The 130,706-nt window shown below is 48.6% G+C and overlaps 12 protein-coding genes across 12 annotated transcripts; 5 read left to right on the top strand and 7 right to left on the bottom strand.

Moving 5' to 3' along the window:
• Positions 1 to 7,126: 7,126 nt before the first annotated feature.
• Positions 7,127 to 7,717, top strand: LOC140265131 (olfactory receptor 14J1-like). The gene has a single exon (XM_072361014.1). The coding sequence runs from the start codon at positions 7,127 to 7,129 to the stop codon at positions 7,715 to 7,717; it is 591 nt and encodes a 196-aa protein (XP_072217115.1).
• Positions 7,718 to 15,080: 7,363 nt separating this feature from the next.
• Positions 15,081 to 16,019, bottom strand: LOC140265130 (olfactory receptor 14J1-like). The gene has a single exon (XM_072361013.1). The coding sequence runs from the start codon at positions 16,017 to 16,019 to the stop codon at positions 15,081 to 15,083; it is 939 nt and encodes a 312-aa protein (XP_072217114.1).
• Positions 16,020 to 24,464: 8,445 nt separating this feature from the next.
• LOC140265129 (olfactory receptor 14J1-like) lies at positions 24,465 to 25,400 on the bottom strand. Its single transcript, XM_072361012.1, has one exon. The coding sequence runs from the start codon at positions 25,398 to 25,400 to the stop codon at positions 24,465 to 24,467; it is 936 nt and encodes a 311-aa protein (XP_072217113.1).
• A 7,211-nt stretch (positions 25,401 to 32,611) lies between these two features.
• On the top strand, positions 32,612 to 33,577 carry LOC140265128 (olfactory receptor 14J1-like). Its single transcript, XM_072361010.1, has one exon. The coding sequence runs from the start codon at positions 32,612 to 32,614 to the stop codon at positions 33,575 to 33,577; it is 966 nt and encodes a 321-aa protein (XP_072217111.1).
• Positions 33,578 to 46,328: 12,751 nt separating this feature from the next.
• LOC140265127 (olfactory receptor 14J1-like) lies at positions 46,329 to 46,949 on the bottom strand. The gene has a single exon (XM_072361009.1). It carries the CDS (start codon positions 46,947 to 46,949, stop codon positions 46,329 to 46,331), a length of 621 nt encoding a protein of 206 aa, XP_072217110.1.
• Positions 46,950 to 57,526: 10,577 nt separating this feature from the next.
• LOC140265126 (olfactory receptor 14J1-like) lies at positions 57,527 to 100,529 on the bottom strand. Its single transcript, XM_072361008.1, has 3 exons — positions 99,927 to 100,529; positions 99,126 to 99,130; positions 57,527 to 57,884 (listed from the first exon to the last, which is right to left on the bottom strand). Exons 1-3 carry the CDS (start codon positions 100,527 to 100,529, stop codon positions 57,527 to 57,529), a joined length of 966 nt encoding a protein of 321 aa, XP_072217109.1.
• On the top strand, positions 65,004 to 69,300 carry LOC140265175 (olfactory receptor 14J1-like). Its single transcript, XM_072361060.1, has 2 exons — positions 65,004 to 65,716; positions 69,075 to 69,300. The coding sequence occupies exons 1-2, from the start codon at positions 65,004 to 65,006 to the stop codon at positions 69,298 to 69,300; spliced, it is 939 nt and encodes a 312-aa protein (XP_072217161.1).
• LOC140265181 (olfactory receptor 14J1-like) lies at positions 75,855 to 76,790 on the bottom strand. The gene has a single exon (XM_072361066.1). The coding sequence runs from the start codon at positions 76,788 to 76,790 to the stop codon at positions 75,855 to 75,857; it is 936 nt and encodes a 311-aa protein (XP_072217167.1).
• Positions 84,448 to 85,038, bottom strand: LOC140265074 (olfactory receptor 14J1-like). The gene has a single exon (XM_072360952.1). It carries the CDS (start codon positions 85,036 to 85,038, stop codon positions 84,448 to 84,450), a length of 591 nt encoding a protein of 196 aa, XP_072217053.1.
• Positions 89,908 to 92,060, top strand: LOC140265174 (olfactory receptor 14J1-like). Its single transcript, XM_072361059.1, has 3 exons — positions 89,908 to 89,935; positions 90,050 to 90,738; positions 91,752 to 92,060. Exons 1-3 carry the CDS (start codon positions 89,908 to 89,910, stop codon positions 92,058 to 92,060), a joined length of 1,026 nt encoding a protein of 341 aa, XP_072217160.1.
• A 7,217-nt stretch (positions 100,530 to 107,746) lies between the features above and the next one.
• Positions 107,747 to 108,682, bottom strand: LOC140265177 (olfactory receptor 14J1-like). The gene has a single exon (XM_072361062.1). The coding sequence runs from the start codon at positions 108,680 to 108,682 to the stop codon at positions 107,747 to 107,749; it is 936 nt and encodes a 311-aa protein (XP_072217163.1).
• Positions 108,683 to 118,605: 9,923 nt separating this feature from the next.
• LOC140265125 (olfactory receptor 14J1-like) lies at positions 118,606 to 119,541 on the top strand. Its single transcript, XM_072361007.1, has one exon. It carries the CDS (start codon positions 118,606 to 118,608, stop codon positions 119,539 to 119,541), a length of 936 nt encoding a protein of 311 aa, XP_072217108.1.
• The last annotated feature ends 11,165 nt before the right edge of the window (positions 119,542 to 130,706 follow it).

Below are 130,706 nucleotides of genomic sequence, written 5' to 3'. Positions count from 1 at the left end.
ACAAGAAATGTGACAGGGGCAATTATGGACCTGTCAGTCTCACTCCAGTGCCTGGTAAAATTATGGAGACAATGATGGTGGGAGTGACTGAAAAACAGTTGAAGGACAATTGTGTCATTGGTCACAGCCAACACAAGTTTCTGAGTGGAAGGTCCTGTTTAAATTATGGTCCATTTCTGTCAAGGTTATCCATTTAGTTGACCAAGGGAAGCCAGTTGATGTTATTCTTTGAGGATTTCAGTAGACCTTCTGATACTGTTTCTCACAGCACCCTCCTGGACAGAATGTCCAGCATACGGTTAGACAGAAACAGGATGTGGTCAGTGAGCAGTTGGCCGATAAGTCAGGCCCAAAGGATTATAGTCAATGGGTTCCATTGAGCTGGTAGTTGGTCACAATCAGGGTTCCCCAGGGTTCCATTTAAGGGCCACTTCTCTATCATGTATTTGTGGATGACCTGCACGCAGGACTTGAAGATGTTCTAAGCAATTTTGCCGGTTGGAGGTGTTGTTGCCTCCACTGAGGGTGGAGAGGTCTTGCAGAGACATGTGAACAAGTCAGAGAAGTGGGTACCAGTTGGTACTATGCACCAAGTGCATAAAGTATAACAGGAGCCTGATTGTGCACCTGGGTAGGGGCAACCCTGGACATACACACTGACTGGATATGAGACACTGGAGAGAAGTCTGACTGAAAAGGATTGGGGGACCTGGTCAGCAACAAATTGAACGTGAGTCAGCAGTGTGTCCAGGCAGTCAGGAAGGCCAGCGGTCCCACGGAGCACAGGAAACTAGTTATTGCTAGGTGGGTAACAGAAAGGATAGTTCCTGCCTGCTCTGCATTGCTACAGCCTCACCTGGAGCACTGGTTGCACTTCTGGGCACCGCAGAATGCAAAGAACATCGAACTATGGGAGGGTGTGCAAAGGAGGGCACTGGAACTGAGAGATCTGAAGTTCAGAGTTTCATTAGGATTGACTACATGTTCAGATGGGGCCTTTCTTACATCCCACATCCTGCGATGAGACACAGGGCACACATGGGACATGAACCTCACAGTGTCCTTGCACCCCATGCAGAGCCTGGGATCTTCTGTCCTTCTGTCTTTCATTTGACATCATACAATTCTCCATTTCCTGCCCCAGGAAGGGCCCTGAGCCAACATGAGGGACAGGATCTCCCTGCCAAGTCTGGAGATCAAGGTTTGGCCTTTCTGCTTCATAAGACAAAGGGGGAGTTTCTCAGCATCAGAGCCACCATGCCAGTGCATTTGCCTGTCTGCAGTCATGGCTTCCAATTATCTGCTCTAACAAGTCCCTTGGGAAGCTGGCTTGTTAATGTTCCTCAGTGGGCCCATTAATACTCCAAGTAACTTCACTGTTACTTCTGACTTTGTCTTGTTGAGCACTTTGAGCAGTTTTCTCTCTGCGCTGGAGGTTGATGGACTCAGCAACAAACGCCGCCTGGGGCTCCTTACCACCTAAAGAGCCTCCTGAGCCTTGTGCCTTGCTGTCATCATCTTCAGGTTTTCAGAACCTGTTCAGCAAAATGGAGAGTTACCTGGAGAGAGCTTAAAGAGGAATAATACAGCAGACATTTATTGTCTGTTTATTTATAGTTGTGTTCAAACAAGACATTAAAGCAGCACTGTGCAACTGATGTCAATCCAGGATGCCCCCAGTGAGTTCTATTCTGTTTCTGTGTGGACAAAGTTGCTCCTCAACCTCCCCATCCTGTTTCTACTCACATTTGCCCCATGGGACTTGCATCACTGTTCCTCACATCACTCTTCTCCACTGCCGTCACCCGCTCAGTGTTAAACCTGCTTTGCACCAACTCCCTCTGGCTTTCCACAGAGAACCTGCTGCACATGGGCAAGGAAGGGATTCTCTTTTTTTTCGGCCAACAAACAGCAGGAAAGGTGATGCAATAGAATGAACAGTAAAACACAGTGATCAACTGCATGTTTTGTCCCAGCTGCTTCTATTGAGGTTTGTCTTTCACAGGGAATGGTTGTACAAGAAATGAGTTAGACACAGGCAGGAAGGGATAAATAGAATCACAGTGAAGGAGTTGACAACAGAGTCCATCAGACTTTTGAGGAATAGAGCGAATTCTAGTGATATCCCTGGGATAGATCAGCCAGGTAGTTGGGAGGTATCAACTTAAAACTGAACAAGACTTGTGAGTATTTCACACACTGAGAAGGGTTAACACATTCACATTGATTTCTACCTTCAACTCTTTTCCTCACCTTTACTGACATTAATGAAGATATTTCAGACTTTGTGCTTTAAAAAGAAAGAGAAAAAGGAAAAGAAGAAAAAGAAAAGAAAAGATAGGAAGGGATAGATAGGATCACGGTGAAGAAGTTGACAACACTGTCCATCAGACTTTGGAGCGATGGAGCAAATTTGAGTAATCCCCCTGAAAGTCAGAAATCAGACAGATAATAATTGGGAGGTATCTGACTGAACAAAATGCAAGGGATGGAGAAATCTGGTGGGCAGTGGGAGGAGCGTGTGTCCAGATGGCCTGCTGAAAACGTGGCCTTAACCACGGCCATTTATTTAGGACAGCTGGAGACACCTGGAGCATGAGGGACATCAAATAGGCAGCAGGGATGGAAGTGGCGGACGCCGGGCTTTAGTCACAGGGCATTGGCACTGGCACCGCTGTCTGTGTCCCTGAACATGAAGGCATCTGTGTCCTGCAAACACGGCTCTGGAAAAGATCATAAATACAGGAAAAGAAAAACAGACACAAAATCCCGTCAAAGACTCCTATTTACAACTCAAAATGGACAGGACACATGAGATTTTCTCATGTTGAGAAGGGTTAACACATTTTCATTGATTTCTATCTTTGTCTTCAATTGTTTGTCTCAGTTTTATTGACATTTATGATCATCATTTAAGCTTACAGCCTCAAAATTAATTCATATATTAATATAAAGAAATCCGTTTGCATCTTGCACGTGGCCTGATGCCCCTTTGACCTTCACAATTATCCCCAGCCCTTCCTTGGCGGAGAGTATGAGATCCAGCAGAGCACCTCTCCTCTTTGGTTCCACCACGGCTTGGTCAAGAAGCTGCCATCTGTGCTCTCCTCGGATCTCCTGGATGGCACATGCCCTGCTGTGCTGTCCCTGCAGCAGATACTGGAGTGAAAAAGTCCCCTAAAGGGGACAAGGGCCTGACAACATCAGGATCCCATCTGCCTACAAAGGGTGCCTTCCACTTGCTCTCCCTGATCAGGAAGCCGGGAACAGGCACTGTTGGTCTCCTCTGTTTGCCATTTCCATTAGCTCTGACCTGGCTGCTCTGCCATCCCCAGGCAGAGCTCAGTGCACTCTCACAGACGACAGTTTCTCTTCCTTCTCCCTGTGCCCATCCATTGTAAGGACTTGGTATCCCCCTTCTGCTACAGTGCAGATGTGGAAGTGTCTCGCTCCAATTAAGGAGTGAGGCAAGGTTCTTTTGATAAATTATGCTCGGCGTGAGATTAAGAAGAGAAGCATTCAAATGTTGATCCGACCAGTTTATTGGGAATAATAGACGGCTGAGGGGATGGGGAAGGGAGAGCGGCGGATACCAAAATTAGGGTGATGGGGAAGGGAAAGTGAGCGATAGGAAAGGTAGAAAAGGCAAGAATTACGGAAAGCGGGGAAAGTCACCTCCTGAACGCAGCAGCGTCACGTTGCACGTTGTGTCGTTGGTCCAGGAGGAACAAGCGCAGGGGAGAGCCGCAGCAGAGGGTCAGGCCGCAAGCAGCAGATCGGTGCAGCGCAGAGCGGGAGGTAGAAAGGACAGCAGGGTCTCGGGGGGCAGCGAGGTCTCACGGAGCAGAGTCTCGGGAAGCGAGGTCTGACGGAGCAGAGAGGTCTGACGGAGCAGAGAGGTCTCACGGGCAGAGTCTCGAGCAGCAAGCCCAGGTGAATCCGTTGTCCGCCGTAGGACGACGTTGGAGGAATCTGAGGCCAGATACCTAAGAGTTCTTCATGCATGCATCTTCTTCAGCATGCAGGCGTTCACGTAGTGAGGCATCTGATGTCAGACAACCTCCTTGTTCACGTAGTGAGGCATCTGATGTCAGACAACCTCTAATCCATGGTTTGTCCATGCTCTTTTTCTCCTACTTCTTCCCAGCCTTCGGGACATTTCTGGAAGGCTTGGCTCAGAGTCCTGTGAATCCCTCGGAGATGGCCCTCTTCCTTGAGATGGGCCCACACCAAAGACCACTTAAGGGCCATTCATCTGTATCTTATCTCCCTTTCGTAGCTCCCGGACTTGTCCATCTGTCATCTGTCTGTCATCTGTCACATCACCCTTAAACAAAGGGGGTCTGGAACCGTGGTTCAGACTTGCCTGGACTTGTCCTTCTGTGTGTCTCTGGAACCTTGGCCAGGCTTCCCTGAACTTGTCCATTTCAGCAGACTTTGAGACAGTAATGTAAAAAGCATGGCCTCTTACAGGAAGCCATTTAACTGTGTCTCTGTGGCCCAAACAAGAGCTCAGGCCTGCAACTCTACAAATATTTCTGGCTCATCATGTGTTGATGCTCTCATTAGTGCAAAACCCACAGAAGTAAACTTCCTGATTGGAAAGCATCACTGGACATAGCCTGACTGGATAGCTCATCTATGGTATTAGTGTGCAGAAGGTGCCACACAGGGATTAGTCCCACTGTGGGTCTAGGAGTTGATGTAGCAGCAAGGACACTCCTAGGGCATGGCTTTCCTGAAGGCCCTGTGCTGCATTTGCAGCTGCATGTGTGTGGGACAGCCCAGAGAAGTGGCACAACACGAGGCTGCTTCCGATGCCATTCACCTGAGAGCCCACAGAAAACTGAGGTTATGTCTGTTGATGAATAACGACATATGTTAGCTTTGTGTTGCCTTGAGCTCCGGAATATGCAGCAGATGGAGAACAGAGAAAGATCTGGCTCTTCTTTTGTGAGCTCATCCATTTAGTTAGCTGAGTAACTCTGCATAGTCTGGGGAGATGGGTGACAAGGGCACTTTGAGGTCATTTACGGTGACCAAAAATACTTCTTTCCCCTCTCTGGCCCTCAGCTGATGCTCAGGAATGAGGTTTCTATCTCAGGGATTTCCCACATGGTTTACAACTCTGTCACACATCAAGGAGCAGCCCAGACACCTTGGGCATCACCCAGCATCTGTGTGTGAGCAACTGCCTTTGTGCTAAAGGACCGAGGACTCAGAGCAGGAGCTCACATGCAGGCAACTCCTTGAGCACATCAGAACAGAACCAGAGGAATCCCAGCTCCTGTGTGTCCATGGGGAGCTGAATCCCATTTCAGCCACGAGGTTTCCCTTTAGGGTTGAGATGCCTGCAGTAACTCAGCTGGATCACTGCCCTGCACAGGGCAAGTCCACCCCTCGCTGTCCTTGTCTGTGTGCCCTTTTTGTTTCATCAAACTACCTCTGGTAGGACTCCTCATGTGTCTGGAATTTTTCACTGACCACTGGACATCAGGTGTTTAATTCATCAGATTTCAAAGCACAGTCATGATGCTGTTGTCTTTCAGGAGCTGTTGGCCAAGAAGATCCAGGGACATCTCAGGGGAGACGAGTGGGAAGGATAAACATGACATCATCTGCTGCTGAGCTGGGCTGGGCTCCTGGGACACAGGGAGCTCATAAAACTGGGAAGAGCTGCAGATAGACAGCTGTGCCCAGGAGCAGCTCTTGTGCACAGCACAGCATGCAGGTGACAGAAGGAGAGGAGAGAAAGGGGAGAGAGCTTCCAGGATGTGTACGGTGTGAGCGGGCTGTGAGCTCATTGCAGGAGCAATGCTGACAGATCATGACACGGTAAGTCTCACTGCAGACAATGAGCTGCTTTTCATAGAGGGTTATCTAAACTGGGACATTTAGTAGCCGATCTGGCTGCAGGCACTGAGTGTTTCTTTACTGTGGAAAAAGCCTTCTGCTTTAGCTGAGGGCTTCCGTGCTGCAGTATGAAAGCACAGCCCTGAGGGCTGCGTGTCCCAGCACGGCTGCAGGCTGAGCAGCCGGGGCTGCAGGCGGGTGCCCAGGGCTGTCCTGCAGAGCAGGGTCCCTGCTGTTCAGAGGGAAATGTGTGGGGGGAAGGAGCCCCCGGCAGGGCTTCTGCTGCCACAGCTGCTGCCTGGGGCAGGGGGATCACAGCTCCACTGCACAGCAGGATGTTTGTGAGGGTACTTTGTGAGAGGAGAGCCAAGGATGGGATTTTCCATTTCCTGTTCTGAGGGAAGGCAGAAATGATCGGAGGCAGAAATCTCATAGGGACTGTCACAGCTCTGAGAACTTATCTTCAGTCAAGTGCTTGTTTTCTGAACAGTCACACAAGATGAGCTGTCAGTCTCCTCTTTCTCAAAGGATGGAACCAATTGAAATTATCATCATTTTCAGTAGACATGAATCATTCACTTAACCTGCGAACAAGCAGCTTTTTCAAACTGAAGTTGAACGGCACAGAGGCTGGGTTTGGGGATCTAAAAGCAGTTGGGGTAAAGATATGAGACATGAAACAGAAGAAAATATCCAGGGAGACGGGATATGACAAGAAAATAAGAGGAAGGTTAGAGTTCCATATGCTGCTTCTGCTTATAGAATGCTGAAATACATGAAATTAAATGCAAGTTGTGGTGCTAAATGTACACTATTGTAGGAGAATAAAATCATATCATATTACAGAAGGAGGAGTGTGTCTGAGAAGTGTCTGGACTTGTCACTATCTTCTGCATTCTGAGCAGGTCTCCAAGCCCAGGAACAGCAGATGCCCAACAGCAGCTCCATCAGCGAGTTCCTCCTGCTGCCGTTGGCAGACACGCGGCAGCTGCAGCTCCTGCACTTCTGGCTCTTGCTGGGCATCTACCTGGCTGCCCTCCTGGGCAACGGCCTCATCAGCACAGCCGTAGCCTGCGACCGCCGCCTGCACACCCCCATGTACTTCTTCCTGCTCAACCTGGCCCTCCTCGACCTGGGCTGCATCTCCACCACTCTCCCCAAAGCCATGGCCAACGCCCTCTGGGACACCAGGGCCATCTCCTACGCAGGATGTGCTGCACAGCTCTTTTTCTTTGTCTTCTTCCTTTCAGCAGAGTGTTCCCTTCTCACCATCATGTCCTATGACCGCTACGTTGCCATCTGCAAGCCCCTGCACTACGGGACCTTGATGGACAGCAGAGCTTGTGCCACCATGGCAGCAGCTGCCTGGGGCGCTGGGGTTCTCAATTCCCTGCTGCACACAGTCATTACGTTTTCACTGCCTCTCTGCCAAGGGAATGTTGTCAACCAGTTTTTCTGTGAAATCCCCCAGATCCTCAAGCTCTCCTGCTCAGCCTCCTACCTCAGGGAAGTTGTGGTGCTCCTTTTTAGTGTCAGTTTAGTCTTTGGGTGCTTTGTTTTCATAGTTGTGTCCTATGTGCAGATCTTCATGGCCGTGCTGAGGATGCCCTCTGAGCAGGGACGGCACAAAGCCTTCTCCACGTGCCTCCCTCACCTGGCCGTGGTCTCTCTATTTCTCAGCACTGCCTTTTTTGCCCACCTGAAGCCCCCCTCCATTTCCTCCCCACTCCTGGATCTGACAGTGGCACTTCTGTATGCAGTGGTTCCTTCAACACTGAACCCTATTATCTACAGCATGAGGAACAGGGAGATCAAGCACGCTCTCAGCAAGGTGTTGCAACATGCTCTATTCCAGCTCCCATAAACTGCCCATCTTCCTCACAGGATTCCCAGTAATGGTTCTTTATGTTTTATGCATCTTTTATTGTTTGATTGTATAACTGTTATACGTCAATCTGCAATAAATTGTTGCAAGTTATGTAACTACTTCTTTCCTACCTACTTTCCATTTTCTCACTCCAAGAGCTCATGTAAACATCGAAACAGATTCCCTGAATAAGTTAATATATAAATAGAAAGCTTTCAGTATAAACTTTTCCTTTTGTCTTCTCTCTTTCTCCCTTGTCTGGGTCTGGGGGAGGTACAGCCACAGACAGGAGCACAACATGCTCTTTTCAGTCCTTCTCTATTTTCACTGCCACAGTGCTCTCACATCCTCTCATTTGTGCTGGCCTGAAGGTTTTGTGTGTCTCACGACAGTCCTGTTGTCTCTACAGCAGCACTCCAGGGCTGCAGTCAGTAGCCAGCAGTATAGACGGCTGTGTCAGAGCTGGTCTCCTTGCTGGCACTGCCATAACAAGAGGGCCCCTTCAGAGCAGGGCCAGAGAACTGAAGGCCTCTTCCAGAGCTGGTGTAAGAAATAAACCTCAGGAGCTGCTCCCTGAGAAGACCTCGAGATCTTCTGGTGCTCTTCACTGAGTGACAGGGACAATTTCAAGTGTCCCAAGGAGATCTGTAAGGGACTCAGGACAGTGCTGTGGTTTAAAATTTTTGGGTTGAGACAAAGAGAAAAAGAAAAGGATAATAAAATAAAAAGCAGAATAAAAAAACAATCATTATAATTATGAGAAATGGATTTATACATATATAATGTATTTAGTATATTTTCACATATATACAACATGTGCAGTTGCAAACAGATATGCATAGGTACTAATGCGTATGCATACCTGTTTGCAAGTCCGGGACCTTTTGCAGGGGTCTTAACAGCCGCAGGGTTCACTGTAGGATCTGAAATGTCTGTCAGGCTGTTGCTGGGTCTGGAGAGCTCACTGCTAGAGCTGAAATCACCACAGGAACTGTGACTGCAGTTGGAGCTGCCACTGGGCTCATTGGAGGGGTTGGAGCGACCACAGGGTTGTACCTGCTGGCACAGCGAACCTCCCTTGGCAGGAATTTCTTTCATTCTCTTATTGCAATACTTGGAACAGCTACAGGACCCGTAGCAGGAGTCACTGCAGAGCTCCTTATGAGGGGTGGAGTGACAGTGGGATCTGTCCAGAGCTTTGAGCAACTGCAGGACATGTGGCAAAACCTTGGAGCTGCTGCAGTGTCTGTGCCAGGAGTTGCAGAGGCTGCAGCACTGTCAGCAGATCCAGCTCTCTTCCCCTTGAGGATGCTGAAGAGTGTTGAACACAGCTCAGTAGTTGTGGGCCAGGCCCTGGCACACTGCAGTCATTTGTGCCTTTTGGGGATTACCAGGCCCACAGCAGACATTCCCCCAATATTCTGCCGGTTTCTCAGGATCCTGCAGCTGCTCGCAGATGAAGTTCCAAAGCCCTGCAGGTGCCCACCACTCCAGGGAGCTGCCCAGACTGTCCCACACACCTTGCCATGCAGAGCCCTCTCACCTTGGGGCAGATCTCTCAGTGACATTCTTGCAACTGTTTAATCTGAGACATAACCTGAAACATATCATTGACACATTGCAATGGAGGCATGCTGGTTTGAGCATACCACAGATAGTCAATATCCTCAGGAGCTATTGTATGTAGCTCTGGAGCTCCAGGGAAAGAACAAGTGACAGAGAGGCTTTGGGACTGTGGGAAAGTAGACTGGATGATCTTGTAGGTCCTTTCTAACCTTGTGATTCTATGATTCTATGGAAGTTTTCTCCCTTATCTCCTTCATAGCCAGGCTCCCTGAGGAGACAAAGTAAAGAGTGTCATTACTGTTATCAATTTTTAGTAATAAATCAATGAGTCTATGATATTCCAATTATAACTTTTTATTAATTATAACGGGTAAAACAAAAAGGCAATTCAGCGCTGGGCGACAGGGGAATCGTTGTTCCTCAAACTGCCGCGCCTTCCTACTTCTTGCAACTTCCTTTGTAATGTCCATTCTGAGCGTGTTGTCTTCCAATTGGTTGGTCGTGATCGTACGACTGGTGTGTCGTTACTTGGTTGGTCCTTCCATGGAACTTGTATCCATCGAGGCGCGCTTCTCCTGTAACTATGCAGATTACACAATCTACCCATAAAATTAGCGTGTTCTGCAATCCTCGTGGTTTTTATGTCCTGCAACCCCCAACCCTCGTGGTTTCCATGTCCTATTACCACATCCCAGTTTTAATGAACAAGCATTTTATCACACTGTTACCACACCCCGGTCTTAATGAGCAAACATTTTATCACTATAGGACCCCATAGAGCCCTATAGAGCCCTATAGAACCCCATAGGGCCAAATAGAGCCCTATAGAACCCCATAGGGCCCCATAGAGCCCCATAGACCCCCATAGAGCCCTATAGAGCCGCATAGAAACCCCATAGAGCCCTATAGAGCCCCATAGAACCCCATAGAGCCCCACTGAGCCCCATAGAGCCCCATAGCCCCCTATATGACCCCAACAGAGCCCCATAGACCCCCATAGTGCCCTATAGACAAACCACAGAGCCACACAGACCCCCATAGAGCCCCACAGAACCCAAATATGACTCAATAGGGCCCCATAGAGCCCCATAGACCCCCTATAGAGCCCCATAGAGCCCCCATGAACCCCCATAGACGCCCAATAGGTCCCCAATAGGACCCCATAGAGCCCCATTGACCCCCATAGCATCCCATAAACTCCCACAGAGCCCCATAGGACCCCAATAGACCCCCATAGAAACCCCATAGACCCTCATAGAGCCCCATAGGACCCCAATAGGCCACCACAGCACCCAATAGGACCCCATAACACCCCCCATAGCCCACCCATAGCCCACCCATAGCCCACCCATAGGACCCCAACAGGACCCCATAGAGCCCCATAGAGCCCCATAAAGGCCCCATAGAGGCCCCATAGAGACCCCATAGAGCCTCATAGAGCCCCATAGTTCACACCATAGCCCCCCATAGACCCCATAGAGCCCCATAGAGCCCCCATATTGCCCCATATGACCTCAATAGAGCCACATAGTCCCCCATAGAGCCCCATAACCCCCTCAATCCCACCCCATAGAGCCCCATAGACCCCCATATCCTCCCATAGACCCCCACATAGAGCCCCATATGACCCCCATAGAGCCCCATAGAGCCCCTTAGATCCCCCATAGAGCCCCATAGAGCCCAAATAGGACCCCCTAGAGACCCATATCACCCCATATGGAGCCTTACTTCTGCAGTGGGTCGCTCATCCGCCCCATATTCTTATGGAAGCGTAAGGCCTGGATGTCCTGGGTCTCCATCTTACACCCTATACAGCCCCATAGAACCCCCATATCGCCCCATAGAGACCCCATAGAGCCCTAGAGAACCCAAATAGACCCCCAAGAGACCCCCAATGGGGCTGGGGGAGACACTTGTGTGGCTGGAGGACTCACTTGTGGGGCTGGAGGACTCGCTTATGGGGCTGGAAGACTCACATATGGGGCTGGAGGACTCATTTGTGGGGCTGGAAAATTCACTTGTGGGTCAGGAGGACTTACATGTGAGGCTGGAGGACTCACTTGTGGGGATGGAGAACTCACTTGTGGGGATGGAGAACTCACTTGTGGGGCTGGAGGACTCACTTGTGAAGATGGAGGACTCAATTATGGGGGTGGAGGACTTACTTGTGGGGCTGGAGGACTCTATTATGGGGCTGGTGGACCTACCAATGGGGCTGGAGGACTCACTTGTGGGGCTGTAGGACTCACTTATGGGGCTGGAAGACTCACATATGGGGCTGGAGGACTCATTTGTGGGGCTGGAAAATTCACTTGTGGGGCAGGAGGACTTACATGTGGGGCTGGAGGACTCACATGTGGGGCTGGAGGACTTACATGTATGGCTTTAGGACCTTCTTATGGGGCTGGAGGACCTTCTTATGGGTCTGGGTTACCTAGTTATGGGGCTGGATTACCTACTTGTGGGGCTGGAGGACTCACTTGTGGGGCTGGAGGACTCAAATATGGGGCTGGCGGACCTACAAATGGGGCTGGAGGACTCACTTGTGGGGTGAGAGGACTCAATCAGGGGGCTGGAAGACCTACTTATGCAGCTGGGAGACTTAGTTATGGGCCTTGAGGACACACGTGTGGGGCTGGAATACCTACCTATGGGGCTGGAGGACCTTCTTATGGGGCTGGATGACCAACTTATAGGGCTGAAGGACTCACTTATAAGGCTGGAGAAACTACTTATGGGGCTGGTTGACTCACTTGTGGGGACGGAGGACTCACTTGTATAGCTGCAGAACGTACTTATGGGGCTGGAGGACTCACTTGTGGGGCTGGAGGACCTTCTTATGGGGCTGGAGGACCTTCTTATGGAGCTGGGGGAGACACTTGTGGGGCTGGAGGACACATTTGTGGGCCTGGAGGACTCACTTATGGGGCTGGAGGACTCAATTATGGGGCTGGTGGACCTACCAATGGGGCTGGAGGACTCATTTGTGGGGCGAGATGACTCACTTATGGGGCTGGAGGACTCATTTGTGGGGCTGGAAAATTCACTTGTGGGGCAGGAGGACTTACATGTGGGGCTTGAGGACTTACATGTGAGGCTGGAGGACTCACTTATGGGGCTGGAGGACTCACTTATGGGGCTGGAGGACCTTCTTATGGGGCTGGATTACCTACTTGTGGGGCTGGATTACCTACTTGTGGGGCTGGAGAATTCACTTGTGGGGCTGGAGAACTCACTTATGGGGCTGGAGGACTTACTTGTGGGGCTGGAGGACTCAAACAGGGGGCTGGAGGACCTACTTATGCAGCTTGGAGACTTAGTTATGGGCCTGGAAAACACACTTGATGGGCTGGAAAACCTACTTATGGGGCTGGAGGACTCAGTTATGGGGCTGGAAAACCTACTTATGGAGCTGGGGGACTCACTTGTGGGGCTGGGGGAGACACTTGTGGGGCTGGAGGACTCACTATTGGGGCTGGACGACCTACATATGGGTCTGAAGGACTCACTTGTGAAGATGGAGGACCTACTAATGGGGCTGGAGGACCTACTTATGGGGCTGTAACACTCACTTGTGGGGCGGGAGGACTCACTGATGGGGCTGAAGGACCTACTAATGGGGCCTGGAGGACTCGCTCGTGGGGCTGGAGGACTCACTTATGGGGCTGGAGGACTCACTTGTGGGGCGAGAGGACTCACTTATGGGGCTGGAGGACTCAATTATGGGGCTGGAGGACTCACTTATGGGGCTGGAGGACTCACTTGTGGGGCTGGAGGACTCACTTGTGGGGCTGGCGGACCTACCAGTGGGGCTGGAGGACTCACTTGTGAGGCGAGAGGACTCACTTATTGGGCTGGAAGACTCACTTATGGGGCTGGAGGTCTCATTTGTGGGGCTGGAAAATTCACTTGAGGGGCAGGAGGACTTACATGTGGGGCTGGAGGACGCACATGTGGGGCTGGGGGACTTACATGTGGGGCTGGAGGACTCACTTATGGGGCTGGAGGACCTTCTTATGGGGCTGGAAAACCTACTTGTGGGGCTGGATTACCTACTTGTGGGGCTGGAGGACTCAAATATGGGGCTGGCGGATCTACAAATGGGGCTGGAGGACTCACTTGTGGGGCGAGAGGACCCACTTATGGGGCTGGAAGACTCACATATGGGGCTGGAGGACTCATTTGTGGGGCTGGAAAATTCACTTGTGGGGCAGGAGGACTTACTTGTGGGGCTGGAGGACTCACTTATGGGGCTGTCATAGTTTTGTGGTGCTGCTGTCAATATTCCACATCATAACATCATGTGCAGTATGGATCATTCATACTCCAGTTCCGTAGAATGGCAGCATCCCGAGTACTCAGCTCTCAGAGAAGAACTACAAATCCCAGAGGATGCCGTGTCCAGAGATAAGTCACGGGAGGAGGACATCTATAATCTCGCTCCCAGGCTGGAGCTCTCTCTCTCTCAGACTCTCAGGGAGCGGGAAGCGTTCCAGCCATGTCGCCTAGAGTTCACAGTAGGCCTCTTGGTTTTTGGGGACTCTCTCTGTTTTGTTCAATTTATTAGCCTCAATCATTGTATTCCGATATCATATTTAGTAAAATAAGTTTTCCTCCTTAGATTGCTGCCACTGTTTTATTTTCCCTTCCTTTCCAGGGCCCCGGGAGGGGAGGGAGAGGAGGCCCCTAATCGGCGGCTGCCCTGTCACAGATACAGGTAAATCTAGGTAACCCGTGACACGGGTGACAGTTGGCAGCAGAGAGGTACCTTGACAGAATGGCATCTGACATGGAAGTGCACATAAAAAAAAGGTGTGCCATTCAATAACTACAAGTGGAAAAAAGTTGCACTCGTTGACATTGCCCAAGACTTTCTGAATGTTTCTGGAGACCAAACAGTGGATGTGAGCAGAGGGAGGCAGTGGGAGGTGTGTTTCAGCAGTGGTAACTGTGGGTCACCTTCTCTGGTGCAGAGGCTTATGAGCAGGGCATGTAGGCTCCTATTCCTTACCCTCAGTCTCCCATCTCCGTTCTCCAGGATTCTCCTGAACTCCTCGTGTCAGTCAGCTCATTAGGGGCAGCTTTCTATCTACCAGACTAGGCTCCAGAATGGCTCCTGTAGGACCTATCAGAGCTTTGTGCACAATTTCTATTCCACAGACCATCCTGGAGGCAGTGACCACCTTTGAGTACAAAGTGGAAGAAGCCTTGACGGATGCTTGGAAACTTCTGATATGATAACTCATATCCAAGAACTTGTCCTGTGCAGGGTCTCACACGGAATGAGGAAGAGGGGACCTGACAATCAACGTGCAAACCAGGAGCTGCTGCTGGCCTCTCAGAGGCACTGGCAGATGTGAGCCTGAAAGCACAGACCCCAGCCAGGAGCCCAGGGATGGCCTGACAGCTGCTGCAGGCTGAAGTCACTACACAGTTTGATGAACAGCTGTGTGCTTCCTGCTGGACTGTAAGTTTCTGAGAACATCTGAACCATACAGCTCCAGAAATGTCTCACAAGAAAAAGGACTGACAGAGTGAATGCATGTCCTTTATTCTGCTAAGTTTCACAGAGAGCCTGGTTCATTATATACAGTGTGTCTGGGTTACACTAGAAAGGTACAAGCAGAATAAGAACTGGTTTCAATAAGGAGGTTTTAGTGAAAAATGTTATGGTATTTAAAAGAATAAGAAGAATAAGAATAAATTACACGTACAAAATGGCATAAAGCAAACAATCAAAGAGAGCTTGATTCAGTAAAAAGCTGCATTACATGTCATGAATTCCAAAAGAGGGTCAGATCACTGCATTTGAAACAAATTTGGCAATTACTTTCTTCACTGCATCCTTGACCTCCCTGTTCCTCACGCTGTAGATGAGAGGATTCACTGCTGGAGTCACCACCGAGTACAAAACTGCCAGCATCAGGTCCATGGATGGCAAGGAGACAGAGGGGGGCTTCAGGTTGGCATAAAGGACAGTGCTGACAAACAGGGAGACCACGGCCAGGTGAGGGAGGCACGTGGAGAAGGCTTTGTGCCGTCCTTGCTCAGAGGGCATCCTCAGCACAGCAAGAAAGATCTGCACATAGGACACAACTATGAAAACAAAGCATCCAAAGCCTAAACTGGCACTAAAAATCATAAACACAACTTCCCTGAGGTAGAAAACTGAGCAGGAGAGCTTGAGGATCTGGGGGATTTCACAGAAAAACTGGTTGACAACATTGCCTTGGCAGAGAGGCAGTGAAAACGTACTGGCAGTGTGCAGCAGGGAATTGAGAAGCCCAGCGCCCCAGGCAGCTGCTGCCATGGTGGCACAAGCTGTGCTGTCCATCAAGGTCCCGTAGTGCAGGGGCTTGCAGATGGCAACGTAGCGGTCATAGGACATGATGGTGAGAAGGGAATACTCTGCTGAAGAGAAGAAGAGAAAGAAAAAGAGCTGTGCAGCACATCCTGCGTAGGAGATGGCCCTGGTGTCCCACAGGGTGTTGGCCATGGCTTTGGGGAGAGTGGTGGAGATGCAGCCCAGGTCGAGGAGGGCCAGGTTGAGCAGGAAGAAGTACATGGGGGTGTGCAGGCGGCGGTCGCAGGCTACGGCTGTGCTGATGAGGCCGTTGCCCAGGAGGGCAGCCAGGTAGATGCCCAGCAAGAGCCAGAAGTGCAGGAGCTGCAGCTGCCGCGTGTCTGCCAACGGCAGCAGGAGGAACTCGCTGATGGAGCTGCTGTTGGGCATCTGCTGTTCCTGGGCTTGGAGTCCTGCTCAGAGTGCAGAAGATAATGACAAGTCCAGACCATTCTCAGAGACAGTCCTTCTGCTGTGCTATGAAATATGTTGATTCTCTTACTATAATGTTCATTTTGCACATGTACTTGCATTTAATTTCATGAAATCCAGCCTTGCTTAAGCAGAAGAATCGTGTGAAGCTGTAAACTTCCTTTGAGTTTCTGATCTTATGCCATCTCTCTGGGTAGTTTCATATGTTTCATGTCTGATGTCTTTACCCCATCTGCTCTTATAGCACCCAATCCTTCAATCTCTATTTGAAAAAGCAGCCTGTTGGCAGGTTATGTGAATTATTCATGTCTTCAGAGTATGATAATAATTACAACTTGTTCCAACCTGCGAGAAAGGAGAGACAGAAAGCAAATCACGTGTGACGGATAACAAAACATCCAACGGATGGAAGAAAAATTCTCAGAGCAGTGACAGCCGCTTATAGATTTTTGCCTCCAATCCTTTTTTCCTTCCCTCAGAACAGGAAAAAATAAAAATAAAAAAAAAAATCCCTGCCTTGTTTATACAATTGCAAAGTACCCCCAGAAACATTCAGTAGTGGAGTGGAGCTGTGATCCCCTGCCCCAGGCAGCAGCTGTGGCAGCACAAGCCCTGCCGGGGGGCTCCTTCCCCCCACACGTCTCCCCGCAGCACCCTGGGCAGCTCCCCGGGCAGGCTGAGTGCTGAGCCTGGCAGGCGGCAGAGTCCCATAGCCGGCACACAGCCCCTGGGGCACAGCAGGGACCCTGCTCTGCAGGACAGCCCTGGGCACCCACCTGCAGCCCCGGCTGGACAGCCTGCAGCTGTGCTGGGACACGCAGCCCTCAGGGCTGTGCTCTGATGCTGCAGCACGGAAGCCCTCAGCTGGTGCAGAAGGCTTTTTCCACAGTAAAGATACATGCAGTGCCTGCAGCCAGATCTGCTATGGCATGTCCCAGTTTAGATAATCCTCTATTAAAAGCAGGTGCATTGCCTACTGCAAGAGACTTACCGTGTCGTGGTCTTTGAGCAATGCTCCTGCAGTCAGCTCACAGCCCGCTCACACCTCACACATCCTGTAAGCTCTCTCCACTTTCTCTCTTCTCTGTCTGTCTCCTGCATTCTGTGCTGTGCACAACAGCTGCTCCTGGGCACAGCTCTGTCTCTCTACAGCACTGCCCACTTTTATGAGCTCCCTGTGTCCCAGGAGCCAGGCCCAGCTCGGCAGCAAATAATGTCATTTTTATCCTACCCACTCATGTCCCCTGACACGTCTCTGCATCTTCATAGCCGACAGTTCCTGAAAGACAACAGCATCACGACTGTGCTTTAAGTTCTGCTGAATTAACCATCTCAGTTTCCTGAGATTGACACCTCCTAAATGAGCTAAGGATCTGTGAGGGGAAAGGCCTATTGTTGGCCATCCTAATGACAACAGAGACAATCATTTAGGGCATCTCAAAGTGCCTCTGTCACCCATCTCCACGGAGCATACAGAGTTACCCATGTAACATGTAGAGTTGGGAAGTTGAGGAGGACCATTGTCCACATAGTAACGGAATCGAACACATTGGGGACACCCTGGATTGATATCATTTGCACAGTGCTGCGTTAATTCCTTCTTTAAACACCATGATAAATAAACAATAAATGTATTTTGGATACTTCCTCTTTAAGTTCTCTCCAGTTACCTCTCCATTTTGCTGAGCATGTTCTGAAAACCTGAAGAAAATAACAGGAAGGCACAAGGCACAGGAGGCTCTTTAAGTCGTAAGGGGCCCCAGGCGGCATTTGCTGCTGAGTCCATCAACCTCCAGTGCAGACAGAAGACTGCACAAAGTGCTCAACAAGACAAAGTCAGAAGTAACAGTGAAGTTACTTGCAGTATTAATGGGCCCACTGAGGAACATTACCAAGCCAGCTTCCCAAGGGACTTGTTAGAGAAGATAATTGGAAGCCATGAGTACAGGCAGGCAAAGACACTGACATGGTGGCTTTCATGCTAAGAAACATCTCCTTTGTCTTACGAAGCAGACAGGCCAAGCCCTGATTCCCAGACCCTTGGCAGGGAGATCCTGTCCCTCATGTTTGCTCAGGGCCCTTCCTGGGGCAGTGGGATGGAGGTCTGTATGATTTCAAAATAAAGACATGAGGACAGAAGATCCCAGGCTCTTCATGGGGTGCAATGATGCTGTGAAGTTCATGTCCCATGTGTGCCCTGTGTTTCCTTGCAGGATGTGGGATGTGAGAAGGACCCAGTGTACTTGTGTTGACTGCAACCAATGACACAATTGTCCTTCAGCTGTTTTTCCATAACTCCCACCATCATTTCATCCAAAATTTTACCAGGCACTGGAGTGAGGGTGACAGGTCCATAATCGCCCGTGTCATCTTTCTTGCTCTTCGTTATAATGGGACAACATTTGCCAGCTTCCTGTCAACTGGCATGACCCAAGACTTACTTTGATGCATTTGAAATGAGAGCCCAGAGCATACTAAAGTGTCCTCACTGCAAGAACGTAGATGTGCCATAACTTTGCGATGCCTTGAACTCCAGAGTATGACACAGATGGAGCAGGGAGGAAGATCTGCCTCTTCTGTTGAGAGCTCATTCATTTGGTGAGTAGAACATCACTACATGCTCCTCTGGGATAGGTGCAAAAGACACACTGGATGCCCTAAGCATGGGGCTGTGGTAGCATTTAGGATGGCCACGAATACCTTCCTTCTGGCTCTCAGCTGTTGCTCAGGAAAGAGGTGTCTATCTCAGAGATTTTCTGTCACAGTTTACAAGCACTAGCACACAACTAGGATCACCCCAGGCACCTTGAGCATCACTGAGAGTCTGTGTACAAGCAATGTGTTGTGGTCCCTGTTGAATAAAGACCAAGGATTCAGATGAGGGACTCACTCACAGACACCTCATTGTACACATCTGAATTGAGCTAAGTGAACTCCCTGCTCCCGTGGTTCTTTGAGGAACTGATCCCAGTTCAGCCCCAGGGTTTCCAACTGAGGATGCGATGCCTAACTCTAGAGTTAGGATGGGATGGTCAGATAATAACAGGACAATGGAAATGGCTTTAAATCAAAAAGGGGAGTCATAGGTTAGATGTTAAGAACTTATTTTTTACACAGAGGCACTGGATAAAGTTACCCTTAGAGGCTGTAGATGCCTAATGGATGGGATCCTGGGTTTACTGTGGGTTTACCCTCCCATCATTCCAGGTTTACTCATCCTTTTCTCTAGGCCAACTCACGCTTTACTCAAGGATTTACTCACAATTTTCTTGGTTTTTCCTCCTACTTTACACCTCGTTTTACAAATTTACATTGATTTTACTCACATTTTACTGTTGATTTTTCCCACACTTTATTTGGTTAATTGTTGTAGCCCTTAAGACCACCAATCAGAGCCAGCCAAGTGTTTACCAGCTTGACTCAAGTCAAAGAAAAAGAAGATGACGGCCTTCATCTGAAAGACCACAAATGAACCACCAAGAGATTTGCATGTGTAAAAGAACTGAGACCTGGAGAGGGAAAAATGTCCATCGTTTTGGGGACTCATTGTTGTGGGGGACAGAGAGGTCAGCTTGGCCTCACCGAATGACAGTGACAGAAACTAATCTCACTGACAGTGAGGCTCTGGAAAAGAGACAAGAGGTCTGAAGAAACAGGGGTGTTTTGTACCTCAGCATACAATAAGCTCTCTGCTTGACTTGCGGAATCAAACTCAATAGCCCGAGAGATGTAGAGTAGGTATGTTTATTTCAGAGGTGCTGAAATTTCCATGCAGGGTGCAAGGGGGATCGCTCCTCCTAACTGGCACACCAGCAATCAAAATTGTTTCATATTTGGAAGCCAAGCTCATACATATTCATCAGATGTCCTGGAAGCCATCTACATATTCACAATTTTCCTGAGAATTCATTTGCATACTGCCCCTCCCCTTGGTGCATGCACTGTCCACAGCAGGGGGCTCCTCCTGGTGGTTGCTGGATGAAGGCTCGACGTCTTCCTGGCGAAGGCTGAAAGTCTTCCTCACTCTGCCCTTTTCACGCCGCTGCAGCTTCACAGAAATAATCTGTTTCCAGCTGGTCCCTTGCCCAGAGTTCCCCATAACGCTGACAGTGGAGTTTCAAAATATTGCTATGGTTGAGACACTGCGCGGTTTATTTAATTGATTCTACACAGGCATTCATATCCCCATACCCTGTCTCAGTTTCAGATGTTTGACTGAGATCCTTTAGTTCTGCAACTATTACAACTGCAGGATTTTTAGGAAGATTTTCCACTCTCTTTTCCCCATCCTGGACATTCTGAGTACGATCGGGGAATGAATCCCATACAGCTATCCTAAAAAGGTACTGGTTCGAACTAGCATATAACGAAACCACCCCTTTCCTTGGGAGTTCAGAGAGAACCATTTGCCTTTGTTGCCCAGGGTAAATTCCCAGTGTCACATCCACTGGTGGCAGGACACCAACATCCACAGGTTCCTTCTGACTGACAGCTGAGAATTTGACAGCCTCTACCACCTCATCACCCACCACCGGGAGATGCCGCTGTGGTACAACAGAATTGAGATGAGGCTGACAGAGCTGGTGCCTCAGTCCAACCCTTGCAGCAACACAGACTGGGTGCCACGGGATGGCACAAGAGGGACCATGCCAATTCCCCTGATAATTTTGCAAGCGGTGTATATAAATATGCTACCAATGGATATAAATCCTCCACTATTCTGTTTCTAGCCCTTGAATCTTGTAGTATCCGGTAGTTCCTGTACAGTTTTCGAATCAGGAGAATTGGTGTGTTGTATTTTTGACTCACACTCCACCAACATCTGAGTTTCTGAAAATGATCAATTATTGGCTGGATTGCTTTCCTGTATTTGAGTATGAGGGAGTACTGTTTAATCCAAACCGTCTGAGCTCCCTGCTTTATTCTGAATGCCATTGGTGCTGCATCCTTAGCCCTTCCTTGGGTTTGCACCACACACACTTAAGGGTGAACTTGATCACTTATTTCATCTGAAATCCCAGTCCCTGCAGGGGTAGTGATCAGTGCTAAACTAAGCACCTCTATTAACTGTTCTTCTTTTACCTCAGACTCCAATTTTCCTTCAGACTTTATTTCAACTCACAGTTGCTCTAGTAAATCTTGCCCTAGCAAAGGCTTTGGGGAATGTGGCACATACAAATCTTTGTGTATTCCTACCTGTTTACCTGGAATAAATTGTAAAGGCCTAAGAAAGTAAGCCTTTTCACTTTGGGGCAGTAGTTTGTACTGCTGTTGTAAAATCATATATGCACAGTAAGAAGCACCCATATCCACCAGAAAGTAAACCTCTTTATTCTGCTCCCCTAGCTACTGTTTCACCAGTGGATCTGCTAGGGTAAACTTTGCAATCGAAGATGGTACCCTCTCACTCAGCTTGGTAGGATTACTCCACCAGTGTCCCACTGCAGTTTGCACACTGCTTTCATTCCAGTAGGGCAGAGCCCTCCCTGGGCTCATTCAGCACCCCTCCCACACCCCCACTAACCTCTTCCTGAGGGAACCTCTGGTTCCTATGTCCCTACCCCAGCTCTGCAACAGTAACAGCTGCTGTTATTTTTAATTTCTTTACTATCTCTGTTTTTTAATCAGTTGTTTCTTTTTTCCCATCTTGCTACCCTCTTCAGCCGTGACATCCCTGTTACACCTTGCTCATCTTTGTCTTCCTCAGCCTGAGTCCTACCCAACTTCCTCACTTTCCAAACCCTCATTATTACATCAACTACTAACATCATACTTCAGTCCCACCTCCTCCTCTCCAGAGGCTTCTGGTGCTAACACTGGGATTTTGGGTTTCCTAGATCTCTGCCAGCTCTTCTCAATTCCCTTGCCCTGTCCTCTCCACCTCCCCCTTTGCAAGTAGTGCTCTTTGCAGCAGCCGTCTGTGACCCCAACTCACTCTCTCACTCCGAGAGTTCTGCTCTGCTCGCAGGGGAACGGTGCAGGGGGTATTGCTCTCATGTCAGTGCAGATAAAATCACTTACTGTTTAACCCTATTTTCTCTCTACACTATTCCACTATTTGTACCCTCATTTACACTTCCACATACCCTCAAGTATACTTCCACATGCCATTAACAATTACACTTTCTTATACCATCAAAACAGTTTGTCAAACAATAGCGTTCAGTTCCAGTAAACACTTTAAATACCATATAGCTTTCCTTAACAGTCTGTATTGTACAGTTATAAACACCTCGCCGCTGAACCAGCATTGATTGACTCAGCTCCCTCACACACTTCCTCGCAAGCATGACATAGTATCACATAAATGGGTTGACACTCATTTGTCGGGTGGAATGTACACCTCTCCTCAGGACCCTCTTCCTAATCTATAGAGTACAAACTCCCATCTTCTTACATACAAGCAGGAAGTACATATGAGTGGACAGACAACACAGAGTCTTTCACTTTGTCCATCTCCAGACATTTCCCTCACAGGAGGAAGGAACCACAGATTGGGACTCCACGCTCGCCCCGCAGCTGTGCTGTGTCTCACTCACACCACAGTCACTCTGACATTTAGATCAAAAACCATGGTTTATTCATAATGCACAATGCTGATGATGTCTTCTAGCTGGAATCTTAATTACGCTCATACCTTGGTCGACCAGTGGAAAACTTTAAGATTTTTTCGCAGTCATCTTGACCTGTAATGATTAGATACACGGTACTGAACACTTACAAAAGATTATAATAGTGATCATACAACCTATAACCCCCACAATTACAGCTAGGTGAACCCAGGATACCATTTCACAGGATATCCACTACATTCCATACCTGTAGGAGAGACCAACCTAGGACTGTCCAATTGACAACCACCTAGCAGAGAGCACTTGCTCTTTCTTCCATGCATACCACTTACAGGTCGCCTTTTGGGAACTCCCCCATCAGGATGTCTCTTCACGACTTATAGGCTCCCATTACCATACACATACATGGTCCACCTGTGGAGGGTTCATGTCTGTCCCCGCAGTGAACAGGTGAGGAAGGGAGTCCTTCTGAGAAATCTCAGGGTGAGCCAATCGTGTTTCCCCTCTCAACTGGTCCAGCAGCTGAACAGAGCTGGCCCCATCCGTGTCACCAAATTGACTTGGGGAATCAAACTCTATAATCCAGTTTCAGGTTATAAAGCAGAAATGCATTCATTTGGTGCTGGGTACAAAGGGAATCACTGCTCTGTCTTGCACACCAGCAAGCATTACATATTTAAAAGCCAAGCTCATGCATATTCAACACATTTCCTGGAACTCATCTGCATATTCACTGTTTCCTGTAACTCATTTACAAAGTGCCCCTCCCTCTGAGAGTTGCACTGTGACAGGAGGTCCAGCCCTGTGGTCACTTCAGCCCCTCCAATGAGCCCAGTGGCTGCTCCAAATTCAGTGACAGATCCTGTGGTGATTCCAGCTCTGGCAATGAGCTCTGCAATTGCTCCAGCTCCAGCAACAGCCCAACAGCTGTCGCAGCAACTACAGTGAACCCTGTGGCTGTTAAAACCCCTGCAACAACTCCTGGACTTGCAACAGATATGCATACGTGTCAGTATCTATGCATATCTGTTTGCAACTGCATATGTTGTAGACATTTGAAAATATAATAAATATATTATATATGTATAATTACATTTGTCATAATTATTATCCATTTTGTCTTCATCACAACAAATAAACTTTAAACCACAACATTGCCCTGAGTCCCTTACAGATCTCCTTGAGACTCTTCAGTCTGACCCAGTAACGCATTGAAGAGCACCAGAAGATCTCGAGGACTTCTCAGGGAGCAGCTCCTGAGGTACATTCCTTACACCAGCTCTGGAAGAGGCCTCCAGTTCTCTGGTCCTGCTCTGAAGGGGCCCTCTTGTTATGGCAGTGCCAGCAAGGAGACCAGCTCTGACACAGCCGTTCATATTGCCGGCTACTGACTGCAGCCCCGGAGTGCTGCTGGAGAGAAAACAGGACTGTTGTGAGACACACAAGACCTTCAGGCCAGCACAAATGAGAGGATGTGAGAGCACTTGGCAGTGTAAATGGAGGAGGAATGAAAATAGTACGTTGTGCTGCTGTCAGTGGCTGTACCTCCCCCAGACCCAAACAAGGTAGGAAGAGAGAAGACAAAAGGAAAAGTATTTTTTTAAAACCTTTTAGGTATCTTTTAATGTATTCAGGGAATCTGGTTCGATGTTTACATGAGCTCTTGGAGTGAGAAAATGGAAATTAGGCAGGAAAGATGAAGAAATTTTTGATGAAATAAGTAGCAACATTTCATTAAAAATTGCTGTATAACACTTACAGAATCAAACAATAAAAGATGCATAAAACATAAAGAACCATCACTTGGAATCCTGTGAGGAAGATGTGTGCTTTATTGAAGCACGAATACTGAGTATTGCAACACCTTTCTGAGAGCGTGCTTGATCTCTCTGTTCCTCATGCTGTAGATGAGGGGGTTCAGTGTTGGAGGAACCACTGTGTACACAAGTGCCACTGTCAGATCCAGGAGTGGGGAGGAAATGGAGGGGGGCTTCAGGTAGGCAAAGAATGCAGTGATGACAAATAGGGAGACCACGGCCAGGTGAGGAAGGCACGTGGAGAAGGCTTTGTGCCTTCCCTGCTCAGAGGGCATCCTCAGCACGGCCATGAAGATCTGCACATAGGACACCACTACGAAAACAAAGCAGCCAAAGGCTAAACTGGCACTAAAAATGAGAAGCACAAGTTCCCTGAGGTAGAAAACTGAGCATGAGAGCTTGATGATCTGGGGGATCTCACAGAAAAACTGGTTGACAACATTGCCTTGGCAGAGAGACAGTGAAAACGTACTGGCAGTGTGCAGCAGGGAATTGAGAAGCCCAGCGCCCCAGGCAGCTGCTGCCATGGTGGCACAAGCTCTGCTGTCCATCAAGGTCCCGTAGTGCAGGGGCTTGCAGATGGCAACGTAGCGGTCATAGGACATGATGGTGAGAAGGGAAAAATCTGCGGCGAGGAAGAAGACAAAGAAAAAGAGCTGTGCAGCACATCCTGCGTAGGAGATGGCCCTGGTGTCCCAGAGGGCGTTGGCCATGGCTTTGAGGAGAGTGGTAGAGATGCAGCCCAGGTCGAGGAAAGCCAGGTTGAGCAGGAAGAAGTACATGGGGGTGTGCAGGCGGCGGTCGCAGGCTACGGCTGTGCTGATGAGGCCGTTGCCCAGGAGGGCAGCCAGGTAGATGCCCAGCAAGAGCCAGAAGTGCAGGAGCTGCAGCTGCCGCGTGTCTGCCAACGGCAGCAGGAGGAACTCGCTGATGGAGCTGCTGTTGGGCATCTGCTGTTCCTGGGCTTGGAGTCCTGCTCAGAGTGCAGAAGATAATGACAAGTCCAGACCATTCTCAGACACACTCCTTCTGCTGTGCTATGAAATATGTTGATTCTCTTACTATAATGTTCATTTAGCACATGTACTTGCATTTCATTTCATGAAGTTTAGCCTTGCTTAAGCAGAAGAAGCCTGTGAATCTTTAAACTTCCTTTGATTTTTGATGTTATCCCATTTCCCTGGATATTTTCATGTTTCATGCCAGATGTCTTTACCCCAAATGCTCTTATAGCACCCAACCCCGGCCTCCGTTACCTTCAATCTCTGTTCGAAAAAGCTGCCTGTTGGCAGGATATGTGAATTATTCATGTCTTCAGAGTATGATAATAATTACAACTGGTTCCACCCTACTAGACAGGAGAGACTGAAAGCAAATCACGTGTGACAGATAGCATAACATCCAATGTATGGAAGAAAAATTCTCAGAGCAGTGAGATCCGCTTTTAGATTTTTGCCTCCAATCCTTTTTCCCTTCCCTCAGTACAGGAAAAAAAAAAAAAAAAATCCCTGCCTTGACTGTCCACTTGGAAAGTACCCCCACAAACATTCAGTTGTGCAGTGGAGCTGTGATCCCCTGCCCCAGGCAGCAGCTGTGGCAGCACAAGCCCTGCCGGGGGGCTCCTTCCCCCCACACGTCTCCCTGCAGCACCCTGGACAGCTCCCCGGGCAGGCTGAGTGCTGAGCCTGGCAGGCGGCAGAGTCCCATAGCATGGCCTGAAGTGAGACTTACCTTGTCATGGTCTGTCAGCAATGTTCCTGCAGTGAGCTCAGAAGGCTGCTCACACCTCACGCATCCTGGAAGCTCTCTCCCTTTCTCTCCTCTCCTTCTGTCACCTGCAGGCTGTGCTGTGCACAAGAGCTGCTCCTGGGAACAGCTGTCTCTGCAGCACCACCCACTTTTATGAGCTTCCTGTGTCCCAGGAGCCCAGCCCAGCTCAGTAGCAGAGGATGTCATGTTTATCCTTCCCACTTGTCTCCCCTGAGATGTCCCTGGATCCTCATGGCAAACAGCTCCTGAAAGACAACAGCATCATGACAGTACATTCAAATCTGTTGAATTTAACACCAGATTTCTAGTGGTCAGTGACTAATTCCAGACATGTGGTGAGTCCTCCCAGAGAGTGTTTGCTGAAACTAAAAGGGCACACAGACAAGGACACAATAGCATAGAATCATAGAATCACCAAGGTTGGCAAAGACCTACACGATCATCCAGTCCAGCTGTTCACCTATCACCAATAGCTCCCACTAATCCATGTCCTTCAACACAATATCCATTTATTCCTTGAACACCTCCAGGGTCCGTGAATCCACCACACCCCTGGGAAGTCCATTCCACGTCCCAAATTGCAGGACGCAGTTTTTGGTCTTGGTGAACTTCATCCCATTGGCTTCAGCCCAGCTCTCCAGCCTGTCCAGATCCCTCTGTACGGCCTTGCTAACCCCAGGCAGGTCCACACTCCCAGCCAATTTGGTGTCATCTGCAATCTTACTTAGGTTTCACTCGATGCCCTCTTCCAGGTCAACAATAAAGAAACTGAAGAGGAAAGGCACCTGCACTGACCTCTGGGGAACACCAAGTAGGTGCACAGCTAGGTGTCCATGCGGGTCTTGAATATCTCCTTACAAGGAGACTCCACAACCCTGTTGGGCAGCCTGTTCCAGTGCTCTGTCACCCTCACCGTAAAGAAGTTCTTGCACACATTCGTGTGGAACTTCCTATGCCCCAGTTTCCGGCCATTTCCCCTTGTCCTGTCTTCACACACTGCTGAAAAGAGTTTGGTCTCACCACTTTGCCACCCACACCTCAGATATTTATTGACCTGGATCAGGTCCCCTCTCAGTCTTCTTTTTCAAGGCTAAACAGACCCAGCTCACTTAGCTTTTATTCATATGACAGATGATCCAGACCCTTCGCAATCTTTGTAGTCCTTTACTTCAGTGTTTCCATGAGATCCGTGTTTTTTTTTTGTTTGTTTGTTTGTTTGTTTGTTTTTGTTTTTTGTTTTTTTTTTTTTTTTGTTTTTTGTTTTTAGTTTTTAGTTTTTTTTTAATGATGAGCCCAGAACTAGACACAGTACATCAGATGAGGCCTTACCAGGGCAGATTAGAGGCAAAGGATCACCTCTCTCGACCCCCTGGCCACCCTCTTTTTCATGCACCCCAGAATGCCATTGGCCTTTTTGGCCACAAGGGCACACTGCTGGCTCATGGCTAACCTGTCATCCATCAGGAAACCCAGGTCAATCTCTGCAGAGCTCCTCTCCAGCATCCCCCAGCCTGTCCTGGTGCATGTAATTATTCCTCCCTAAGTGAAAGACTCTACACCTGCTTTTTTAAAACCCCATCTGGTTTCTTACTGCCCAGCTCTCCAGCCTGTCCAGGTCTCGCTGAATGGAAGAACAGCCCACAGGCATGTCAGCCAATCCTCCCAACTTCCTATCATCAACAAACTTGATGTTGGTGGCCACTATTCCCTTGTCAAGTTTGCTGATAAAGATGTTGAACAAGACTGGACCCAGCCCTGACCCCTGGGAAACACCGCTACTTACAGGTCACCAACCAGACACTGCACCGCCAACGACGACAATCTGTGCTCTGCCAGTCAGACAGTTCTCAACCCACCTCACTGTCCACTCATCTATCCCACACTTCCTCAGCTTTGTTCTATGGATGCCATGGGGAACAGTATCAAATGCCTTGCTGAAATCAAGGTAGATGACATTCATCGCTCTCGCCCCATTTACAAAGCCAGTGAAAATGTCATAGAAGGCTACCAGGTTGGTCAAGTATGACCTCCCCTTGGTGGACCCATGCTGACTACTCCTGATAAACTCCCTTTCTTCCAGTTGTCTGTAGTTGGCATCCAACACAAGCTGCTCCATCACCTTTCCAGGGACTGAGGTGAAGCAGCCTATCCTGTAATAACCCAGATCTTCCTTCTTGCCCTTTTTGAAGACCGGAGTGACACTGGCTGTCCTCCAGTCTTCAGGCACCTCCCCCATTCTCCAAGACCTCTCAAAGATGATAGAGAGCGGTTCAGCAGTCACTGCTGCAATCTCCCACACCACTCATGGATGCACCCCTTCAGGTCCCATGGATTTAAGAACATCAGTGTGGCCTAGGTGCTCACGGACCACCTCTTCCCAGACTAAATGCAAGTAAAGTCTTCCATTCCTCAGACGCTCTCACTAAGCTCCAGGCTCTGGGATTCCTGAGGGAGAGCTTTTTCACTGAAGACAGAAGCAAAGATTGCCTTCAGTATCTCCAGCGTCACAGCATCCCCCGTTACCAGAATACCCCCCTCACTTAGTAGGGTACCCACTGTCTCCCTAGTCTTCGTTTTATTCATAACATACTTAAAAAAAAATATATATATATATATATATATATATATATATATATATATATATATTTAATGAGTGTCAACCAATTTATGTAATACTATGTTGTGCTTGCAAGGAACTGTGTGAGAGAGGTGGGCCAATCAGGGCTGGTTCTGCGTTGAGGTGCTTATAACTGGACAATACAGACTGTTAATGGAAAGATATATGGTAGTAAGGGTGTGTATGGGATCTAAAAAACAGTATTGTTTCACAAACTGTTTTGAAGGTATAAGAAAGTGTAATTGTTGATGGCATATGGGAGTGTACCAGAGGGTATGTGGAAGTGTAAATGAGGGTACAAATAGTGGAAATGTTTGCAGAGGAAAAAGGGTTGAAGAGAAAGTGAGTTTATCTGCACTGACATGAGCGCAACCCCCCGCACCGTTCCTCTGTGAGCAGAGCAGAGCAGAGACACAGTCCCCATGTATCATGTAGTGTTATTCTGCTTACCAAATGGATGAGCTCGCAACGGAAGAGGCAGATCTTCCTCTCTGCTCCATCTGTGGCATACTCTGGAGTTCACGGCATTGCAAAGCAATGGCACATCAATGTTCTTGCAATGATGACACTTTAGTATGCTCTGGGCTCTTATTTCAATTGCATCTAAAGAAGTCTACGGTCATGCCAGTTGACAGGTAGCTGGCAAATGTTGTCTCATTGTAAGGAAGAAAGAGAAAGATAATATGGGCAATTATGAACCTGTCAGTCTCACTCCAGTGCCTGGTAAAACTATGGAGACAATGATGGTGGGAGTTATGGAAAAACAGCTGAAGGAAATTCTGCCATTGATCACAGCCAACACAAGTTCCCGAGGGGACGGTCCTGTTTAAATTCAGGTCACTTATGACACAGTTATCCATTTAGCTGACCAAGGGAAGCCAGTTGATGTTATCCTTGATGATTTCAGTAGAGCTTCTGATACTGTTTCTTACAGCACTCTTCTGAGCAGAATGTCCTGCATACGGCTAGACAGAAACAGAACATGGTGGGTGATCAGTTGCCCATTAGGTCAGGCCCAAAGGATTATAGTCAATAGTTTTCATCAGGCTGGTAGATGGTCACTGTAATGGCTCCCTAGGGCTGCATTTCAGATCCACTTTACTATCATGTTTTTGTGGATGACTTGCATGCAGGACTTGAAGATGTTCTGAGCAAGCTTGCTGATGAGACCAGATGAGGAGGTGCTGTTGCATCCACTGAGGGTGAAGAGGACTTGCAGAGAGATGTGGACAATCATAGAAGTGGGTACCAGTTGGTCCTAAGCACCAAGTGCATAAAGTATAACAAGTGCCTGATTGTGCGCCTGTATAGGGGCAACCCTGGACATACACACTGACTGGATAAGGAACAACGGAGGGCATTCTGACTGAAAAGGATTGGGGGTCCTGCTCAGCATCAAATTGAATTTGAGTATGCAATGTGCCCAGGAAGCCAGGAAGGCCAACAGTCCTCTGGAGTGCATCACGTAAGGTATTGCCAGCTGGGTGAGGGAAAGGATCATCCCTCTCTGCTCTGCATTGCTACACCTGGAGCACTGGGTGCTATTCTAGGCACCACGTAGTATAAAGAACATCAAACAATGGGAGGGTGTGCAAAACAGGACACTGGAACAGAGAGATCTGAAGTTCAGAGTTTCATTGGGATTGACTACATGATCAGACTGGGCTTTTCTTACATCCCACATCCTGCGATGAGACACAGGGCACACATGGGACATGAACCTCACAGTGTCCTTGCACCCCATGCAGAGCCTGGGATCATCTGTCCTTCTGTCTTTCATTTGACATCATACAGTTCTCCATCCACTGCCCCAGGAAGGGCCCTGAGCCAACATGAGGGACAGGATCTCCCTGCCAATGTCTGGAGATCAAGGTTTGGCCTTTCTGCTTCATAAGACAAAGGGGGAGTTTCTCAGCATCAGAGCCACCATGCCAGTGCCTTTGCCTGCCTGCAGTCATGGCTTCCAATTATCTGCTCTTACAAGTCCCTTGGGAAGCTGGCTTGTTAATGTCCCTCAGTGGGCCCATTAATACTCCAAGTAACTTCATTGTTACTTCTGACTTTGTCTTGTTGAGCACTTTGTGCAAACTTCTCTCTGCACTGGAGGTTGATGGACTCAGCAGCATATGAGCCCTGGGGCCCATTATAACATAAAGAGTCTCCTGTGCCTTGTGCCTTCCTGTCATTCTCTTCAGGTTTTCAGAACTTCTTCAGCAAAATGGAGAGATATCTGGAGAGAGCTTAAAGTGGCCGAAGCCGGCAGGCGTTTATTGTTTATTTATTTATATTTGAGTATAAAAAAAACATTTAAGCAGCACTGTGCAACTGGTATCAATCTGGAATGTTCCCAATGAGTTCTGTTGTGTTACTGTGTGGACAAAGGTCCTCTTCAGCCTCCCCACCCCATTTCTGCTCACACTGGCCCCATGGGACTTGCATCACTTTTCTTCACATCACTATTCTCCTCTGCATTCACCCACTCAGTGTTAAAACTCCTTTACACCAACTCCCACTAGCTTTCCACAGAAAACCAGCTGCACATGGAAAAGGAAAGATTTCTCTCTTTTTTTTTTTTTTTTTTTTTGGCCAACAAACAGCAGGAATGGTGTTGCAATTGAATGAACAGTAAAACACAGTGATCAACTGCATGCCATGTCCATGCCGCATCTATTGAGGTTTGTCTTTCACAGGGAATATTTGTACAAGAAATGAGTTAGACACAGTCATGATGCTGTTTTCTTTCAGGAGCTGTTGGCCATGAGGACCCAGGGATATCTCAGGGGAGAGGAGTGGGAAGGATGAAGATGTCATCCTATTCTGCTGGGCTGGGCTGGGCTTCTGGGACACAGGGAGCTCATACAAGTGGGCAGCGCTGCAGAGAGACAGCTGTTCCCAGGAGCAGCTCTTGTGCACAGCACAGCCTGCAGGTGACAGAAGGAGAGGAGAGAAAGGGGGACAGCTTGAAGGATGTGAACGGTGTGAGTGGGCTGTGAGCTCACTGCAGGAGCATTGCTCACAGATCACGACACGGTAAGTCTCACTGCAGACCATGCAGCTGATTTTCATAGAGGGTTATCTAAATCAGGGACATGCCTGAAGGGGGAAGGAGCCCCCCAGCAGGGCTTCTGCTGCCACAGCTGCTGCGTGGGGCAGGGGATCACAGCTCCACTGCACAGCAGGATGTTTGTGAAGGAACTTTGCAAGAGGAGAGCCATGGCGGATATTTTACATTTCTTGTTCTCAGTGAAAGCAGAAATGATTGGAGGCAGAAATCTAAAAGGGGCTGTCAACTTTGAACACAGCTCAGAGACTCCAGAATATTTCTCCAGTCAGTTGGATGTTTTGAGAACAGCCACACAGGTTGTGCTTTCAGCCTCTCCTACCGAAAAAAGTACAATAAGCTTAAGTTATAGTTGTTTTCTGCAGGCATTAATAGTTCACTTGTCCTGCAAAAAGGCTGATATCTCAAACACAAATGGAAGTGCACAGAGGCTGGGGCGGGAGTCTTGAAGAGCAGCTAAAGTAAAGATAAAAATATCCTGGAGGCTGGGGTATGTTTAGGAAATAAGAAGGAAGTAAGAGCTCCTTAATCTTCTACTCCTTCAGGTATGGTGAATCTCATGAAAAATAAATTCAAGTTCTGGACTTAAATGAACATTTTCCAAAGGAAAACGAGAACTTTTATAGTATATCAGAAGGATTACCTCTGAGAATGACCTGGACTTGTCATTATCTTCTGCACTCTGCACAGGACTCCAAGCCCAGGAACAGCAGATGCCCAACAGCAGCTCCATCAGCGAGTTCCTCCTGCTGCCGTTGGCAGACACGCGGCAGCTGCAGCTCCTGCACTTCTGGCTCTTGCTGGGCATCTACCTGGCTGCCCTCCTGGGCAACGGCCTCATCAGCACAGCCGTAGCCTGCGACCGCCGCCTGCACACCCCCATGTACTTCTTCCTGCTCAACCTGGCCCTCCTCGACCTGGGCTGCATCTCCACCACTCTCCCCAAAGCCATGGCCAACGCCCTCTGGGACACCAGGGCCATCTCCTACGCAGGATGTGCTGCACAGCTCTTTTTCTTTACCTTTTTCATCTGCGCAGAGTATTCCCTTCTCACCATCATGTCCTATGACCGCTACGTTGCCATCTGCAAGCCCCTGCACTACGGGACCTTGATGGACAGCAGAGCTTGTGCCACCATGGCAGCAGCTGCCTGGGGCGCTGGGGTTCTCAGTTCCCTGCTGCACACTGCCAGTACGTTTTCACTGCCTCTCTGCCAAGGCAATGTTGTCAACCAGTTTTTCTGTGAAATCCCCCAAATCCTCAAGCTCTCCTGCTCAGGCTACTACCTCAGGGAAGTTGTGTTTCTCATTTTTTGTGCCATTTTATTCTTTGGGAGCTTTGTTTTCATAGTTTTGTCCTATGTGCAGATCTTCCTTGCCGTGCTGAGGATGCCCTCTGAGCAGGGACGGCACAAAGCCTTCTCCACGTGCCTCCCTCACCTGGCCGTGGTCTCCCTGTTTCTCAGCACTGCCATTTATGCCAACCTGAAGCCCCCCTCCATTTCCTCTCCACTCCTGGATCTGACAGTGGCTCTTCTGTATGCAGTGGTTCCTCCAACACTGAATCCTATTATCTACAGCATGAGGAACCAGGAAGTAAAGAATGCAGTGAGCAAAGTGATTAACAAATGTGTTTCACAAACTTTCAACTGCCCATCTTTTGGAATTCACGACATATAATGCAGCTTTTTACTGATGCAAACTCTTTGCTTTGTTTTGATCAACTTTTGTAACTGTAATTTATTATTATTATTATTTTAATACTGTTATTTTTTTCACTGAAACATCATTACTCAAACCAATTCCTCCTTAATTTGTAACTTTGTAGTAGCCCTGACGCACTGTACATAATGAACCAGGCTCTCTGTGTACCTTAACAGAATAAAGGACATACAGTGACTCTGTCTGTTCTCCTTCTTGTGAGACATTTCTGGAGCTATCGGGGTCAGATGTTCTCAGAAACCCACAGTCCAGCAGGAAGCACACAGCTGTTCATCAGACTTTGCGGTGACTTCAGCCTGCAACAGCTGATGGGCCATCCCTGGGCTCCTGGCTGGGGTCTGTGCTTTCAGGTTCACGTCTGTCAGTGCCTCTGTGTTGTGGCTTTGTGATTTCTGTTGTCAGTATTCTACAACAAAACATCGTGCAGAACAGTGGCACTTAAGGATTTAATATCCTCTTTCTGTGTTACCACCGTTTGGGGCATTTTGGTTTCTGGGGTGTGGGGGCGCAGGTTCGGCATCCCTGGAGGACTTGGCATGAAGAGGAAGCAGGGTGGGACTTTGGACGGATTCCAGCCGCTCTCTGACTCTGGTTCCTCATGTTCTGTGTCAGAGTTGCACATACCTATAATCAATTAAGGGCATGATAGAGATACCTGCATAGTTCCTGTCCATCCTAGTTCATGTAACTGACAATACAGTATTTGGACTGGTCTCCAGGTGCTCATCCCAGTTCCTTATGCATGCTCAGGGTGCCAACTTAGGTACCATGCTGTCAGTCCCTCTGAATGCGTTCCTTGAAAGTGTAATTTAAATTCTGTGGGGGAAGCCTTCCCCAAAACCGGAGAATGCTGAGTGGTGCAGAATATGGAGAGGTTTAGGAGAGAGCTTAGAAGTGTGCGGACACCCAGTGTCATGGGATTTTACTTTTGAACAGCCGTGGGACCCTGAGAAATGAAGAAAGTAACTGAGTAAGGGATGGTGCAGCTCAGAAAGATCTGAGGAGGAATGGCTTATCTGGGGCTTAGCTTGGGCTTACCCAACTCTATATAATACTACTGTGGAGAGATAGAGTTTCCAAACTGAGACTCAATCCAAAAGGGGAAACCTCCAAGTCGATCTTGGTCAATCACAGGAGGCAGCAGTATCAGTGTCAGTTGCCCCTGTTGTCATGGTTTTGTAATGTTGCTGTCAATATTCCACACCATAACATCATGTGCAGTATGGATCATTAAAAGGTTCATACTCCAATTCTGTGGAATAACAATGTCCCGAATACTCAGCTCTCAGAAGAAATCTACGTATCCCAGAGGACATAGCGGCCAGAGCTAAGTCATGGGAGGAGGACATCGATAATCTCGCTCCCAGGCTGGAGCTCTCTCTCTCTCGAACTCTCAGAGAGTGGGAAGTGTTCCAGCCGTGTCGCCTAGAGTTCACAGTAGGCCTCTCATTTTTCGGGCACTCTCTCTCTGTTTTGTTCAATTTATTTACCTCAATCATATTGTATTATATTGTGTTATCTTGTATTCCGATATCATATTTAGTAAAATAAGTTTTCCTCCTTAGATTGTCGCCGCTGTTCTCTTTTCCCATTCTCCTTTTCCCTTCTATTTTTGGGCCGGGGGCTCTACGGGGCAACTACCCCCTATCACGACCACAGGTAAATCAAAGTAAACTGTGACACTGCTTTATAACCAATCTCTGGATTATAGAGTTTATTTTTGCAAGTCAGTCACAGCAGTGGAATGCCCTAAGCTCTGGAATTTGTAGTAGATGGGGAATACATCAAGAACTGTCTCTTCTTCTGCTAAACTCATCCATGAGGTCAGGTAAACAACTCTACAGTCTCAGGTGCCCATTACTCACAGAAACACAGAATCACAGAATCACCGGAGTTGGAAGGGCCCTCCAGATAACATGGAGTTCAATCCCCTCTGCCACAGCAGGTTTCCTACACCAGGTAGGCTCACACTAGGCATCCAGGTGGGTCTTGAGTATCTCCAGAGAAGAAGACGCCACAACACCCTGGAGCAGCCTGTTCCAGTGCTCCGTCACCATTAACATAATGAAGTTCTTACACATATTCATGTAGAACATCCTATGATTGAGTTTCTGGCCATTTCCCCATGTCCTGTCTCCACACACTGCTGAAAAGAGCCTGGTCTCTCCACTTTGACCCCACACCACAGATATTTATAGACCTGGATCAGGTCCCCTCTCAGTCTTCTTTTCTCAAGGCTAAACAGACCCAGCTCACTTAGCCTTTCGTCATAGGGGAGATGCACCAGGCCCTTCACCATCTTTGTGAACCTCCTTTGAACTCTTCCCAAGAGATCCCTGTCTTTTTTGTACTGGGGAGTCCAGAACTGGACACAGTATTCCAGATGAGGCCTTACCAGGGAAGAGAAGAGGGGGAGGATCACCTCCCTCGACCTGCTGGACACGCTCTTTTTCATGCACCCCAGAATGCCATTGGCCTTTCTGGCCACGAGGGCACACTGCTGGCTCATAGCCAACCTGTCGTCCAGAAGGATACTCAGGTCAGTGTCTGCTGAGCTCCTCTCCAGCAACTCATCCCCCAACCTGTCCTGGTGAATGCAATTATTCCTCCATAGGTGCAAGACTCTACAGTGGCTTTAGTTAAACCTCATCTGGTTTCTTAACGCCCAGCTTTCCTGCCTGTCCAGGTCATGGTGAATGGCAGCACAGCCTACAGCCTACAAGCTGGTTCCTCAGCTTTCTTATATGGATGTCATGGGGAACAGTATCAAATGCCTTGCTGAAATCAAGGTAGATGACATCCACTGCTCTCGCCCCATCCACTCAGCCATGGAAAACGTCATAGAAGGCTACCAGGTTGGTCGAGCATGACCTCCCCATAGAGGACCCATGCTGACTACTCCTGATAACCTCCATTTCTTCCAACTGCCTGGAGATGGCATCCAGCACAAGCTGTTCCATCACCTTTCAAGGAACAGAGGCTGCCTAGCCTGAAATTACCTTGATCTTTCTCCTTGCCCTTTTTGAAGACTGGAGTGACACTGGCTATCCTGCAGTGTTCAGTGGAGGATAAATCCTCCGGATGGAGCATATAGTGATATTCTGATAACCATAACCAAATGGATGAGCTCACAACAAAAGACGCAGATCTTCCTCTCTGCTCCATCTGTGGCATACTCTGGAGTTCAAGGCATTGCAAAGCTATGGCACATCTACGTTTGTTCGCTGATGACACCTTAGTTTGCTCTGGGCTCTCATTTCAATGGCATCTACATAAGTCTGGGGTCATGCCAGATGACAGGAAGCTGGCAAATGTTGTCTCATTGTAAGGAAGAGCGAGAAAGATGGCACGGGCAATTATGGACCTGTCAGTCTCACTCCAGAGCCTGGTAAAATTTTGGAAACAGTGATGGTGGGAGTGACTGAAAAACAGCTGAAGGACAATTCTGTCACTGGTCACAGCCAACACAGGTTTCTGAATGGAAGGTCCTGTTTAATTATGGTCCATTTCTGACAAGGTTACCCACTTAGCTGACCAAGGGAAGCCAGTTGATGTTATCCTTGAGGATTTCAGTAGATCTTCTGATACTGTTTCTCACAGCACCCTCCTGGACAGAATGTCCAGCATACGGTTAGACAGAAACAGGATGTGGTCAGTGAGCAGTTGGCCAATAAGTCAGGCCCAAAGGATTATAGTCAATGGGTTCCATCGGGCTGGTAGATGGTCACTATCAGGGTTCCCCAGAATTCCATTTTAGGGCCACTTCTCTTTCATGTATTTGTGGATGACCTGCACGACGGACGTGAAGATGTTCTGAGCAAGTTTGCTGGTTGGAGAAGTTGTCACCTCCACTGAGGGTGGAGAGGTCTTACAGAGACATGTGAACAAGTCAGAGAAGTGGGTACCAGTTGGTACTATGCACCAAGTGCATAAAGTATAACAGGAGCCTGATTGTGCGCATGGGTAGGGGCAACCCTGGACATACACACTGACTGGATATGAGACACTGGAGAGAAGTCTGACTGAAAAGGATTGGGGGACCTGGTCAGCATCAAATTGAACGTGAGTCAGCAGTGTGTCCAGGCAGCCAGGAAGGCCAGCGGTCCCACGGAGCACAGGAAACTAGTTATTGCTAGGTGGGTAACAGAAAGGATAGTTCCTGTCTGCTCTGCATTGCTGCAGCCTCACCTGGAGCACTGGTTGCACTTCTGGGCACCGCAGAATGCAAAGAACATCGAACTATGGGAGGGTGTGCAAAGGAGGGCACTGGAACTGAGAGATCTGAAGTTCAGAGTTTCATTAGGATTGACTACATGTTCAGATGGGGCCTTTCTTACATCCCACATCCTGCGATGAGACACAGGGCACACATGGGACATGAACCTCACAGTGTCCTTGCACCCCATGCAGAGCCTGGGATCTTCTGTCCTTCTGTCTTTCATTTGACATCATACAGTTCTCCATTTCCTGCCCCAGGAAGGGCCCTGAGCCAACATGAGGGACAGGATCTCCCTGCCAAGTCTGGAGATCAAGGTTTGGCCTTTCTGCTTCATAAGACAAAGGGGGAGTTTCTCAGCATCAGAGCCACCATGCCAGTGCCTTTGCCTGACTGTAGTTGTGGCTTCCAATTATCTGCTCTAACAAGTCCCTTGGGAAACTGGCTTGTTAATGTTCCTCAATTGGCCCATTAATACTCCAAGTGACTTCACTGTTACTTCTGACTTTGTCTTGTTGAGCACTTTGTGCAAACTTCTCTCTGCACTGGAGGTTGATGGACTCAGCAACAAATGCCGCCTGGGGCTCCTTACCACCTAAAGAGCCTCCTGAGCCTTGTGCCTTCCTGTCATCCTCTTCAGGTTTTCAGAACTTGTTCAGCAAAATGGAGAGATATCTGGAGAGAGCTTAAAGAGGAATAATCCAGCAGACATTTATTGTCTGTTTATTTATAGTTGTGTTCAAACAAGACATTAAAGCAGCACTGTGCAACTGATGTCAATCCAGGATGCCCCCACTGAGTTCTATTCTGTTTGTGTGGACAAAGTTGCTCCTCAACCTCCCCATCTTGTTTCTACTCACATTGGCCCCATGGGACTTGCATCACTGTTACTCACATCACTCTTCTCCACTGCCGTCACCCGCTCAGTGTTAATCCTGCTTTGCACCAACTCCCTCTGGCTTTCCACAGAGAACCTGCTGCACATGGGCAAAAAAGGTATTCTCTTTTTTTTCGGCCAACAAACAGAAGGAAAGGTGATGCAATAGAATGAACAGTAAAACACAGTGATCAACTGCATGTTTTGTCCCAGCTTCTTCTATTGAGGTTTGTCTTTCACAGGGAATGGTTGTACAAGAAATGAGTTAGACACAGGCAGGAAGGGATAGATAGAATCACAGTGAAGGAGTTGATAATAGAGTCCATCAGAATTTTGAGGAATTGAGTGAATTCCACTGCTCTCCCTGAGATAGATCAGCCAGGTATTTGGGAGGTATCAACTTAAAACTCATCAGGACTTGTGAGTATTTCACACATTGAGAAGGGTTAACACATTCTCATTGATTTCTATCTTCAACTCTTTTCTTCACCTTTACAGACATTAATGAACATCTTTCAGACTTTGTGCTTTAAAAAGAAAGAGAAAAAGGATAAGAAGAAAAAGAAAAAGAATAGATAGGAAGGGATAGATAGGATCACGGTGAAGGAGTTGACAGCACAGTCCATCAGACTTTGGAGAGATGGAGCAAATTTGAGTAATCCCCCTGAAAGTCAGAAATCAGACAGATAATAATTGGGAGGTATCTGACTGAACAAAATGCAAGGATGGAGAAATCTGGAAGGCAGTGGGAGGAGCGTGTGTCCAGATGGCCTGCTGAAAACGTGGCCTTAACCACGGCCATTCATTTAGGACAGCTGGAGACACCTGGAGGATGAGGGACATCAAATAGGCAGCAGGGAAGAGCAGCGGCGGACGCCGGGCTTTAGTCACAGGGTGTTGGCACTGGCACCGCTGTCTGTGTCCCTGAACATGAAGGCATCTGTGTCCTGCAAACACGGCTCTGGAAAAGATCGTAAATATGGGAAAAAAAAAACAGACACAAAATCCCCTCAAAGACTCCTATTTACAACTCAAAATGGACAGGACACAGGAGATTTTCTCATGTTGAGAAGGGTTAACACATTTTCATTGATTTCTATCTTTGCCTTCAATTCCTTGTCTCAGTTTTATTGACATTTATGATCATCATTTAAGCTTACAGACTCAACATTAATTATTTAATTACCTCTGTTGCCTGCTGGGCTGGCACAACTGTGCTTATAGGTAGCCTATAAGCACAACTGTGCTTATAGGTAGTGGCTGAAGTAGCAGGGGCTGTAAGTATTAGCCTTTAGTTTTTCCTACGCTCTTCTTGCTGTTCTTTGGAACTACAGTATAATCATGGTCTCCACCAGAAAAAGATCCTACTACTTTAAAAACTGTGGCAACCCAGACAGAGGGCCAGGCCAGAAATGCCGCAGTTGAGGTTTCTGGCTGTTTGCAGTGCCTGGAGTTGTTGCTGCCTGGGGAGGGTGGCAGGGCCCCCACCTGCGTGAGATGTGAGCAGGTGGACGAGCTGCTCAGCCTGGTGGTGGAACTCAGGGAGGAAGCGCAGCGGCTCAGGGCCACCAGAGAATGTGGGAGGAAGAAGCAGGGTGAGGAGCACGGAACAAACACCGGAAAGGTGGTGGACCCCCTGACCTACCACAGGAGGACAATCCCTACTACTGAGGAGGGCTGGCAGAGAATTGCAACTCGTCGTCATGGGTATCTCCCCTGCCTACCTGCCCCGTGTCCACCACTCTCCCTGAGCAATAGGTTTCAGGCACTGGAAATCAATCAGGAGGTGAGTGGAGAGAGGGTGGAGGAACTACCTAAAAGGGAACCCCCTAAGCTGAGTAGGTCCTCGGATGGTGATGATGATGGTACTCCTCAGTTGGTGGTGCCCCCCAAGTCTATCCGTTCTTCACCCACCATTAGAACATCACCAACAAAAAAAAAACGACGGGTCATTGTTATTGGTGACTCTGCGCTGAAGGGAGCAGAAGGGCCAATATATAGACCAGAGCCTCTACATAGAGAGGTCTGCTGCCTCCCGGGTGCCCGGGTTAAGGATGTGAGGATGAAGCTTCCTTCCCTAGTCCACCCCACTGACTACTATCCCCTATTACTATTCCAAGTTGGTAGTGATGAGTTAGGCAGAACTTCCAGGAGGACTCTGCAAAAGGATTTTAGAGCCTTGGGGCGACAGGTAAAGGGTTCGGAAGCACAAGTTGTGTTCACCACTATCCCTACTGCTTCAGGGAAGAATGAGGGATTCAATATAATGGGCCAACAGATCAATACCTGGCTCCGAGCTTGGTGTGCCCGACAGGGGTTTGGGTTTTTTGACCTTGGGTCCCCCTGGTCAAAAGGGATCTTAAGGAGAGCATTGGGTAGGTTCATCCAGAGGGCTTTAAACTAGGTATGAAGGGGGGTGGGACAGTAGCTGGGGCCACCAAAATGGAAACTGCATGCAATGTCCCTGTGCTTGCAGGAGAGGGGTGTGCTTCTAAGCCCCCAAAGTCCTGGCCCTTGGTGAAGGAGGAGGATGACTCGCCCCCTTGTAGGAAAAACACGAGGGCTGGTGTTAAGCTGGTGGCTGTGGAAACGCCTAATAGTAGTCACAAGGCTATTAGGGCTGCTGCTGATCGCAAGGAGGCCAAGCTCAGGTGCCTTTATGCTAATGCACGCAGCATGGGTAATAAACAAGAGGATCTGGAGGCCATTGTTTGTTCAGACAATTTTGATCTAGTTGCTGTCACTGAAACATGGTGGAATGACTCCCACACATGGAGTGCAGTGATTGAGGGCTACCAACTTCTTAAAACAAATAGGCTAGGTAGGAAAGGTGGTGGTGTAGCTCTCTATGTTAAAAAAGATTGTGAATGCGTGGAAATCAATAATGGCGATGACAGGGTTGAAAGCTTATGGATCAGAATAAAAGCCAAGGCCAGCAATACCGATGTTATTGTGGGAGTTTGCTACAGGCCACCTACCCAGGATGATGGTGGATGGGATGCTTTATAAACAACTGGGGGAGGCCTTGAGGTCACTCCCTTTCGTTCTGGTCCGTTCCCGGACATCTGCTGGAATTACAATACAGCAGATAGGGAACAGTCTCGGAGGTTCCTAGAGTGTGTGGGAGATAACTTCCTGACACAGTTGGCGAAGGAGGCAATGAGGGGAAACAAAACTCTGGACCTGCTGTTTGTTAACAGAGATGGTCTGGTGGGCGATGTAAAGGTTGGAGGCCGTCTGGGACAAAGTGATCATGAAATGCTGGATTTCTCGATCCTTGTCAAACCGCGGAGGGGAGTCAGCAGAACTGCCACCTTGGACTTCCAGAGGGCGGACTTCAACCTCCTTAGGACCGTGGTTGAGAGGGCCCCCTGGGGGGTAACGTTGGAGAGTGTGGGAGCCCAGGAAGGTTGGGAGTACTTGAAGGAAATTGTCCTAAAGGTGCAGGAGCTGACTCTCCCAAAGTCGCGAAAGATGAGCCGACGGGTGAGGAGTCCGGGCTGGCTGACCAGAGACCTTTGGCTTGATCTAAAGAACAAAAAGAGAGTTTACGGTCTCTGGAAGAATGGGGGAGCTATTTATGAGGACTACAGGTTTGTAGTGAGGCTGTGCAGGGAGAAATTTAGGAAGGCCAAGGCGCAGCAAGAACTGAGCTTGCCTGCTAAGGTTAAGGAGAATAGTAAATGTTTTTATAAACACATCAATGCCAAGAGGAAGGCTAAGGAAAATCCCCATCCCTTGTTGGAGTCTGAGGGCAACTTGGTCACTGAGGATCAGGACAAGGCTGAGGTACTTAATACCTTCTTTGCCTCGGTCTTCAATAGTTATGCTTGTAACTCCCTGGGAATGCAGCCCCCTACACTGGTAGATGGGAAGGGGGAACCAAATGAGCCTTGCATGATCCGCGATGAGATGGTTCTGGACCTACTTCGAAAGCTGGATGTTTATAAGTCCATGGGGCCAGATGGATTGCACCCTGGAGTGCTGAGGGAGTTGGCAGATGTGGTCGCCAAACCATTCTCCATCACTTTTCAGCAGTCTTGGCTGACTGGGGATGTCCCGGTGGATTGGAGGCTGGCGAATGTGACGCCCGTCTTCAAAAAGGGCCGGAAAGATGATCCTGGCAGCTACAGGCCCATCAGTCTCACCTCGGTGCCTGGGAAGGTTATGGAAAGGATAATCTCAGGTATCATCATGGACGAACTAAAGGTCAGCCAAGGGATCAGGCCAAATCAGCATGGGTTTATGAATGGTAGATCCTGCCTGACTAACCTGATTTCATTCTATGACAAGGTGACCCGCTTGGTAGATGAAGGAAAGGCTGTCAACATGGTCTACCTGGACTTCAGTAAGGCCTTTGACACTGTCCCCCATCACATTCTGGTAGAGAAGCTGGCTGCCCGTGGTTTGGATGGGTGTACGCTCCGCTGGGTGAAGAACTGGTTGGATGGCCGAGCCCAGAGAGTTGTGGTCAGTGGAGTGGAATCCAGTTAGCAGCCAGTAACAAGTGGTGTCCCCCAGGGCTCAGTGCTGGGACCGCTTTTGTTTAACATCTTCATTGATGATCTGGATGGGGGGATTGAGTGCAACCTCAGTAAGTTCGCAGACAACACTAAGCTGGGAGGGAGTGTTGATCTGCCTGAGGAGAGAAGGGCACTACAGAGGAACCTGGATAGATTGGATCGATGGGCCAAGGTTAACGGCATGTGTTTCAATAGGGCCAAGTGTCGGGTCCTGCATTTTGGTCACAACAACCCCAGGCAACCCTACAGGCTTGGGGAACTGTGGCTGGAAAGCTGCCTGATGGAAAGGGATCTTGGTGTGTTGATGGACAGTCAGCTGAATATGAGCCAGGAGTGTGCCCAGGTGGCCAAGAGGGCCAATGGCATCCTGACTTGTATCAAGAATGGTGTGGTGAGCAGGACTGGGAACTTCATCCTGCCCCTGCAATAGCATTGATGAGACCTCACCTCGAGTACTGTGTCCAGTTTTGGGCACCTCAGTACAAAAAAGACATGGAGTTGCTGGAGCAGGTATAGAGAAGGGCAACGAGGCTTGTGAAGGGCTTGGAGAATCAGCCCTACGAGGAAAGGATAAGGAAGCTGGGGCTTCCTGAGTGCATGCTTGATCTCCCTGTTCCTCATGCTGTAGATAATAAGATTCAGTGTTGGAGGAACCACTGTGTATAGAAGTGTCACTGTCAGATCCAGGAGTGGGGAAGAAACGGATAACGGCTTCAGGTAGGCAAAAAAGGCAGTGCTGACAAGCAGGGAGACCACAGCCAGGTGAGGGAGGCACGCGGAGAAGGCTTTGTGCCGTCCCTGCACAGAGGGCATCATTAGCACAGCAAGGAAGATCTGCACATAGGACACCACTGTGAAAACAAAGCAGCCAAACACTAAGCTGCCGCTAAAGAAGAGGAACACAACTTCCCTGAGGTAGGAGGCTGAGCAGAAGAGCTTGAGGATCTGTGGGATTTCACAGAAAAACTGGTTGACAACATTTCCTTGGCAGAGAAGAAGTTGAATCTTCCCACCAGCATCCCATTAAACATTGATACAGTGTGACAGATGACAGCAGAGGGGCAGTCTGACATGGAGGTGCACATGAAGCAAAGGTTTGCCACTGAATTCCTCCAAGCGGAAAACAGGTGCACTCGTTGACATTCACCAAAGCTTGCTGAATGTTTCTGTAGACCAAATGGTGGATGTGAGCAGAGTGAGGCAGTGCGAGGTGTGTTTCAGCAGTGCTAAGTGTGGGTAACCTTTGCTTGGTACATTTGCTTGTGAGCATGGCATGTAGGCTCCTCTTCCCTCCCCTCAGTTTCCCATTGGTGTTCTCCAGGCTTCTCCTGACCTCCTCATGTCAGTCATCTCATTAGGGGCAGCTTTCTACCTACCAGCCTGTGCTCCAGAATGGCTCCTGTGGAACCTGGGTAACTTTAATCAGACCTTTGTGCAGGATTCCTCAACCACAGACCATCCTGGAGGCAGCGACCACCTCTGTGTCCAAAATGGAAGAAGCCCTGAAGGAAGCTGTGATCAATGGAGTGGAATTGTGGTCAATGGAGTGAAATCCAGTTGGCGGCCGGTGACAAGCGGTGTCCCCCATTGCTCAGTGCTGAGACCGCTTCTGTTTACCATCTTCATTGATGATCAGGATGGGGGGATTGAGTGCACCTTTAGAAAGTTTGCAGACGACACCAAGTTGGGAGGGAGTGTAGATCTGCCTGAGTGGAGAAGGGCACTGCAGACGGACCTGGATAGATTGGACTGTTGGGCCAAAGTTAACGATGTGAGTTCCAGTGGGACCAAATGCTGGGTCCTGCATTTTGGTCACAACAATCCCAGGCAACCCTACAGGCTTGGGGAGGTGTGGCTGGAAAGCTGCCTGATGGACAGAGACCTTGGTGTGCTGATGGACAGTCGGCTGAATATGAGCCAGCAGTGTGCCCAGGTGGACAAGAGGGCCAATAGCATCCTGGCTTGTATCAAGAATGGTGTGGTGAGCAGGACTAGGGAAGTCATCCTGCCCCTGTACATTGTTGAGGCCCCACCTCAAGTACTGTGTCCAGTTTTGGGCACCTCAGTACAAAAAGTCATAGAGGAACTGGAGCAGGTCCAGAAAAGGGCAACAAGGCTTGTGAAAGGCTTGGGAAATCAACCCTATGAGGAGAGGCTGAGGAAGCTGGGGCTGTTTGGTCTGGGGAAAAGGAGGCTGAGGGGAGACCTTAATGCTCTCTTCCAGTATCACTAAGGTGCTTACAGAGAGAACAGGGCAAGTCTCTTCTCACTGGTGACAAGTGACAGGACAAGGGGAAATATACTCAAGTTGTGCCAGGGTAAGTTCAGGTTTGACGTTAGGAAACACTTCTTTACAGAAAGGGTATTTAAAACTGGAATGGGCACCCCAGGGAGGTGATTGAGTCACCATCCCTGGATGTGTTTAAGAGCTGTTTGGATGTGGTGCTCAGGGGTATGATTTAACACATGGTTGTTAGAGTTAGGGTACTATGGTTAGGCTGTGGTTGGACTTGATGATCTTCGAGGTCTTTTCCAACCTGGGTAATTTTGTGATTCTATGAAGCTTGGAAACATCTGATGTGATAACCCATATCCAAGAACTTGTCCTGTGCAGGGTCTCACAGGGAATGAGGAAGAAGGGACCTGACAACCAATGTGCAAACCAGCTGCTGCTGCTGGTCTCTCAGAGGCACTGGCAGATGTGTGCCTGAAAGCACAGGCCCCAGCCAGGAGCCCAGGGATGGACCATCAGCAGTTGCAGGATGAAGTCACTGCACATTCTGATGAACAGCAGTGTGCTTCCTGCTGGACTGTGGGTTTCTGAGAACATCCGACCTCATCAGCTCCAAAGGAAGGAGGACAGACAGAGTCACTGCATGTCCTTTATTTTGTAAAGTTTACAGAGAGCCTGGTTCAATATGTAAGGTGTGTATGGGCTACACTAGAAAGGTACAAACAGAGTAGGAATTGATTTGACTAATGTTTTAGTGAAAAACATAAGAGTACACATATATATATAGTATAATTATGAATTACACATGAAATGAACAGAATAATCAATAAAAGAGAGATTGATTCAGAAAAAAAGCTGCATTACATGTCATGAATTCCAAAAGATGGGCAGTTCACAGCTTTTGAAACACATTTACTAATCACTTTCCTCACTGCATCCTTGATCTCCCTGTTCCTCATGCTGTAGATAATAGGGTTCAGTGTTGGAGGTACCACCGAGTACAGAACTGCCACCATCAGGTCCATGGATGGGGAGGAGACAGAGGGAGGCTTCAGGTGGGCAAAAAAGGCAGTGATGAGAAACAGGGAGACCACAGCCAGGTGAGGGAGGCATGTGTAGAAGTCTTTGTGCCGTCCCTGCTCAGAGGGCATCCTCAGCACGGCCATGAAGATCTGCACATAGGACACAACTATGAAAGCAAAACACGCAAGGACTAAACTGGCACCAAAACAGAGAAACACAACTTCCCTGAGGTAGAAAACTGAGCAGGAGAGCTTGAGGATCTGGGGGATTTCACAGAAAAACTGGTTCACAACATTCCCATGGCAGAGAGGCAGTGAAAATGTATTGGCAGTGTGCAGCAGGGAACTGAGAACCCCAGCGCCCCAGGCAGCTGCTGCCATGGTGGCACAAGCTCTGCTGTCCATCAAGGTCCCGTAGTGCAGGGGCTTGCAGATGGCAACGTAGCGGTCATAGGACATGATGGTGAGAAGGAAATACTCTGCTGAGATGAAGAAGACAAAGAAAAAGAGCTGTGCAGCACATCCTGCGTAGGAGATGGCCCTGGTGTCCCAGAGGGCGTTGGCCATGGCTTTGGGGAGAGTGGTGGAGATGCAGCCCAGGTCGAGGAGGGCCAGGTTGAGCAGGAAGAAGTACATGGGGGTGTGCAGGCGGCGGTCGCAGGCTACGGCTGTGCTGATGAGGCCGTTGCCCAGGAGGGCAGCCAGGTAGATGCCCAGCAAGAGCCAGAAGTGCAGGAGCTGCAGCTGCCGCGTGTCTGCCAACGGCAGCAGGAGGAACTCGCTGATGGAGCTGCTGTTGGGCATCTGCTGTTCCTGGGCTTGGAGTCCTGCTCAGAGTGCAGAAGATAACGACAAGTTCAGATCATTCTCAGATACACTCCTCCTGCTATACTATAATAATTTTCCTTTTCCTTTGGAAAATGTTCACTTTACTCCAGAACTTGAAGTTATTTTCATGAATTTCACCATCCCCTAAAGAGTAGAATATTAGGGAGCTCTTACTTTCTTCTCGTTTCCTAATTATATTACAGCCACCTGGATAGTTTCCTCTTTCCTGCAGCTGCTCTTCAAGACCCCAGCCCCAGCATCTTTCCACTTCAAATCATCTCATAGAAATCAGCCTGTTTGCTGGAGAAGTGAACTAATTATGTCTGCAGAAAACAACTATCACTGAAACTGACTGTATCCTTTTAGGAAGGAGAGGCTGAAAGCACAATCTGTGTGACTGTCCACAAAATCACCAATGCATGGGGAGCTCCTAAAACTGGAGAGTCTCAGAGCTGTGTACAAAGTTGACAGCCCGTATTAGATTTCTGCCCTGAATCCTCATCCCTTCCCTCAGAACAGGAAATGGAAAATCCCTGCCTTGGCTCTCCTCTTGCAAAGCACGCTTACAAACATTTTGTTGTGCAGTTGAGCTGTGATCCCTCTGCCCCAGCCAGCAGCTGTGGCAGCAGAAACCCTGCCGGGGATCTCCTTCCCCCCACATGTCTCCCCCTGCACAGCAGGGACCTGCTCTGCACGACAGCCCTGGGCACCCGCCTGCATCCTCGGCTGCACAGCCTGCAGCTGTGCTGGGACACGCAGCCCTCAGGGCTGTGCTCTGATGCTGCACCACGGAAGCCCTCAGCTGGAGCAGAAGGCTTTTTCCACAGTAAAGAAACATGCAGTGCCTGCAGCCTGATCTGCTACAAAATATCCCAGTACAAAATGTCCCCTCTATGAAAAGCAGCTCATGTCTGCAGTGAGGCTTACCGTGTCGTGATCTGTCAGCAGTGCTCCTGCAATGAGCTCAAAGCCTGCTCACTGTGTACACATCCTGCAATCTCTCTCCCTTTCTCTCCTCTCCTTCTGTCACCTGCAGGCTGTGCTGTGCACCAGAGCTGCTCCTGGGCACAGTTTTACCTCTACAGCACCAGCTACTTTTATGAGCTCCCTGTGTCCCAGGAGCCCAGCCCAGCTCAACAGCAGAGGATGTCATCTTTATCCTTCCCACTCGTCTCCCCTGGGTTGTCCCTGCGTCTTCATGGTCAACAGCTCCTGAAAGACAACAGCATCATGACTGTGCTTTGAAATCTGATGAATTAAACACCAGATTTCTAGCGGTCAGTGACTAATTCCAGACCTGTGGCGAGTCCTCCCAGAGAGTGTTTGCTGAAACTAAAAGGGCACACAGACAAGGACACAATAGCATAGAATCATAGAATCACCAAGGTTGGAAAAGACCTAAAAGATTATCCAGTCCAACTGTTCTACTATCACCAATAGCTCCCACTAATCCATGTCCCTCAACACAACATCCATTCATTCCTTGAACACCTCCAGGGTCCGTGAATCCACCACACCCCTGGGAAGTCCATTCCACGTCCCAGTTTGCAGGACACGGTTTTTGGTCTTTGTGAACTTCATCCCACTGGCTTCAGCTCATCTCTCCAGCCTGTCCAGATCCCACTGTAGGGCCTTGCTAACCCCAGGCAGATTCACGCTCCCAGATAATTTGGTGTCATCTGCAAACTTACTTAGGTTTCACTCGATGCCCTCATCTGGGTCAACAATAAAGAAACTGAAGAGGAAAGGCACCAGCACTGACCTCTGGGGAACACCAAGTAGGCACACAGCTAGGTGTCCATGTGGGTCTTGAATATCTCCAGACAAGGAGACTCCACAACCCCGTTGGGCAGCCTGTTCCAGTGCTCCGTCACCCTCACCTTAAAGAAGTTCTTGCACACATTCGTGTGGAACTTCCTATGCTCCAGTTTCCGGCCATTTCCCCTTGTCCTGTCTCCACACACTGATGAAAAGAGTTTGGTCTCACCGCTTTGCCACCCACACCTCAGGTATTTATAAACCTGGATCAGGTCCCCTCGCAGTCTTCTTTTTCAAGGCTAAACAGACCCAGCTCACTTAGCTTTTATTCATATGACAGATTATCCAGACCCTTCGCAATCTTTGTAGTCCTTTACTTCAGTGTTTCCAAGAGATCCGTGTTTTTTTTTTTTTTTTGTTTTTTTTTATTTTTTTGTTTTGTTTTTTTTTTTTTTTTTTTTAGTTTTTTTTTTTTTTTTTTTTTTTTTTTTTTTTTTTTTTTTTTTTTTAATGATGAGCCCAGAACTAGACACAGTACATCAGACGAGTCCTTACCAGGGCAGATTAGAGGCGAAGGATCACCTCTCTCGACCCCCTGGCCACCCTCTTTTCTATGCACCCCAGAATGCCATTGGCCTTTTTGGCCACAAGGGCATACTGCTGGCTCATGGCCAACCTGTGATCCATCAGGAAACCCAGGTCAATCTCTGCAGAGCTCCACTCCAGCATCCCCCAGCCTGTCCTGGTGCATGCAATTATTCCTCCCTAAGTGAAAGACTCTACACCTGCTTTTTTAAAACCACTAATCCATGTCCCTAAACACAACATCCATTCATTCCTTGAACACCTCCAGGGTCGGTGACTATACCACACCCCTGGGCTGTACATTCCAGGTCCCAAAGTGCAGGATGTGACATTTGGTCTTGTTGAACCTCATTCCACTGGCTTCAGCCCAGCTCTCCAGCGTGTCCAGATCCCCCTGGAGGGCCTTGCTACCCACAAGCAGATCCACACTCTCAGTCAAATTGGTGTCATCTGCGAACTTACTGAGGGTGCACTCAATGCCCTCATCCAGGTCATCAATAAAGATGTTGAAGAGGACAGGTCCCAACAATGACCCCTGGGGAACACCAGCTACGTGCACAGGTAGGCGGCCAGGCGGGACATGAATATCTGCATAGAAGGAGACTCCACAACCCAATTGGTCAGCCTGTTTCAGTGCTCAGTCACCCTTACCATAATGATGTTCTTGCACACAATCGTGCAGTATTTCCTATGTTCCAGTTCCTGCCATTTCCCCTTTTTCCTGTCTCCACACATTGCTGATATGAGTCTGGCCTCACCACTTTGTTCCCCAAACCTCAGAAATTTATAGACCTGGATCAGGTCCCCTCTCAGCCTTCTTTTTTCAAGGCTAAACAGACCCAGCTCACTTAGCCTTTCTCCATAGGGGAGATGCTCCACGCCCTTCACCAACATTTGTGGCCCTCTGCAGGGGTGCTTCCAAGAGGTCCGTGTCTTTTTTGTAGTGGGGAGCCCAGAACTGGACACAGTGCTCCAGATAAGGTCTCACCAGGGCAGAGTAGAGGATCACCTCCCTTGACATGCTGGACACACTCTTTTTAATGCACCCCAGAATGCCATTGGCCTTTTTGGCCATGAGGGCACACTGCTGGCTCTTGGCCAACCAGGACACCCAGGTCCCTCTCTGCAGAGTTCCTCTCCAGCAGCTCTTCCCCCAGCCTGTCCTGGTGCATGCAATTATTCCTCCCTAGGTGCAAGACTCTACACTTGCTTTTGTTAAACCTGATCTGGTTTCTTACTGCCCAGCACTCCAGCCTGTCCAGGTCTCGCTGAATGGCAGCAGAGCATTCAGGCATGTCAGCCAATCCTCCCAACTTCCTATCATCAGCAAAATTGATGTTGGTGGCCTCTATTCCCTTGTCAAGTTTGCTGATAAAGATGTTGAACAAGACTGGACCCAGCCCTGACCCCTGGGGAACACCGCTAGTTACAATTCACCAACCAGACTCTGCACCGCCAACAATGACACTGTGTGCTCTGCCGGTCAGCCAGTTCTCAACCCACCTCACTATCCACTCATCTATCCCACACTTCCTCAGCTTTGTTCTATGGATGTCATGGGGAACAGTATCAAATGCCTTGCTGAAATCAAGGTAGATGACATCCACCGCTCTCGCCCCATTTACAAAGCCAGTGAAAATGTCATAGAAGGCTACCAGGTTGGTCGAGCATGACCTCCCCTTGGTGGACCCATGCTGACTACTCCTGATAAACTCCCTTTCTTCCAGTTGTCTGTAGTTGGCATCCAACACAAGCTGCTCCATCACCTTTCCAGGGACTGAGGTGAGGCAGCCTAGCCTGTAATAACCCAGATCTTCCTTCTTGCCCTTTTTGAAGACCAGAGTGACACTGGCTATCCTCCAGTCTTCAGGCACCTCTCCCATTCTCCAAGATCTCTCAAAGATGATAGAGAGTGGTTCAGCAATCACTGCTGCAATCTCCCACACCACTCATGGATGCACCCCATCATGTCCCATGGCTTTAAGAACATCAGTGTGGCCTAGGTGCTCACGGACCACCTCTTCCCAGACTAAATGCAAGTAAAGTCTTCATTCCTCAGACCCTCTCACTAAGCTCCAGGCTCTGGGATTCCTGAGGGAGAGCTTTTTCACTGAAGACAGAAGCAAAGAATGCCTTCAGTATCTCCAGCGTCTCAGCATCCCCCATCACCAGAATACCCCCCTCACTTCGAAGGGTACCCACAGTCTCCCTAGTCTTCCTTTTATTCATAACATACTTAAAAAAAAAAAAAATATATATATATATATTTAATGGGTGTCAACCAATTTATGTAATACTATGTTCTGCTTGCAAGGAACTGTGTGAGAGAGGTGGGACAGTCAGGGCTGGTTCTGCATTGAGGTGTTTATAACTGGACAATACAGACTGTTAATGGACAGATAAATGGTAGTAAGGGTGTATATGGGATCTTAAAAACAGTATTGTTTGACAAACTGTCTTGACGGTATAATAAAGTGTAATTGTTGATGGCGTATGGAAGTGTACCAGAGGGTATGTGGAAGTGTAAATGAGGGTACAAATAGTGGAATAGTTTACAGAGGAAAAAGGGTTTAAGAGAAAGTGAGTTTATCTGCACAGACATGAGAGCAACCCCCTGCACCGCTCCTCTGTGAGCAGAGCAAAGCAGAGACACAGTCCCCATGTATCATGTAGTGCTATTCTGCTTACCAAATGGATGAGCTCGCAACAGAAGAGGCAGATCTTCCTCTCTGCTCCACCTGTGGCATACTCTGGAGTTCAAGGCATTGCAAACCTATGGCACATCTACGTTCTTTCACTGATGACACTTTAGTTTGTTATGGGCTCTCATTTCAGTTGCATCTAAAGTCTAGGGTGATGCCAGATGACAGGAAACTAGCAAATGTTGTCTCATTGTAAGGAAGAACAAGAAATGTGACAGGGGCAATTACGGACCTGTCAGTCTCACTCCAGAGCCTGATAAAATTATGGAGACAATGATGGTGGGAGTGACTGAAAAACAGCTGAAGGACAATTCTGTAACTGGTCACAGCCAACACAACTTTCTGAATGGAAGGTCCTGTTTAATTATGGTCCATTTCTGACAAGGTTACCCACTTAGTTGACCAAGGGAAGCCAGCTGATGTTATCCTTGAGGATTTCAGTAGAGCTTCTGATACTGTTTCTCACAGCACCCTCCTGGACAGAATGTCCAGCATACGGTTAGACAGAAACAGGATGTGGTCAGTGAGCAGTTGGCCAATAAGTCAGGCCCAAAGGATTAAAGTCAATGGATTCCATTGGGCTGGTAGATGGTAACTATCAGGGTTCCCAGGGCTCCATTTTAGGGCCACTTCTCTTTCATGTATTGGTGGATGACCTGCATGCAGGACTAGAAGATGTTCTGAGCAAGTTTTCTGGTAGGAGGTGTTGTTGCCTCCACTGAGGGTGGAGAGGTCTAGCAGAGACATGTGAACAAGTCAGAGAAGTGCGTACCAGTTGGTACTATGCACCAAGTGCATAAAGTATAACAGGAGCCTGATTGTGCACCTGGGTAGGGGCAACCCTGGACATACACACTGACTGGATATGAGACACTGGAGAGAAGTGTGACTGAAAATGATTGGGGGTCCTGGTCAGCATCAAATTGAATGTGAGTCAGCAGTGTGTCCAGGCAGCCAGGAAGGCCAGCGGTCCCACAGAGCACAGGAAACAAGTTATTGCTAGGTGGGTAACAGAAAGGATAGTTCCTGTCTGCTCTGCATTGCTGCAGCCTCACCTGGAGCACTGGGTGTACTTCTGGGCACCACAGTATGCAAAGAACATCAAACTATGGGAGGGTGTGCAAAACAGGACACTGGAACTGAGAGATCAGAAGTTCAGAGTTTCATTGGGATTGACTACATGATCAGATTGGGCTTTTCTTACATCCCACATCCTGCGATGAGACACAGGGGACACATAGGAAATGAACATCACAGTGTCCTTGCACCCCATGCAGAGCCAGGTATCATTGGTCCTTCTGTCTTTCATTTGACATCATACAGTTCTCCATTTCCTGCCCCAGGAAGGGCCCTGAGCCAACATGAGGGACAGGATCTCCCTGCCAATGTCTGGAGATCAAGGTTTGGCCTTTCTGCTTCATAAGACAAAGGGGGAATTTCTCAGCATCAGAGCCACCATGCCAGTACCTTTGCCTGCCTGTAGATGGAGGTAATAATTACCTGCATACTCATTGTAATCCCCCTTTATTAGGTGACACGGAAGAATGATTTTACATGAGGCCCTGAGCAGCAGCAGGCTTTTGAGCAGATAAAACAAGAGGTAGCCCGTGCCATAGGCCTCTGGCCAGTACGGACGGGACAGGATGTAAAGAACATCCTCTACACTGCTGCTGGAGAGAAAGGTCCCACCTGGAGTGTGTGGCAAAGAGCCTCAGGAGAGACCCGAGGCCGACCCCTGGGATTCTGGAGTCGAGCGTGTAAGGGGTCTGAAGAGTGCTGCACTCCAACTGAGAAGGAGATCTTAGCCGCATATGAGGGGTTTGGGGTGCCTCCGAAGTAGTTGGAACTGAAACGCAGCTCCTTCTGGCACCTCGACTGCCAGTGCTGAACTGGATGTTCAAAGGAGAGGTTCCCTCCACCCATCATGCTACCGATGTCACCTGGAGCAAGTGGATTACGCTGATTACACATCGAGCAAGAATGGGGAACCTCAATCGTCCAGGAATTTTAGAGGTGATCATGGACTGGCCTGAAGGTAAAAAGTTTGGAACATCACCAGCAGAAGAGGTGTCACGTGCTAAAGAAGCCCCACCATACAACGAGCTATCAGAAAATGAAAAGAAATATGCCCTGTTCACTGATGGATCATGTCGTATTGTAGGAAAGCATCGCAAATGGAAGGCTGCTGTGTGGAGCCCCACACGACAGGTTGTCCACACAGACAGCTGTGCAGCTGGCCTTAGATGTTGCTGAACAGGAAAGGTGGCCAATGCTTCATCTTTATACTGACTCATGGATGGTAGCAAAAGCCTTATGGGGGTGGTTACAGTAGTGGGAAAAATAAAACTGGCAGCAGAGGGGTAAACCTATTTAGGCTGCTGAACTGTGGAAAGACATTGCTGCCCCAACAAAAGATATGGTTGTAAACGTGCGTCACGTGGATGCACACGTGCCCAAGAGTCAGGGCACTGAAGAACAACAAAAGAATCTGGAAGATCGAGCTACCAGAATTGAGGTGGCTCAAATAGATTTGAAATGGCTAACAAGGGTGAATTATTTCTGGCTCGATGGGCCCATGAGACCTCAGGCCATCAAGGAAGAGACGCAACATATAAGTGGGCCAGAGACCGAGGGGTGGACTTAACTATGGACACTACTGAGCAGACTATTCATGACTGTGAAACATGTGCCATAACTAAACAAGCCAAGAAAATGAAAACTATCTGGGAGGAAGGGCAATGGCAAAAGTATAAATATGGGGAGGCGTGGCAGGTTGATTATATCACCTTGCCATGATCTCGCAGTGGTAAATGTTATGTGCTTACCATGGCAGAGGCAACAATTGGGTTGTTGCTTGAAACATATGCAGTACCCCATGCCACAGCCCGAAGCACAATATTGGGTCTTGAGAAACAAGTCCTGTGGCAGCATGGCACCCCAGAAAGAATAGAATCAGATAACGGGATTCATTTCAAAAATTCCCTTATAAATACTTGGGCTAAAGATCATGGCATTGAATGGGTTTATCATATTCCCTACCATGCACCAGCTTTCGGTAAAATTGAATGATACAATGGGGTGTTGAAAACTATGTTGAAAGCAATGGGTGGTGAAACATTGAAGCACTGGGAAAAGCATCTGGCAGAAGCCACTTGGTTGGTCAATACTAGAGGATCTGTCAATCATGATGGTCCTACCTAATCCAGCCCCCTACACACTATAGAGGGAGATAAGGTCCCTGTTGTACATGTAAAGAACGTGTTGGGAAAAGCAGTTTGGGTCCTTCCAGCCTCTGGAAATGGCAAACCTGTCCATGGAACTGTTTTTGCCCAGGGACCTGGGTGCACTTGGTGGGTGATGCAGAAGGATGGGGATGTTCAAGGTGTACCACAAGGGAATTTGATGTTGGAGGAGTGCAGTCAGTAATTCTATGTATATATGTATACATATATGCATGTTTAGTGCAATTTAGTTTTACAGTTATATTACATTTAATTGTACTATTTAGTTATCATAGTTTTATATACATGTATATATGTATATACATTAACCATGATGTAATAATGTCGAATAAGGCGTGGAATGTCATGGTTTTGTAATGTTGCTGTCAATATTCCATATCATAACATCATGTGCAGTATGGAGCATTAAAAGCTTCATAGTCCAGTTCTGTGGAATATCAACGTCCCAAATACTCAGCTCTCAGAACAAAACTACGTATCCCAGAGGACTTTTTGGCCAGAGCTAAGTCATGGGAGGAGGACATCTATAATCTCGCTCCCAGGCTGGAGCTCTCTCTCTCTCTCAGACTCTCGGAGACTGGGAAGCATTCCAGCCGTGTTGCCTAGAGTTCACAGTAGGCCTCTAGGGTTTTGGGGACTCTCTGTTTCATTTAATTTATTAGCCTCAATCATATTGTATTATATTGTGTTATCCTGTATTTCGATATCATACTTAGTAAATAAGTTTTCCTCCTTAGGTTGCCGCCGCTGTTCTCTTTTCCTATTCCCCTTTTCCCTTCCCTTTCGGGACGGGGGCCCTACGGGGCGGCTGCCCATTGTCACGGGCACAGGTAAATCTAGGTAACTCGTGACACAAGGTTGGCTCCAGGCTTACAAGGCTGGCTCCAGGCTTACAAGGCTGGCTCCAAGCCACAGCGGCTGGTTCCGGCCAGGAATCCTGGAAACTTCTGATGTGATAACTCGTATCAAAGAGCTTGTCCTGTGCAGGGTCTCACAGGAAATGAGCAAGAGGGGACCTGACAACCAACGTGCAAACCAGCAGCTGCTGCTGGCCTCTCAGAGGCACTGGCAGGTGTGAGCCTGAAAGCACAAACCCCAGCCAGGAGCCCAGGGATGGCCCGACAGCTGTTGCAGGCTGAAGTCACGGCACAGTTTGATGAACAGCTGTGTGCTTCCTGCTGGATTGTGGGTTTCTGAGAACATGCGACCCCGTCAGCTCCAAAAGAAGGAGGACAGACAGAGTCACTGCATGTCCTTTATTCTGTAAGGTTCACAGAGCACCAGGTTTGTTATGTACAGTGTGTATGGGCTACACTAGAAAGGTGCAAACAGAGTAGGAATTGATTTGACTAATGTTTTAGTGAAAAAAATTGCAGTATATATATATATATATATATAAGTATATTTTTGATTTACACATATAAAATGAACAGAACGATCAATAAAGATAGCTTGGTTCAGAAAAAAAGCTGGAATACATTATATGAATACCAAAAGATGGGCAGTTCACAGCTTTTGAAACACATTTAGTAATCACTTTCCTCACTGCTTCCTTGACCTCCCTGTTCCTCATGCTGTAGATGACAGGGTTCAGTATTGGAGGTACCACCGAGTAAAGAACTGTCACCATCAGGTCCATGGATGGGGAGGAAAAGAGTGAGGGGGGCTTAAGGCAGGCAAAAACGGCAGTGCTGACAAATACTGAGACCACGGCCAGGTGAGGGAGGCACGTGGAGAAGGCTTTGTGCCTACACTAGAAAGGTACAAACAGAGTAGAAATTGATTTGACTAATGATATTTTAGTGAAAAACATTACAGTATATATACAGTATATATATATAAAGAATAATAAAGAAGAATAACACATATAACATGAACGGAACAATCAATAAAACAGAGCTTGATTCAGAAAAAACCCGGATTACATTATATGAATTCCAAAAGATGGGCAGTTCACAGCTTTTGAAACACATTTAGTAATCACTTTCCTCACTGCATCCTTGACCTCCTGGTTCCTCATGCTGTATATAATAGGGTTCAGTGTTGGAGGCACTACTGAGTACAGAAGTGCCACCATCAGGTCCATGGATGGGAAGGAGACAGAGGGGGGCTTCAGGTAGGCAAAAAAGCCAGAGATGACAAGCAGGGTGAGTACGGCCAGGTGAGGGAGGCATGTGGAGAACGCTTTGTGCCGTCCCTGCTCAGAGGGCATCCTCAGCACAGCAAGGAAGATCTGCACATAGGACACAACTATGAAAACAAAGCAGCCAAAGCCTAAACTGAAAGTAAAAATGAGAAACAAAACTTCCCTGAGATTTGATTCTGAGCAGGAGAGCTTGAAAATCTGGGGTATTTCACAGAAAAACTGGTTGACAACATTGCCTTGGCAGAGAGGCAGTGAAAACGTACTGGCAGTGTGCAGCAGGGAATTGAGAACCCCAGCGCCCCAGGCAGCTGCTGCCATGGTGGCACAAGCTCTGCTGTCCATCAAGGTCCCGTAGTGCAGGGGCTTGCAGATGGCAACGTAGCGGTCATAGGACATGATGGTGAGAAGGGAAAACTCTGCTGAGGCAAACAAGAGAAAGCAAAAGAGCTGTGCAGCACATCCTGCGTAGGAGATGGCCCTGGTGTCCCAGAGGGCGTTGGCCAGGGCTTTGGGGAGAGTGGTGGAGATGCAGCCCAGGTCGAGGAGGGCCAGGTTGAGCAGGAAGAAGTACATGGGGGTGTGCAGGCGGCGGTCGCAGGCTACGGCTGTGCTGATGAGGCCGTTGCCCAGGAGGGCAGCCAGGTAGATGCCCAGCAAGAGCCAGAAGTGCAGGAGCTGCAGCTGCCGCGTGTCTGCCAACGGCAGCAGGAGGAACTCGCTGATGGAGCTGCTGTTGGGCATCTGCTGTTCCTGGGCTTGGAGTCCTGCTCAGAGTGCAGAAGATAATAACAAGACCAGACCATTCTCAGTGATACTCCTCCTGCTATAATATGGCATGTTTTCATTCTCCTATAAAAGTGTATATTTAGCATGATTACTTGTGTTTCATTTCATGTCGTTCAGCATTCCTTAAGCAGAAGCAGCATTTGGAGCTCTAACCTTCCTCTTCTTTTCTTTTCTTATCCCTTCTCCCTGGATATTTTCATCTGTGTCATGTCTCATATCTTTACTCCAACTGATCTTACAACCCCAACCCCAGCCTCTGTGCCGTTCAATTTCAGTTTGAGGAAGCTGTTTGTTCGCAGGTTAAGTGAATTATTTTTGTCTACTGAAAATGATAATAATTTCAATTGGTTCCATCCTTTGAGAAATGGGAGACTGAAAGAAGATCATATGTGACTCTTTAGAAAGGAAACAATTGATTGAAAAATAATTCTCAGAGTTGTGACAACCCTATGAGATTTCTGCCACCAATCCTTTCTCACTTCCCTCAGTACAAGAAATGGGAAATCCCTGCCTTCTCTATCCTATTGAAAAGTACCCTCACGAACATTTAGTTGTGCATTGGAGCTGTGATCCCCTGCCCCAGGCAGCAGCTGTGGCAGCACAAGCCCTGCCGGGGGGCTCCTTCCCCCCACACGTCTCCCCGCAGCACCCTGGGCAGTTCCCCGGGCAGGCTGAGTGCTGAGCCTGGCAGGCGGCAGAGTCCCATAGCCGGCACACAGCCCCTGGGGCACAGCAGGGACCCTGCTCTGCAGGACAGCCCCGGGCACCCGCCTGAAGACCCGGCTGCACAGACTTCATCTGTCCCAGGACACGCAGCCCTCAGGGCTGTGCTCAGATGTTGCAGCACAGAAGTCCTCAGCTAAAGCAGAAGGCTATTTCCACAGTAAAAAACTTGCAGTGCCTGCAGCCTGATCTGCTACTAAATGTCCCAGTTTAGATAACCCTCTATGAAAAGCAGCTCATGGTCTGCAGTGAGGCTTACCATGTCGTGATCTGTCAGCAACGCTCCTGCAATGGGCTCAAAGCCTGCTCACTGTGTTCACATCCTGGAAGCTCTCTCCCCTTTCTCTCCTCTCCTTCTGTCACCTGCAGGCTGTGCTGTGCACAAGAGCTGCTCCTGGGCACAGCTGTCTCTCTGCAGCACTGCCCACTTGTATGAGCTCCCTGTGTCCCAGGAGCCCAGCCCAGCTGAGCAGCAGAGGATGTCATGTTTATCCTTCCCACTCCTCTCCCCTGAGATGTCCAAGGCTCTTCTTGGCCAACAACTCTTGAGAGACAACAGCATCATGACTGTGCTTTGAAATCTGATGAAGTAAACACCTGATGTCTAGTGGTCAGTGATTCATTCCTGACATATCAGAAGTCCGACCAGAGATCGTTTGAGGAAACAAAAAGAGAACACAGACAAGGAAAGAGAGGGGTGGACTTGCCCTGTGCAGGGCAGTGATCCAGCCGAGGTACTGCAGGCATCTCAAGGGAAACCCTGGGGCTGAAATGGGATTCAGCTCCCCACGGACCCTCAGGAGCTGGGTTTCCTCTACTTCTGTTCAGATGTGCACAAAGAGTTGCCTTCATGTGAGCTCCTGCTCTGACTCCTCCGTCATCAGCAGGGAGGCAGTTGCTCACACACAGACGCTGGGTGATGCCCAAGGTGCCTGGGCTGCTCCTGGGTGTGTGCCAGAGCTTGTAAATTGTGTGGGAAATCCCTTAGATAGACATCTCCTTCCTGAGCTTCAGCTGAGGGTCAGAGAGGGAAAGAGGTATTCTTGGCCATCCTAATGACAACAGGCCCCAGTGTGTAGGGCAGCTCAAAATGCCTTTTTCAGCCATCTCCATGGAGCAAGTAGAGTTACTCAGCTGACTAAATGGATGAGCACACTGTTGTGGTTTTGTGATTTTTGTTGTCAGTATTCCACATAAGAACATCATGCAGAACAGCGGGAGTTAAAGAGTTCACACTTTGCTTCCACGTTACCGCCTTTTTGGGCAGTTTGGGTTCTGGGACGGGAGAGCAGGGGCGGCATCCCCGGAGGACTTGTCACAAAGAGGAAGTGAGGTCAGACTCTGGACCAGACCCCAGCAGCTCTCTACCATTAGCCATCTGAGTTCACAGATGAGAAATGCACGTGCTTCCCTCACACTGCTTTGGGTTCTTTTGTCTCTCTCATTTGTTTGATTTGCTTACATTTAGTAATGTACCATCAGATTGTTGCCATTCCGTTTTCTCTTTGTTAAAACAATCTGTTTGCTCTCTGCTCTTCTCCCTTTCCCGGAGCACATGGCCCAGGGCTCGATGGGTCACGAGGCAAACCCCTTCCTTTCATTTCCTTTATTCCTTTGTCTCTCCTTCTTTTTTTTTCCATTACTGGGGTCTGTGCCTCCCTGTCCCAGACTGATATCCGGAGATCACCCCCAGACAAAGCTCAAGGAGGCTAAGTGTAGATTGGATGTCAGGGGGAATTTCTTTACAAGAAGAGTGCTGGAGGTGCTGGGACAGGCTGCCCAGAGAGACTGGATACCTCATCCCCAGAGGTGTTCAACACCATTTTGGATAGGGTCACCTGGTCTAGTGCTAGAACTGGAGGTTGCTGACCCTGCCTGTGGCACGGGGATTGGAACTTGATGATCCTTGGGGTCTGACGTATTCGCCAATTCACCCGACTTATCCCGGGACCTCGACTGTCCGGGTGAGAGACACAAACATGGATGCCATGATGTCTTCTCTCAATTTATTGCTGCGTCACATTCCTTATATACCATCCTAAATCCCACACAGACACGTACACCCACTGCGCAAAACCCGATGCACGCAAGAGAACCTGTACGCAGACATACCTAAACCCCCCGCCCACTAACTCTTAAGCTACAGGCCTAACTCAGCTATTCTAGAACACTCCATCTACTCAGAACTACTGTATGCACTCATAAATCCTTACAAAGACAGCTTAGTACCCCAACACAAGGCACTGCAAAGCTATGGCACATCTATGTTCTTTCGCTGATGACACCTTAGTTTGCTCTGGGCTCTCATTTCAATGCCATCTACATAAGCTGAGGGTCATGCCAATAGATAGGAAGCTGGCAAATGTTGTCTCCTTGTAAGAAAGAACAAGAAAGGAGACAGGGCCAATTATGAACCTGTCAGTCTCACTCCAGTGCCTGTTAAAATTATGGAGAAAATGATGGTGGGAGTGACTGAAAATCAGCTGAAGGACAATTCTGTCATTGGTCACAGTCAACACAAGTTCCCGAGGGGACAATGCTGTTTAAATTCAGGTCATTTCTGACACGTTTATCCATTTAGCTGACAAAGGGAAGCCAGAGATGTTATCCTTGAGGATTTCAGTACAGCTTTTGAGACTATTTCTCACAGCAACCTTCTGGACAGAACGTCCTGCATATTGCTAGAAAGAACAGAACGTGGTCAGTGAACAGTTGGCCAACAGGTCAGGCCCAAAGGATTATAGATAGTGAGTTCCATTGGGCTGGTAGATGGTCACGATCAGGGTTACCAAGGCCTCCATTTTCGGGCCACTTCTCTTTCATGTTTTTGTGGATGAACTGAATGCAGGACTAGAAGGTGTTCTGAGCAAATTTGCTGATTGAAGGTGCTGTTGCCTCCACTGAGAGAGGACTTGCAGAGAGATGTGGACAAGTCATAGAAGTGGGTACCAGTTGGTCCTAAGCATCAAGTGCATAAAGTATAACTAGGACAACTGCCTGATTGTGCACCTGGGTAGGGGCAACACTGGACATACACGCTGACTGGATAAGGAACAACGGAGTGCATTCTGACTGAAAAGGATTGGGGGTCCTGCTCAGCATCAAATTGAATTTGAGTATGCAGTGTGCCCAGGAAGCCAGGAAGGCCAACGGTCCCTTGGAATGCATCAAGCAAGGCATTGCCAGCTGGGTGAGGGAAAGGATCGTGCCTCTCTGCTCTGCATTGCTTCAGCCTCACCTGGAGCACTGGGTGCTCTTCTGGGCACCACGTAGTATAAAGAACATCAAACAATGGGAGGGTGTGCAAAACAGGACACTGGAACAGAGAGATCAGAAGTTCAGTGTTTCATTGGGATTGACTGCTTGCTCAGATTGGGCCTTTCTTACATCCCACATCCTGCGATGAGACACAAGGCACACATGGGACATGAACCCCACAGTGTCCTTGCACCTCATGCAGAGCCTGGGATCATCTGTCCTCTTGTCTTTCATTTGACATCATACAATTTTCCACCCACTGCCCCAGGATGGGCCCTGAGCCAACATGAGGGACAGGATCTCCCTGCCAGTGTCTAAGAATCAGGGCTTGGCCTTTCTGCTTCATAAGACAAAGCGGAGTATCTCAGCATCTGAGCCACCATGCCAGTGCCTTTGCCTGCCTGCAGTCATGGCTTCCAATTATCTGCTCTAACAAGTCCCTTGGGAAGCTGGCTTGTTAATGTTCCTCAGTGGGCCCATTAATACTCCAAGTAACTTCACTGTTACTTCTGACTTTGTCTCATTGAGCACTTTGTGCAAACTTCTCTCTGCACTGGAGGTTGACGGACTCAGCAACAAATGCCGCCTGGGGCTCCTTACCACCTAAAGAGCCTCCTGAGCCTTGTGCCTTCCTGTCATTCTATTCAGGTTTTCAGAACTTGTTCAGCAAAATGGAGAGATTTCTGGAGAGAGCTTGTAGTGGCCGAATCTGGCAGGCGTTTATTGTTTATTTATTTATATTTGAGTATAAACAAAACATTAAAGCAGCACTGTGCAACTGGTATCAATCTGGAATGTTCCCAATGAGTTCTGTTGTGTTACTGTGTGGACAAAGGTCCTCCTCAGCCTCCCCACCCCATTTCTGCTCACACTGGCCCCATGGGACTTGCATCACTTTTCTTCACATCACTCTTCTCCTCTGCATTCACCCGCTCAGTGTTAAAACTCCTTTACACCAACTCCCACTAGCTTTCCACAGAAAACCAGCTACACATGTAAAAGGAAAGAATTCTCTTTTTTTTTTTTTTTTTTTTTTTTTTTTTTTGGCCAACAAACAGCAGGAAAGTTGTTGCAATTGAATGAACAGTAAAACACAGTGATCAACTGCATGCCATGCCCATGTCGGTTTCATTGAGGTTTGTCTTTCACAGGGAATGTTTGTACAAGAAATGAGTTAGACACAGTCATGATGCTGTTTCAGGAGCTGTTGGCCATGAGGACCCAGGGATATCTCAGGGGAGAGGAATGGGAAGGATGAAAATGCCATCCTAATCTGCTGGGCTGGGCTGGGCTCCTGGGACACAGGGAGCTCATAAAAGTGGGCAGCGCAGCAGAGATAGAGCGGTGCCCAGGAGCAGCTCTTGTGCACAGCACAGCCTGCAGGTGACAGAAGGAGAAGAGAGGAAGGGGAGAGAGCTTGCAGGATGTGAACAGCGAGAGCGGGCTGTGAGCTCACTGCAGGAGCATTGCTCACAAACGATGACACGGTAAGTCTCACTGCAGGCTATGCAGATGCTATTCATAGAGGGTTAATTTAATCAGAGTCATGCCATAGCAGATCTGGCTGCAGGCACTGCTTGTTTCTTTACAGTGAAAAAAGCCTTCTGCTTTAGCTGAGGGCTTCTGTGCTGCAGCATCAGAGCACAGCCCTGAGAACTGCATGTCCCAGCACGGCTGCAGGCTGTGCATATGGGGCTGAAGGCGGGTGCCCAGAGCTGTCCTGCAGAGCAGGGTCCCTGCTGTGCCCCAGGGGCTGTGTGCCGGCTATGGGACTCTGCCGCCTGCCAGGCTCAGCACTCAGCCTGCCCGGGGAGCTGCCCAGGGCGCTGTGGGGAGACGTGTGTGGGGAAGGAGCCCCCCAGCAGGGCTTGTGCTGCCACAGCTGCTGCCTGGGGCAGGGGATGAAAGCTACAGTGCACAGCAGAATGTTTGTGAGGGTACTTTGCAAGTGGAGAGCCAAGGCAGGCAGTTCTTTTTCCTGTTATTAGGGAGGTCAAAAAGGATTGGAGGCAGAAATCTAAAAGCAGCAGTCAGAGCTCTGAGAATTTTTCTTCCATCCATTGGTTGTTATGTTATCTGTGATCTGTGATTTGCTTTCAGTCTCTCCTTTCTCAGAGGGTGGAACAAGTTGAAATTATTATCATTTTCTGAAGACATCAATAATTCACTAAACCTACCAACAGGCTGCTTTTTCAAACAGAGATTGATGGGAACAGAGGCCAGGGTTGGCAGCTATAAGAGCATTTGGGGTAAAGGCTTCAGACATGAAACATATGAAAATATCCAGGAAGATGGGATACACGCATCTTTGGCTTCAGCAAGGCTGGACTACATGAAAGTAAATGCAAGAATGTGTGCTAAATGAACATTATCGTAAGAGAATCAACATATGTCATAGCACAGCAGAAGGAGTGTGTCTGAGAACGGTCTGGACTTGTCATCATCTTCGGCACTCTGAGCAGGACTCCAAGACCAGGAACAGCAGATGCCCAACAGCAGCTCCATCAGCGAGTTCCTCCTGCTGCCGTTGGCAGACACGCGGCAGCTGCAGCTCCTGCACTTCTGGCTCTTGCTGGGCATCTACCTGGCTGCCCTCCTGGGCAACGGCCTCATCAGCACAGCCGTAGCCTGCGACCACCGCCTGCACACCCCCATGTACTTCTTCCTGCTCAACCTGGCCCTCCTCGACCTGGGCTGCATCTCCACCACTCTCCCCAAAGCCCTGGCCAACGTTCTCTGGGACACCAGGGCCATCTCCTACGCAGGATGTGCTGCACAGGTTTTTTTCTTTCTCTTCTTCGCTTCAGCAGAGTTTTCCCTTCTCACCATCATGTCCTATGACCGCTACGTTGCCATCTGCAAGCCCCTGCACTACGGGACCTTGATGGACAGCAGAGCTTGTGCCACCATGGCAGCAGCTGCCTGGGGCACTGGGGTTCTCAATTCCCTGCTGCACACTGCCAGTACGTTTTCACTGCCTCTCTGCCAAGGCAATGTTGTCAACCAGTTTTTCTGTGAAATTCCCCACATTCTCAAGCTCTCCTGCTCTGGCTTCTACCTCAGGGAAGTTGTGTTTATCATTTTTAGTGCCAGTTTAGGCTTTGGCTGCTTTGTTTTCATAGTGGTGTCCTATGTGCAGATCTTCCTTGCTGTGCTGAGGATGCCCTCTGAGCATGGACCGCACAAAGCCTTCTCCACATGCCTCCCTCACCTGGCCGTGGTCTCCCTGTTTCTCAGCACTGTCCTTTATGCCAACCTGAAGCCCCCCTCTGTCTCCTTGCCATCCATGGACCTGATGCTGGCAGTTTTGTACTCGGTGGTGCCTCCAGCAGTGAATCCTCTCATCTACAGCGTGAGGAACCAGGAGGTCAAGGATGCAGTGAGGAAAGTGATTACTAAATGTGTTTCAAAATGTGTGAACTGCCCATCTTTTGGAATTCATATATAGTAATGCAGTTTTTTTCTTAATCAAGCTATCTTTATTGATTGTTCCATTCATTTTATATGTGTAATTCATAATTATTCTTATATATATATATATATACTGTAATGTTTTTCACTAAAACATCACTAGTCAGATCAATTCCTACTCAGTTTGTACCTTTCTAGTGTAGCCCATACACACTGTACGTAATAACCAGGCTGTCTGTGACCCTTACATAATAAAGGACATGCAGTGACTCTGTCTGTCCTCCTTCTTTTGGAGCTGTCGGGGTCTCATGTTCTCAGAAACTCACAGTCCAGCAGGAAGCACACAGATGTTCATCAAACTGTGCGGTGCCTTCAGCCTGCAGCAGCTGACGGGCCATCCCTGGGCTCTTGGCTGGGGTCTGTGTTTTCAGGCTCACATCTGCCAGTGCCTCTGAGAGGCCAGCAGCAGCAGCTGGTTTGCACTTTGATTGTCAGGTCCTTTCTTCCTCATTCCGTGTGAGACCCTGCACAGGACAAGTTCTTGGATATGAGTTATCATATCAGAAGTTTCCAAGCATCCGTCAAGGCTTCTTCCACTTTGTACTCAAAGGTGGTCACTGCCTCCAGGATGGTCTGTGGAATGGAAATTGTGCACAAAGATCTGATAGGTCCTACAGGAGCCATTCTGGAGCCTCGTCTGGTAGATAGAAAGCTGCCCCTAATGAGCTGACTGACACGAGGAGTTCAGGAGAATCCTGGAGAACGGAGATGGGAGACTGAGGGTAAGGAATAGGAGCCTACATGCCCTGCTCATAAGCCTCTGCACCAGCAAAAGTGACCCACAGTTACCACTGCTGAAACACACCTCCCACTGCCTCTCTCTGCTCACATCCAATGTTTGGTCTCCAGAAACATTCGGAAAGTCTTGGACAATGTCAACGAGTGCAACTTTTTTCCACTTGTAGTTATTGAATGGCACACCTTTTTTTTATGTGCACTTCCATGTCAGATGCCATTCTGTCAAGGTACCCCTCTGCTGCCAACTGTCACCCGTGTCACGGGTTACCTCAATTTACCTGTATCTGTGACAGGGCAGCCGGCGATTAGGGGCCTCCTCTCCCTCCCCTCCCGGGGCCCTGGAAAAGAAGGGAAAATAAAACAGTGGCAGCAATCTAAGGAGGAAAACTTATTTTACTAAATATGATATCGGAATACAATGATTGAGGCTAATAAATTGAACAAAACAGAGAGAGTCCCCAAAAACCAAGAGGCCTACTGTGAACTCTAGGCAACACGGCCGGAACGCTTCTCGCTCCCTGAGAGTCTGAGAGAGAGAGAGCTCCAGCCTGGGAGCGAGATTATAGATGTCCTCCTCCCGTGACTTATCTCTGGACACGGCATCCTCTGGGATTTGTAGTTCTTCTCTGAGAGCTGAGTACTCGGGACGCTGCCATTCTACGGAACTGGAGTATGGATGATCCATACTGCACATGATGTTATGATGTGCAATACTGACAGCAACACCACAAAACCATGACAACAAGTGTCTTTGTAGTATTTTGTGTTCAGAGTGAGGGATGTTGGGTTTTTTATGTATTCACGTAATGATTTTGGAGTGATTCTACTAAAAATATTCTTTGTAACTTAAATGAATGATCGATTTACTCATGGAATCATAACAAATCACCAAGGTTGGAAAAGACCTCCAAGATCACCCAGGCCAGCTGTCCTCCTGTCACCAATTGGACTTGTGGTTCAGACTTTGCTGTGCTGGGGAGCTTGCCTTCCATTTCCTTAATGATGATCACGGTAATCTCTGCTGGGCAGAGTAACTCCAGCAAATCCAAGGAGTTACAAGTGCTTAGGGGTGATGTAATAGTTTTATTTGTCTATGATTGTCCTTTCACTTGATGAAAAGCATCTTAGAACTGATCATAAGGAGAAGTATAAGAAGGGAGATTTAGGCTGGGTCTAAGGAAGAAGTTCTTTAAGACAGAGAGGCATGGGAGGGCGATGTCACATCCATGGCCCTTTGCTCCAAAGCACTTTGCTGTGCCACTGGGCAAGCAGTGCTGGTTTGGGACTGACCTCAGATTGGGCCTCCACTCTGTGTGGGGGCTGTTTGCCTACTGGTATGTCAAATCCCAGGCCTGCTCTTAACAACCCAGTGCTGATAACTCAGCCTCCACATTTGCTGAAGTACATTCCCAAGTGTATTGGCCAGTAGCCCGATAAGTCTTTGGTTGTTTAGCATTCAAAGTGAGCTACAAATCAAAGCTTACAAAGGCATTATGTTGTATAATACTTACACAGGACTTAATGTGACTTGCTCAGCACCAGTGGCTAAATGTGCTGACACCTTAAGCCATATTTCCTTTGGGGCAGTCTTTTGCTGTCCCCTACATTAGAGCCGTAGTCAAGCCTGGGTGCCTAATTGGAGAGCTGCTAACTTCAAGGAGAGAAACCTTGAGACTCTAATAATGCACAGCAGAGCCAATTTAAACACACTTAAATTCAAGCACTGAGTTGCATCACTGCCATTTGTCAGGCATAGACTTTTGTCAAGCATCTACTGAGACCTCATTAAAATCATCTCGAGTAACCTCCCAAGGGGGCAAACCAATGTTATTAAATAGTTTGCCTCAGAATACAGGTGGCCAAAAGCTGAATGGAATTTGTGTTTGACTTCAGAGTAATTATTTCTGGTTTCTGCAGTGATTGGTGTCATGCTTCCTTGCAGCAAAGAGTACATAGCAGATAATGATTGGTGTCATGCTTCCTTGCAGCAAAGAGTACATAGCAGATAATGATTGGTGTCATGCTTCCTTGCAGCAAAGAGAACATAGCAGATAATTCCCCAAGAGGAAATGTGAGGCTTAGAAAAAAAAAAAAAAAAAAAAAAAAAAAAAAGCAGAAGAAAATGAAAGGTGGGCAATTACAGATTAAAGAAACAAGAGGAATTCAGCACTTGTTCTCATGGGCACATTATCATCCAACAGAAGTTTTAGTCATTTCACCAACAGCCATCGGCCCTGTTTTGCAGCCCCTCCCTTCTGCCTTCCATCAGAAATGACTTAACATGGGACATCTTCCTTGCAGTGCTGAGGATGCCCTCTGAGCAGGAACGGCACAAAGACTTCTACACATGCCTCCCTCACCTGGCTGTGGTCTCCCTGTTTCTCATCACTGCCTTTTTTGCCTACCTGAAGCCCCCCTCTGTCTCCTCCGCAGCCATAGACCTGATGGTGGCAGTTCTGTACTCGGTGGTGCCTCCAACACTGAACCCTATTATATACAGCATGAGGAACAGGGAGATCAAGGATGCAGTGAGGAAAGTGATGACTAAATGTGTTTCAAAAGCTGTGAACTGACCATCTTTTGGAATTCATGACATGTAATGCAGCCTTTTTCTGAATCAAGCTCTCTTTTATCGATTGTTCTGTTCATTTTATATGTGTAATTCATAATTATTCTTTATATATATATGTACTCTTATGTTTTTCACTAAAACATTAGTCAAATCAATTCCTACTCTGTTTGTACCTTTCTAGTGTAGCCCATACACACTTTACATATTGAACCAGGCTCTCTGTAAACTTTACAAAATAAAGGACATGCAGTGACTCTGTCTGTCCTTCTTCTTTTGAAGCTGGTGGGGTTGGAGTTTCTCAGAAACCCACAGTCCAGCAGGAAGCACACGGCTGTTCATCAGAATGTGCAGTGACTTCATCCTGCAACTGCTGATAGTCCATCCCTGGGCTTCTGGCTGAGGTCTGTGCTTTCAGGCTCACATCTGCCAGTGCCTCTGAGAGGCCAGCAGCAGCAGCTGGTTTGCACGTTGGTTGTCTGGTCCCCTCTTGCTCATTCCGTGTGAGACCCTGCACAGAACAAGTTCTTGGATATGGGTTATCAGGTCAGAAGCTGCCAAGCTTCATAGAATCATAGAATCACAAAATTACCCAGGTTGGAAAAGATTTTGAGGATCATCAAGTCCAACCACAGTCTAACCATAGTACCCTAACTCTAACAACCCTCTGCTAAATCTTATCCCTGAGCACCACATCCAAACAGCTCTTAAACACATCCAGTGACGGTGACTCAACCACCTCCCTGGGAGTCCATTCCTGTGTTTAACTGCCCATTCTTTAAAGAAGTGTTTCCTAAAGTCCAACCTGAACTTACTCTGGCGCAACTTGAGGCCATTTCCCCTCGTCCTGTCACTTGTCACTAGTGAGAAGAGACCTGCCCCACTCTCACTGTAAGAACCTTTCAGGTACTGGCAGATGGCAATAAGGTCTCCCCTCAGCCTCCTCTTCCTCAGACTAAACAGCCCCAGCTTCCTTAGTCTCTCCTCGTAGGGCTGATTCTCCAAGCCCTTCACGAGCCTCGTTGCCCTTCTCTGGACCTGCTCCAGTACCTCCATATCTTTCTTGTGCTGAGGTGCCCAAAACTGGACACAGTACTCGAGGTGAGGCCTCACCAATGCCGAGTACAGGGGCAGGATGACTTCCTTAGTCCTGCTCACCACACCATTCTTGATACACACCAGGATGCCGTTGGCCTTCTTGCCCACCCGGGCACACTGTGGGCTCATGTTCAGCCGAGCATCAATCAGTACCCCCAGCTCCATTTCCTCCACATAGTCCTCCAGCCACTCCGCCCCAAGCCTATAGCGCTGCCTGGGCTTGTTGTGGCCAAAGTGCAGGACCCGGCATTTGGTCTTGTTGAACCTCATCCCATTGGCTTCAGCCCGGCTCTCCAGCCTGTCCAGATCCCTCTGTAGGGCCTCGCTACCCCCAGGCTGATCCACACTCCCAGCAAATTTAGTGTCATCTGCGAACTTACTGAGGGTGCACTCAATGCCCCCATCGAGGTCATCAATAAAGATGTTGAAGAGGACAGGCCCCAGCACCAACCCCTGGGGAACACCACTCGTGACCGGTCACCAGCTGGATTTAACTCCATTCACCACCACTCTCTGGGCCCGGCCCTTCAGCCAGCTCCTTACCCAGCCAAGAGTGTACCCGTCCAAACCACGGGCTGCCAGCTTCTGCAGGGGAATAATGTGGGAGACAGTGTCAAAGGCTTTGCTGAAGTCTAGGTAGGCCACATCAATAGGCTTTCCCTCATCCATCAGATGGGTCACTAGATCATAGAAGCAGATCAGGTTGGTCCAACAGGACCTGCCCTTCATGAACCCATGCTGGCTAGGCCTGATCCCCCAGTTGTCCCGCACATGCCACATGAAGTTCCTCAAGACAATCTGCTCCATAACCTTCCCTGGAACCGAGGTCAGGTTAACAGGCCTGTAGTTCCCCGGATCCTCCTTACAACGTTTCTTGTAAATGGGGATCACAGTGACAAGCCTCCAGTCTTCTAGGACCTCACCAGTCAACAAAGAGCACTGATAGATGATGGAAAGTAGCTTGGCTATCACCTCTGCCAGTTCCCTCAGCACTCTTGGGTGAATCTCATCTGGACAGTTGTGACAGTCCAGTTGGACTAGTAAGTCTCTGACTATTTCTTCCAGAATCATGGGTGTTTATTCTGCTCCCCTGGTTGGTCTTCCCCTGTGTCGGGCAGTGATCCAGCTGAGGCAGTGCAGGCATCTCATCCGTAGAGGGAAACCCTGAGGCTGAAATGGGATTCAGCTCCCCACGGACCCTCAGGAGCTGGGATCCCTCTACTTCAGTTCAGATGTGTACAAGGTGTTGCCTGCATGTGAGCTCCTGCTCTGAGTCCTTCAGCAGGGAGGCAGTTGCTCACACACAGCAGAGCTGCTGCCTGGAAGGACCACATCCATACAGCATGGCAGGCTTCGGCTGGTTAGTGTGCAAAGCCAGGAAAACTCACAGGCTGTGGCCCCGAGAAAGGCAAAGGAAGTCCCAGTGTAAGTGACATCACCAGGGCTGCTGGAACCTGTGTGTTGTCAGGCTGCTTTTCCATAACAACAGCAGGCCCGACCAAAGGGGAGCATTGCTGTCATGTTAGGTACTGGACAGAGCATGTTGCAGAGGGGCAGACAGTCTTGCCAAAGAGGCCTGTGGTACACCGCCATGGACAGCACAAGTCTTTTTGTGCCTCCTTGAACCCTGGCCAGGCTTTGTGGAGAAAGCCAAGAGGAGAAGGTGGGCACCAGGTATTTCCCCAGACTGCTACCTAGATTGGTTTATTCAGTGGTATAAAGGCTGGACCTGCTTACAGTGGCTGTGGATGCCTTATCCGTGGGATGGATGCATTGCTGTACAAGTTCTCCATGGCTGGGAGAGGTTCTCCATATCGTCATTGCAAATGGAGCTCCCCAGTGACTGTGGATCTGAGTGATGGGAAAGTGTTGGGTCAGCTGGTGATATATCTTAATCACTGAGCTCACGTAGCAATGGTTAGGCCCACTGCCTCACTTATTTCCTTTACTGCTTTTGACTACAGACACTGCTTTATTTTTTGTATGCTATTGTAATGGGCAGTAAAAGAAGCCTATCCCTTATGTTGGTGTCTGTGTCCTTCCTGTTGACCCCCTGGACTGGCACCACACTAATAGCATGTGATGGGCACATAACTTGGACATCAGGACAAAATGACTTGTAAGGCCGGCATCAAGAGCGTATCCTTTGGAGAGAGACTGAGAGACTTTGGCTTGTTGAGCCTGGAGAACAGAAGGCTCTGGGGAAACCATGTGGCTGCCTTTCAGTACACAGGGCCTCAAAGGTCACCTATTTCCAACCCCCTGCTGCGGCCAACAGTGAGGTCAGGCTCTAGGTCAGGTTGCCCAGGGTGCCACCCAGCCTGAACTTGAACACTGGTAAGGACAGGGTATGCACAGTGTTTCTGGGTAGCCTGTGCCAGCACCTCACCAACGTCTAAGTGAAAAACTTCGTAGCACTGCTTTTGCAGTCTCTGGCTTACAGAAATCCTTTTTAATTTTCTTCCCTACTAACTAACTTTTAACCATCATTAAAATCTTATGGTTATGCATGCATGTAATCGTGTTATCTAGATTTACCCGTGATAGAGGCTGCTGCCCCTAGAAGGTGGGAAATGAACAAAAACAATGGCAGCAATCTGAGGAAAGAAATTATTTTACTAAATACGAATAATATTGGAATACAAGGTGACACAATATGATACAATATAACTACAACTACTATATCAAACAAGGCAGAGAAAAGAAAGAGAGAAAAAGAGTCCCCGAGAACCGGGGGCCTACTGCGATCTCTAGGCGACAGGCTGGAACGTTGCTGATAGAGGGAGACGGCAGGGATGGAGCGCTCCAAAGAGATAGACAGAGAGAAAAGAAGGATGTTCCAGCCTGGGAGCGAGATTATATGTGTGTCCTCCTCCTCTGGTGATTCGTCTCTGGCCGCGTCGTTCCCTGGGATATGTAGTTTCCTCCAAGAGCTGAGTACTCGGGATGCTGCCATTCCACAGATCTGGAGCATGAACCTTTCACACTTCCACATACCCTCTGTTACACTTTCTTATACCACCAAAACAGTTTACCACTATTTGTACCCTCAGTTAATGATTCATACCGCACATGATGTCATGATGTAGAATATTGACAGCACAAAACCATGACACCCCAACTCTCTCTCTCACTATGAGAGTTCTGCTCTGCTCATGAGGCTACGGTGAGGTTGCTCTCATGTCAGTGCAGATAAACTCACTTCCTCTTAACCCTTTTTCCTCTGTACAATTCTCAGTGGTTTACAGGCTGGTTCTGCCCAGTTCTGTGACTAGTTGGGTGCAGGGATTTCACAAAATCCACGCCTCCAGAAAGGGGATACAGGGGAAACCAAAATAATTAAAACCAGCGGCAATGCTCTGAGGAGAAACAAAACAATGTACTAAATATGGTATTGGGATGCAAGATAACACACTAAATTACAGCTAATAAAAGCTTTATTATAGTATTTGTATTATTAGCTGAAGCTAATGAATCAAACATAATAAGAGAGAGACTGTCCAAACAGCTGAAGACCTTACACTGATATAGAAGTGATGCACACATTTGGGATGGGCAGCGGTGAGGAGAGGTGAAGGAGAAGAACGCTGAGATGAAAAGCCCAATCAGGTGACCTTGTCAGGAGTTACATCTCATCTCTGACCACAAAGTCCTCACGAGAATGCAGTTATTCTCCTCCTCTGGGCAGGTAACCGGAAATGGAGCATTAACACATTAACACCGAGTGCGCATAACATCACGATGTTATGATGTGGAATAACAGTAAAACAAAACTCATGAAAACATGACAGCCAATTACAATAGCTCCTGAGGATTTCGACTGTTCATGGGATGCTCAAACCAGCACGCTCCCATTGCTACGTGCCATTAATGTGTTTCAGGTTATGTCTCAGATTAAACAATTATTCAAGAATGTCACTGAGAGATCTGCCCCAAGGTGAGACGGCTCAGCATGGCAGGGGATGTGGGACTGTCTGGGCAGCTACCTGGAGAGATGGGCACCCCCAGGGCTTTGGAATTTCATCTCTGAGCAACTGCAGGATCCTGAGAAACTGGTACAATATGGGGGAAGGTCTGCTGTGGCCCTGGTAATCCCAAAAAGGCACAAATGACTGCAGGTGGCCCACACCTACCGAGCTGTGTTCAACACTGTTCAGCATCCTCCAGGGGAAGACAGCTGGATCTGCTGACAGTGCTGCAGCATCTGCAACTCCTGGCTCAGATTCTGCGGCAGCTCCAAGGTTTTGCTACACGTCCTACGGTTGCTCCAAGCTCTGGACAGATCCCACTGTCACTCCAGCCCTCATAATGAGCTCTGCAGTCACTCCTGCTGCAGTTCCTGTAGCTGTTCCAAATATTGAGATAAGAGAATGAAAGAAAATTCTGCCAAGGGAGGTGCGCTGTGCCAGCAGGTACAGCCATGTGTTCTCTCCAACCTTTCGAAGCCGCCTAGTGGCTGCCCCAGTTTCTGTCACAGGTTCTGTGGTGATTCCAGATATGGCAGTGAGATGCGCTCCTGCAACAGCCCAACAGCAGCTCCTACAGTGAATCCTGTGGCTGTTAAAACCCCTGCCACAGGTCCTGGAGTTGCAAACTTATATGCATACATATTAGTATCTATGCATATATGTTTGCAACAGCATATATTGTCTATATGTGAAAATATGCCATATATATAACAGGTGTGTATGTGCAAATACAAATATACATGTACTTGTCATAATGATTATGCATTATTTATTCTCTGTCTCAGTAAGTAGCTTAACTTCAACCCACAAATTCTAAAGCACAGCACTGTCCTGAGTCCCTTACAGATCTCATTTAGACTCTTGAAACTGTCCCTGTCACGCAGTGAAGAGCACCGGAAGATCTCAAGGTCTTCTCAGGGAGCAGCTCCTGAGTTATATTCCTTACAGCAGCTTTGAAAGAGGTCTCCAGTTCTCTGGCCCTGCTCTGAAGAAGCCCTCTTGTTACAGCAGTGCCAGCAAGGAGACCAGCTCTGACACAGCCGTTCATATTGCCAGCTACTGACTGCAGCCCCAGAGTGCTGCTGTAGAGAAAACAGGACTGTTGTGAGACACACAAGACCTTCAGGCCAGCACAAATGAAAGGCCTTATTAAGAGCACTGTGGCAGAGTAAAGAGAGCAGGAATGAAAAAAGCACGTTGTGATGCTGCCTGTGGCTGTACCTCACCCAGACCCAGACAAGGTAGGAGGAGAGAAGACAAAAGGAATTCTCTTTTCATGAAAGCCTTTTAAATATCTTTTAATGTATTCGGGGAATCTGGTTCGATGTTTACATGAGCTCAGGGAGTGAGAAAATGGAAATTAGGTAGGAAAGAAGTAGTGAAATATATTGCAACACATTTGCAGAGTACTGTATCACACAAAATCAAAAATACAAACACAAATAAAACATAAAGAACCATCACTGGGAATCATGTAAGGAAGATGTGCACATTATGGGAGCTGGAGTAGTGCGTACTGCAACACCTTCCTGAGAGCGTGCTTGATCTCCCTGTTCCTCATGCTGTAGATTATAGGGTTCAGTGTTGGAGGCACCACCGAGTACAGAAGTGCCACTGACAAATCCAGGAGTGGGGAGGAAATGGAGGGAGGCTTCAGGTAGGCAAAAAAGGCAGTGATGACAAATAGGGAGACCACGGCCAGGTGAGGGAGGCACGTGGAGAAGGCTTTGTGCCTTCCCTGCTCAGAGGGCATCCTCAGCACAGCCATGAAGATCTGCACATAGGACACAACTATGAAAACAAAGCAGCCAAAGACTAAACTGGAACTAAAAATGATAAACACAACTTCCCTGAGGTTGGAGGTTGAGCAGGAGATCTTGAGGATCTGGGGGATTTCACAGAAAAACTGGTTGACAACATTGCCTTGGCAGAGAGGCAGTGAAAACGTACTGGCAGTGTGCAGCAGGGAATGGAGAAGCCCAGCGCCCCAGGCAGCTGCTGCCATGGTGGCACAAGCTCTGCTGTCCATCAAGGTCCCGTAGTGCAGGGGCTTGCAGATGGCAACGTAGCGGTCATAGGACATGATGGTGAGAAGGGAATACTCTGCTGAGATGAAGAAGAGAAAGAAAAAGAGCTGTGCAGCACATCCTGCGTAGGAGATGGCCCTGGTGTCCCAGAGGGCGTTGGCCATGGCTTTGGGGAGAGTGGTGGAGATGCAGCCCAGGTCGAGGAGGGCCAGGTTGAGCAGGAAGAAGTACATGGGGGTGTGCAGGCGGCGGTCGCAGGCTACGGCTGTGCTGATGAGGCCGTTGCCCAGGAGGGCAGCCAGGTAGATGCCCAGCAAGAGCCAGAAGTGCAGGAGCTGCAGCTGCCGCGTGTCTGCCAACGGCAGCAGGAGGAACTCGCTGATGGAGCTGCTGTTGGGCATCTGCTGTTCCTGGGCTTGGAGTCCTGCTCAGAGTGCAGAAGGTAATGACATGTTCAGATCATTCTCAGAGACACTCCTCCTGCTACAATATGACATGTTTTCATTCTCCTAAAACAGTGTACATTTAGCACCATTACTTGCATTTAATTTCATGTCGTTCAGCATTTTTTAAGCAGAAGCAGCATTTGGAGCTCTAATTTTCCTCTTCTTTTTTTTATATTACTCCGTCTGTCTGGATATTTTTATCTGTTTCATGTCTCATATGTTTACACCAACTGCTCTCAGAACCCCCCAAGCCCAGCCTCTGACTTTTAATTTCTGTGTGAAAAAGCTGCCTGTTGGCAGGTTAGGTGAATTATTCTTGTCTTCAGAAAATGATTATAATTACAGCTGGTTCCACCCTGCGAGAAAGGAGAGATTGAAAGAAAATCACGTGTTTCACAATACAACTTTTGGATGGAAGGAAAATTCTCAGAGCTGTGACAGCCCCTTTCAGATTTCTGCCTCCAGTCTTTTCTGCCTTCCCTCAGAACAGGAAATGGGAAATCCCAGCCTTGGCTCTCCTCTCACAAAGTACCCTCACAAACATCCTGCTGTGCAGTGGAGCTGTGATCCCCTGCCCCAGGCAGCAGCTGTGGCAGCACAAGCCCTGCCGGGGGCTCCTTCCCCCCACACGTCTCCCTGCAGCACCCTGGACAGCTCCCCGGGCAGGCTGAGTGCTGAGCCTGGCAGGCGGCAGAGTCCCATAGCCGGCACACAGCCCCTGGGGCACAGCAGGGACCCTGCTCTGCAGGACAGCCCTGGGCACCCGCCTGCAGCCCCATATGCACAGCCTGCAGCCGTGCTGGGACACGCAGCCCTCAGGGCTGTGCTCTGACACTGCAGCACGGAAGCCCTCAGCTGGAGCAGAAGGCTTTTTCCACAGTAAAGATACATGCAGTGCCTGCAGCCAGATCTGCTATGGCATGTCCCAGTTTAGATAACCCTCTATTAAAAGCAGCTGCATTGCCTACTTCAAGAGACTTACCATGTCGTGGTCTTTGAGCAATGCTCCTGCAGTCAGCTCACAGCCCGCTCACACCGTACACATCCTGTAAGCTCTCTCCACTTTCTCTCTTCTCTGTCTGTCTCCTTCATGCTGTGCTGTGCACAACAGCTGCTCCTGGGCACAGCTCTGTCTCTCTACAGCACTGCCCACTTTTATGAGCTCCCTGTGTCCCAGGAGCCTGGCCCAGCTCAGCAGCAGATAATGTCATTTTTATCCTACCCACTCATGTCCCCTGACACGTCTCTGCATCTTCATAGCCAACTGTTCCTGAAAGACAACAGCATCACGACTGTGCTTTAAGTTCTGCTGAATTAACCATCTCAGTTTCCTGCGATTGACACCTCCTTAATGAGCTAAGGATCTGTGAGGGGAAAGGCCTATTGTTGGCCATCCTAATGACATCAGAGGCAAACATTTAGGGCATCTCAAAGTGCCTCTGTCACCCATCTACATGGAGCATTCAGAGTTACCCACGTAACATGTAGAGTTGGGAAGTTGAGGAGGACCATTGTCAACATAGTAACGGAACAGAACACATTGGGGACATCCTGGATTGATATCATTTGCACAGTGCTGCGTTAATTCCTTCTTTAAACACCACAATAAATGTATTTTGGATACTTCCTCTTTAAGTTCTCTCCAATAACCTCTCCATTTTGCTGAGCATGTTCTGAAAACCTGAAGAAAATAACAAGAAGGCACAAGGCACAGGAGGCACTTCAGGTTATAATGGGCCCCAGGCGGCATTTGCTGCTGAGTCCATCAACCTCCAGTACAGACAGAAGACTGCACAAAGTGCTCAACAAGACAAAGTCAGAAGTAACAGTGAAGTTACTTGCAGTATTAATGGGCCCACTGAGGAACATTAACAAGCCAGCTTCCCAAGGGACTTGTTAGAGAAGATAATTGGAAGCCATGACTACAGGCAGACAAAGGCACTGACATGGTGGCTTTCATGCTAAGAAACATCTCCTTTGTCTTACGAAGCAGACAGGCCAAGCCCTGATTCCCAGGCCCTTGGCAGGGAGATCCTGTCCCTCATGTTTGCTCAGGGCCCTTCCTGGGGCAGTGGGATGGAGGTCTGTATGATTTCAAAATAAAGACATGGGGACAGAAGATCCCAGGCTCTGCATGGGGTGCAAGGATGCTGTGAAGTTCATGTCCCATGTGTGCCCTGTGTTTCCTTGCAAAATGTGGGATGTGAGAAGGGCCCAGTGTACTTGTGTTGACTGCAACCAATGACAGAATTGTCCTTCAGCTGTTTTTCCATAACTCCCACCATCATTTTATCCAAAATTTTACCAGGCACTGGAGTGAGAGTGACAGGTCCATAATCGCCCGTGTCATCTTTCTTGCTCTTCGTTATAATGGGACAACATTTGCCAGCTTCCTGTCAACTGGCATGACCCAAGACTTACTTTGATGCATTTGAAATGAGAGCCCAGAGCATACTAAAGTGTCCTCACTGCAAGAACGTAGATGTGCCATAACTTTGCGATGCCTTGAACTCCAGAGTATGACACAGATGGAGCAGGGAGGAAGATCTGCCTCTTCTGTTGAGAGCTCATTCATTTGGTGAGTAGAACATCACTACATGCTCCTCTGGGATAGGTGCAAAAGACACACTGGGTGCCCTAAGCATGGGGCTGTGGTAGCATTTAGGATGGCCACGAATACCTCCCTTCTGGCTCTCAGCTGTTGCTCAGGAAAGAGGTGTCTATCTCAGAGATTTTCTGTCACAGTTTACAAGCACTAGCACACAACTAGGATCACCCCAGGCACCTTGAGCATCACTGAGAGTCTGTGTACAAGCAATGTGTTGTGGTCCCTGTTGAATAAAGACCAAGGATTCAGATGAGGGACTCACTCACAGACACCTCATTGTACACATCTGAATTGAGCTAAGTGAACTCCCTGCTCCCGTGGTTCTTTGAGGAACTGATCCCAGTTCAGCCCCAGGGTTTCCAACTGAGGATGCGATGCCTAACTCTAGAGTTAGGATGGGATGGTCAGATAATAACAGGACAATGGAAATGGCTTTAAATCAAAAAGGGGAGTCATAGGTTAGATGTTAAGAACTTATTTTTTACACAGAGGCACTGGATAAAGTTACCCTTAGAGGCTGTAGATGCCTAATGGATGGGATCCTGGGTTTACTGTGGGTTTACCCTCCCATCAATCCAGGTTTACTCATCCTTTTCTCTAGGCCAACTCACACTTTACTCAAGGATTTACTCACAATTTTCTTGGTTTTTCCTCCTACTTTACACCTCGTTTTACAAATTTACATTGATTTTACTCACATTTTACTGTTGATTTTTCCCACACTTTATTTGGTTAATTGTTGTAGCCCTTAAGACCACCAATCAGAGCCAGCCAAGTGTTTAACAGCTTGACTCAAGTCAAAGAAAAAGAAGATGACGGCCTTCATCTGAAAGACCACAAATGAACCACCAAGAGATTTCCATGTGTAAAAGAACTGAGACCTGGAGAGGGAAAAATGTCCATCGTTTTGGGGACTCATTGTTGTGGGGGACAGAGAGGTCAGCTTGGCCTCACCGAATGACAGTGACAGAAACTAATCTCACTGACAGTGAGGCTCTGGAAAAGAGACAAGAGGTCTGAAGAAACAGGGGTGTTTTGTACCTCAGCATACAATAAGCTCTCTGCTTGACTTGCGGAATCAAACTCTATAGCCCGAGAGATGTAGAGTAGGTATGTTTATTTCAGAGGTGCTGAAATTTCCATGCAGGGTGCAAGGGGGATCGCTCCTCCTAACTGGCACACCAGCAAGCAAAATTGTTTCATATTTGGAAGCCAAGCTCATACATATTCATCAGATGTCCTGGAAGCCATCTACATATTCATAATTTTCCTGAGAATTCATTTGCATACTGCCCCTCCCCTTGGTGCATGCACTGTCCACAGCAGGGGGCTCCTCCTGGTGGTTGCTGGATGAAGGCTCGACGTCTTCCTGGCGAAGGCTCAAAGTCTTCCTCACTCTGCCCTTTTCACGCCGCTGCAGCTTCACAGAAATAATCTGTTTCCAGCTGGTCCCTTGCCCAGAGTTCCCCATAACGCTGACAGTGGAGTTTCAAAATATTGCTATGGTTGAGACACTACGCGGTTTATTTAATTGATTCTACACAGGCATTCATATCCCCATACCCTGTCTCAGTTTCAGATGTTTGACTGAGATCCTTTAGTTCTGCAACTATTACAACTGCAGGATTTTTAGGAAGATTTTCCACTCTCTTTTCCCCATCCTGGACATTCTGAGTACGATCGGGGAATGAATCCCATACAGCTATCCTAAAAAGGTACTGGTTCGAACTAGCATATAACGAAACCACCCTTTTCCTTGGGAGTTCAGAGAAATCCATTTGCCATTGTTGCCCAGGGTAAATTCCCAGTGTCACATCCACCGGCGGCAGGACACCAACATCCACAGGTTCTTTCTGACTGACAGCCGAGAATTTGACAGCCTCTACCACCTCATCACCCACCACCGGGAGATGCCGCTGTGGTACAACAGAATTGAGATGAGGCTGACAGAGCTGGTGCCTCAGTCCAGCCCTTGCAGCAACACAGACTGGGTGCCACGGGATGGCACAAGAGGGACCATGCCAATTCCCCTGGTAATTTTGCAAGCGGTGTATATAAATATGCTACCAATGGATATAAATCCTCCACTATTCTGTTTCTAGCCCTTGAATCTTGTAGTATCCGGTAGTTCCTGTACTGTTTTCGAATCAGGAGGATTGGTGTGTTGTATTTTTGACTCACACTCCACCAACAACCTGAGTTTCTGAAAATGATCAATTATTGGCTGGATTGCTTTCCTGTATTTGAGTATGAGGGAGTACTGTTTAATCCAAACCGTCTGAGCTCCCCGCTTTATTCTGAATGCCATTGGTGCTGCATCCTTAGCCCTTCCTTGGGTTTGCACCACACACACTTAAGGGTGAACTTGATCACTTATTTCATCTGAAATCCCAGTCCCTGCAGGGGTAGTGATCAGTGCTAAACTAAGCACCTCTATTAACTGTTCTTCTTTTACCTCAGACTCCAATTTTCCTTCAGACTTCATTTCAACTCACAGTTGCTCTAGTAAATCTTGCCCTAGCAAAGGCTTTGGGGAATGTGGCACATACAAATCTTTGTGTATTCCTACCTGTTTACCTGGAATAAATTGTAAAGGCCTAAGAAAGTAAGCCTTTTCACTTTGGGGCAGTAGTTTGTACTGCTGTTGTAAAATCATATATGCACAGTAAGAAGCACCCATATCCACCAGAAAGTAAACCTCTTTATTCTGCTCCCCTAGCTACTGTTTCACCAGTGGATCTGCTAGGGTAAACTTTGCAATCGAAGATGGTACCCTCTCACTCAGCTTGGTAGGATTACTCCACCAGTGTCCCACTGCAGTTTGCACAGTGCTTTCATTCCAGTAGGGCAGAGCCCTCCCTGGGCTCATTCAGCACCCCTCCCACACCCCCACTGACCTCTTCCTGAGGGAACCTCTGGTTCCTATGTCCCTACCCCAGCTCTGCAACAGTAACAGCTGCTGTTATTTTTAATTTCTTTACTATCTCTGTTTTTTAATCAGTTGTTTCTTTTTTCCCATCTTGCTACCCTCTTCAGCCGTGACATCCCTGTTACACCTTGCTCATCTTTGTCTTCCTCAGCCTGAGTCCTACCCAACTTCCTCACTTTCCAAACCCTCATTATTACATCAACTACTAACATCATACTTCAGTCCCACCTCCTCCTCTCCAGAGGCTTCTGGTGCTAACACTGGGATTTCGGCTTTCCTAGATCTCTGCCAGCTCTTCTCAATTCCCTTGCCCTGTCCTCTCCACCTCCCCCTTTGCAAGTAGTGCTCTTTGCAGCAGCTGTCTGTGACCCCAACTCACTCTCTCACTCCGAGAGTTCTGCTCTGCTCGCAGGGGAACGGGGCAGGGAGTGTTACTCTCATGTCAGTGCAGATAAAATCACTTACTGTTTAACCCTATTTCCTCTCTACACTATTCCACTATTTGTACCCTCATTTACACTTCCACATACCCTCAAGCACACTTCCACATGCCATTAACAATTACACTTTCTTATACCATCAAAACAGTTTGTCAAACAATAGCGTTCAGTTCCAGTAAACACTTTTAATACCATATAGCTTTCCTTAACATTCTGCATTGTACAGTTATAAACACCTCGCCGCTGAACCAGCATTGATTGACTCAGCTCCCTCACACACTTCCTCGCAAGCATGACATAGTATCACATAAATGGGTTGACACTCATTTGTCGGGTGGAATGTACACCTACCCTCTTCCTAATCTATGGAGTTCAAACTCTTGTTTTCTTACATACAAGCATAAAGTACTTATGAGTGGACAGACAACACAGAGTCCTTCACTTCATCCATCTCTGGACATTTCCCTCAGGAGGAAGGAACAGCGGATCAGGACTCTGCACTCACCCCACAGCTATGCGGTCTCTCACTCACACCACAGTCACTCTGACATTGAGATCAAAAACCATGATTTATTATTTAATCTAACCCATAAGCTCACCTCCCAAGGAGCAGCATGGATGGCTATACCCAGAGTAGGACGTCTCCTCACGACTTGTAGGCTCCCATTACCATACACACACATGTTCCACCTATGGAGGGTTCATGTCTGTCCCCGCAGTGGTCAGGTGAGGAAGGGAGTCCTTCTGAGAAATCTCAGGGTGAGCCAAAAGTGTCTCCCCTCTCAGCTGGTCCTGCAGCCAAACAGAGCAGGTCCCATCCGTGTCACCAAATTGACTTGTGGAATCAAACTCTTGAACCCAGTGTTAGGTTATAAAGCAGGGATCTGTTTATTCAGTGCCACATATTCAATGTTTCCTATAACTCATTTACATAGTGTTCGTCCCTCTGGGAGGTGCACTGTGCCAGGAGGTACAGCCCTGTGGTTACTCCAACCCCTCCAATGAGCCCAGTGGCAGCTCCAACTTTGTCACAGGTCCTGTGGTGATTCCAGCCCTGGCAATGAGCTCTGCAGTTGCTCCAACTCCTGCAGCAGCCCGACAGCTGCTTCAGCTCCTACAGTGAACCCTGTGGCTGTTAAAACCCCTGCAAGAACTCCTGGACTTGCAATAGATACGCATACGTGTCAGTATCTATGCATATCTGTTTGCAACGGCATATGTTGTAGACATTTGAAAATATAATAAATATATTATATATGTATAAATATATTTGTTATAATTATTCTCCATTTTCTCTTTATCTCAACCCATAAATTTTAAACCACAACACTGTCCTGAGTCCCTTACAGATCTCCTTGGGAATCCTGAAATTGACCCAGTCACTCAGTGAAGAGCACCAGAAGATCTCGAGGTCTTCTCAGGGAGCAGCTCCTGAGGTACATTCCTTACACCAACTCTGGAAGAGGCCTCGAATTCTCTGGTTCTGCTTTGAATGGTCCCTCTTGTTATGGCAGTGCCAGAGCTCTTGGAGTGAGAAAATGGAAAGTAGGTAGGAAAGAAGACACAGAATCAAACACTCAAACATGCACTAAAAAAAGAACCTTCTCTGGGAACTGTGTGTGAAAGATGTGCACTTTATTGAAGCTGGAATAGTGCGTATTGCAACACCTTGCTGACAGCGTGCTTGATCTCCCTGTACCTCATGCTGTAGATAATAGGGTTCAGTGTTGGAGGAACCACGGAGTACAGAAGTGCCACTGTCAAATCCAGGAGTGGGGAAGAGATAAAGGGGGGCTTCAGGTGGGCAAAAAATGCAGAGCTGAGAAACAGGGAGACCACAGCCAGGTGAGGGAGGCATGTGGAGAAGGCTTTGTGCCGTCCCTGCTCAGAGGGCATCCTCAGCACAGCAAGGAAGATCTGCACATAGGACACAACCATGAAAACAAAACACCCAAACAATAAACTGGCACTAAAAATGATAAGCACAAGTTCCCTGAGGAAGAAGCCTGAGCAGGAGAGCTTGAGGAATTGGGGGATTTCACAGAAAAACTGGTTGACAACATTGCCTTGGCAGAGAGGCAGTGAAAACGTACTGGCAGTGTGCAGCAAGGAATAGAAAACCCCAGCGCCCCAGGCAGCTGCTGCCATGGTGGCACAAGCTCTGCTGTCCATCAAGGTCCCGTAGTGCAGGGGCTTGCAGATGGCAACGTAGCGGTCATAGGACATGATGGTGAGAAGGAAATACTCTGCGGTAATGAAGAAGAGAAAGAAAAAGAGCTGTGCAGCACATCCTGCGTAGGAGATGGCCCTGGTGTCCCAGAGGGCGTTGGCCATGGCTTTGGGGAGAGTGGTGGAGATGCAGCCCAGGTCGAGGAGGGCCAGGTTGAGCAGGAAGAAGTACATGGGGGTGTGCAGGCGGCGGTTGCAGGCTACGGCTGTGCTGATGAGGCCGTTGCCCAGGAGGGCAGCCAGGTAGATGCCCAGCAAGAGCCAGAAGTGCAGGAGCTGCAGCTGCCGCGTGTCTGCCAACGGCAGCAGGAGGAACTCGCTGATGGAGCTGCTGTTGGGCATCTGCTGTTCCTGGGCTTGGAGTCCTGCTCAGAGTGCAGAAGATAATGTCAAATCCAGACCACTCTCAAACTCACTCCTCCTGATATAATATAATAATTTTCCTTTTATTTTGGAAAATAATTATTTAACTCCAGAACTTGTATATACTATCATGAGCTTCACCATCCCGTAATGAGTAGAAGACTGGGGAGCTCTTACTTTCTTCTCATTTCCTATATCATACCCCAGCCTCCTGGATATTTCCCTCTTTACTCCAATTGCTCTTTGAGACCACAGCCCCAGCCTCTGTGCACTTCATTTTGTCTTAGAGAAATCAGCCTGTTTGCAGGACAAGTGAACTATTAATGCCTGCAGAAAACAACTATAACTTAAGTTGATTGTACCCTTTTAAGTAGGTGAGGCTGAAAACACAACCTGTATGACTGTTCACAAAACAGCCAACTGATTGGAGAAATACTGGGGAGTCTCTGAGCTGTGTTCAAAGTTGACAGCCCCTTTTAGATTTTTTGCCTCCATTCCTTTCTGTTTTCACTCAGAGCAGGAAAAGGAAAATCCCTGCCTTGGCTCTCCTCTTGCAAAGGACCCTCAGAAAGAGTCTGTTGTGCAGTGGAGCTGTGATCCCCTGCCCCAGGCAGCAGCTGTGGCAGCACAAGCCCTGCCGGGGGGCTCCTTCCCCCCACACGTCTCCCCGCAGCACCCTGGGCAGCTCCCCGGGCAGGCTGAGTGCTGAGCCTGGCAGGCGGCAGAGTCCCATAGCCGGCACACAGCCCCTGGGGCACAGCAGGGACCCTGCTCTGCAGGACAGCCCTGGGCACCCGCCTGCAGCCCCAGCTGCACAGCCTGCAGCCGTGCTGGGACACGCAGCCCTCAGGGCTGTGCTTTCAAACTGCAGCATGGAAACCCTCAGCTCAAGTAGAAGTCTTTTTCCACAGTAAAGAAGCATGCAGTGCCAGAAGCCAGATCTGCTTTGGAACGTCTCAGTTTTAGTTAACCCTCTATGAATAGCAGCTGCATGGTCAGCAGTGAGACTTACCGGGTCATGGTCTGTGAGCAAAGTTCCTGAAGCAAACTCACAGCCTGCTCATGCCATACACATCCAGTAAGCTCTTTCCCCTTTCTCTCCTCTCCTTCTCTCAGCTGCAGGCTGTGCTGTGCACAAGAGCTGTTCCTGGGCACAGCTGTCTCTTTGCAACAATGCCCACTTGTATCAGCTCCCTGTTTCCCAGGAGCCTGGTTCAGCTCAGCACACCTGAGGATTTGAGTTTCTCTTCCTCACTGCTTCCCCTGGAGATTTCCCTGGGGCTCCAGGGCTGAAAGCTCCTGATAGACAGCAGGCTCATCTCTGCAAAATACACTTGGATGTCTGATGAATTTTTCACAAGTGGACAGACAGATACCAGTAGCATGGCTTTGGATTGAGGAATCAAACTCTCTAAGACAGAGTTAGGTTATAAAGTAGGAATACGTTTCTTAGGCACCGGGTGCAAGTGGGATCACACCTACCTTGCTCACCAGAAAGCAGAAGTGTTACATATTTGAAAGCCAAGCCGATACATACCCAACAAATTTCGTGGAACTCATCTAGATATTCGTTGTTTCCAGTAACTTATTTACATACTGCCCCTCACTCTGGTGCACTTTATAGTGGGGGTCTCCCTCCAGTGGTCTAGGGGATGAAGACAGATATCTTCTTCGCGAAGGATTGAAGTCTACCTTGCTCTGACCTATTTACGTTGTCGTGCTTGATAGAAGTAGTCCAATTCTGGCCTAGTTCTTGAGACATGTTCCCTTTAGTGTGCAGGATGTTCTTCCCTTGTCTAAACCGCACATCCCACTTGTTTATGGGCCCAAATACCTAACTTTTGACTTTGAGATTAACTCTTCTACTATGCCATTTTGTCCTAACAGATCGTATTTGCCTAGCAGAAGTGCAAATGCCTCATCTGAAGATCTCTGCTCCTGGCTCTTAATAAAAAAGACACGCAGACAAGGACAGGGACCCTCTGACTTCTCCTTTCAGGGTCATCATTCAGCTGAGGCAGTCAGTGCAGGTTTCTCATCTTCAGATGTAAAAGCCTGGGGTTGAAATGAGATTCATTTCCCCACAGACGCTTGGGAGATGGGACTCCTCTTGGCTTAGAGCAGATGTGCACAAGGAGTTGCCCCTGTTTGAAGGCTAAAAAACACCTGGGATTGAATCTGGCTGTAGCGATAAAGGCTTTGTAAAGTATGCTAGCAGGAAAAGGGAAGACTAGGGAGAATGCCGGTCCCGTACTATGTGAGGGGGGTGCTCTGGTAATCAGGGATGCTGAGAAGGTAGAGATACTGAAGGAGTTCTTTGCATCTGTCTTCAGTGAGAAAGCTCACCCTCAGGAATCCCAGACCCTGGAGCTTACTGAGAGGGTCTGGGGAATGGAAGACTTGCCTTTAGTCAGGGAACAGGTGGTCTGTGAGTGCCTAGGCCACACCGATTTTCACAAAGCCATGTGACCCAAAGGGGTGCATCCACAGGGGCGGAGGGAGCTGGCAGAGGTGATTGCTGAACCACTCTCTATCATCTTTGAGAGGTCTTGGAGAATGGGGGAGGTGCCTGAAGACTGGAAAATAGCCAGTGTCACTCCGGTCTTCAAAAATGGGCAAGAAGGAAGATGCAGGTAATTACAGGCCAGTCAGCCTCACCTCATTCTCAGGAATGGTGACGGAACAGCTTGTGCGGGATGCCATCTCCAGGCAACTGGAAGAAAAGGAGGTTATTAGGAGTAGTCAGCATGGGTTCAACAAGGGGAGGTCATGCTCAACCAACTTGGTAGCCTTCTATGACATTGTCACTGTCAGGGAGGATGAGGGGGAGAGCGGTGGATGTAGTCTACCTTGATTTCAGAAAGGCATTAGATACTGTCTCCCATGAGATCCTTATAACGAAGCTGAGGCAGTGAGATATAGATAAGTGGACAGTGAGGTGGGTTGAGAACTGTCTGACTGGCAGAGCAGAGAGGGTCATCATTGGTGGTACAGAGTCCGGTATGAGACCTGTAAGTAGTGGTGTTCCCCAGGGATCCGCGCTGGGTCCGGTCTGGACCGGAGGAGTCCAGACTCTGGAGGTATTCAAGGAATGAATGGATATTGTGATGAGGGACATGGATTAGTGGGAGCTATTGGTGATAGCTGAACAGTTGGACTGGATAATCTTTTACATCTTTTCCAACCTTGGTGACTCTATGATTCTCTGATATCCTGTCCTTGTCTGTGAGCTCCTTTTTGTTTCAGCAAACATGCTCTGAGAGGACTCACCACGTCTGGCATTAGTCACTGACCAATTGAAATCTGGTGTTAAATTCAACAGATTTCAAAGCACAGTCATGATGCTGTTGTCTTTCAGGAGCTGTTGACCATGAAAATGGAGAGAAATCTCGGGGGATACGAGTGGGAAGGATAAAAATGACATCCTCTGCTACAGAGCTGGGCTGGGCTCCTGGGACACTCATAAAAGTGTGTGGTGCTGCAGAGACAGCTGTGACCAGGAGCAGCTCTTGTGCACAGCACAGCCTGCAGGTGACAGAAGGAGAGGAGAGAAAGGGAGAGAGCTTACAGGATGCGTGAGGTGTGAGCAGCCTTCTGAGCCTGCTGCAGGAGCATAGCCGACAGACCATGACAAGGTAAGTCTCACTTCAGGCCATGCATCTGGTTTTCATAGAGGGTTATCTTAATCAGGGGCATTCAATAGCAGATCTGGGTGCAGACACTGTATGTTTCTTTATTGTGGAAAAAGACTTCTGCTCCAGCTGAGGGTTTCCATGCTGCAGTATGAAAGCACAGCCCTGAGGGCTGCGTGTCCCAGCACGGCTGCAGGATGAGCAGCTGGAGCTGCAGGCAGGTGCCCAGAGCTGTCCTGCAGAGCAGGGTCCCTGCTGTGCCCCAGGGGCTGTGTGCCGGCTATGGGACTCTGCCGCCTGCCAGGCTCAGCACTCAGCCTGCCCGGGGAGCTGCCCAGGGTGCTGCGGGGAGACGTGTGTGGGGAAGGAGCCCCCCGGCAGGGCTTGTGCTGCCACAGCTGCTGCCTGGGGCAGGGGATCACAGCTCCACTGCACAACAGACTCTTTCTGAGGGTCCTTTGCAAGAGGAGAGCCAAGGCAGGGATTTTCCTTTTCCTGTTCTGAGTGAAAACAGAAAGGAATGGAGGCAAAAAATCTGAAAGAGGCTGTCAACTTTGAACACAGCTCAGAGACTCCCCAGTATTTCTCCAATCAGTTGGCTGTTTTGTTAAAAGTCAAACAGGTTGTGTTTTCAGCCTCACCTACCTAATAGGATACAATCAACTTAAGTTATAGCTCTTTTCTGCAGGCATTAATAGTTCACTTGTCCTGCAAACAGGCTGATTTCTCTAAGACAAACTGAAGTGCAAAGAGGCTGGGGCTGTGGTCTCAAAGAGCAATTGGAGTAAAGAGGAAAATATCCAGGAGGCTGGGGTATGATATAGGAAATGAGAAGAAAGTAAGAGCTCCCCAGTCTTCTACTCGTTACGGGATGGTGAAGCTCATGATAGTATACACAGGTTCTGGAGTTAAATAACTATTTTCCTAAGGGAAATGAAAATTTACATAGTATAGCAGGAGGAGTGAGTTTGAGAGTGGTCTGGACTTGTCATTATCTTCTGCACTCTGAACAGGACTCCAAGCCCAGCAACAGCAGATGCCCAACAGCAGCTCCATCAGCGAGTTCCTCCTGCTGCCGTTGGCAGACACGCGGCAGCTGCAGCTCCTGCACTTCTGGCTCTTGCTGGGCATCTACCTGGCTGCCCTCCTGGGCAACGGCCTCATCAGCACAGCCGTAGCCTGCGACCGCCGCCTGCACACCCCCATGTACTTCTTCCTGCTCAACCTGGCCCTCCTCGACCTGGGCTGCATCTCCACCACTCTCCCCAAAGCCATGGCCAATGCCCTCTGGGACACCAGAGCCATCTCCTACGCAGGATGTGCTGCACAGCTCTTTTTCTTTGTCTTCTTCATGTCAGCAGAGTTTTCCCTTCTCACCATCATGTCCTATGACCGCTACGTTGCCATCTGCAAGCCCCTGCACTACGGGACCTTGATGGACAGCAGAGCTTGTGCCACCATGGCAGCAGCTGCCTGGGGCGCTGGGCTTCTCAATTCCCTGCTGCAGACTGCCAGTACGTTTTCACTGCCTCTCTGCCAAGGCAATGTTGTCAACCAGTTTTTCTGTGAAATCCCCCAGATCCTCAAGCTCTCCTGCTCAGAATCAAATCTCAGGGAAGTTGTGGTTATCATTTTTAGTTCCAGTTTAGTCTTTGGCTGCTTTGTTTTCATAGTGGTGTCCTATGTGCAGATCTTCCTTGCTGTGCTGAGGATGCCCTCTGAGCAGGGTCGGCACAAAGCCTTCTCCACGTGCCTCCCTCACCTGGCCGTGCTCTCCCTGCTTTTCAGCACTGCCTTTTTTGCCTACCTGAAGCCCCCCTCCTTTTCCTCCCCACTCCTGGATCTGACAGTGGCACTTCTGTATGCAGTGGTTCCTTCAACACTGAACCCTATAATCTACAGCATGAGGAACAGGGAGATCAAGCACGCTCTCAGCAAGGTGTTGCAACATGCTCTATTCCAGCTCCCATAAACTGACCATCTTCCTCACAGGATTCCCAGTAATGGTTCTTTATGTTTTATGCATCTTTTATTGTTTGATTGTATAACTGTTACACATCAATCTGTAATGAATTGTTGCAAGTTATGTAACTACTTCTTTCCTACCTACTTTCCATTTTATCACTCCAAGAGCTCATGTAAACATCAAACCAGATTCCCTGAATAGGTTAATATATAAATAGAAAGCTTTCAATATAAACTTTTCCTTTTGTCTTCTCTCTTCCTTCCTTGTCTGGGTCTGGGGGAGGTACAGCCACAGACAGCAGCAGAACGTGCTAATTTCAGTCCTTCTCTATTTTCACTGCCATAGTGCTCTCAAGTCCTCTCATTTGTGCTGGCCTGAAGGTTTTGTGTGTCTCACGACAGTCCTGTTGTCTCTACAGCAGCACTCTGGGGCTGCAGTCAGTAGCCGGCAATAAAAACGGCTGTGTCAGAGCTGGTCTCCTTGCTGGCACTGCTGTAACAAGAGGGCCCCTTCAGAGCAGAGCCAGAGAACTGGAGGCCTCTTCCAAAGCTGGTGTAAGGAATATACCTCGGGAGCTGCTCCCTGAGAAGACCTCGAGATCTTCTGGTGCTCTTCACTGAGTGACAGGGTCAGTTTCAAGAGTCCCAAGGAGATCTGTATGGGACTCAGGGCAGTGCTGTGGTTTCGAATTTGTTGGGTTAAATCTATTTACTAAGATAGACAAAAAGAAAAGCAGTATGATTGTGCAGATCTTCATTGCCATGCTGAGGATGCCCTCTGAGCAGGGACGGCACAAAGCCTTCTCCACGTGCCTCCCTCACCTAGCTGTCGTCTCCCTGTTTCTCATCACTGCCTTTATTGCTTATCTGAAGCCCCCCTCCACATCCTCCCCATCCATGGACTTGATGGTGGCAGTTCTGTACTCGGTGGTTCCTCCAGCAGTGAACCCCCTCATCTACAGCATGAGGAACCGGGAGGTCAAGGATGCAGTGAGGAAAGTGATTACTAAATGTGTTTCTAAAGCTGTGAACTGCCCATCTTTTGGAATTCATATATAGTAATGCAGTTTTTTCTTAATCAAGCTGTCTTTATTGATTGTTCTGTTCATTTTATATGTGTAATTCATAATTATTCTTATATATATATATATATATACTGTAATGTTTTTCACTAAAACATCACTAGTCAGATCAATTCCTACTCAGTTTGTACCTTTCTAGTGTAGCCCATACACACTGTACGTAATAACCAGGCTGTCTGTGAACCTTACATAATAAAGGACATGCAGTGACTCTGTCTGTCCTCCTTCTTTTGGAGCTGTCGGGGTCTCATGTTCTCAGAAACTCACAGTCCAGCAAGAAGCACACAGATGTTCATCAAACTGTGTAGTGCCTTCAGCCTGCAGCAGCTGTCAGGCCATCCCTGGGCTCTTGGCTGGGGTCTGTGTTTTCAGGCTCACATCTGCCAGTGCCTCTGAGAGACCAGCAGCAGCAGCTGGTTTGCACGTTGGTTGTCAGGTCCCCTCTTCCTCATTCCGTGTGAGACCCTGCACAGGACAAGTTCTTGGATATGGGTTATCACGTCAGAAGTTTCCAAGCATCCGTCAAGGCTTCTTCCACTTTGTACTCAAAGGTGGTCACTGCCTCCAGGATGGTCTGTGGAATAGAAATTGTGCACAAAGCTCTGATAGGTCCTACAGGAGCCATTCTGGATCCTAGTCTGGTAGATAGAAAGCTGCCCCTAATGAGCTGACTGACACGAGGAGTTCAGGAGAATCCTGGAGAACAGAGATGGGAGACTGAGGGTAAGGAATAGGAGCCTACATGCCCTGCTCATAAGCCTCTGCACCAGCAAAAGTGACCCACAGTTACCACTGCTGAAACACACCTCCCACTGCCTCCCTCTGCTCACATCCACTGTTTGGTCTCCAGAAACATTCAGAAAGTCTTGGGCAATGTCAACGAGTGCAACTTTTTTCCACTTGTAGTTATTGAATGGCACACCTTTTTTTTATGTGCACTTCCATGTCAGATGCCATTCTGTCAAGGTACCCCTCTGCTGCCAACTGTCACCCGTGTCACGGGTTACCTAGATTTACCTGTATCTGTGACAGGGCAGCCGCCGATTAGGGGCCTCCTCTCCCTCCCCTCCCGGGGCCCTGGAAAGGAAGGGAAAATAAACAGTGGCAGCAATCTAAGGAGGAAATCTTATTTTACTAAATATGATATCGGAATACAATGATTGAGGCTAATAAATTGAACAAAACAGAGAGAGTCCCCAAAAACCAAGAGGCCTACTGTGAACTCTAGGCGACACGGCTGGAACGCTTCCCAATCCCTGAGAGTCTGAGAGAGAGAGAGCTCCAGCCTGGGAGCGAGATTATAGATGTCCTCCTCCCGTGACTTATCTCTGGACACGGCATCCTCTGGGATATGTAGTTCTTCTCCGAGAGCTGAGTACTCGGGATGCTGCCATTCTACGGAACTGGAGTATGAATGATCCATACTGCACATGATGTTATGATGTGGAATACTGACAGCAACACCACAAAACTATGACAGCCCCATAAGTGAGTCCTCCAGCCCCACAAGTGAATTTTCCAGCCCCACAAATGAGTCCTCCAGCCCCATATGTGAGTCTTCCAGCCCCATAAGTGAGTCCTCCAGCCCCACAAGTGTGTCCCCCAGCCCCATAAGTGAGTCCTCCAGCCCCAAATGTCAGTCCTCCAGCCCCATAAGTAGGTTTTCCAGCCCCACAAGTGTGTTCTCCAGGCCCATAACTAAGTCTCCCAGCTGCATAAGTAGGTCTTCCAGCCCCCTGATTGAGTCCTCCAGCCCCACAAGTGAGTCCTCCAGCCCCACAAGTGAGTCTTCCAGCCCCATAAGTGAGTCTTCTCACCCCACAAGTGAGTCCTCCAGCCCCATTTGTAGATCCGCCAGCCCCATATTTGAGTCCTCCAGCCCCACAAGTAGGTAATCCAGCCCCACAAGTAGGTTTTCCAGCCCCATAAGAAGGTCCTCCAGCCCCATAAGTGAGTCCTCCAGCCCCACATGTAAGTCCCCCAGCCCCACATGTAAGTCCTCCAGCCCCACATGTAAGTCCTCCTGCCCCACAAGTGAATTTTCCAGCCCCACAAATGAGACCTCCAGCCCCATAAGTGAGTCTTCCAGCCCAATAAGTGAGTCCTCTCGCCTCACAAGTGAGTCCTCCAGCCCCATTGGTAGGTCCGCCAGCCCCACAAGTGAGTCCTCCAGCCCCACAAGTGAGTCCTCCAGCCCCATAATTGAGTCCTCCAGCCCCATAAGTGAGTCCTCTCACCCCACAAGTGAGTCCTCCAGCCCCATAAGTGAGTCCTCCAGCCCCACGAGCGAGTCCTCCAGGCCCCATTAGTAGGTCCTTCAGCCCCATCAGTGAGTCCTCCCGCCCCACAAGTGAGTGTTACAGCCCCATAAGTAGGTCCTCCAGCCCCATTAGTAGGTCCTCCATCTTCACAAGTGAGTCCTTCAGACCCATATGTAGGTCGTCCAGCCCCAATAGTGAGTCCTCCACCCCACAAGTGTCTCCCCCAGCCCCACAAGTGAGTCCCCCAGCTCCATAAGTAGGTTTTCCAGCCCCATAACTGAGTCCTCCAGCCCCATAAGTAGGTTTTCCAGCCCATCAAGTGTGTTTTCCAGGCCCATAACTAAGTCTCCAAGCTGCATAAGTAGGTCCTCCAGCCCCCTGATTGAGTCCTCCAGCCCCACAAGTAAGTCCTCCAGCCCCATAAGTGAGTTCTCCAGCCCCACAAGTGAATTCTCCAGCCCCACAAGTAGGTAATCCAGCCCCACAAGTAGGTAATCCAGCCCCATAAGAAGGTCCTCCAGCCCCATAAGTGAGTCCTCCAGCCCCATAAGTGAGTCCTCCAGCCTCACATGTAAGTCCTCAAGCCCCACATGTAAGTCCTCCTGCCCCACAAGTGAATTTTCCAGCCCCACAAATGAGTCCTCCAGCCCCATAAGTGAGTCATCTCGCCCCACAAATGAGTCCTCCAGCCCCATTGGTAGGTCCACCAGCCCCATAATTGAGTCCTCCAGCCCCATAAGTGAGTCCTCCAGGCCCACAAATGTGTCCTCCAGCCCCACAAGTGTCTCCCCCAGCTCCATAAGAAGGTCCTCCAGCCCCATAAGAAGGTCCTCCAGCCCCACAAGTGAGTCCTCCAGCCCCATAAGTACGTTCTGCAGCTATACAAGTGAGTCCTCCGTCCCCACAAGTGAGTCAACCAGCCCCATAAGTAGTTTCTCCAGCCTTATAAGTGAGTCCTTCAGCCCTATAAGTTGGTCCTCCAGCCCCATAAGAAGGTCCTCCAGCCCCATAGGTAGGTATTCCAGCCCCACACGTGTGTCCTCAAGGCCCATAACTAAGTCTCCCAGCTGCATAAGTAGGTCTTCCAGCCCCCTGATTGAGTCCTCCAGCCCCACAAGTGAGTCCTCCAGCCCCACAAGTGAGTCTTCCAGCCCCATAAGTGAGTCCTCTCACCCCACAAGTGAGTCCTCCAGCCCCATTTGTAGGTCCGCCAGCCCCATATTTGAGTCCTCCAGCCCCACAAGTGAGTCCTCCAGCCCCACAAGTAGGTAATCCAGCCCCATAACTAGGTAACCCAGACCCATAAGAAGGTCCTCCAGCCCCATAAGAAGGTCCTCCAGCCATACATGTAAGTCCTCCAGCCCCACATGTAAGTCCTCCTGCCCCACAAGTGAATTTTCCAGCCCCACAAATGAGTCCTCCAGCCCCATATGTGAGTCTTCCAGCCCCATAAGTGAGTCCTACAGCCCCACAAGTGAGTCCTCCAGCCCCATTGGTAGGTCCACCAGCCCCATAATAGAGCCCTCCAGCCCCACAAGTAAGTCCTCCAGCCCCATAATTGAGTCCTCCATCCTCACAAGTGAGTCCTCCAGCCCCACAAGTGAGTTCTCCATCCCCACAAGTGAGTCCTCCAGCCCCACAAGTGAGTCCTCCAGCCTCACATGTAAGTCCTCCTGACCCACAAGTGAATTTTACAGCCCCACAAATGAGTCCTCCAGCCCCATATGTGAGTCTTCCAGTCCCATAAGCGAGTCCTCCAGCCCCACAAGTGAGTCCTCCAGCCACACAAGTGTCTCCCCCAGCCCCATTGGGGGTCTCTTGGGGGTCTATTTGGGTTCTCTAGGGCTCTATGGGGTCTCTATGGGGCGATATGGGGGTTCTATGGGGCTGTATAGGGTGTAAGATGGAGACCCAGGACATCCAGGCCTTACGCTTCTATAAGAATATGGGGCGGATGAGCGACCCACTGCAGAAGTAAGGCTCCATATGGGGTGATATGGGTCTCTAGGGGGTCCTATTGGGGCTCTATGGGGCTATATGGAGGATCTAAGGGGCTCTATGGGGCTCTATGGGGGTCATATGGGGCTCTATGTGGGGGTCTATGGGAGGATATGGGGGTCTATGGGGCTCTATGGGGTGGGATTGAGGGGGTTATGGGGCTCTATGGGGGACTATGTGGCTCTATTGAGGTCATATGGGGCAATATGGGGGCTCTATGGGGCTCTATGGGGTCTATGGGGGGCTATGGTGTGAACTATGGGGCTCTATGAGGCTCTATGGGGCCTCTATGGGGCCTCTATGGGGCCTTTATGGGGCTCTATGGGGCTCTATGGGGTCCTGTTGGGGTCCTATGGGTGGGCTATGGGGGGTGTTATGGGGTCCTATTGGGTGCTGTGGTGGCCTATTGGGGTCCTATGGGGCTCTATGGGGGTCTATGGGGTTTCTATGGGGGTCTATTGGGGTCCTATGGGGCTCTGTGGGAGTTTATGGGATGCTATGGGGGTCAATGGGGCTCTATGGGGTCCTATTGGGGATCTATTGGGCGTCTATGGGGGTTCATGGGGGCTCTATGGGGCTCTATAGGGGGTCTATGGGGCTCTATGGGGCCCTATTGAGTCATATTTGGGTTCTGTGGGGCTCTATGGGGGTCTGTGTGGCTCTGTGGTTTGTCTATAGGGCACTATGGGGGTCTATGGGGCTCTGTTGGGGTCATATGGGGGGCTATGGGGCTCTATGAAGCTCAATGGGGCTCTATGGGGTTCTATGGGGCTCTATAGGGCTCTATGGGGTTTCTATGCGGCTCTATAGGGCTCTATGGGGGTCTATGGGGCTCTATGGGGCCCTCTGGGGTTCTATAGGGCTCTATTTGGCCCTATTGGGTTCTATAGGGCTCTATAGGGCTCTATGGGGTCCTATAGTGATAAAATGTTTGCTCATTAAGACCGGGGTGTGGTAACAGTGTGATAAAATGCTTGTTCATTAAAACTGGGATGTGGTAATAGGACATGGAAACCACGAGGGTTGGGGGTTGCAGGACATAAAAACCACGAGGATTGCAGAACACGCTAATTTTATGGGTAGATTGTGTAATCTGCATAGTTACAGGAGAAGCGCGCCTCGATGGATACAAGTTCCATGGAAGGACCAACCAAGTAACGACACACCAGTCGTACGATCACGACCAACCAATTGGAAGACAACACGCTCAGAATGGACATTACAAAGGAAGTTGCAAGAAGTAGGAAGGCGCGGCAGTTTGAGGAACAACGATTCCCCTGTCGCCCAGCGCTGAATTGCCTTTTTGTTTTACCCGTTATAATTAATAAAAAGTTATAATTGGAATATCATAGACTCATTGATTTATTACTAAAAATTGATAACAGTAATGACACTCTTTACTTTGTCTCCTCAGGGAGCCTGGCTATGAAGGAGATAAGGGAGAAAACTTCCATAGAATCCTAGAATCACAAGGTTAGAAAGGACCTACAAGATCATCCAGTCTACTTTCCCACAGTCCCAAAGCCTCTCTGTCACTTGTTCTTTCCCTGGAGCTCCAGAGCTACATACAATAGCTCCTGAGGATATTGACTATCTGTGGTATGCTCAAACCAGCATGCCTCCATTGCAATGTGTCAATGATATGTTTCAGGTTATGTCTCAGATTAAACAGTTACAAGAATGTCACTGAGAGATCTGCCCCAAGGTGAGAGGGCTCTGCATGGCAAGGTGTGTGGGACAGTCTGGGCAGCTCCCTGGAGTGGTGGGCACCTCCAGGGCTTTGGAACTTCATCTGCGAGCAGCTGCAGGATCCTGAGAAACCAGCAGAATATTGGGGGAATGTCTGCTGTGGGCCTGGTAATCCCATAGAGGCACAAATGACTGCAGTGAGCCAGGGCCTGGCCCACAACTACTGAGCTGTGTTCAACACTCTTCAGCATCCTCAAGGGGAAGAGAGCTGGATCTGCTGACAGTGCTGCAGCCTCTGCAACTCCTGGCACAGACACTGCAGCAGCTCCAAGGTTTTGCCACATGTCCTGCAGTTGCTCAAAGCTCTGGACAGATCCCACTGTCACTCCACCCCTCATAAGGAGCTCTGCAGTGACTCCTGCTACGGGTCCTGTAGCTGTTCCAACTATTGCAATAAGAGAATGAAAGAAATTCCTGCCAAGGGAGGTTCGCTGTGCCAGCAGGTACAACCCTGTGGTCGCTCCAACCCCTCCAATGAGCCCAGTGGCAGCTCCAACTGCAGTCACAGTTCCTGTGGTGATTTCAGCTCTAGCAGTGAGCTCTCCAGACCCTGCAACAGCCCGACAGCCACTTCAGCTCCTACAGTGAACCCTGCGGCTGTTAAGACCCCTGCAAAAGGTCCCGGACTTGCAAACAGGTATGCATACGCATTAGTACCTATGCATATCTGTTTGCAACTGCACATGTAGTATATATGTGAAAATATACTAAATACATTATATATGTATAAATCCATTTCTCATAATTATAATGATTGTTTTTTTATTCTGCTTTTTATTTTATTATCCTTTTCTTTTTCTCTTTGTCTCAACCTAAAAATTTTAAACCACAGCACTGTCCTGAGTCTCTTACGGATCTCCCTGGGACACTTGAAATTGTCCCTGTCACTCAGTGAAGAGCACCAGAAGATCTCGAGGTCTTCTCAGGGAGCAGCTCTTGAGGTATATTCCTTACACCAGCTTTGGAAGAGGCCTCCAGTTCTCTGGTCCTGCTCTGAAGGGGCCCTCTTGTTATGGCAGTGCCAGCAAGGAGACCAGCTCTGACACAGCCGTTCATATTGTCAGCTACTGACTGCAGCCCCGGAGTGCTGCTGTAGAGAAAACAGGACTGTTGTGAGACACACAAAACCTTCAGGCCAGCACAAATGAGAGGATGTGAGAGCACTGTGGCAGTGAAAATAGAGAAGGACTGAAAGGAGCATGTTGTGCTGCTGTCTGTGGCTGTACCTCCCCCAGACCCAGACAAGGGAGAAAGAGAGAAGACAAAAGGAAAAGTTTATACTGAAAGCTTTCTATTTATATATTAACTTATTCAGGGAATCTGGTTCGATGTTTACATGAGCTCTTGGAGTGAGAAAATGGAAAGTAGGTAGGAAAGAAGTAGTTACATAACTTGCAACAATTTATTGCAGATTGACGTATAACAGTTATACAATCAAACAATAAAAGATGCATAAAACATAAAGAACCATTACTGGGAATCCTGTGAGGAAGATGGGCAGTTTATGGGAGCTGGAATAGAGCATGTTGCAACACCTTGCTGAGAGCGTGCTTGATCTCCCTGTTCCTCATGCTGTAGATAATAGGGTTCAGTGTTGAAGGAACCACTGCATACAGAAGTGCCACTGTCAGATCCAGGAGTGGGGAGGAAATGGAGGGGGGCTTCAAGTGGGCAAAAAAGGCAGTGCTGAGAAATAGAGAGACCACGGCCAGGTGAGGGAGGCACGTGGAGAAGGCTTTGTGCCATCCCTGATCAGAGGGCATCCTCAGCACGGCCATGAAGATCTGCACATAGGACACCACTATGAAAACAAAGCACCCAAAGACTAAACTGACACTAAAAAGGAGCACCACAACTTCCCTGAGGTAGGAGGCTGAGCAGGAGAGCTTGAGGATCTGGGGGATTTCACAGAAAAACTGGTTGACAACATTCCCTTGGCAGAGAGGCAGTGAAAACGTACTGGCAGTGTGCAGCAGGGAATGGAGAAGCCCAGCGCCCCAGGCAGCTGCTGCCATGGTGGCACAAGCTCTGTTGTCCATCAAGGTCCCGTAGTGCAGGGGCTTGCAGATGGCAACGTAGCGGTCATAGGACATGATGGTGAGAAGGGAATACTCTGCGCAGATGAAAAAGGTAAAGAAAAAGAGCTGTGCAGCACATCCTGCGTAGGAGATGGCCCTGGTGTCCCAGAGGGAGTTGGCCATGGCTTTGGGGAGAGTGGTGGAGATGCAGCCCAGGTCGAGGAGGGCCAGGTTGAGCAGGAAGAAGTACATGGGGGTGTGCAGGTGGCGGTCGCAGGCTACGGCTGTGCTGATGAGGCCGTTGCCCAGGAGGGCAGCCAGGTAGATGCCCAGCAAGAGCCAGAAGTGCAGGAGCTGCAGCTGCCGCGTGTCTGCCAACGGCAGCAGGAGGAACTCGCTGATGGAGCTGCTGTTGGGCATCTGATCTTATTGTGCTGGGAGTCCTTTTAAGGGAGCAGAAGATAAGGAAAAGTCTAGACCATTTTCAGAGATACTCCTGCTATACTATAAAAGTTTTCCTTTCCCTTAGAAAAATAATTATTTAACTCCATAACCTGTATATACTATGATGAGATTCACCATCCCTTAAGGAGTAGAAGACTGGGGAGCTCTTACTTTCTTCTCATTTCCTAAACATACCCCAGCATCCTGGATATTTTCATCTTTTCTGAAGCTGCACTTCAAGACCCCAGCCCCAGCCTCTGTGCACTTCAATTTGTCTTAGAGGAATCAGCCTGTTTACAGGACAAGTGAACTATTAATGCCTGCAGAAAACAGCTACAACTTAAGCTGTCTGTACGTTTTAAGGTAGGAAAGGTTGAAAGCACAATTTGTGTGGCTGTTCACAAAACAGCCAAGTGACTGGAGAAATATTCTGGAGTCTCTGAGCTGTGTTCAAAGTTGTCAGCCCCTTTTAGATTTCTGCCTCCAATCATTTCTGCTTTCACTGAGAACAAGAAATGGAAAATCCCTGCCTTTTCTCACCTCTTGCAAAGCACCCTCACAAACACCCTGCTGTGCAGTAGAGCTGTGATCCCCTGCCCCAGGCAGCAGCTGTGGCAGCACAAGCCCTGCCGGGGGGCTCCTTCCCCCCACACATCTCCCCTCAGCGCCCTGGGCAGCTCCCCGGGCAGGCTGAGTGCTGAGCCTGGCAGGCGGCAGAGTCCCATGCCCTTATGCAGTGAGACTTACCGTGTCATGATCTGTGAGCATTGCTCCTGCAGTTAGTTCACAGCCTGCTCACACCGTACACATCTTGGAAGCTCTCTCCTCTTTCTCCCTCTCCTTCTGTCACCTGCAGGCTGTGCTGCGCACAAGAGCTGCTCCTGGGCACAGCTGTCTCTCTGCAGCTCTGCCCACTTGTATGAGCTCCCTGTGTCCCAGGAGCCTGGCCCAGCTCAGCACACCCGAGGATTTGAGTTTCTCTTCCTCACTGCTTCTCCTGGAGATTTCCCTGGGGCTCCAGGGCTGAAAGCTCCTGATAGACAGCATGGCCATTTCTGCTAAATGCACTTGGATGTCAGATCAGTTATTTGCCAGTGGATAGACAGATGCCAGAAGCATGGCTTTGATTTGTGGAAGCAAACTCTATAACCCAGAGATAGTTTATAAAGCAGGTATTATATTTTTGGGCACCAGGTGCAAGGGGGATCACTCCTATCTTGCACACCAGAAAGCAGAAGTGTTACATATTTGAAAGCCTAGCTGATACATATTAAACAAATTTCCTGGAACTTACCTACTTATTCCTTATTTTCCAGGAACTCATTTACATTCTGCCCCTCCCTCTAGCACATGAGCTGTTTGTAGATGGGGTCTTCCTCTTGTGGTAGTGGGGATGAAGTTAGATGTCTTCTTTGCAAAGGCTCAAAGTCTTTCTCACTCTGTCCTTTTTACCCCATCATGTTTGATTGAAGTTGTCTGGTTCTGGCCGGCTTCTTGGGCTATGTTCCTTTTATTATGCAGGATGTTCTTATCTTATCATAACCACACATCCTACTTGGTTAAGGGCCCCCATACCTAACTTTTCACTTTGAGATTTACTCTTTAACTATATAACTTTGTTAACAGATCATGTTTGCCTAGCAGAAGTGCAAATGCCTCATCAGGAAAGCTCTTTTTGTGGTGTTCTGTGGGACACCGGGAGGCAGCGCAGGTCTGGCCCTGGCAGGTTGCAGCATTTCGGGCAGCGCCTGCGTGCATCAGTGGGCAGACACATGGATGTGACATATGGGCCACAGGTACTCAGGGTGGTCGCGTGTCACGGTATATAAGGCTTTGTTGTGCAGCAGTAAATTGGCATTAAACGTTAGACACTACATGTATGTTCTGTATGGCCCTGGGCTGTGGATGTCCAGAACTTAAGGGGTTAGCCTGGCTGGTTTGCCATGCAATCAATGCAGTTCCTTAGCATCATGGCAACATTTGGTGACCCTGATGTGATACAAGTGGTTGCACATTCATGGTGAGAGAAGGGTGCTCGTTATGGCTTCATTGAAACAAGTGGTGAGTATGCTAAAAGGGACAGGATAGAATGTGGACTGTCCAGTCCATGGAAAGGAATTGAAGCTGCTAATACACTGGATGATGAAGAAGGGGTTTGGCTCGACCCCTGGGGAATGCATTGGTTCAAGTAATTTAGAGAAGGCGAGAGGATAGCTATTCTAGAACTATTCTTGAACCGGTAGAAAGGAAGCAGCAAATCTGCTTCAAGTCTTTGGGTTGTTACAACGTCTTTTTTCCTGGGCGAAGCAATCACAACAGTTATGGCAGGCAGTGTATGACTGCTTGTTGAGTAAGGCTTGTCCCGATTTCGAGTCTGGCAACCTTGCCACCTCATCAGGAGGCAGGTGATGGCCGCGCAATACGTGCTGCTTGCAAAGCAATAGTCATAAGTGCCATAGTTGAAGCTGAGATATGATTGTCACATTTGTAACAGGGAATTTAAGTATTTGTACATAAGGGGGCTTGTTTGGCTTAGCGTGTAGGAACATGGGGACGTATATGGGTTAGAGAGGGGGAAAATGTGGGGAGCACCAGGAGGCACTAGGAGCCAGCACTGGTCTGGCCCTGGCTGGTTGCAGTGTTGTGGGCAGTGCCTGCGTGCACCAGGGGGCAGACACATAGGTGGGACATATGGGTCACAGGTACTTGGGGTGGTCACATGTCACAATATATAAGACTTTGCTGCACAGCATTAAACTAGAATTCAGCGTTAGACACTGTGTCTGTCCCGTATGCACCTGGGCTGTGGATATCCAGAAGATAGGGGGTTAGCCTAGCCGATCTGCCGTTCAATCAACACAGTTCCTTGGTGTCACAGCAACACTCTCCTCCTGGGAGATAAAAGAGACATGCAGACAAGGACAGGAACCCTCTGAATTCCTTTCCTTTCAGTATCTGAAGGGAAAATGTAACCAGGAGGGGAGTAAAGTCTGATAGGACCCATAATAGCAGGACAAGGGGAAATGGTTTTAACTTTAAAGAAGGAAGATTTAGGTTGGTTGTTAGAGGGAAGTTCTTTACTAGGAGAGTGGTGAGGTCCTGGAACAGGCTGCCCAGGGAGGTTGTGGATGCCCCGTCCTTGGAGGTGTTCAAGGCCAGGTTGGATGGGACCCTGGGCAACATGATCTAGTAAATGTGGAAGTTTGGTGTCCCTGCCAAGCAGGGGGGTTGGAACTTCATGATCATTGCATTCCCTTCCAACACAGGTCATTCAGTGATTCTGTGATTCTGTGTGACTTCCCCTTTGAAGAGCTGTCATTCAGCAGAGGCAATCAGTGCAGGTGTCTCATCTCCAGATGTAAAATATTGGGGTTGAAATCAGATTCACTTCCCCAGAGACCCATGGGAAATGGGACTCCTCTTGCTTTGGATCACCTGATAACAAGGGGTTGCCTGTATTGTCTGAGCCCCTGGTCTGAATCCTTGGTCTTTCTTCAGCTGGAAGTTACTTGCTCACACACAGACACTCGATGGGCAGAAGGTGCCTGTGGTGCTCATAGATGTATCATATCATAGTATCATAGAATCGTGCGAGTTGGAAGGGACCTTAGAGATCATCAAGTCCAACTCCCAGGTTTCAAACCCTCTGTGTAGCAAAGCGGCACCTCTACCCCCTGCGCCACAGGGGGGATTCGAACCCGGGCCCTTCGATGCCACAGGCAGCACTTTATACCACTGCGCCTCCGGGGGCACACAATGTGTTTAGCAGTGCCAGCAAGCTGTGATAGACAACATCTAAGAGAGTCATGACCTTCCTGAGCATCAGCTGGGGGCCAGACAAGGCATGGGAGTATTCTTGGCCATCCTAAATGACTTCAGATCTTCGAGTAATGGGCACCTGAGAGTACAGCGTTATTCAGCTGACTAAATGGATGAGCTCACCAGAAGAAGAGACAGATCTTTCTCTGTTCCCCATCTATTGCAAAGCTTAAGGCAATTGAAAGCTGTGCCACACCTTCATTCTCTCACTGGTGACACCTTTCTTTGTTCTGGGATCACGTTTGAATGGCATTTCCGTGGGGCTTCCAACACCCTCAGCCAGCCAACAAATGCAGCTGAGGACCTTCAGGAAAGCCATGCCTTGGTAGTGTCAGTGCTCACTGGACAACTGGGAGCCCCAGAATGGGTCTCGTACCTGCATGCCACCTTCTGAACACCAGTACCATGGTGTAGATGTGAGGCCCAGCCAGGCTAAATCAAATCATGCTTCTGGAATGGGATGCTTTCTGAAGAGTCTTTACACCAATGAGAAGACCACAGACATTCACTCAGTGAGCTCCAAATCTCTGTGTATTTGCAGGCCTAGGGTCTGGTTTGGCTCACGGAGACATTGTGGGATGGTTCCCACCTCTGGACTGTAGCAAAGCAGATTCAGACTCTTCATTACGATTAAGCGAGGAAGATGAGGAATATCTGCTGCCCTCTGTGAGAGCGCACTGAGTTCTGCCTGGGGATGGCAGAGGAGCCAGCTGAGAACTGATGGAAAGGGCTCAAAGAGGAGAGCAGCAGATTCTGTTCCTTGCTTCCTGATCTGGAAGAACAAGAGGAGGGGGACAGGCAGGTATCTGAGTTACAGTTGGGATGGAATTGTTTTCTTCAGGCTGTCTGCTACGGTGCAGTGTTTTGGTTCTAGGAGAAAAACATTGATAACACTCTGATGTTTACAGCTGCTGCTAAGCAGTGTTGTACAGAGCCAGTGCCATGGTCAGTGGAGTGCTCAAGGAACTGGGGGGAACAGACTGAGGACAGCTGTCTTAAAGAGGCCAAAGGGACATTACTCACCATCTGACAGCAAGCAGAAGGAGTATTGAAAGGGGTGGGAGATCATTTCACTCTCTTCTGCTGCTTAGGAGCCAGCTGGGCATCACTCTGTTGCTGCTGAGCTTGTGCTTGTGAATCAGTTGTAATGTACTATACCATATATATCTGGATATATGGTCATGACGACTACACCTCTCCTTTCATCTCTCTTAGTAAATAGCTTCATTTCAACTCACAAGTTGTACTTTTTTTCCCCAGTTGATTTCTTCCCCATCCCACTGGGAAGTGGGCAGTGCACAAAGCACTGTGTGCTGCTGAGTCAACTGCTGGGTTAAACAACCACCATCAATTTGGTGCCCGATGAGGGGCTCCAAGGGTTGAGATAACAGCACATCTGTCCAGAGCGAGTTAACACAGAGCTTTGTATGAGCTGGAGAATTTGCTGGCCATGGTGCTGATTGTTTCTCTATTTGTGGAGCTTGTTGAGTCTTCTCATGAAGCTGCATTGCACAGCTCCTTGCTTGCTGCTTGTTTTCCCTGCTGCATTGTTTGTCAACTCTGGGGGCTGGATTCGGGTATTTATTTTGCTATGCTGTTTGACCTTGGTTTATATCATGATAAAATGGCAGCTGACAAAGTGAAGTTTTGGGGACATTCAGCTCTGGATCATCTTTGAGTTTTGGAAGTAATACTGTCAATATGATAAGGAATTGATTAATAATATGATAAGGAATTACACCCTTTTTGTTGTCCCCTCAGGGAGCCCGGCAATAGAGGTAAGAAGGGTAGACACTTTCCAGCAGTCCCTCAGCCTCCCTCTCACTTCTTCTTGCCCTGGAGCTCCAGAGCTAGTTCCAGTAGCTCCTGAGGATTTTGACTATCCATGGGATTCCCAAACCAGTATGCTCCCATTGCTATGCATAGCTAATGTGTTTCAGGTTATGTTTGAGATTAAGTAAGTATTCAAGAACATCACTGAGATCTGCCCCAAGGTGAGTTGGCTCTGCATGGCAGGGGGTGCGTGATGGTCGGGGCAGCTGCCTTGAGCCGTGGGCACCTCCAGGGCTTTGGAACTTCATCTCCGAGCAACTGCAGGATCCTGAGAAACTGGTGAAATATTGGGGAAGGTCTGCTGTGGGCCTGGTAATCCCATAGAGGCACAGATGACTGCAGTGTGCCAGGGCCTGGCCCACAACTACTGATCTGCATTCAACACTCTTCAGCATCCTCATGGGGAAGAGAGCTGGATCTGCTGACAGTGCTGCAGCATCTGCAACTCCTGGCACAAACCCTGCAGCAACTCCAAGTTTTTGCTGCACGTCCTGCAGTTGCTCCAAGCTCTGGGACAGATCCCGCTGTCACTCCTCCCTTCATAATGAGCTCTGCAGTCACTCCTGCTACAGGTCCTGTAGCTGTTCCAAGTATTGCTATAGCACAATGAAACAAATTCCTCCCAGAGGAGGTGCGCTGTGCCAGCAGGTACAGCCATGTGGTCGCTCCAAACCTTCGAATCCGCCTAGTGGCTGCCCCACTTTCTGTCACTGGTTCTGTGGTGATTCCAGATAGGGCAATGAGATGCGCTCCTGCAACAGCCCAGCGGCTGCTACAGCTCCTACAGTGAACCCTGTGGCTGTTAAAACCCCTGCAACAGGTCCAGGAGTTGCAAACTTATATGCATACATATTAGTATCTATGCATATATGTTTGTAACAGCATATATTGTTTATATGTGAAAATATACCATATATATAGCGTGTATGTTTGCAAATACATATATAGATGCACTTGTCATTATGATTACGCTTTTTTTATACTCTGTTTCAGAAAGTGGCTTTACTTCAACCCACAATTTCTAAACTGCAGCACTGGCCTCAGTCCCTTACAGATCTCATTTAGACTCCTGAAATTGACCCAGCCACTCAGTGAAGAGCACCAGAAGATCTCGAGGTCTTCTCAGGGAGCAGCTCCTGAGGTACATTCCTTACACCAGCTTTGGAAGAGCCCTCCAGTTCTTATTAAGAGCACTGTGGCAGTGTAAAGAGAGCAGGAATGAAAAGAGCACGTTGTGCTGCTGTCTGTGGCTGTACCTCCCCCAGACCCAGACAAAGTAGGAAGGGAGAAGGGAAAAGGAAAAGTCTATTTTGAAAGTGTTTTATTTATTTTGTAACCTATTCAGGGAATCTGGTTCAGTACTTACACGAGCTCTTAGAGTAAGAAAATGGAAAGCAGGTATGAAAGAAGTGAAATACATGCTTATTTATAAGTTCAATAGCATTTTCTTTGCGGGTTGTATATAACACACATTCAAACAATCAAAGATGCTTAAAACATAAAGTACCATCACTGGGAATCATGTGAGGAAGATGTGCGCTTTATTGAAGCTGGAATAGTGCATGTTGCAACACCTTGCTGAGAGCGTGCTTGATCTCCCTGTTCCTCATGCTGTAGATAATAGGGTTCAGTGTTGGAGGAACCACTGCATACAGAAGTGCCACTGTCAGATCCAGGAGTGGGGAGGAAATGGAGGGGGGCTTCAGGTAGGCAAAAAAGGCAGCGATGAGGAATAGGGAGACCACGACAAGGTGAGGGAGGCACGTGGAGAAGGCTTTGTGCCGTCCCTGCTCAGAGGGCATCCGCAGCACAGCCATGAAGATCTGCACATAGGACACAACTATGAAAACAAAGCAGCCACAGTCTAAACTGACACTGAAAATGAGAAACACAACTTCCCTGAGGTAGGATCTTGAGCAGGAGAGCTTGAGGATCTGGGGGATTTCACAGAAAAACTGATTGACAACATTGCCTTGGCAGAGAGGCAGTGAAAACGTACTGGCAGTGTGCAGCAGGGAATTGAGAAGCCCAGCGCCCCAGGCAGCTGCTGCCATGGTGGCACAAGCTCTGCTGTCCATCAAGGTCCCGTAGTGCAGGGGCTTGCAGATGGCAACGTAGCGGTCATAGGACATGATGGTGAGAAGGGAAAACTCTGCTGAGATAAAAAAGGAAAAGAAAAAGAGCTGTGCAGCACATCCTGCGTAGGAGATGGCCCTGGTGTCCCAGAGGGCGTTGGCCATGGCTTTGGGGAGAGTGGTGGAGATGCAGCCCAGGTCGAGGAGGGCCAGGTTGAGCAGGAAGAAGTACATGGGGGTGTGCAGGCAGCGGTCGCAGGCTACGGCTGTGCTGATGAGGCCGTTGCCCAGGAGGGCAGCTAGGTAGATGCCCAGCAAGAGCCAGAAGTGCAGGAGCTGCAGCTGCCGCGTGTCTGCCAACGGCAGCAGGAGGAACTCGCTGATGGAGCTGCTGTTGGGCATCTGCTGTTCTTGGGATTGGAGTCCTGCTCAGAGTGCAGAAGATAATGAACAGTCCAGACCATTCTAAGACACACTCCTTCTGCTGTGCTATGAATTATGTTGATTCTCTTACTATAATGTTCATTTAGCACATGTACTTGCATTTCATTTCATGAAGTTTAGCCTTACTTAAGAAGAAGAAGCCTGTGAAGCTTCAAACTTCCTTTGATTTTCTGATGTTTTCGCATTTCCCTTGATTTTTTCATGTTTCATGCCAGATGTCTTTACCCCAAATGCTCTTATAGCACCCAACCCCTACCTCCGTTACCTTCAATCTCTGTTTGAAAAAGCTGCCTGTTGGCAGGATATGTGAATTATTCATGTCTTCAGAGTATGATAATAATTACAACTGGTTCCACCTTACTAGACAGGAGAGAATGAAAGCAAATCACGTGTGACGGATAGCAAAACATCCAATGTATGGAAGAAATATTCTCAGAGCAGTGAGATCCGCTTTTAGATTTCTGCCTCCAATCCTTTTTTCCTTCCCTCAGTACAGGAAAGAAAAAAATCCCTGCCTTGACTGTCCACTTGGAAAGTACCCCCAGAAACATTCAGCTGTGCAGTTGAGCTGTGATCCCCTGCCACAGGCAGCAGCTGTGGCAACTCAAGCCCTGCCGGGCTGCTCCTTCCCCACACACGTCTCCCTGCAGCACCCTGGGCAGCTCCCCGGGCAGGCTGAGTGCTGAGCCTGGCAGGCGGCAGAGTCCCATAGCCGGCACACAGCCCCTGGGGCACAGCAGGGACCCTGCTCTGCAGGACAGCCCTGGGCACCCGCCTGCAGCCCTCAGGGCTGTGCTCTGATGCTGCAGCACAGAAGCCCTCAGCTGGAACAGAAGGCTTTTTCCACAGTAATGAAACATGCAGTGTCTGAAGCCAGATCTGCTATTGAATGTCCCATTTATAGTTAACCCTCTATGAAAACCAGCTGCATGGCCTGAAATGAGACTTACCTTGTCATGGTCTGTTAGCTATGCTCCTGCAGCGAGCTCAGAAGGCTGCTCACACCTCACACATCCCGGAAGCTCTCTCCCCTTTCTCTCCTCTCCTTCTGTCACCTGCAGGCTGTGCTGTGCACAAGAGCTGCTCCTGGGAACAGCTGTCTCTGCAGCACCACCCACTTTTATGAGCTTCCTGTGTCCCAGGAGCCCAGCCCAGCTCAGTAACAGAGGATGTCATTTTTATCCTTCCCACTTTTATCTTCCCCTGAGATGTCCCGGGTTTTCATGGCAAACAGCTCCTGAAAGACAACAGCATCATGACAGTACATTAAAATCTGTTGAATTTAACACCAGATTTCTAGTGGTCAGTGACTAATTCCAGACATGTGGTGAGTCCTCCTAGAGTGTGTTTGCTTAAACTAAAAGGGAACACAGACAAGGTCAGGATATCATAGAATCATAGAATCACCAAGGTTGGAAAAGACCTACAAGATCATTCAGTCCAACTGTTCACCTATCACCAATAGCTCCCACTAATCCATGTTCTTCAACACAACATCCAATCATTCCTTGAACACCTCCAGTGTCCGTGAATCCACCACACCCCTGGGAAGTCCATTCCACGTCCCAGAGTGCAGGACACGGTTTTTGGTCTTGGTGAACTTCATCCCATTGGCTTCAGCCCAGCTCTCCAGCCTGTCCAGACCCCTCTGTACGGCCTTTCTAACCCCAGGTAGGTCCACACTCCCAGCCAATTTGGTGTCATCTGTAAACTTACTTAGGGTTCACTCAATGCCCTCTTCCAGGTCAATAATAAAGAAACTGAAGAGGAAAGGCAAAAGCACTGACCTCTGGGGAACACCAAGTAGGCACACAGGTAGGCGTCCAGGCGGGTCTTGAATATCTCCAGACAAGCTGGAGACTCTACAACCCCGTTGGGCAGCCTGTTCCAGTGCTCCGTCACCCTCACCTTAAAGAAGTTCTTGCACACATTCGTGTGGAACTTCCTATGCTCCAGTTTCCGGCCATTTCCCCTTGTCCTGTCTTCACACACTGCTGAAAAGAGTTTGGTCTCACCACTTTGCCACCCACACCTCAGGTATTTATAGACCTGGATCAGGTCCCCTCTCAGTCTTCTTTTCTCAAGGCTAATCAGACCCAGCTCACTTAGCCTTTCTTCATACGGGAGATGATCCAGACCATTCACAATCTTTGTAGCCCTTTACTTCAGTGTTTCCAAGAGATCCGTGTATTTTATTTTTATTTTTTTATTTAATATATTTTATTTTTTTAATGATGAGCCCAGAACTAGACACAGTACATCAGATGAGGCCTTACCAGGGCAGATTAGAGGCGAAGGATCACCTCCCTCGACCCCCTGGCCACCCTCTTTTCTATGCACCCCAGAATGCCATTGGCCTTTTTGGCCACAAGGGCACACTGCTGGCTCATGGCTAACCTGTCATCCATCAGGAAACCCAGGTCCCTCTCTGCAGCGCTCCTCTCCAGAAGCTCATCCCCCAGCCTGTCCTGGTGCATGCAATTATTCCTCCCTAAGTGCAAGACTCTACACCTGCTTTTTTTAAGCCCCATCTGGATTCTTACTGCCCAGCTCTCCAGCCTGTCCAGGTCCCGCAAAATGGAAGAACAGCCCACAGGCATGTCAGCCAATCCTCCCAACTTCGTTTCATCAGCAAACTTGATGTGTATGGCCACTATTCCCTTGTCATGTTTGCTGATAAAGATGTTGAACAAGACTGGACACAGCCCTGACCCCTGGGAAACACCGCTACTTACAGGTCACCAACCAGACTCTGCGCCGCCAACGACGACAATCTGCCAGTCAGACAGTTCTCAACCCACCTCACTGTCCACTCATCTATCCCACACTTCCTCAGCTTTGTTCTATGGATGTCATGGGGAACAGTATCAAATGCCTTGCTGAAATCAAGGTAGACAACATCCACCGCTCTCGCCCCATTTACAAAGCCATTGAAAATGTCATAGAAGGCTACCAGGTTGGTCGAGCATGACCTCCCCTTGGTGGACCCATGCTGACTACTCCTGATAAACTCCCTTTCTTCCAGTTGTCTGTAGTTGGCATCCAACACAAGCTGCTCCATCACCTTTCCAGGGAATGAGGTGAGGCAGCCTAGCCTGTAATAACCCAGATCTTCCTTCTTGCCCTTTTTGAAGACCAGAGTGACACTGGCTGTCCTCCAGTCTTCAGGCACCTCTCCCATTCTCCAAGACCTCTCAAAGATGATAGAGAGTGGTTCAGCAATCACTGCTGCAATCTCCCACACCACTCATGGATGCACCCCTTCAGGTCCCATGGCTTTAAGAACATCAGTGTGGCCTAGGTGCTCACGGACCACCTCTTCCCAGACTAAATGCAAGCAAAGTCTTCATTCCTCAGACCCTCTCACTAAGCTCCAGGGTCTGGGATTCCTGAGGGAGAGCTTTTTCACTGAAGACAGAAGCAAAGAATGCCTTCAGTATCTCCAGCGTCACAGCATCCCCCATCACCAGAATACCCCCCTCACTTCGAAGGGTACCCACAGTCTCCCTAGTCTTCCTTTTATTCATAACATACTTAAATATATATATATATATATATATATATTTAATGAGTGTCAACCAATTTATGTAATACTATGTTCTGCTTGCAAGGAACTGTGTGAGAGAGGTGGGACAATCAGGGCTGGTTCTGCATTGAGGTGTTTATAACTGGACAATACAGACTGTTAATGGAAAGATAAATGGTAGTAAGGGTGTATATGGGATCTTAAAAACAGTATTGTTTGACAAACTGTCTTGACGGTATAATAAAGTATAATTGTTGATGGCATATGGAAGTGTACCAGAGGGTATGTGGAAGTGTAAATGAGGGTACAAATAGTGGAATAGTTTACAGAGGAAAAAGGGATAAAGAGGAAGTGAATTTATCTGCACTGACATGACAGCAAGCCCGAGCACTGCTCCTCCGTGAGTAGAGCAGAGCAGAGACACTGTCCCCATGTATCATGTAGTGTTATTCTACTTAGAAAATGGGTGAGGTCACAACAGAAGAGGCAGATCTTCCTCTCTGCTCCATCTGTGGCATACTCTGGAGTTCAAGGCATTGCAAAGCTGGGGCACATCTACGTTTGTTCGCTGATGACACCTTAGTTTGCTCTGGGCTCTCATTTCAATGGCATCTACATAAGTCTAAAGTCATGCCAGTTGACAGCAAACTAGCAAATGCTGTCTCATTGTAAGGAAGAACAAGAAATGTGACAGGGGCAATTATGGACTTGTCAGTCTCACTCCAGTGCGTGGTAAAATTATGGAGGAAATGATGGTGGGAGTTATGGAAAATCAGCTGAAGGACAATTGTGTCATTGGTCACAGCCAACACAAGTTCCCGAGGGGAAGGTCCTGTTTAACTTAAGGTCCATTTCTGTCAAGGTTATCCATTTAGTTGACCAAGGGAAGCAAGGTGATGTTATCCTTGAGGATTTCAGTAGAGCTTTTGATACTATTTCTCACAGTACCCTTCTGGACAGAATGCTCAGCATACGGCTAGACAGAGACATAACGTGGTGGGTGAACAGTTGGCCAACAGGTCAGGTCCAAAGGATTATAGTCAATGGGTTCCATCAGTCTGGTACATGGTCATTGTCAAGGTCCCCTACAGCTCCATTTTAGGGCCACTTCCATGTTTTTGCAGATGACTGGCATGTGGGACTAGAAGATGCTCTGATCCTGTTTGCTGATGATACCAGAAGAGGAGGTGCTGTTGCCTCCACTGAGGGAGGAGAGGACTTGCAGAGAGATGTGGACAAGTCAGAGAAGTGGGTACCAGTTGGTACTAAGCACCAAATGCATAAAGTATAGCAAGAACAAGTGCCTGATTGTGCACCTGGGTAGGGGCATCCCTGGACATACACACTGACTAGATATGGGACACTGGAGGGTGGACTGACTGAAAAGGACTGGTGGTCCTGGTCAGCATCATATTGAATGTGAGTCAGCAGTGTGCCCAGGCAGCCAGGAAGGCCAACAGTCCCCTGGAGTGCATCAAGGAAGGTAAAAGCATGCTGGGTAAAAAAGAGGCTGGGTAAAAAAGGTTGCCTGGGTATGGGAAACCCTGACCATACACAGTGACTGGATATGGGACACTGGAGAGCGGACTGACTGAAAACTATTGGGGGACCTGGTCAACATCAAATTGAATGTGAGTCAGCAGTGTTCCCAGACCACAAGGAAGGCCAACAGTCCCATGCAGCACAGGAAACAAGTTATTGCTAGGTGGGTAACAGAAAGGATAGTTCCTGTCTGCTCTGCATTGCTGCAGCCTCACCTGGAGCACTGGGTGCAATTCTGGGCACCGCAGTATGCAAAGAACATCAAACTATGGGAGGGTGTGCAAAGGAGGGCACTGGAACTGAGAGATCAGAATTCAGAGTTTCATTGGGATTGACTACATGATCAGATTGGGCCTTTCTTACATCCCACATCCTGCGATGAGACACAGGGCACACATGGGACATGAACCTCACAGTGTCCTTGCACCCCATGCAGAACCTGGGATCATCTGTCCTTCTGTCTTTCATTTGACATCATACAGTTCTCCATTTCCTGCCCCAAGAAGGGCCCTGAGCCAACATGAGGGACAGGATCTCCCTGTCAAGTCTGGAGATCAAGATTTGGCTATTCTGCTTCATAAGACAAAGGGGGAGATTCTCAGCATCAGAGCCACCATGCCAGTGCCTTTGCCTGCCTGTAGTCATGGCTTCCAATTATCTGCTCTAACAAGTCCCTTGGGAAACTGGCTTGTTAATGTTCCTCAGTGGGCCCATTAATACTCCAAGTAACTTCACTGTTACTTCTGACTTTGTCTTGTTGAGCACTTTGTGCAAACTTCTCTCTGCACTGGAGGTTGATGGACTCAGCAACAAATGCCGCCTGGGGCTCCTTACCACCTAAAGAGCCTCCTGAGCCTTGTGCCTTCCTGTCATGCTCCTCAGGTTTTCAGAACTTGTTCAGCAAAATGGAGAGATATCTGGAGAGAGCTTAAAGAGGAATAATCCAGCAGACATTTATTGTCTGTTTATTTATAGTTGTGTTCAAACAAGACATTAAAGCAGCACTGTGCAACTGATGTCAATCCAGGATGCCCCCAGTGAGTTCTATTCTGTTTCTGTGTGGACAAAGTTCCCCATCCTGTTTCTACTCACATTGGCCCCATGGGACTTGCATCACTGTTCCTCACATCACTCTTCTCCTCTGCCGTCACCCGCTCAGTGTTAAACCTGCTTTGCACCAACTCCCTCTGGCTTTCCACAGAGAACCTGCTGCACATGGGCAAGGAAGGGATTCTCTTTTTTTTCGGCCAACAAACAGCAGGAAAAGTGATGCAATTGAATGAACAGTAAAACACAGTGATCAACTGCATGTTTTGTCCCAGCTGCTTCTATTGAGGTTTGTCTTTCACAGGGAATGGTTGTACAAGAAATGAGTTAGACACAGGCAGGAAGGGATAGATAGAATCACAGTGAAGGAGTTGACAACAGAGTCCATCAGACTTTTGAGGAATAGAGCGAATTCTAGTAATCTCCCTGGGATAGATCAGCCAGGTAGTTGGGAGGTATCAACTTAAAACTGAACAAGACTTGTGAGTAATTCAAACACTGAGAAAGGTTAACACATTCTCATAGATTTGTCTTTGTCTTCAACACTTTTCTTCACCTTTCCAGACATTAATGAACATCTTTCAGACTTTGTGCTTTAAAAAGAAAGAGAAAAAAGAAAAGAAGAAAAAGAAAAAGAATAGATAGGAAGGGATAGATAGGATCACGGTGAAGGAGTTGACAACACAGTCCATCAGACTTTGGAGCGATGGAGCAAATTTGAGTAATCCCCCTGAAAGTCAGAAATCAGATAGATAATAATTGGGAGGTATCTGACTGAACAAAATGCAAGGGATGGAGCAATCTGGAGGGCAGTGTGAGGAGCGTGTGTCCAGATGGCCTGCTGAAAACGTGGCCTTAACCACGGCCATTTATTTAGGACAGCTGGAGACACCTGGAGGATGAGGGACATCAAATAGGCAGCAGAGAAGAGCAGCGGCGGACGCCGGGCTTTAGTCACAGGGCATTGGCACTGGCACCGCTGTCTGTGTCCCTGAACATGAAGGCATCTGTGTCCTGCAAACACGGCTCTGGAAAAGATCATAGATACAGGAAAAGAAAAACAGACAAAAAATCCCCTCAAAGACTCCTATTTACAACTCCAAATGGACAGGACACAGGAGATTTTCTCATGTTGAGAAGGGTTAACACATTTTCATTGATTTCTATCTTTGTCTTCAATTCCTTGTCTCAGTTTTATTGACATTTACGATCATCATTTAAGCTTACAGCCTCAACATTTATTAATTAATTAATTAATATAAAGAGATCCATTTGCTTCTTGCACATGGTTTGATGCCCCTTTGACCTTCACTGTTACCCCCAGACCTTCCTTGCCGGAGAGTATGAGATCCAGCAGAGCACCTCTCCTCTTTGGTTCCACCACGGCTTGGTCAAGAAGCTGCCATCTGTGCTCTCCTCGGATCTCCTGGATGGCACATGCCCTGCTGTGCTGTCCCTGCAGCAGATACTGGAATGAAAAAGGCCCCTAAAGGGGACACGGGCCTGACAACATCAGGATCCCATCTGCCTACAAAGGGTGCCTTCCACTTGCTCTCCCTGATCAGGAAGCTGGGAACAGGCACTGTTGGTCTCCTCTGTTTGCCATTTCCATTAGCTCTGACCTGGCTGCTCTGCCATCCCCAGGCAGAGCTCAGTGCACTCTCACAGACGGCAGTCTCCCTTCCTTGTCTCCCTGCCCATCCATTGTAAAGACTTGGTATCCCCCTTCTGCTACAGTGCAGATGTGGAAGACATTTAACTGTGTCTCTGTGGCCCAAACAGGAGCTCAGGCCTGCAGCTCTACAAATATTTCTGGCTCATCATGTGTTGATGCTCTCATTAGTGCAAAACCCACAGAAGTAAACAACCTGATTGGAAAGCATCATTGGACATAGCCTGACTGGATAGCTCATCTATGGTATTAGTGTGCAGAAGGTGGCACACAGGCATTAGTCCCACTGTGGGTCTAGGAGTTGATGTAGCAGCAAGGACACTCCTAGGGCATGGCTTTCCTGAAGGCCCTGTGCTGCACTTGCAGCTGCATGTGAGTTCACCAGACAGACGGTGCTATCCCCTATCTGGCCTCCAGCTGATGCTCAGAAAAGATGTTTCTATCTCAGGGATTTCCCACATGGTTTACAACTCTGTCACACATCCAGGAGCAGCCCAGACACCTTGGCCATCACCCAGCGTCTGTGTGTGAGCAACTGCCTCCCTGATGAAGGACCGAGGACTCAGAGCAGGAGCTCACATGCAGGCAACTCCTTGAGCACATCAGAACAGAACCAGAGGAATCCCAGCTCCTATGTGTCCATGGGGAGCTGAATCCCATTTCAGCCACGAGGTTTCCCTTTAGGGTTGAGATGCCTGCAGTAACTCAGCTGGATCATTGCCCTGCACAGGGCAAGTCCACCCCTCGCTGTCCTTGTCTGTGTGCCCTTTTTGTTTCAGCAAACACTCTCTGGGAGGACTCACCACATGTCTGGAATTTTTCACTGACCACTGGACATCTGGTGTTTCATTCATCAGATTTCAAAGCACAGTCATGATGCTGTTGTCTTTCAGGAGCTGTTGGCCAAGAAGACCCAGGGACATCTCAGGGGAGATGAGTGGGAAGGATAAAGATGACATCCTCTGCTGCTCAGCTGGGCTGGGCTCCTGGGACACAGGGAGCTCATAAAACTGGGAAGAGCTGCAGAGAGACAGCTGTGCCCAGGAGCAGCTCTTGTGCACAGCACAGCCTGCAGGTGACAGAAGGAGAGGAGAGAAAGGGGAGAGAGCTTACAGGATATGTGAGGTGTGAGGAGGCTGTGAGCTCACTGCAGGAGCATTGCTCACAAACCATGACATGGTAAGTCTCACTGCAGACAGTGCAGCCACTTTTCATAGAGGGTTAACTTATGTTAACTGCATGTTTCTTTACTGTGGAAAAAGCCTTCTGCTTTAGATGAGGGTTTCCATGCTGCAGTATGAAAGCACAGCCCTGAGGGCTGCGTGTCCCAGCATGGCTGCAGGCTGAGCAGCCAGGGCTGCAGGCGGGTGCCCAGGGCTGTCGTGCAGAGCAGGGTCCCAGCTGTGCAGGGGGAGACATGTAGGGGGAAGGAGCCCCCCAACAGGGCTTCTGCTGACACAGCTGCAGCCTGGGGCAGGGGATCACAGCTCCACTGCACAACTGAATGCTTCTGAGAGCCGTTTACAAGAGTAGAGACAAGGCAGGGATTTTTCATTTACTGTTCTGAGAGAAGGCAAAAAGGATTGGAGGCAGAAATCTAAAAGGCTGTCAAATTAGAGTACAGCTCTAAGACTCCCAAATATTTCTTCAGTCCATCGGTTGTTTTGTCAACAGTCACACAGAATGTGCTTTCAGCCTCTCATTACTAAAAGAATACAAACAGTTTCAATTCTGGTTGTTTTCTGCAGTTATTAATAGTTCACTTGTACTGCAAGCAGGCTGATTTGTCTAAGGCAAATTGAAGTGCACAGAGGCTGGGGCTGGGGTATCGAAGAGCAACTGGAGTAAAGAGGGAAATATCCAGGAGGCTGGGATATATTTAGGAAATTAAAACAAAGTGAGAGTTCACTAATCTTCTACTCCTTAAGGTATGTTGAAGCTCATGAAAATAAATTAAAGTTCTGCAGTTAAATGAAATTTTCCAAAGGCAATGAAGAACATCTATAGTATAGCAGGACGCGTGACTCTGAGAATGGTCTGGACTTGTCATTGACTTCTGTACTCTGAACAGGACTCCAAGCCCAGGAACAGCAGATGCCCAACAGCAGCTCCATCAGCGAGTTCCTCCTGCTGCCGTTGGCAGACACGCGGCAGCTGCATCTCCTGCACTTCTGGCTCTTGCTGGGCATCTACCTGGCTGCCCTCCTGGGCAACGGCCTCATCAGCACAGCCGTAGCCTGCGACCGCCGCCTGCACACCCCCATGTACTTCTTCCTGCTCAACCTGGCCCTCCTCGACCTGGGCTGCATCTCCACCACTCTCCCCAAAGCCATGGCCAACGCCCTCTGGGACACCAGGGCCATCTCCTACAAAGGATGTGCTGCACAGATCTTTTTCTTTTTCTTCTTCATCTCAGCAGAGTGTTCCCTTCTCACCATCATGTCCTATGACCGCTACGTTGCCATCTGCAAGCCCCTGCACTACGGGACCTTGATGGACAGCAGAGCTTGTGCCACCATGGCAGCAGCTGCCTGGGGCAGTGGGGTTCTCAATTCCCTGCTGCACACTGCCAGTACGTTTTCACTGCCTCTCTGCCAAGGCAATGTTGTCAACCAGTTTTTCTGTGAAATCCCTCAGATCCTCAGGCTCTCCTGCTCAGCCTCCTACCTCAGGGAAGTTGTGTTTCTCATTTTTAGTATCAGTTTAGCCTTTGGCTGCTTTGTTTTCATAGTGGTGTCCTATGTGCAGATCTTCCTTGCTGTGCTGAGGATGCCCTCTGAGCAGGGGCGGCACAAAGCCTTCTCCACGTGCCTCCCTCACCTGGCCGTGCTCTCCCTGCTTTTCAGCACTGCCTTTTTTGCCCACCTGAAGCCCCCCTCCATTTCCTCCCCACTCCTGGATCTGACAGTGGCACTTCTGTATGCAGTGGTTCCTCCAACACTGAACCCCCTCATCTACAGCATGAGGAACAGAGAGATCAAGCACGCTCTCAGAAAGGTGTTGCAATACTCACTATTCGAGCTTCAATAAAGCACACATCTTCCTCACAGGATTCCCAGTGATGGTTCTTTATGTTTTATGCATCTTTGGTTCTTTGATTCTGTAAGTGTTATACAGCAATTTGTAATGAAATGTTGCTACTTATTTCGTCTACAATTTCTTCATCTTTCCTGCCTAATTTCCTTTTTCTCACTCCAAGAGCTCATGTAAACATCAAACCAGATTCCCTGAATACATTAAAAGATACCTAAAAGGTTTTAAAAAAAATACTTTTCCTTTTGTCTTCTCTCTTCCTATCTTGTCTGGGTCTGGGGGAGGTACAGCCACAGACAGCAGCACAGTGTGCTATTTTCATTCCTGCTCCATTTACACATCCACAGTGCTCTCACATCCTCTCATTTGTGCTGGCCTGAAGGTCTTGTGTGTCTCACAACAGTCCTGTTGTCTCTACAGCAGCACTCCGTGACTGAGTCAGTAGCCAGCAGTATAAACGGCTGTGTCAGAGCTGGTCTCCTTGCTGGCACTGCCATAACAAGAGGGCCCCTTCAGCGCAGGACCAGAGAACTGGAGGCCTCTTTCAAATTTGGTGTAAGGAATGTACCTCAGGAGCTGCTCCCTGAGAAGACCTCGAGATCTTCTGGTGCTCTTCACTGAGTGACTGGGTCAATTTCAGGATTCCCAAGGAGATCTGTAAGGGACTCAGGGCAATGTCGTGGTTTAAAGTTTATGGGTTGAGATGAAGAGAAAATGGGTAATAATTATGACAAATGTAATTATACATATATAATATATTTATTATATTTTCAAATGTCTACAACATATGCAGTTGCAAACAGATATGCGTAGATACTGACACGTATGCATATCTATTGCAAGTCCAGGAGTTGTTGCAGGGGTTTTAACAGCCACAGGGTTCACTGTAGGAGCTGAAGGGGTTGTTGGTCTGTTGCAGGAGTTGGTGCAACTGCAGAGCTCATTGCCAGAGCTGGAATCAGCACAGGATCTGTGACAAAGTTGGAGCTGCCACTGGGCTCATTGGAGGGGTTGGAGTAACCACATGGATGTACCTCCTTGCATAGTGCACCTCCCCTGGTAGGAATTTGTTTCATTTTCTTGTCAGAATACTTGGAACAGCTACAGGACCTGTAGCAAGAGTGACTGTAGAAATCATTATGAGGGGTGGAGTGACAGCGGGATCTGTCGCAGCGCTTGAAGCAACCGCAGAACATGTAGCACAAACTTGGAGCTGCTGCAGAGTCTGTGCCAGGAGTTGCAGAGGCTGCAGCACTGTCAGCAGATCCAGCTCTCTTTCATTTGAGGATGCTGAAGAGTGTTGAACACAGATCAGTAGTTGTGAGCCAGGCCATGGCACACTGCAGTCATTTGTGCCTCTTGGGGATTACCAGGGCCGCAGCAGACCTTCCCCCATATTCTACCATTTTCTCAGGATTCTGCACTGATCAGGACCACAGGAATATAAGACACCGGTGGATACTGATGCACAGTGTACTCTAATGCCCTCCAGTCATGAAGGGACAGAATCAATCCATATTTCTGGAGTGACTGGGGGCTCTCAAGAGTTGACTGTGTTAGAGGCCGAAATAAGCCTCACTGGTAAGGACTGGCAAAAACATCCTATTGTGACTGGTCCAGGGGCTCCATGTATACTGGGTATTGATTACCTCAGAAGGGGGCATTTCAAGGATCCTAAGGGCTATCGATGGGCCTTTGGAATAGCTACATAGATACAGACAGTATTAAGCAGCTGTCTGTTTTGCCTGGCCTGTCAGAGGTCCCGTCTGTTGTGGGGCTGCTACGAGTGAAAGAACAGCAGGTACCAATTGCTACAAAGACAGTGCACAGGCGGCAGTACCACACCAACAGGGATTCCTTGCTCCCTATTCATGATTTGATTGGTCAGCTGGAGAATCAGGGAGTGATCAGTAAAACTCATTCCCCTTTCAACAGCCCCATATGGCCAGTGCGTAAAGCCAGTGGAGAATGGAGGCTAACAGTAGACTACCGTGGCCTGAATGAGGTAACACCCCCACTGAATGCTGCTGTGCCGGACATGTTGGAACTCCAATTCGAGCTGGAGTCAAAAGCAGCCAAATGGTATGCCACCGCTGACATTGCTAATGCCTTCTTCTCCATCCCTCTGGCTGCAGAATGTAGGCCACAGTTTGCCTTCACCTGGAGGGGCATTCAGTACACTTGGAACCGTTTGCCCCAGGGGTGGAAACACAGCCCAACTATTTGCCATGGGTTGGTCCAAACTGTATTGGAACAGGGTGGTGCTCCTGAGCACCTGCAGTACATTGATGACATTGTTGTGTGGGGCAGAGGAAGTTTTCACAAAAGAAAAGCAGATAATCCACATTCTTCTACAAGCCGGCTTTGCTATTAAGCGAAGCAAAGTAAAAGGGCCTGCCCAGGAAATTCAGTTCCTAGGTATCAAGTGGCAGGATGGACGTCGTCACATCCCAGCAGATGTGATCGACAAAATCACTGCCATGTCTCCACCAACTAACAAGAAAGAGACACAGTCTTTTCTGGGTCTACACCAGCCTCATTGTAAGCCCCCTTTATCACGTAACGTGGAAAAAGAACAATTTCACATGGGGCCCTGAACAGCAGCAGGCTTTTGAGCAGATAAAACAAGAGATAGCCCGTGCCGTGGCCTTGGGGCCAGTACGGACGGGACAGGATGTAAAGAACATCCTCCACACTGCTGCTGGAGAGAAAGGTCCCACCTGGAGTGTGTGGCAAAGAGCCTCAGGAGAGACCCGAGGCCGACCCCTGGGATTTTGGAGTCGAGCGTATAAGGGGTCTGAAGAGTGCTACACTCCAACTGAGAAGGAGATCTTAGCCGCATATGAGGGGGCTCGGGGTGCTTCCGAAGTAGTTGGTACTGAAACGCAACTCCTCCTGACACCTCGACTGCCAGTGCTGAACTGGATGTTCAGAGGGGAGGTTCCCTCCACCCATCATGCTACCGATGTTACCTGGAGCAATTGGATTACGCTGATTACACAACAAGCACGAATGGGGAACCTCAATCATCCCGGAATTTTAGAGGTGATCATGGACTGGCCTGAAGGTAAAAGGTTTGGAACATCACCAGCAGAAGAGGTGTCACGTGCTAAAGAGGCCCCACCATACAACAAACTACCAGAAAATGAAAAGAAATATGCCTGTTCACAGATGGATCATGTCTTATTGTAGGGAAGCATTGCAAATAGAAGGCTGCTGTGTGGAGCCCCACACGACAGGTTGTCCACACAGACAGCTGTGCAGCTGGCCTTAGATGTTGCTGAACAGGAAAGGTGGCCAATGCTTCATCTTTATACTGACTCATGGATGGTAGCAAAAGCCTTATGGGGGTTGTTACAGTAGTGGGAAAAATAAAACTGGCAGCAGAGGGGTAAACCTATTTAGGCTGCTGAACTGTGGAAAGACATTGCTGCCCCAACAAAAGGTATGGTTGTAAACGTGTGTCACGTGGATGCACACGTGCCCATGAGTCAGGGCACTGAAGAACAACTAAAGAATCTGGAAGATCGAGCTACCAGAATTGAGGTGGCTCAAATAGATTTGAAATGGCTAACAAGGGTGAATTATTTCTAGCTCGATGGGTCCATGAGACCTCAGGCCATCAAGGAAGAGACGCAACATATAAGCGGGCCAGAGACCGAGGGGTGGACTTAACTATGGGCGCTATTGCGCAGACTATTCATGACTGTGAAACATGTGCCATAATTAAACAAGCCAAGAGGATGAAACCTCTCTGGGAGGAAGGGCGATGGCAAAAGTACAAATATGGGGAAGCGTGGCAGGTTGATTATATCACCTTGCCACGATCTCGCAGTGGTAAATGCTATGTGCTTACCATGGTAGAGGCAACCACTGGGTGGCTTGAAACATATCCAGTACCCCATGCTACCGCCCGAAACACCATACTGGGTCTTGAGAAACAAGTCCTGTGGCAGCATGGCACCCCAGAACGAATTGAATCTGATAATGGGACACATTTCAAAAATTCACTTATAAATACTTGGGCCAAAGAGCACGGCATTGAATGGATTTATCATATTCCCTACCATGCACCAGCCTCTGGTAAAATTGAACGATATAATGGGTTATTAAAAACGATGTTGAAAGCAATGGGTGGTGGAACATTTAAGCACTGGGAGAAGCACCTGGCAGAAGCCACTTGGTTGGTCAATACTAGAGGATCTGTCAATCGTGATGGTCCTAGCCGATCTAGTCCCCTACACACTATAGAAGGAGATAAAGTCCCTGTTGTGCATGTGAAGAGCATGTTGGAAAAAGCTGTTTGGGTCCTTCCAGCCTCTGGAAATGGCAAACCTGTCAGTGGAACTGTTTTTGCCCAGGGACCTGGGTGCACTTGGTGGGTGATGCAGAAGGACGGGGATGTTCAAGGTGTACCACAAGGTAAATTAATGCTGGGTAGTGCAGTCAGTAATTCCATGTATCTGCGTAACCATGATGTAATAATGTAGAATAAGGGGTGAAATGTCATGGTTTTGTGCTGACAATATTCTACATCATGACATCATGTGCGGTATGAATCATTAACTGAGGGTACAAATAGTGGTAAACTGTTTTGGTGGTATAAGAAAGTGTAACAGAGGGTATGTGGAAGTGTGAAAGGTTCATGCTCCAGATCTGTGGAATGGCAGCATCCCGAGTACTCAGCTCTTGGAGGAAACTACATATCCCAGGGAACGACGCGGCCAGAGACGAATCACCAGAGGAGGAGGACACACATATAATCTCGCTCCCAGGCTGGAACATCCTTCTTTTCTCTCTGTCTATCTCTTTGGAGCGCTCCATCCCTGCCGTCTCCCTCTATCAGCAACGTTCCAGCCTGTCGCCTAGAGATCGCAGTAGGCCCCCGGTTCTCGGGGACTCTTTTTCTCTCTTTCTTTTCTCTGCCTTGTTTGATATAGTAGTTGTAGTTATATTGTATCATATTGTGTCACCTTGTATTCCAATATTATTCGTATTTAGTAAAATAAGTTCTTTCCTCAGATTGCTGCCATTGTTTTTGTTCATTTCCCACCTTCTAGGGGCAGCAGCCTCTATCACGGGTAAATCTAGATAACACGATTACATGCATGCATAACCATAAGATTTTAATGATGGTTAAAAGTTAGTTAGTAGGGAAGAAAATTAAAAAGGATTTCTGTAAGCCAGAGACTGCAAAAGCAGTGCTACGAAGTTTTTCACTTAGACATTGGTGAGGTGCTGGCACAGGCTACCCAGAAACACTGTGCATACCCCGTCCTTACCAGTGTTCAAGTTCAGGCTGGGTGGCACCCTGGGCAACCTGACCTAGAGCCTGACCTCACTGTTGGCCGCAGCAGGGCGTTGGAAATAGGTGACCTTTGAGGCCCTGTGTACTGAAAGGCAGCCACATGGTTTCCCCAGAGCCTTCTGTTCTCCAGGCTCAACAAGCCAAAGTCTCTCAGTCTCTCTCCAAAGGATACGCTCTTGATGCCGGCCTTACAAGTCATTTTGTCCTGATGTCCAAGTTATGTGCCCATCACATGCTATTAGTGTGGTGCCAGTCCAGGGGGTCAACAGGAAGGACACAGACACCAACATAAGGGATAGGCTTCTTTTACTGCCCATTACAATAGCATACAAAAAATAAAGCAGTGTCTGTAGTCAAAAGCAGTAAAGGAAATAAGTGAGGCAGTGGGCCTAACCATTGCTACGTGAGCTCAGTGATTAAGATATATCACCAGCTGACCCAACACTTTCCCATCACTCAGATCCACAGTCACTGGGGAGCTCCATTTGCAATGACGATATGGAGAACCTCTCCCAGCCATGGAGAACTTGTACAGCAATGCATCCATCCCACGGATAAGGCATCCACAGCCACTGTAAGCAGGTCCAGCCTTTATACCACTGAATAAACCAATCTAGGTAGCAGTCTGGGGAAATACCTGGTGCCCACCTTCTCCTCTTGGCTTTCTCCACAAAGCCTGGCCAGGGTTCAAGGAGGCACAAAAAGACTTGTGCTGTCCATGGCGGTGTACCACAGGCCTCTTTGGCAAGACTGTCTGCCCCTCTGCAACATGCTCTGTCCAGTACCTAACATGACAGCAATGCTCCCCTTTGGTCGGGCCTGCTGTTGTTATGGAAAAGCAGCCTGACAACACACAGGTTCCAGCAGCCCTGGTGATGTCACTTACACTGGGACTTCCTTTGCCTGCCTTGGGGCCGCAGCCTGCGAGTTTTCCCGGCTTCGCACACTAACCAGCCGAAGCCTGCCATGCTGTATGGATGTGGTCCTTCCGGGCAGCAGCTCTTCTATGTGTGAGCAACTGCCTCCCTGCTGAAGGACTCAGAGCAGGAGCTCACATGCAGGCAACAACTTGTGCACATCTGAACTGAAGCAGAGGGATCCCAGCTCCTGAGGGTCTGTAGGGAGCTGAATCCCATTTCAGCCCCAGGGTTTCCCTCTACGGATGAGACGCCTGCACTGCCTCAGCTGGATCACTGCCCGACATAGGGGAAGACCAACCAGGGGAGCAGACTAAACACCCATGATTCTGGAAGAAATAGTCAGAGACTTACTAGTCCAACTGGACTGTCACAACTGTCCAGATGAGATTCACCCAAGAGTGCTGAGGGAACTGGCAGAGGTGATAGCCAAGCTACTTTCCATCATCTATCAGTGCTCTTTGTTGACTAGTGAGGTCCTAGAAGACTGGAGGCTTGTCACTGTGATTCCCATTTACAAGAAACATTGCAAGGAGGATCCGGGGAATGACAGGCCTGTTTACCTGACCTCGGTTCCAGGGAAGGTTATGGAGCAGATTGTCTTGAGGAACTTCATGTGGCATGTGCAGGACGACTGGGGGATCAGGCCTAGCCAGCATGGGTTCCTGAAGAGCAGGTCCTGTTGGACCAACCTGATCTGCTTCTATGATCTAGTGACCCATCTGCTGGATGAGGGAAAGGCTGTTGATGTGGTCTACCTAGACTTCAGCAAAGCCTTCGACACTGTCTCCCATGCTATTCCCCTGCAGAAGCTGGCAGCCCGTGGTTTGGACGGGTACACTTTTGGCTGGGTAAGGAGCTGGCTGGAGGGCCAGGCTCTGAGGGTGGTGGTAAATGGAGTTAAATCCAGCTGGTGACCGGTCATGAGTGGTGTTCCCCAGGGGTCAGTGCTGGGGCCTGTCCTCTTCAATATCTTTATTGATGACCTGGATGAGGGCATTGAGTGCACCCTCAGTAAGTTTGTAAATGACACCAAATTGGCTGGGAGTGTGGATCTGCCTGGGGGCAGCGAGGCCCTACAGAGAGATCTAGACAGGCTGGAGAGCCGGGCTGAAGCCAAAGGGATGAGGTTCAACAAGACCAAGTGCCACGTCCTGTACTTGGGATACAGCAACCCCAGGATCTGCCCTCTGACGGTGCTGCTGTCACAGCCTGTCTGCTTCGCACGAGCTGATGCTCAGGAAGGAGGTGTCTATCTCAGGGATTTCCCACACTGTTTAAGGCGGCTGAAGGATCACTCTGTCATTGGTCACAGCCAAAACAAGTTCCCAAGGGAAAGGTCCTGTTTATACTAAGGCCCTTTTATCACAAGGTTATCCACTTAGTTGACCAAGGGAAGACAGTTGATGTTATTGTTGAGGATTTCAGTAGAGCTTCTGATACTGTTTGTCACAGCACCCTTCTGGACAGAATGTCCTGCATACGGCTAGACAGAAACAGAACGTGGTGGGTGAGCAGTTGGCCAATACATCAGGTCCAAATGATTGTAGTCAATGGCTTCCATCAGGCTGGTAGGTGTTCACTATCAGGGTTACCAAGGTTCCATTTTCGGGCCACTTCTCTTTCATGTTTTTGTGGATGACTTGCATGCAGGACTAAAAGATGTTCTGAGCAAGTTTGCTGATAATACCAGATGAGGAGGTGCTGTTGCCTCCACTGAGTGTGGAGAGGACTGGCAGAGAGATGGAGAACTGGGAAAGGATTGTCCCTCTCTGCTCTGCATTGCTACAGCCACATCTGGAGCACTGGGTGCAAATTTGGGCACTGCAGAACATAAAGGACATAAACTATGGGAGGGTGTGCAAAGGAGGGCACTGAAACTGAGAGATCTGAAGTTCAGAGGTTCATTGGGATTGACTACTTGTTCAGACTGGGCCCTTCTTACATCCCACATCCTGCGATGAGACACTGGGCACACATGGGACATGAACCTCGCAACCTCCTTGCACCCCATGCAGAGCCTGGGATCCTCTGTCCTTCTGTCTTTCATTTGACATCATACAAACCTCCCTCCACTGCCCAGGCAGGGCCCTAAGCAAACATGAGGGACAAAATCCCCCTGCCAAGGGTCTGGGAATCAGGTCATGGCCTGTCTGCTTCATAAGACAAAGGGGGAGTTTCTCTGCATTAGAACAACCATGCCAGTGGCTTTGCCTACCTGTAGTCATGGCTTCCAATTATCTGCTCTAACAAGTCCCTTGGGAAGCTTGCTTGTTAATGGCCCTCAGTGGAACCATACCATTCATACTCCAAGAAGCTTCACTGCTATTTCTGGCTTTGTCTCGTTGAGCACTTTGTGCAGTCTTCTCTCTGCACTGGAGGTTGATGGACTCAGCAACAAATGCCGCCTGGGGCTCCTTAACACCTAAAGAGCCCTCCTGTGCCTTGTGCCTTCCTGTTATCTTCTTCAGGTTTTCAGAACTTGTTCAGCAAAATGGAGAGGTATCTAGAGAGAGCTTAAAGAGCAAGAATCTGGAAGTCATTTATTTATTTATTTACAGTTGGGTTTAAACAAGTCATTAAAGCAGCACTTTGCAACTCATGTCACTCCAGGGTGTCCCAAATGGGATCTGTTCTGTTACTGTGTGAACAAATTTCATTCTCAAACTTCCCAACCCAATTCTACTCACATTGGCCCCCTGGGACTTACATCACTTTTCCTCACATCACTCTTCTCCTCTTCAGTCACCGCTCGCTGTTGAACCTGCTTTGCACCAGCTCCCACTGGCTTTCCACAGAGAACCAGCTGCACAAGGGCAAGGAAAGAATTCCCTTTTATTTTTTTATTTTTATTTATTTATTTATTTATTTATTTTGGCCAGCATATGCAAGGAAAGGAGATGCAATTGGATGAACAGTAAAATACAGTGATCAACATTTGCAATACAGTGATTCCATATCCAACCTGCTTCTACCGAGGTTTGTCTTTCACAGGGAATATTTGTACAAGAAATGAGTTAGACAGAGATAGGAAGGGATAGACAGTGTCATGGTGAAGGATTTGACAACAAAGTCCATCAGACTTTTGAGGAATGGAGCAATTCCAGTAATCTCCCTGGGATAGAACAACCAGGTAGTTGGGAGGAATACACTTAAAACTTAACAGGACTCGTGAGTATTTCACACATCAAGAAGGGTTAACACATTCTCATTGATTTCTATCTTTTTCTTCAAAAAAGAAGAAGTGCTCCCCAAGTCTATCTGTTCTTCACCAACCATTAGAACATCACCAACTAAGAAAAAACGACGGGTCATTGTTATTGGTGACTCTGCGCTGAAGGGAGCACAAGGGCCAATATGTCGGCCAGAGCCTCTACATAGAGAGGTCTGCTGCCTCCCGGGTGCCCGGGTTAAGGATGTGAGGATGAAAATTTCTTCCCTAGTCCACCCCTCTGACTACTATCCCCTACTAATGTTCCAAGTTGGTAGAGATGAGTTAGGTACAACTTCCATGAGGACTCTGCAAAAGGATTTCAGAGCCTTGGGGCGACAGGTAAAGGGTTCGGGAGCACAAGTTGTGTTCACCGCTATCCCTCCTGCTTCAGGGAAGAATGAGGGATTCAATATAATGGGCCAACAGATCAATAGCTGGCTCCGAGACTGGTGTGCCCGACAGGGGTTTGGGTTTTTTGACCTTGGGTCCCCCTGGTCAAAAGGGATCTTAAGGAGAGCATTGGGTAGGTTCATCCAGAGGGCTTTAAACTAGTTAAGAAGGGGGGTGGGGCAGTAGCTGGGGCCACCAAAATGGAAACTGCATGCAATGTCCCTGTGCTTGCAGGAGAGGGGTGTGCTTCTAAGCCCCCAAAGTCTTGGCCCTTGGTGAAGGAGGAGGGTGACTCGCCCCCTTGTAGGAAAAACACGAGGGCTGGTGTTAAGCTGGTGGCTGTGGAAACACCTAATAGTAGTCACAAGGCTATTAGGGCTGCTGCTGATCGCAAGGAGGCCAAACTCAGGTGCTTTTACGCTAATGCACACAGCATGGGTAATAAACAAGAGGAGCTGGAGGCCATTGTGTGTTCAGACAATTTTGATATAGTTGCCATCACTGAAACATGGTGGAATGACTCCCACAGCTGGAGTGCAGTGATTGAGGGCTACCAACTTTTCAAAAAAAATAGGCTAGGTAGGAAAGGCGGTGGTGTAGCTCTCTATGTTAAAAAAGATTGTGAATGCGTGGAAATCAATAACGGTGATGACAGGGTTGAAAGCTTATGGATCAGAATAAAAGCTAAGGCCAACAATACCGATGTTATTGTGGGAGTTTGCTACAGGCCACCTACCCAGGATTAAGACTTGGATGGGATGCTTTATAAACAATTGGGGGAGGCCTTGAGGTCACTCCCTTTCGTTCTGGTCCGTTCCCGGACATCTGCTGGAATTACAATACAGCAGATAGGGAACAGTCTCAGAGGTTCCTAGAGTGTGTGGGAGATAACTTCCTGACACAGCTGGTGAAGGAGCCAACAAAGGGAAGCAAAATTCTGGACCTGCTGTTTGTTAACAGAGATGGTCTGGTGGGGGATGTAAAGGTTGAAGGCCGTCTGGGACAAAGTGATCATGAAATGCTGGTCGAACCACGGAGGGGATTCAGCAGAACTGCCACCTTGGATTCCAGAGGGCGGACTTCAACCTCCTTAGGACCGTGGTTAAGAGGATCCCCTGGGGGGTAACTTTGGAGAGCGTGGGAGTCCAGGAAGGCTCTGCCTCTGGTGGCGCAGTGGTATAAGTTGCTGCTTGCAACACCAGAGGCCCGGGGTTCGAATCCCCCCTGTGGCGGGGATTGCTGCTCTGCTACACAGAGGGCTCGAATCCTGGGAGTTGGACTCGATGATCTCTAAGGTCCCTTCCAACTCGCACGATACTGTGATACTGTGATA

This window comes from Excalfactoria chinensis, unplaced genomic scaffold (genome assembly GCF_039878825.1).
Source record: "Excalfactoria chinensis isolate bCotChi1 unplaced genomic scaffold, bCotChi1.hap2 Scaffold_68, whole genome shotgun sequence".
NCBI lineage: Eukaryota > Metazoa > Chordata > Aves > Galliformes > Phasianidae > Excalfactoria > Excalfactoria chinensis.
This window is presented reverse-complemented; position numbering and strand designations above follow the sequence as displayed.

Bases quoted from the DNA above. Each gene is read 5' to 3' on its own strand.
- LOC140265131 (XM_072361014.1), top strand. From the start codon at position 7,127: ATGTCCTATGACCGCTACGTTGCCATCTGCAAGCCCCTGCACTACGGG.
- LOC140265130 (XM_072361013.1), bottom strand. From the start codon at position 16,019: ATGCCCAACAGCAGCTCCATCAGCGAGTTCCTCCTGCTGCCGTTGGCA.
- LOC140265129 (XM_072361012.1), bottom strand. From the start codon at position 25,400: ATGCCCAACAGCAGCTCCATCAGCGAGTTCCTCCTGCTGCCGTTGGCA.
- LOC140265128 (XM_072361010.1), top strand. From the start codon at position 32,612: ATGCCCAACAGCAGCTCCATCAGCGAGTTCCTCCTGCTGCCGTTGGCA.
- LOC140265127 (XM_072361009.1), bottom strand. From the start codon at position 46,949: ATGTCCTATGACCGCTACGTTGCCATCTGCAAGCCCCTGCACTACGGG.
- LOC140265175 (XM_072361060.1), top strand. From the start codon at position 65,004: ATGCCCAACAGCAGCTCCATCAGCGAGTTCCTCCTGCTGCCGTTGGCA. The intron at 65,717-69,074 runs ATGCCTCCCTCA...AGACTTCTACAC, and splicing joins CCGCACAAAGCCTTCTCCAC to ATGCCTCCCTCACCTGGCTG.
- LOC140265181 (XM_072361066.1), bottom strand. From the start codon at position 76,790: ATGCCCAACAGCAGCTCCATCAGCGAGTTCCTCCTGCTGCCGTTGGCA.
- LOC140265074 (XM_072360952.1), bottom strand. From the start codon at position 85,038: ATGTCCTATGACCGCTACGTTGCCATCTGCAAGCCCCTGCACTACGGG.
- LOC140265174 (XM_072361059.1), top strand. From the start codon at position 89,908: ATGGTGAAGCTCATGATAGTATACACAG. The intron at 89,936-90,049 runs GTTCTGGAGTTA...CACTCTGAACAG, and splicing joins GCTCATGATAGTATACACAG to GACTCCAAGCCCAGCAACAG. The intron at 90,739-91,751 runs GTGCTGAGGATG...ATGATTGTGCAG, and splicing joins ATGTGCAGATCTTCCTTGCT to ATCTTCATTGCCATGCTGAG.
- LOC140265126 (XM_072361008.1), bottom strand. From the start codon at position 100,529: ATGCCCAACAGCAGCTCCATCAGCGAGTTCCTCCTGCTGCCGTTGGCA.
- LOC140265177 (XM_072361062.1), bottom strand. From the start codon at position 108,682: ATGCCCAACAGCAGCTCCATCAGCGAGTTCCTCCTGCTGCCGTTGGCA.
- LOC140265125 (XM_072361007.1), top strand. From the start codon at position 118,606: ATGCCCAACAGCAGCTCCATCAGCGAGTTCCTCCTGCTGCCGTTGGCA.